Source organism: Perca fluviatilis, chromosome 15 (genome assembly GCF_010015445.1).
Source record: "Perca fluviatilis chromosome 15, GENO_Pfluv_1.0, whole genome shotgun sequence".
Lineage (NCBI taxonomy): Eukaryota > Metazoa > Chordata > Actinopteri > Perciformes > Percidae > Perca > Perca fluviatilis.
The window spans coordinates 15,456,534-15,578,429 of record NC_053126.1 but is presented as its reverse complement, the minus strand read 5'-3'; the positions used below and the strand labels follow the sequence as shown (position 1 = coordinate 15,578,429).

Sequence of the window (121,896 nt, the reverse complement as noted above, 5' to 3'; positions counted from 1 at the left end):
ATAATGTTGCAGCAACTTATGAGGAAAACACAGAAATGATCTCATCCATATGAGATTCCTTAAAATGTTGGATGGATTTTGACTAATAATATAGTGATGAATAAGAGAGTGATCTATCAACTCCTTAAGTAGATTCAAATTAGATAGAAAAATGCATGCTGTGATTTGGGATTAAAAACATTTGACATTTGGAGATTTTCGGTGATTGGATAGCGGGCACTTCTTTTCTGGAAACTGCTTCTTTTCTTTTCTTGTCACAAGATATCTTGTGAGGTGAGAGGTCAGAGGACCCCTTTGAAATGACCAGGCTTATCATTGGTGTGGATGAGGACTATGCCCATAAAGGATTGTGCCAACACCAAGCAGAGCCATCGTTGATGAGTTGCTGCAACAACTGTTCTTTTCAAGAAGCATACTGAGAACTGTCCAGCAGACCTGAAAGCACTGCTACCCGGCATTAGCTCATGTCCCATGTCCCAGGTGGTTACCACCTAGCCATGCTTTGTCACTCACCAGGGCTAACGCTAAATGCATTGATGGGATCTTTCACTCACTCTGCTGCTGCACTATGCAACTTGAAACAGCGCTCCCCCTGCTGTCATTGAAGCAATCACATCAAGTAGTGTTAATGCCTTCAAGAAGATATGGAATAAACATCTCCTCAGCATGAGACTGCTATCCTAAACCTCAAGGACTTCAAGCAAACACAAATCAGTGAGTAGCTGCAGATCCGTGATATGCTCTCTGAATGGGATTCATGTTGTTTGTATCTGCTAAATAAAAAGTTGTCATGCCAGAGGAGTACACACACACACACGCACACGCACACACACACACACACACACACACACACACACACACACACACACACAGATTTAGGGATATAGGAACATGCTCTGACATTTGCGTAGGTGGTGAAAACAATGCTGCTGGAGGAGAAAATCACTCCAACCACACGTCACCACAGGAGGAGAGCGCTGCCAGAGCACACAATGGTCAAAGCTGACACCTCTGTGTTCTCCAAAGTTACCAGCCACTGGAACCAAGTTGGCAGCATTCAACCTCAACACTTAGAGTAATGACATCATGTCCCATTAATTATAAAAATAGCTCCCAATTCAACACTGGCTGCTTTTTAACCGGGGCTAATTAAGTAGTCAGGATTCTGTCATCAGGGGTGGAAGAAGTACTCCGATATTTTACATAAGTAAAAGTAGCAATACCATAGTGTAAAAATACTTTGTTACAAGTAAAAGTACTGCTTTCAAATTCTCACTTAAGTAAAATTACAAAAGTATTAGCATCAACAGATACTAGTACCAAAAAGTGCCAAAACTGAAAGTCATCATTATGGCATATTTCAGAGTTATATATATATATATATTGTCACATTTTAGAATTATGTATACTGTATATATATATTACATAATTAGATTATGAGTATTGATGCATTAATATGTAAGCTGCTGCAGCTAAAGACGGGGGTGATTTTAAGATTAATCTATAACAACAAATTAGTTGATTTATATTTTGTATTATAAATCTGAATCTGCAAAGTACAAACAAGTATGTAGAGTAGTCAAATAAATGTAGTGGAGTAGAAATTAAAAAGTAGCATACCAATGAAAAAAGTACCTCAAAATTGCACTTAAGTACATCGATCACTGAAAATCATTGGTCAAGTGCACAATATATATTTATATTATAATATTCTTTAAGCAGCTGTCTCTGTGTTATTAGTATGGCAATAAAAGATGGAAGCCAGTGTCAGACATCTGCAAGTCACTCATGTTTAAGACTGTGAAGTTGTTGGGTCATTAATCAGTTCATTTTAATCATGTTTAACAGTTTAAGTGTGTGATGCAGCAGCAGTTGTTTTATTCTAGAGGGTAAATCCAACCAAAACTTGAAAACGTATCTCTATGTTGCATAGCAATACAACAATGCAGTTATTGTGTTTTGATTTTCATGTGATTATCATGCATGCTGTCTTTCCAGGACAGTTGAAATAGTAATGCAATTTGTTGTAACTTTAATGTGAAACTTTATGCAATAGCATCCCCTGAGGAAAAACAAAGTGAGTATAAAAAGCATGAGATGAACTTCCTCATTCAGAGGAGCTGCAGATTTGTGTGAACTTTGCTGTTTATCGCAAACTTCCACATAATCTCAAGTGAAATTTAGAGCAAAGCAACTGGATTACATTGTTAGAATTAAGGGTAGGTTTGTTTTTTAATTTCCCACTTTTCACTCTCTATTGTTTTAGTCATGCCTCTATTAGAGGATATCCAAAGGTAAAACTGTTCAGTGTCACTGACTCAGTGTCTAGGCTATATCGGGTTGATAAGCAATATGATTAGCTTGGGCCACTAATAGCTTCTGTATGTCCACTGATGTTATTAAGCATTGTGATAAATGCAAACCCCCACAGATCAGTCATCAGTTTTGCTTTGTAACTTCACTTCCTGCTGCACGAAATGGACTGAAATTAAAGCAAACACTAAATGCTGGATAAATAACACAAGCGTCCATTACTGCAGCTGTTATTTTGGATGTAGGAGTCTGACCTTTCTAAGGAGACTGGATGACGGTGGGATAATACCCTTTGTTAGCATTAGCCTTTGGGAAACAAAAACAACAAATTCTACAAAACATCCCTGCTGATCCAAACTAATGGCCTGAGTGTTGCTCTCCTGTTTAATACTAGTTTTAACTGAGAACACAACCTGCTGGCTCCTGCTTGTTATTTCTTTCTTTTATCTTCATCACTCTTCACTATCATCATTAGTAGCGAGCAGCAGCAGCTTGTTTTGCTTTCTCCTCATACGGGTCACTGAGTCTGCACTATAGTTTTGCTTGTCAGACTGAAAGAGCTTGTTAGCTTCGCTTCACAATTAGTGAAACTGTGATTCATAGAGAGAACACACAAATGTAAACACAATTTAAGATATGTTGTTAGTGGTTTGGATGAATTCCAAACCACTAATTCAAATGAATATACACTCACCTAAAGGATTATTAGGAACACCCTACTAAGACCGTGTTAGACCCCCTTTCGCCTTCAGAACTGCCTTAATTCTTCGTGGCATTGATTCAACACGGTGCTGGAAGCATTCTTTAGAAATGTTGGCCCATATTGATAGGATAGCATCTTGCAGTTGATGGAGATTAGTGGGATGCACATCCAGGGCACGAAGCTCCTGTTCCACCACATCCCAAAGATGTTCTATTGGGTTGAGATCTGCTGACTGTGGAGGCCATTTTAGTACAGCGAACTCATTGTCATGTTCAAGAAACCAATTTGAAAAGATTTGAGCTTTGTGACATGGTGCATTATCCTGCTGGAAGTAGTCATCAGAGGATTGGTACATGGTGGTCATAAAGGGAATGGTCAGAAACAATGCTCAGGTAGGCTGTGGCATTTAAACAATGCCCAATTGGTACTAAGGGGCCTAAAGTGTACCAAGAAAACATCCCCCACACCATTACACCACCACCACCAGCCTGCATAGTGGTAACAAGGCATGACAGATCCATGTTCTCATTCTGTTTACGCCAAATTCTGACTCTACCACCTGAATGTCTCAGCAGAAATCGAGACTCATCAGACCAGGCAACATTTTTAAAGTCTTCAACTGTCCAATTTTGGTGAGCTTGTTCAAATTGTAGCCCCTTTATCCTATTTTTAGTGGAGATGAGTGGTACCCAGTGGGGTCTTCTGCTGGTGTAGCCCATCCGTCTCAAGGTTGTGCGTGTTGTGGCTTCACAAATGCTTTGCTGCATACCTCGGTTGTAACGAGTGGTTATTTGAGTCAAAGTTGATCTTCTATCAGCTGGAATCACTCGGCTCATTCTCCTCTGACATCTAGCATCAACAAGGCATTTTCGTCCCCCAGGACTGCAGCATACTGGATGTTTTTACTTTTTCAGACCATTCTTTGTAAACCCTAGAAATGGTTGTGGGTGAGAATCTCAGTAACTGAGCAGATTGGGAAATACTCAAACCAGCCTGTCTGGCACGAACAACCATGTCACACTCAAAGTTGCTTAGATCACCGTTCTTTCCCATTCTGACATTAAGTTTGGAGTTCAGGAGATTGTCAAGACCTGGACGACACCCCTAAATGCATTGAAGCAGCTGCCCTGTGATTGGTTGATTAGATAATTGCATTAACGAAAAATCTTACAGGTGTTCCTAATAATCTCTAAGGTGTATAACAGCTACATAGCACACAGTCAGTCACAAGATACACAATGATCCTTACGTAACAGCTTTGTGACATCCTCCCCTTTTAGCTTGAGTTCATGTTTGTGTGAAGATCACTGTTCTGGCTGGATGCAAAGGGATGGAGGTCAGAGCAGAGAGTGGAGGAACTTAAGCTCAGATCCACAGACGGACCTCAAGAGAAAAGCCTGGCTCCCCCCAAAACTTTCCATTATGTGAAACCATCCTTCATTCTCTTAACTCTGTCTGTTCCAAACCAAGGATATTAGCACTGTTACCACCCAGTGAGAAACAGGCAACAAAATACCTTTAGCCAGTTGTTGTCAAGTTAAAACTTGGTTATTTTCCTGTTTAAATATAATTTCACAGATTCATGGCTCCTCTATTGCACACATGTGGTCTTATGAAGCACTTTTAAAACACTTTGGATAAGTGGCAGTGCTTTGGTACAGGTGGTCCTGCACAAGTAGAGATACTGCAGACATAAGGCAAACAAAGATCTTCTCCAGCCACAAAAACATTGGGTTGACAAGGGAGGGGTTCATAAAGGTAAACTGACCCAGTCCTGGCCTCTGGGAGTTACAATAAGAGGGGGCTTTGCTAAGATATGCCTGTCAAATCTTTCGTTCTCAGACCACATTTGCAGTTTACACTGACAGGGGTGGGAGATTTATCACTCAAAATCTTTAGTAATTCTTTAAAACAATGGGGTATCAGTTTTAGTCAGAGGTAGACAAAAGCAGGCTTCCTATGTCATCGATATTGTCAGCTGAAATGACAACTGTCACAAGCATTTTATCAGCTGTAGCTAGCAAAGCTGGCTTCATGAGTAGGTTGAAAACTCTATAGTAGACTTTTGAACATTTCCTGTAAAACCAAGAACCATGTAAAGGGGTCTTTGGCTGGCTGATGACCCTGCAGCTGGTCCAAACAGGAAGCAATGCTCACAAGTCTTTACACCAAACTGCTTAAAAATTAGCATCTGTACTTTGCCAGATTGTGTTTGCAGTGATGTAGTTGTTAGTGTAGAGCAGCTAAGATGTGTTGCCAAAATACAATTGCTCCTTACAAATGTCTGCTTCAGTAAATTAAATTAAATTAAGGCAACATATGAATCACTGGGATGTTTTTTCCCACTGGCCCTTATCACACACTAGAATGTGGAATTGTAGTGCAATTAAATTGATCTTTATTGCATTAAATTGTTAACAGATGCATGCTGATTGTGTGGGATATGGATTTATTAAACCAGAGCTGAGGTGAAAAACGTAAAATCACATACAGCTTTTACATGCTCATGAATTTTATAACAAATGCTGTGACCCAGAACATGTTATGGATTCAAATTACTCTCAGTATAATAATTAACAAACATTTATTGATGGATGGGGAACGTTCAGGGAAGTCATAGTTCAAGTAAACATTGTATTATCATCATATGTTTTCCTTTAAGGGCTGCAGAAGAATTTGAAGAGGATAACTTTCTCAGCAGACCCTCATTTAAAAAAAGACATATCGGCAAAAACTTTGACCTTCAAGTTGCAAAAGAAATGTTTGAGGCTGACAATTTATGTAGCCTATTGTTCAAAATACAAGATTCAGTCAGAATGAGTCATTTTTATAAATTGGCTATGATCTTAAAATAGCATTACCTGATTCTGAATCATGTAGTAGCATTGAAATAAGTATTTTCCATATTTTATCTTTTTTAGATTTAGGTTTTGTTCTCTTGTAATACCGTCACATACTGGTAAGTACGGAAGAGGATTAGGGCCACATGTGAAAAATGTATTTTAATTCTGAGATTAAAGTCAGAATTCTGACTTTAAACTCAGAACTCAATATGTTTATTCACATGTGGCCCTAATCCTCTTCTGTAGGTACGACACGAGTCATAAGGTGTTTCATGTTGACGTTCCATCAAGAGGCAAATATCTCATCGGTGTTTACCATTAAAATAGTGGAACAGAAATCTTGTTAATGCTGCCGTCTCAACACCATGAAATTGAATGCCTGTCCTTTGCATGTTTTTTTTATCAAACACTTGTCAACACTGTGTTTAGTCTTGTATGTGCTCTGTTTGATAAGACTCACAGGGACTGAAACGTTTTCGGATGATTTTCAAAAGAGTGGCTGGTATGACATAAAAAAAAAGCTACAAAGCATGTTTGTTCATATACACAGTGAGCATCAGCATCCTATCAGGTTCAAATTACAGCTAGAAATCATTTCCCCTTGTGTTGAGATATTAACCAGCAACATCTGGTATAACATTTATTCCAGTTTGGAATCTCAAATTCTGTTCCAAAATATTCCATTTGAGGTCTCTTTGTCTCCTCTTTTTCCAAGATGGAGAGAAAAATAAGGGAAAGAAGGTATGTTCCTAATGCCTCTGTGTGCGTGCATCATTTATATCAGTAACTGTATCCCAAATGGATGTTTTCCAGCACAGTGTTCAGTCTGTATTCTATCAGTGATAGAGTGCCTGATAAAGAGGAAACTACAAACATGAACCTGTGTCTGCGGCTTCACCACAAAGTAAAGGACATACACTGAAAAAGAAGGATGTATACGGGGCATTATGTGTCATTAGCAACCTATGTCATCATCACTCTGCTCTTGCAGTGAGCTCCATGACAACCACAGATGATAACTGTCTCGCCATTAGATGACTTTTTGCGCATCTTTAACAGGGTTATGTAAGCTGTCCATTAACTATAAGCAACAAAAGTGCTGATTTGGATATATTCTTCACATGAATCTCTTGTTGATATCTGTCATTTAACAGGTTGGACTACACAAAAAAAAAGTATTTTTTCTTGACTTTTACATTATAGAAAAAAACTAGAGCTGCCATGAGTTTGACCATGAAGACAAAGTGACATCGACAGGAATTAAACCGTGGGGCATGGAAAAATATCAGGTGTCTTTTAAAGCTGAACACTATGGATTATTGATTCACAGTAAAAGGCAATACATTGAAAATAATACCTGGAACAATATAAAATAAGAAGCCACAAACCCACATACTGATACCGAACCAAGACTCACAACTCTTTTCTCAGAATTTAAGTCAAAAATGTGTATTTTCACATGAACATTGTTTCACAAAAAGCTGTTGTTTGTCCTCGTGAAAGCTCAGTTATTTTGAATTAAAGTGTTTCTAAGTGGGAGCTTTTGTTCAGTCTAGTACATGGCACGCAGAACCAGCCAATTTAAGTAAGCATTCAGAGAGAGAACCTGACAAGCAGCTGGATATGTAGTGCCGACGGAAGCTCAGTAATGAAACAAGAAGTCAACAAGGCAGTGGCCCACAAGCAGATAAGAAGAGATTGTTTTATTGATTAAACCAGGCTTGTTTTCTCTGTTTTAAACTACAGCATTTTTTTTCCCTAAATGCAGTGTTCAGAAACATCCTCAGGGGGAAACAAACACTCTTAACTTGTCTTCCACCACAAATTTAAAAACACTTTCCACAATATGAAATAAATAAATCTTCTTTTGGCAATGGTCACCAAAAATTGTCTGGTACAAATACGCAAATACACAGTATATAAACATAGGCACACAGTTGTTCAGTGTAATACTGTCCCCCAGAGGGCAAAGAAGGTCTAGTATTAAAAAGTGTAATTGCCTTGTATACAACTCAACAGGAGTTTATCAGCTGATATAAAACTTGAAGGACCTCTGGCTACAAGTTGTCTAAACCTTCTCTTCACAACCCTTGTGTCAGATAATAGCTGTACGTTTCATCACAGTAATGTAACTGTTTTGACATTGTAAGTTAGCAACCTGTTGATTCAAGTCATCTGTCTTTGTAATGCTGTGGGAAAAAAAAAAAAAAAATTTCATTTTATTGCAGTGGCTTATCTGTGACTCATAAAAAAAAGCCCCAATGCATGACTCACTTTAATTTTCTGTTACCGATGAACTTTTTTATTTTGCAGGAAAATGGGGTTTTTTAGACGTACATTGGTATGTGACTTACTCTTGGTTCTTGTAATTAGTGGTATCTAGTGGACTCCTGCTGAGATGGCTTTGTAGGAATAGCATCAATAATGAAGCTGTCCAACACAGAGAACCAGTGAAACTGCAGAGACTTCCTTACAACTCTCTCAGGTGACTACCACTACACCAAAATGCTGCCTCAGTTGTTCGAGGAATATGAAGGTGAAGACTGTGTGAGGGATGAGACGGATAGCTGCGGGAACAAGACCCTGGGCACAAATCATATCAACATTTCAGCAAGTGAAAAGTCGTTTCAAATAGAGCAACATTCACGCAATATAAAGATTCATGTCAGCAATGTGTTGTTATAAGTAAAGGTGACATCCACCTTGTAAAATGCCTTTGGGCCCAGTCTTGCTGTTTCTGTTAGACAGTGAAACACACCCTGCAACAAAGAGACATAAAAGCTACATCAAGCTCCGTAACAGTCTGTGAATAAAACATACATGAGTGATGAGAGAGAGATCAAAAGGGATTCCCCAAGCAAAAATACAAAACCATGAGCGTACAGAGAAACTACAAGACAACACGTAAACTCACCCCATATTCCAGTTTTGAGTTCATTAATCTTGTTTTAACAACATCAAGTGGTTGGCACAGGAGTGTGGCACAGCCTCCCTGTGTGTGGAAAAGATGTCTCATTTTGAAAATGTATATATGGAAAATGTATATATATATATACATATATATATATATATATATATATATATATATATATATATATATATATACAGTGACAGAGGCGAGTCACTAACCGCAAACACACTGGCCAGGAAGTGAGTGAGGATGTTGTCAGTCAGGTAACCAGCAGCCAGAACTAACTGCTTGGACTGCTCGTAACAGGACAGCTGCGTGGACAAAAGGAACGCATGCTGCATCATAGTACAGTAGCATGTTGTGCTTTAATAGTTGTATAACGCAGAGGTCTTTACCTGTCCGACAGAGACCAGTGCACCTCTAGTAGAAGCCATTGAAGCACCAGAGAACAGTTTCCTTATTCCCGCTGCAAATTAAACAGCAGAATGGAGAAGATATGGAGGAAAAAGCAGGCAATGTGAAAAGGTTTGCTCTTAAATTAAGAGTTTATGGGCGCCCAGATAGCCAAGTTGGTAGAGCAGGCGCCGATATATAGAGGTTTACTCCCCGACGCAGCGGGCCTGGGGTTCAACTCGGACCTGTGGCCCTTTGCTGCATGTCACCCCCCCCCTCCTTTCATGTCTCCATCTGTCCTCTCAAAAATAAAGTCCGAAAATGCCCAAAAAAGAATTGAGTTTATGTCACATATGAAAAAATTTCTACACAGATGCCCAAACCTTTATTATGCTGAAGAAATGTTCTGCATATGCATATTTATTATTCATACAGTGTACAGCTGTCATGTAAAGTAAGAAAGCGTTAATGAATCTTACCCTCCTTCCAAACACGAAACAGTCCATCTAGCACATGAGCATAACTGGTAGAAGAATAAGAAATCTCACAATCTAGTCTCATTTTCAATTTGTACTTACTTTCTCCTGAGCTCTACTGGCAGCTTGACATCATTCTGCATCCTGCATAGGTGACAGGTTAAAATATTTCAAAGCCAAGGATGAGTAACCTTCAGAGTCATTGTCTTTCTATTTAATACAGTGAAAATTGGCCTATTAAACTTGAATGGTGAGCACAAATTGTTGCAGCTTCTTCTGTTAATGACGTCAAATCTAAATATAACACCGACCCAATCCTGAATTTCACATCGCAGCGTTACTTGGTATTTGCTCTACATGAAAACTTAAAAGAGAGGGATTAACCTTTTTGTAGTAGGATTACAGTGTTGCTGAGTATGTATTGCTTACCATTGATTATTTTCTTTCTTTTTTACATTAGATCTGAGCTATTGTGCACCCCAGCATCAGTACAATAACAGCACAGTGAGTGTGCAGATTTTGAGTTCTACCTGGGGGACGACTAAAACAATTGAGAGTCCATTTTAATAATGTGAAGTATCATATAAACAATTAAAAGAAACACACAAACACAAATATAATAATATGCCAAACGCTGTCAACATACCTCCAAAGGCACCCATCAAGACTTTCTGGTAGAAAGGCATGAAACCTTTGTTCTTCCTGTTCATCTCGTCCCTGACAGTTTCATAAATGGCAAACCGTGATAAAGAATATGTCATCTAGGAGAAAGGGGGGAAAAAGCAGTCTATCCAGGATTGTGCAGCATGAACATGCAAAGTGAGTGCATGATTTAATATGTGTGTATTTTCCACCTGCCGGAAGAGGGACGCGCTGAGGCCACTGTAGAGCGCCAGATAACCTTCTCTCCTCACCACGGTAACAACCATCCCAATCATCCTCACCTTCACCTCCTGCTGCGTCTGTAAGTGCACCTGGGAATAATGACCACGTGGAAGCAGCAGGGGGGGGAGGGGGGGGGGGTTACACTTTTAGTGAGAGCAACAACTAGCTGCACAAGTGTAAAGTTTGCTCCTATCTTAAGCAGGTGCCAATGTGCAAACAAAATTGGTTCAAATATAAGTCTAAAATTATAGCTGACAATTTTGAGGTTATATTCAGGCGAAGTGGTAATGTCAGCAGCCTATTCTAAATATCAACGGAAACATTTAGTCAGCATGCTGCATGAAAGAAAATCAATTCAATAGCTGGATAATAGCAGTAGGAAATACAAAATTAAACCAGTTGATGTTTCTGCCATCATGTTATGTACTTCAAAGCATCCAAATGAGCCTATTCATTGTCATTATCAAGGTAGTGACTCGCCAACTTATTAAAATTTTAGGAAATTGGGTAAACAGAATCATTGCAAGCTAATCTGGACATCAGTGTCAACAGGAAAAGAGAGCATAATAAAAGAAAAAATAATTGTATTAACATTTTCCACATTGCAATCCAAAGGCACCCCAAACAGATCGATGAGGCCTAATTGGACAATTTTCCTTTTTGTGCTACAGTGGTAATTAAATTAAAAACCAATTATCTTCTACCTTAATTAAATCCAGTGGGTGTGTTAAACAGGCAGCCACACTGGAGGAGACTCCACCAAAATACCAACGAGAAAGGCGATTCTGCTGCATGTTGTTGGTGAAACAAAGTCCAAAGCAAGAAGGCAAAGTGTCGGCTTCTCAATGGTTGCTGGCACAACTTTGTCCTAAGTTGCTCTCTTCATCCTTTTCCCTCGATGCTGCTGGTGATGGTTGCACGCTGCTCATGTTAAATACATAGTAAACAAACTCAGTGCCAGCGGCCTTTATGTTAAACTGCATTTTTGTTTCTCAGAAAGAGTTGTGGATTAACATATGGCTGAACTTGTCCAGTAGAGAGCCTTCATATCTTTCTGTGCCAAGAAAGGGGTGCAGCTGGTTTGTGGGAGGAAGCGTACGTGACTAATATAAAAATAGTAAGTCATCTTGACTACTGCTGTGGTTTCGTGAATGTGGAATGCCAGCATCCCAGGATTCAACTAACACAGCTCAAAGATCATAACGTTCAAACTAATATTTGTCATGAATAGACCCTGCCTTCCCACTATACCTCAGGGTCAAACAAAGGGTCATGAGGTCAGAAACATATACTGCATGTCTTTACTCGCATTCAGTTAAGAACATTCAACAACACTTTGTACAACTTTTCTGGAAGTTTCTAAAGCCCAAGTACCTGTTTTGGTTCTTAAGCATGAGATGATTTTAAATAAGTAGTGCAGCAGTGGTATGAATGGAGCAGCCTGGCACTGCACTGTGTGCTGACTCAGAGGCTGACAGAGAGGGAGGGGGCTCATCACAGACGACAGAAACAGTAAATGGATACCCACTCCAAGTCAAATCACAAGGACAAGACATATGCAAACGCTCGCTGCTGCAGGAACGGACACATGCAGACATGTGTGACGATGACACCCAAATATATTTAGTATTCTGAATCAGGTTTCTGTCCTGTGCCTGGGTGCCATTAGTCCAGACAATAACCGCACTTCACTGCACACAAATCTACATCTTTAAATTAATAATTTGTGTAAGAATCAATCACAATGACGGTTAACTTTACATTATGATTAATGCTCCCTATTATGAGTTGATATTTACTTGAAGTTCTAGTCTACCATTGAAAACAATGAGTTTCCTAATTTGATATCCCTTCTCCTTTTTGTATAGTGACATTAGGTACTTTTCCACTGGAGCCCATCTTTCAGTTCATTCTGTCTCATTATTTTACAATCTGAAAGGTATCTAACTTAATCAATTCTTTTGCTTCAGTGATCCATTCTTTCTGAGTTGGTGTATTCGAAGCAATCCAGTTTTTCATGATACCCTCTTTGTGACTATACATAACGAAAGACAGAAATGTTTCTTCTTTGAATGCAAATCTTCCAGTATACATGATTATGGTGTGAGTGGAATGGCTATGTCAATGTGGATCATTGTTTTCTTTGTTATACCAAACCAAAGATCTTTAAAGGTCCCATGGCATGACAATTTAACTTTATGAGATTTTTTAACATTAATATGCGTTCCCCCAGCCTGCCTATGGTCCCCCAGTGACTAGAAATGGCGATAGGTAGGTATAAACCGAGCCCTGGGTATCCTGCTCTGCCTTTGAGAAAATGAAAGCTCAGATGGGCCGATCTGGGGGTTACCTCCCCTTTCTCTGCTTTGCCCGCCCAGAGAATTTTGCCCACCCATGAGAGAGAGACATCATGGCTTTCAAACGAGCAAAGTGGCAGTTGGTCAAGGCCACACCCCCACACTCCACCTTGGCCCCCCCACTCTCCCCTTAAATAGCTACAGACACAGAAATGGCACATACTAAGGAAAGCTCATTGTGGGACTGGCTCTAGTGGCTGTAATTCTGCACCAAGGCTGAATTTCAGGAAAGAGACTTCAGATACAGTATTAGGGGACCACTTAGGTCTATATAAAAGCATCCAAAAAGCACCATGTCATGGGACCTTTAATTTTATTGCAGTCTCACAACAGATGGAACAAAGTTTCTCCAGCAGCACCATATTTTATAAGTTACCTGTCATCCCTTGTGCCCATTTTATTTAGCTGTGATGGGGTGTAATATAATCTGTTGAGTATTTGAAATAGCCTTTGTACAGTGGAAGGGCTGCCTTGAGTTGAGTCTATATATATATATATATATATATTATTGCTGTGTGTTATTTGTTTTTCTTATTAACTGAGCATTGCTTGTTTTTTAAATTGTTTGTATTTGTGCTTTCTCTGGGACTACAGATGCAAATTAGCCTAAGGCTAACTCTGGTGCAAGGCATTAAATGATTACATTTATGTTTTAATTGCACATTGTCCCTAACAAATACAATTGAATTGAATTGAATTGAATTGAATATATATTTATCTCAGTTAAACTTGCTTTGATGTTATGTGCTGCTATCCTGCAGTGATCCAAGTTACAGTGTAAGAAGAAATCCTGCAACCATCATCACTAACACAGCAGGGTTCCCTTTCTAGCCACGTATTCTCCAGGACATTCCATTTTCTAGGATTTGAACCAGGGCTGACTTCCACAGAGTTTTTATCGTGTTACATCTGTACACATCGATGATCAATCTCTGTTCATAGATGTTACAATGGGCCTTTATCTTATTGTGACATGTTACAGTTGGAAAAGCACAGATGTAAATAATACAGTTTCAAATGACATGATGCTGTCTTTTTACCTGTATTTTCTAATTTAAGCCTTTCCATTTACACTCTTCTAAATCTTTCCACTTACATTTGCATTTTTAGTTCCATTTAGCCATTTTTGGTGATTTAGATGTTGCATTCATCCTTTCAATATGCACTTCTATATGCTGTAGATTTCACTGATTTTAAATTTAAAAAAAGACCAAATGGTCGTAAAACATTGATGTAAAAATAAAACGATTGACGCTTAATGTGTCTAGAGATAAACAGGTTCACTGTACGTTTAAAAATGTTGGTTATACATTTTATTGTAGCAACAATTAAAAGCTTTTATCTTCCCTGGTGGTCTAGTGGTTAGGATTCGGCGCTCTCACCGCCGCGGCCCGGGTTCGATTCCCGGTCAGGGAACGAGACTTTTGATTATAGCAGCTCTATCGGTGTACCGAGAAATTGCACTCCCCTCTTCCAGGACTGCAACCGTTTTCTGTTCATGTCGAAATTATATCAACACAACTAAAACACTCCTTTATACAGGAACAAAATGTGGTTCAAACAACTCTCATCCTGTCTGGTGTGATTAAATGATATGTTATGACCTCTAGTGGTCAGAAACAGTGAGGTAGGATGCAATCTACTGGAGGTTAAAACATTCAGTTCTTCCACACCAAAATATGCAGATTTGCAGTCTCAGGCCTGCATTATGTTTAAGGCAACACAAAACACATTGAGCTTACAATTTCATTCTTGCCATTAAAGCTAGAATGCAGAACTTTGCAATGACTAATGCAAATACACTTTTTTCACAGTTTGTTTTTGCTTTTTCCAACGTTCTAAATTGTTAAATTTTTCTTCTACACATTTTCAGCCCTATAAAACAAAAATTGAAAACAGGTCAATTTGACCCAAAGTCAACATAAGGGTTAAATGAACATCCGTTACAGACAAGACCTTGCCAAACAAGTTCACACTGCTGATTAAGCCTATTGATGTCACCGCTAAGGAAAGCTCTGTGGATTTTTTTCAGTATACCAGAGTTGTGGCGTCTATGACAACAGTCTTGGGCTGGTGCACCAGAAGGATGCCGATACAGCTTATTTGTAGGCAGGAGTGGTTTATTAACATTAAGAGAAGGGACAAATATGGATTTTTCAACTTTAATTATTCATTAATAACAATTCTGTAAGTATGAGGACTCAGCTCTGCCATCCCCTGAACTAGATACAGTATCTGGTGTTCTTCAATATGGGGAATGGTAACCATGTCCCCACAGCATAATCTTTACTTCTTTGAAAAGAAAACATACACAAACAGAATGACCAACTGACTTACTTGGCACCCAGGCCAGTGTTTCTGTTTGCTACACAAGTATCAGACGGACACATGAGCAGACTAAAGGACAAGAAAACAGCAGGGCGGCCATTTATGCAGGCTGTGTGCCTGGAAAGTTCAGTTTGAGTTGTACCGCCCCACCTGACACTGTTAAGAGACAGTATTAATGTCAGAAGGCATTTCTTTGCTTCCCGGGATCCTCCTCTTTGTCATGTAAAAAAAAAAGAAATAAGAGAATGAAGGATGAAGTACATGAGCAGCAAAATGTTGGAGAACTGGTGGGCACGTAGATCTACTCCAACACGACGGTGCCTCCTGCTGCCTCTAGGGATGCTTTCAGTTTCTCTGCCTCTTCTTTGGATACATTGGCTCGGATTTCTTGGGGCAGAGACTCCACTAGTTTTTTAGACTGGTTTAGGAAGGACAGATACAAAAAAGAAGATATAGTGAGAGGTTACCCAATATGTGAAAACAGGAACTGTGATACTGCCATGAGCAAATATGCAACAATGGTACGATCCAGAACTGGGTACCGAATTCCATACTTTTTTTGGGCACCGACCGATTGACTGTCTAACGTTACACATCCTAGAGACACGCAGGAAAAACTCTATGTTACACACAGAGAGTTGAGGCTTACATAGTAGGAGCTGAAAAATAAATAAAAGGATTGTGCCGTAATGTTGTAATTACTTTTTTATTAAAATGGATTTCATGAAATTGGTATCGAAAAAAGGTATCGTTTCAAAACCGGTTTCAAAGTAACAGTATTAGTATCGGTATCAAAATGTTATGAATGATACCCAGCCCTAAACCGATCATATACTTTTTTTAAAAGGCCCAATATTAGCAATTTGTGAATTGTGGTGTTAAAGAGAGGCTGTCCAAACATTCCTATTTTACCAGATTAACAACGACAGTTGCGTTTCCACAGATATTGCACCTAACACCATAGGACATTGCAAAGGAAAGCTACGATGAATACTATATCTTTATACACACTTTTAAACTGGTCATTTAATATTGCAGGTCTACTTTAGGCACCATGCAGCTGTATTACTTGGGAAAACGAGTTTTGGATTAAGAGTCTGCATCAGGCACCCTGTGGAGTTTTCTTGCAAAGTTTCTAACCTATACACATTGTGTGTATCCTTGAGGTTTAACAAACATGTTAAATTACTTTGTACTGTCAAAGCCAATTTTATAGAATATTTAAAATCCTGCATTGTTTACATCCATGTTTGCTAAAATGCAGCATCCTCTACAATGGGTTAGTACCGTGCTGCATTTCTTGGCACTTTACCTCCACCTACTGTCAATCAGCAGACATTACTGCTTAGATTTACCAGTGGTCAAAAACTCCACAGGGTACCTTCAAATGACTCACATTAGGTCCCAGGACTGAGCACTAATGATGAGACTTACCTGTACCAGATTCAAGCCTGGGATGCAGTTCTTCACTTCCTTTATAAGTTTCACTTTTTCAGCTGCTTTTAATTCTGTCAGTTTTACTGTGAAGTGAGTCTGCTCTTTCTTGACTGGTAACTCCTCCTCTTCTGCAGCCTAGTTTCACACAAAATGTGAAAATAATAAGAAATCAGTGAAACTTGCAGCGATACAATATGTAGATCCTGTGTCAGAGAAGTGTTGATTCAAAGTTAAAATCATTTTTGAAGTTGTAGTTTATGATGCTGTAGCAGATTAAGTTATATTGTAAAGTAATCCAATTATATGGTCTCCTCTGTACTTACAGCCGCAGGTACAGCTGATGCAACCATCGCCCCCATTGGCATCATTCCAACATCCTGAATGTTCAGAGTTTTCTGCAACCAACAAAAACCAAACCATAACTCAACATGATACCACAGATGCATCACAACAGTCTCTATCTGACAAGGCACACTGTGGTTTAGATTCAGTGACTTTTCCACATACCTTGAGGAGTTCATTGAGGTCTGATACCTCTAATAAAGTGAGGCTGGATATATCATTGACAAGCTGTTGGATTTTGGGAGAATACTGTTTGGGTGCTCCGTCAAGTGCTGGGGTGGCGATGGCATCTGAGTGGGTGGCTGGACTGGTCTTTAGAAGTCTGAGAGCACACAGGGCTGGAGCTTGACGCTGAAGCTGTTGCCTGAAAAATGAAAATGGATTAAATGTGGTCCTCAGAGCTCACAGTGTATACAGATATATTCTATTTCAGCTGAGAGCATCTGCAGTTGACATATGGCATCAAAAGGCATCTGAAATGTGTCTTTACATTTCTCCACAGCTCCTTTTCGACTTTGTCTATGCAGAAACTGTGACTACTATTTACTTAAAAACGTGCTCAGCCTTACAATCAGATAAAAGGAATACAGTTGATATCTCACATATGGGTACGTACTTCCCATCCTTGTCTGGCATCGGCACACCAAATGTTCGGGCAGTGTTTCTCATGCCAGACATGCACTCCAACATTTATTTAATCAATGCATTTGCTTCACAATGTACCAGTGACCAGTTCATTTTGTATCCTAACATATTTAGTTGCGGTAATCACACCTGTCCAACTGTGATCAGCTCAAACATTATGCATTTCGCACTCATTGCAGACCAGTTAAAATGATAATTCTTTCTAAGACTGACTTTGGTCATTTTCAGAGGCTAAAGAAGTGAAATAATGCAATACAAGAAAAAACATATCGATTCATAGATTACTTGACTGACCAATAATTTATGATTAACTATTTTGATAACTGGTTCATCATTTGACTCTGTTTAAAGCAAAACCACCGAACATTCCTCCAGCTTTTCAATTGTGAGGATTCACTGCTTTTCTGTGTCTCATGCAAGAGCAAACTTGATATAAGGTTGAAGAGTGAAGAGTTCACTTTTTGGCTTAGGAAATTGAGATTTTGAGTTGTGATGGAGTTTAAGTTCTCAAAAAAGCAAAGACTGGAATTAAGTCTGCCAAAATAAATATAAATAATTTTAGTTTACCTATCCTGCTAACGTTAACCATCGTTTGATCTCTCAGATATTTATTTTGACACTTTATGGGGGTTGGGGTTATACATTCACCAGGATGGTGTTGCACAGACAGCAGCGACTACTGTCAGTTCTGGTGGCTGCAGTTGCACCGGGTTGGTTTGCTGACATAACGTTACAACCTGTAGTTCATATTAAAGACTTGTGTGCCGTTGTGCACTGAGTCAATTACGAGATGCAGCTTGAGGTTACTTGACCAGCAAAAATATTAATTTCCAGTTACACGAGTGTGACCTTGGCTATCAGAAACATAGCTGCTTCGTGGAGGGAAAATGTCAAACAGCTGCTACTTTTAGATTTTACAACCAAACTAAAGACGAGGATAAAGTGTTGCATAAGCCTACATGCAGGATATTGGGCCACGGTTAAATAGTTAAAGCCTGTAGGGTTCAGTAAGTTACTGCTGGCTAAAGCTAACGCTAGCTAACATACTTAACACACAGCCGTTAAACATGAAACCCCTTTCTGACTGCGGACTATACACCTTCTGTATTCATACGAGCTACGGAGACAACAGCATATTCACAACCAAAATAACAGTCAGCAGTCACCGACTGTCTGCCCTTGGAGATGCAGGCATTCAGACCCTGATGTAACGTTACCGTTACCGTTACTGCTGCCCGGTGTTAACACTACGTGACGGGCTGTGACCCCTCGGCTGAATTCACGTACCGGGGTGTGGCCGCTGCAGCCCACAGCGCGGACCGGAGGCAACGTCTGGTGCAGTACATGTTAACGTTAACTTCTCCCGGTGTCCCTCAAAAATAAAACAAGTCTGTCACAGCCGGGTCTCCTTTCAATCCCTCTGCCTCAAAAGCACATGGCGTCCTTTCTGCTCCTGACCTACCCACAATGCATTGCATGAACTGTTAGAAGTCTACGGGAGCCCATAAGGGACTTAAGAAAAGTATAAATAAATAATGTGAATAACATATTTGTACCTATGATGTATTAATATTATATTATTAATCTTTACAGGTATGAGTTTTTTCATAATTAGTACAAATGTTAAAAGTACCTGCATTAATAACATACATATATTTGTTGAAATGCACAGTCCTGCAATACATTTGTAAAATATTCGCTCATGTATTTTTATACCCGATAATACACAAACACACTTAATGATTAACACTGTTAATTTAAGGTTGTGTTGCAGTTCCTCACTATGAACACAAAACTGCAGTAAACACACTCAGGTATATCATATTATAGCTGCAAATTGTATTATATTATCGATATAATACAAACATGCAATATAATACCACTCATTATGATGATTGGAATTGCTAGTCAGATACTAACTTATTGTATGAATTGATCTCTGTCCCTGTTTCTCTGGGGTGTGTGTTTGTGTGTGTGTGTGTGTGTGTGTGTGTGTGTGTGTGTGTGTGTGTGTGTGTGTGTGTGTGTGTGTGCTACCTGTACTGTACCAGTGCTGAACACTGGGGAGGAGAACAGAGGGAATCCTCTTAACTAGGTAATCTCTGCACCCATCTGCTGTTACAGTCATCCACCACATCCAGCCTCCACCAATATTAGTCCCTGTCACCCAGCACAAGTTAAGGTAAGATGAATCCTCTGAGAAAGAGAAAATCAATAAAATATGATATGGTAACATGTTCTGCTTTTCTCCTCCAGACCATGCTGCTGTCTCCTCAGGCAGAGAGGAACTGGGAGGATCTGTGTTTAGTGCTTGAAGATGTGCTGGAAGACCAGTCCCATAGGGAGCTGTTTGCCTTAGAGTTGGGCTCTGGAACTGGGCAGCATGTCATACGCTTTGCCCAAAAGATGCCCTTTGTTACCTGGCAGCCATCAGACATCAAAGAAGAGTCTCGGGACAGGTTTGTGGCTTATATAAAAAAAAGGCTTCCAATAGTTATGCTGTTTTACGTACATCAGACACAACAATCTATTAATGATCCAAGAGAATAGCAATACTGTAGTCATACAGTGTGTGACAGTAAGCTCAAATGGACAACAGGTTGTACATTTTTCAGTTATGTGGATATGAAACAGCAGCAAGTGATTTATGAGAATCTGATTCTAAATTGTAAATGTACAATTAAGTCTGCATACTTGCTTACAGTATAAAGGCATACATTGCTGCAACCCATGCAAAGAATGTGCGGCAGCCAGTCCACCTGGATGCCAGGGAACCGTGGGAGAAATGGGCAGGCCTTTCTCGCAGATCCTGTGATGTTATTGTTGCCATTAACTTACTGCAATACAGCTCCTTCAAAACAGCACAGGTAGGCCTGGTTATAACAAAACTCAAAGATATTGAGCTAAATTGTAACAAAAAACTGTGTGAATAGCCATAAAAGACAGATCTCAAAATGCTCAAAAAGTGCCAGGACATGTTTCATGAACATTTTTTTTTTATCATTTTCCAAGGGTGTTTTCAATGGAGCCGGTCAGATCCTCAGGCAAAATGGCCTTTTGATAACATATGCGGTACGCACCAACAGTCATGCACTCAAAATAGCACGATGTCATCATGTGAGTGTTAAGTGCAAAAGCTGACACCTTTCCAAATCTTGTTCCAGGTGTATGCTGTTAATGGCACTATTACACCAAGTTGTAATGAACATCTGGATGCAGAGCTTCGACAAATGTGAGCGGCTGTTTATTTCCTCTAATACAACATGGCAACAATGTGTGTCTGGTAAAGCTCTGGTAGCAGGGTGTAAATTGATTTATTCAATGCAACACAGGGATCCAGAGTGGGGTCTTCCAGACATCAATGTGTTGAGACAGCTGGCCTATGGGAACGAGATGCGTATGGAGAGGATCGTGAGTCACATACTATAACTTTAATTAACTAACTTGGTATATAACTACAACTTAGCATTTACATCTGTATTGTTTTTAATTTCCAGATTGAGATGAAAGAATACTACAAATGCCTCATCTTCAGAAAACTTTAAAGAAGCCATACTGCACAAAGGAAAATAAAGTTTTGTATACCAATGCACAAGTTAAAGCACATTTCATCTTATCACTCATTAATGTAATGTTATGGCCTTTACCCCTATTATTCAAACGTCGATCAATGTGACATGGAACACTGTATTTACATGAATAAAAGTTGTCATACAATTCATGTCTTTTGAAATCCTGCGGAAGGTTTTAGAAAAAAAAAATCCAAGATAAAGCAAGGGGACAATGAGAACCAGATATTTATTAAATATAATTTTAAAATTACTTTTAAAGTCAGACAGATAAGTATGATGGAAAAAAGAAGTTCACAGATGGCAACTGAAGGGTTACGGAAATCACTGATTGGATGTGTGTGATACATACATGCGGTACTCAATGTTCGCTCTGTAAGCATTTCCACTTCTACGGAGCGCCAAGTATATTTAAAAAAAATAAAAAATTCCCAACTGTACTTACTATGTAGATATCCTTATCTGTGACAGTTACAACCAAATGCACAGTGAGATGGGGTGCCTGGAGGTCATCTGCAGTTAATTGGAGGTTAAGGTCTTATCTTGCGACGGTTCTTTATCATCGGCAACAGAAATCCTTTTAATTAAGAGATGTGGGATGCTATTAGGGTTGCTGTACTGCTTTAGTATGTATATGTATGCCCACTAGTTGTGTCATTTAATTTAACTTAGAAAAGTATATTAGGATTAAACAACCACCCAGTTATCACTCATCCCACAATGTACAATCCCTGCATATGCGTTTCGTTATTTAAGAAAACTACATTAAGACACCGGATATTCCAAGCAGTGCACAACAAATAATGCCAAAAACAAGATGACGCTAGTTTCTGTGCTCATGAACCGAAAACTACAGCTGGAATGGCAAGCTGTGGACCTGACGGAGATGTGAGATAGTGCCGTTTATTTCCTTTGACTGTGCTTTCTCTCCATAGACATCACTCTTTGTCTTCACACCCACACTCTTAAACAGCACATACTGTCCAGATGTCTCTCAATCACTGCCCAAACTGTTAGGATATGTTGCAGTAGTTCACTTCCATTCCAGAAAATAATGAAAATGTAACATGCAAATTATGCTTTAGAAAAATATGAGACAAAGGATGGTTATATCTTGTCTTCTTTTTATCCTAAATTATTATATTTTCTTATCTTTTAAGTTTAATACCACTGACTATTTCTGAGCTGCAGTTATTCATTTAATAAGGAAATACTACATACATATCAGCTGGAAAGAGGGAAAAAGAGGGTGGGTTTGTTGCCTGTCTTGCAGCTTTCCCATACTTCAGTGAGGGAGAGGCAAGAAGAGCCACAGTTCTGCAACATCATCACAATATTTTACATTGCCACAACATCACAGCAAGGTGGAAGGTGTGTGTTTCCAGAGGGCAGAGAGTCTGGAAAGTGAGGAGAAAGACCAAATGAGGAGGGGGTGTAGTGTGTCAGACCCTGCAGCGTGCAGGCTTTCAGTCAAAGGAGATGAGTTGAGCCTCAGCGCTGCCGGGCACAGCCTGAGAGACCTGCTGTTGCTGCTGCTGCGGACCACCAGGGGGAGCCACCTAGCAAGAAAAGAAGGTAAAAGTAAAAATATGAGGATGAGCAAGGATTGAGATTGAAATAACCTCAAAAGTAAAAAAATAAAAGATACAAATACATCGTTAACAGAGCTTCTTGTGTCAGTATGAAAGACACTTTAATTTGCCACAGTCCGTTGCAAACTCTTTACAAGGTTTTCTTAATGCTAACATCTGGTGGCAAGAGGCTGACCTGTTGGTACATGGGCGGCTGGCCTGGCATGTACTGCTGTTGGGGGGGCATATTGGGGTCCTGTCCTGGCAATGCTGAAATCATGTTCTGCATGCTGTATGGCTGGTAGCCCATGTAACCCATACCATTAGTGGGGGCAGGCTGGGACATGGGGGGCATACTCTGGGCCTGAGACACTGAATTCTGCACAGAACAAGGACAACAGTTAGTGGGCTAATTATTTCTCTTTAGGTTGGTGGTAGTTTGATCAGAAAATAAAAAGGGGAGTCAATCAGACCTGGTAGCCCTGTGTGGGTGTGGGCTGATAGTTGGAGTAGGGTGGACTAGTAGTGGGCGGACCCTGACCAGCAGGAGGAGCAGGTTGCCCATTGCTGCCTGCAGCCTGGTACATGTACGCATTAACCATATTGGGATCTGGAGGAAAAGAGGACAATCAGTCACACGCAGGAGCACACTTGATTGAAGTATCATGCCAAATGTTTCCTGACTGAATATATTGCAGTAGGACAATAAAAAAAAAAAAAAAAAGTAGATTTTCTAGTGCCGAAGCTATTAAAAGTTTGTGTTCTTACCTGGGGCAGCACTGGGCATGGCCTGGTACTGTGGTGGTGCAGTCTGCCCAGGCGGGTTCATATAGATGTTGTGCATAGGTGAACCCTCCACAGAACCAGCAGGACTGAAGGTGCCTGGATAGCTCGGTGGAGCACCAGGCTGGTACACCACCCCTCCTGCCACATTGGGGGGCAAAGACTGCATCTGCGTAACAGCACATACTATATTATCAGACATTTATTTATTTACATTTATTATTAAGATTTATGAAGAGGTAAATATGGTGTCTACTGTAAATACTCAATTTATTGGAAATGGAAAAATGTGACCAATAAAATAAAAAATTTGAATTACAAAGAAGAACGCAGTTAATACTGGATTGCATTGAAGGCCCATGTGTCATGCCAACTATTCGCACTGGGTGCTACCCTCGCAATCAATCTGCTAATCCTAATAACGTATGCAGTGTGTACCTGGGCGTAAGGCAGCGAGAAAGCAGGCATTTGGGCTCTCATCTGGACTGTGTGTTTCTGCTGCTCCAGACGCATCTGCCTTTCCTTTTCCTGCTCCTGGAGGCGCTGGATGGCCAGCTGTCGTTGCATCTCCAGGTACTCCTGCAGTTCAAAGACAAACACTTGTGACCATGGTAACGAATAGTGCATCAATATCTGCATTTTGGAGAGACCCATTTCATTACCTGTTTCTTCTGCCTCATGATCTCCAGTTTTTGTGCCAGCTGGATCTGCCTCTGTCTCTCCGCTTCCTCTGCAGCGCGACGCAGCTTCTCTCTGTGTTCGTCCCGAAGTGCGTTGAGGGCTGCCCGAGCATCACGCACCTGAGCCAACTTGTCCTGCAGCCCTTCATAGTACACTGTAGACAACATACAGGATGTGATAGTTCAGAGACTGGACACGCAGGGTGACGGAAATGCGTTGGCTAACACAAACTCATGCATAGCTAACACTCACATCGCTTCTCATCTAGCTGGTTGAGGATGTCCAACAGCTGTGGATGCATGTTGTTAATGGATTGGAAGAGTGAGAGCACAGCACTGTCGTTGGTGATGCTGCGTCCACGCATGTGGTTGCTCTTCATGCGGTTAAGGAAGGTGGTGACAGAATTCTGCAGAGCCTTCAGGAACTGCTCATGGTTCTCCTCCGACTCCCCGTTCTGGTACTGCTGCTGAAGGCGGGACGAGAGGGAACCAAAATGCGGAGAGTCATTTGTGGTCTGCCAAATCCAGTTCAGCTAGCCATACAAAAATAAATAAAAATACTACTACAAACATCTGCTCTCAGCACAAAGTTTCAACATACCTCCACTATGCTGACTGGCTGGACAGAGACAGGGACAGCGACGGGGACATGACTTTCTACTGGCTGACTGATTGGCGGAAGGGACTCAGCCAATGGCACAGAGGCAGGGGCTGAGGGGGTGGGACTCTTGCGAGCCTCTTCCTGTTTCTTCTCCCAGTACGTTCTGTTCAGGTAACGGGCCAGCTGCAATAATGTGAAAGATTACCATCAGTATTATAAGCATGATGTAAGATTCCAATTAGTCTTCCATTTGCAGGTAGAAAGAAGAAAGATATACCACATGTACCTCAGGGTCTACATCTTCAGCTGATGGAGCAGAGGAGTTCTGGAGAGAGCATATAGTTCACATTGGTCAGTAACAAAACATAGTTCAATAAGATGCTCAATAATCAGCAGACTGTTGAACCTTGTTTTAATCGTGGAAAAAAGGTTTGGTAGTGTAAATAATTGAGTTTGCCAGAGAGAAAAGCTTGATGTATACTTCTGCGTAAAATTTACGCCGTTGCTACGTACGTAGGTACATTGAGACACAAAGCTACGCCGTAGCCTGACGTGCACGTCTCGAAAGATTTAAATACACGTCGCGGCTCGTTCATGGCTTGGTAGCGATTCATTCCCCCTCCCCCCCGACTCATATCCTGGTTCTCCTTCTCCATAAACAACATGAAATCAAGGAGAGGGTTAACTTTTCCTCCTACAGATGTCCCACCTTGGTCAGAAAACACAGGGGACACACGGTTTCTCTTACTAAGACTCTAGAGTCAGTACTCGCTCCGAAGATAATCGCCGTCACTCTATCACCCACTCCACCTATACACCCACACACACACACAAACATTGAAAGCTCTGCGTGGAGCCTCCACAGAACCATAAAAAAGCTAAAGGCAGCATGAGAAAAAGTCTTACCACCGGGGAAGTGTAGAGGGTGCTGACTGGTGGTGCTGAGGAAGTTACTGGAGTGGGATCAGCTTTGGGGTACATTGAGTAGGAGTTCTTTTGCCTCTGTAAGTACACATACAGGTATGTATCACTTTCTCTTAATAAACAGACAATAAACAATACAAAAGGGAAATTTTTGCTGTTTAACTCACCATTCGCTCCTTCTCCTCAGCCTCGCTCTGGGAAAGGGCAATGGCCAGCTGCAGCTCCTCCTCCTCCTGCAGTGCTGCCTCATCTCTCTTGGGAGGCATCTGGTAAGAGAGTAGAGCAATTGTAAGATCCACAAACCTCATTAATGGGTGGATAAAAAAAAATCTAAATCTGACTGATTGTTAGCTGATTTATTGCCATAGTAAGTTTTTACTTGCAAGGAATTTGCCTTGGTGTATTTGGTGTATACAATAAACATTAAAATGGGAATGAACAATATATCAAAGTACACGTCATTCAAGAACATAAAATAGAAACATTTCATAAAAAAATATGTAAAAGACACTATAACAAATATGTACAATATTATTGTTTTAAAAATGAAATGAAAGCTGTATCGTTTTGGTGCAGGGTGTGCATAAATATTAATCAGGGGATGTGCAAAAGTTCACAGTATATATAATATACGCAATTGTCAGGGACAATAGTCCAGGAAGTGTGTTAATGTAACATGTAGTGATTGTGTGTCCATGGCAGCCGCAGCAATCGCGACCACTCAAGACAATGCTTTTGATTCCACTAGCCGCGGCTCTCCGCTTCAGGGACACGCTGGTCTAAAGGCTCAGCCTATTTTTGACAGAGCTGCGAAGCGTTGCACAAGCCGAGCAGGAAGTGGAATGGCGAGAGCATTCAATCTATTTTCAAAATAAACACCCTGTGCAGACTCCCGAATGTTATCACATCACTAGACTATTTTAACAACTTAAACACAGTCAAAAAAACTAAAAATCTTTGATCAAAAAACTATTTACTTTTATGGTAGAAGCACAAATATCCAGAAAAAAAAATCAACTAAATCTGCAAGCAAAACACTGCTTCTGAAACGCTCCTGGTGTGGTATGACGCAAGGCACAGGACGGAACAAAACCATGGAGCAGCCAGAATGCAGCGCATCTGCGCCTAATGGAATCCCCCGGTCAAGAGTCCGTCAGTGGGGGTTTCGGGCCTTCTTGATGAGGAAGTATCAGCCGCAATCTTTCCTGCCCATCACAGGGCAAAACATCTTCCAATACAGAGCAGGGTGAGGCCAAGAGGATGATTAAAATACATAACTTTTTTTTTTTTTCCTTCTATTGCAACCACTTTGACCATCGACTAAGCCATCTCATTATCTACTTCTACCTGGGATTGTTGGGAGAGCGGGCTGGTCAGGTACTCAGGAGGCAGCTCGGCGATGCCTGGGGTGGGGGCTTTTCCTTCAGCTTTCTTCAAGGGAGGAGAAAGGGAGGGGTGGCTGGTAAAGAAAAGGGATCAGGGAGTATAAACAACCTTGTTGAATCAGAAGAAAGCATGCTGCTTGAGACACCACGTTCGCTACAAAAACAGAATACAAGAAAGTGCATACTTCTGTCAATGCGGCAAAATCTTCTACATTTGTTATTCTAATAAAAACATTTTTACACATTTTTAATCTACATTCAGATTTGGATCTGCATTTTTGTCATACAAACTATACATGTTATAAAAGAGTTTATGGCATATCAAAAAACTACTTAATTACTTCTTTAGGGCCATCTAATGTGTTATGTATCAAATGTGGGATGTATTGCATTGTATTTGTTGTAATGAAAAACAGCTAATTCAAAATTGTGATAGAATACATTATAAATGGCTAACAGACAAACAGGAAATGAAATTCGACGCATAGATAAGGGTCCAAGCTAAACATGATAGAAAACCCTAAACTAAGAAGCGATTAAGGATGACAGTAATTAGGAACAAAACAATCTAAAACTATTGCATACTTACATAAGTATATACTACAGCATAACTTGAGCAAGAGAACAATTTACAATGCCAGTGTCATGCAGCTAATGTAGTTGTCTACAGTTATAAAGGCACTGTTCAGAGCCACCATACTTCATCCTCCGAGACTGAAAATTCACACTAGTTACATCACATCTGGGGACCCACTTGTTAAGTAGCTCAAAGCAGGGCTCACACACACGCACTTCCTTCTCTATGCCAAACTTGGGAATGGTGGAGCACTTAGACGAACACTTGCCACAGAAAATCTGGCCGCAGGCTCGACAGTGGTGCTGGAAAAGCAAAGAACACAAATCAAAGTCAACTTCTGCACATGCGAAACCTGTAACTGAATGAAGGAAACCATAAAAAGTGCCCTAGTTTCAAGAAAGCCCAACCTACCTTTCTTGTCATAACTCCAAACTGGACTCTGCACCGGTGGCACTCCTCGGCATCAACCCAGTCTGGGGCCTGGACAAAGCAGACAGACCACATATTACAACAGATATGGTCACTGGAGCTTTGTGTGCAGTCATCCTTTCTTCTTAATAGTTCAGTGTCAATGATCACACAACTCATGCTTATTCTACAGGTATCACCCATTTCATAGTAGGCCTGCACGATAAATCGTTATAAAAAAAATAAAATAAAAATAAATCGCGATTCACCCGTTTGCGATTTAATTTTTAAATGACTTCAATTTTTTTTTTGCTCCAATTAATTTATTGAAAGCATTTGACATTGACATGCTTTAATTATGTTAAGACATGTTCAAGGAGTTCAGATAGAGCCTGTATCAGGGCCATATTTAGTTCAATGTGTTATAGGTCACTATTTTTGGTAGCCTACTGTACTAAAATGGCCAGTATGTACTTTATTTCTTTATTCATTGAAGCCTCTATGTTTAGAGTGCTTTAGGTGCCGAAAAAAATCTATGTTTCGTACTGCCAATTTATTTTGTTTTGTCATGGTTCATGTGTGCAATAAACATTACACTTCGTGGGGAAAAACATCATGGCAGAGAATTGTGATATCAATTCTAAGCTAAAAAAAAAATCGTGATTCATATTTTTCCACGAATCGTGCGGGCCTACTTTATAGCCCTAACTCACATCAAACAAGAAAAACTAAATGTCTCACTCTCTCAGCTGCAAACATTGCATCACTCTCCTTAAACTCGGGGAACACATGACCTATGAGAAAAGAAAATGAAAATAAACCTGTTAAACATACAGTATGATACTAGTAGAGCATTAATATAAGTTAAAAATCATACATAATAATTGTTTTATAATAAAACGTACCATCTTTTTTAAATATTGCATGAGCTTTCAGTTGAGTTTTAGTCATTAAAACATTGTTGTAATTGTATAAATATATATTGATGTGTTTTTCTTATATTTAATTGTAGCACAGACAGAGCTGAGAAACATTTATCTTTATCTTTTAGAGATCCTTGGGCTTCATTTCAGGCAAATAAATTTAAGTAAAATACAGCATGGGTCCACTTACCTTCCACTTTCATGATCTGATAGGTGTCTTGGACCACCTTATATTTGGGTTCGTTGCGGAAGGCGTGAGCCCAGGCCTGGATCAGGTACAGGATCTTGTTTCTTACGTTTGGTTCCGTCTGTTTCTGGTGGTAAAAGAACCACACAGTGAAATAAAAAGTCTCTACACCTCTAAATCCCTCTGGTGTTTATATTCTATGTTTCTGTTTTCACATAACATTGGTACAACTGAGCTTTTCAAACACAAACTAAATCAAAATACACTGTGTTTGGTGAAAAGAACTGAGGTGGGAAGTCCCTTGTTTTGGTCTGTCACAAGGCTATGACATCATCAGGAAGTGGAAACCAGGTTAGGGGGGAGGAGTTCGTGTCACATGATACAGCCAAGATCCAATCACATATTGCTAACTCACGCTGTCATGCAGGCAGCCGCCTGATGTGACAAGGCTTCCAGACAAAATATGGTCAGACATATCACCCTGTCTATGTATAACAGGGTAAAAACACTGCACAGATATTCATTTGATATTATTTAACCCGATTGATTAGAGGTGAAACAAGTAGTCGATTAATTGATCAACATAAAATTAATCAGGAAAAAAAAACAGAATGACAATTAATCATTTCAGACATTTTATCAACCAAAAATGCCAAAATTTTCACTGGTTCCGGCATCTTAAATATAAGGATTTGCTGCTTTTCTTGGTTTTATATCTTTGTGAACTGAATATGTTTGGGTTTTAGACTGCTGGTTGAACAAAACAAGAGATCTGAAGATGTTAGTTATCACTTAGTCGAATAATCAAAAAAATGAATTGACACATTAACAGACAACAAAATAATCATTAGTTGCAGCACTAAACCCAATTAAATAAATGCTGCAACTGACTTCAGTTCACCTTTTTTGTCAGCTAATCCAGCTTCACAATGAAAAGACAGTACTGACCAGAACAAAGGTCAAAACTCACAGTATGTAGGGACTGTGAAAAAAATTGTAGCAAGGAAAGTACATTGGAAATTAAACAGAGCAGGATTATGAAGTTCAAGAAATTAATACAATGGGGGTCACCTTAAGTAAATCCTTCAGTTCCTCCATAGTTTGTTTACTCGCCACCTCATCGTGGACTGTCTGGCCACAGTTCTTCACCACTGACTCCAGGACCTGAAGGGGAGGTCACATAATCATTCACTATGCCAACTACGTTAGACATATTTCACCAAAGCAGCTTTTTCCAAACGAAGAGGTGACAAAATGAAAGCTGCAAAGATGAATCGATTAATTGTCAACTATTAAATTAATTGGCAAATTTTGATAATCGATTGATTGGTTTGAGTCATATTTTCTAGTTTCTTTACTCCTCTGACAGTAAACTGAATATCTTTGAGTTGTGGGCAAAACAAGACATTTGAAGACATCATCTTGGGCTTTGGAAAACACACATTTTATAGACCAAACAATTAATCGACAATGAAAATAATTGTTAGGTGCAGCCCTAGACAAAATTGTGACAATACAGCACACACGTCTTACTTCAAGTGCGTAGAGGGCCACATGTGGATTTTTGTCATTCAGCTTCTTCTTAATGGCCCCAATGGCATATTTAGCTCTGCAAGGAACAAAACAAGAATATTGCTCAGTAGAAATATCAAGGCAATAAATTAAGTTAGCAAGGCACACAAAAAACAATAAACCCAATATTCTAATTATCTATTTTCAACTTCAACAGCTAATGATATGAATGTAGAGGGAAGTCGACAGAATGACTTACTGTGCGTCTCCTTGTCGAATGAGATCACAGATCTGCAGGATGGATTCCCAGTCAGTCTCCAGCAGCAGCTGACTGGTGGCTTTATCTGCAATTAATACAGATGGTTAAAGCTTTAGAACATTAAACAGTATTGTCTGTCTAATATCAATATCAGCTACACCAAACAAACATGACAAAAAAAACATACCAGGCTTCCTCCTCTCCTAATTACAGTGTTGTAACATTTGACTTTGCCAAAGTGGGCAACTGTCTCAGACCCCAAATGCCACAACTTGAATATTTGGCAATTGGTTTATGGTAATAAGTTTACTAATTGTATCTTTGGGAATATGGAAATATGCACAGCTACGGTACATTATCCACTAAAATAATAAGGTGGGCTATGCTTCGGATACTCTGATGATCTTGAGGCCCTGTGTCAACATTTAGGCTAGTTTTAGAAACTAAATTACGTAAGTCAATACCGTGCTTACACGTTGGATATTTCTTAACTTCTGTGTTTTAAATTACCACATCACAGCAACAAAACAAAAAATACTGTACAAAATGCACACAGAGTTGTTTATCAACTGAGTGCCAGCCGCTCATTTTTAGCCCAGGGCCCCCTAGAAGGTCAGATTAGGCCATCAATATCATCTGAAAGGCATGTATAAAAGTGTGTTGATACATAATTGTCTGCCAGTTATTAATTTAACTTCCAAGACATTGGTTTTATCTGACGGGACTGTCAATTTTCAACATATCTAGCTACATGTATGACAAAGTTGATATTTTTTTCCTGGGATAGTGCTAGTGTAAGCTAAGCTAATTAGCCACCTAACGTTACCTTTGCCAGCTGTATTTGAATGAAAACGTGTCTAATTCAGTGTAACGTTGATCTAAACAAGGACTAACGTTAGATAAGCGGCTAGCTAGCTAGCTAATTATAATTGTCTAGCAACTAGCTACGTTAGCTTATCAACCTGTTGTGGACTTAACACTAAAAGTAATAATTTATCTATCTCACAAATGACAATGTTGTGCATCTTGTGCTGCTTGGCTATTGGGATAGCTGAGCCATGTCATCAGTTATACAGTAACATTAACATTATTACTGAATCACTAACGTTAGCTAACGTTAAATGACATTTAATAGCCAGGTTTAGCTTGGCTAATAGCACGAAGGTAAGACAAGGATAAGATAGCGTAGCTTTGATTGGACTTTATGCAACGGACACATAATACTGTATTTGCTACTTAGTTCGGTTGCTAATTTAAGTGAGCCCTCCATCTGGGCCTCTAAACAAAGCGAAATTGTTAGCAGGCTAAAGGTAGCTGGCCTGAGAGCCACAGCCCCAGCGTCTGTCAAAACAATACGCTGGAAAATATCGCACTTTGACTAATAAACTATTAACTTAACGAATGTAATGATAACTTACCCAGAAGCCTCTCAAAGGTACCTCCACCTTTTCCCATATTAACCTAGATTCAACGTCTCAAAGTAGCTGTCGAGGCGTCTTGTTTAGTGAAGGGATCCTGATATGCTCACCGCTGATGAGGTTAGCCTGTTAGCTTCTGTGTTAGCAACGGACGGAGCACAGCTGTACAGCTCTTCCTACTTCCCACTTCCGCCGTAGAACCACCCCTGAAACTCCCTCTGGCGACTGATAAATGCAACGAAGTAGCCTACCTATGTTTAGTTATCAGAAGAAAAACTTATTATAATGTTGACAGAGGTGGAAGTAAGTCCATTTACGGTACTGTTCAGTTGTGAAGTCATCTTTAAGTGTTTCATTCTTTTAAGTATAGTATTGGTATTTCATATATTTTGCTGTTATTGCTTTTTCATAATAGTCATATTATTTTATTTATGTTAATTGTGTGTTCTTTATAATATTGTGAAATGTTAACATTATTTAGGTAGAGGCTTCACATAAGCCTATTGGGGTTTCTGCCTCTCCCTACACTGTACATTCTGTTTGTTTTATTTGTCATTTTGAATGTGCAAAATAAAACTAAATTAAACTACTAGTATATGCCCGATTATTTTCTGCTTCTTTAACCTTTTACTCTACTATAGGGACATATTGTACTGTTTATTCCACTACATTTATATGACAGTTATAGCAGTTAAATTACAGCTTAACATATTAGAAGAAGAATTAGAGAATATGATGTATTGTTATAGTAAATTAAACTACGTAGTAGTTAGCTGAAGAGAAACCTACCACCTCCTAAATATCTTGTTTTTCCTGACCTCCAGTGGTTTAACTACTCACCTTGCTGCAGTGGTGGGTGTGCTCCAGGGCCCTGTGACATCATGTTGGGTATGGTTACAGGTGCAACAAAGCATGCACATTTCTGTCCACACCCAACCAGTGTGCTCCGAGATGAATCAGGCTTGTAACTTCCAACCAGAGAGGCCTGCAGTTGCAGTTGGCTCTGTGGATGATTTACCTCACTGTCAATGATATCATGTATAATTCATTGTTACCGCAATTGTGTTGGTACTACACCTTATAGCTATTTTGAGACACTGCACTGATTATTTACAATGTAAATAGTGCACTTGTCTCACTCGCTACGTTTCCCCCGTTACAATTGACAGTAAAACAGCACAGTCTGCCTTACTGTATTTACAGCGTTACTTTACCAACATTGGTATAGCCCTACTTAGGTCGTGTATGAGTCACTACCTGGCACGTGGAACACTGGTGCCCATTGTTATTGTGGTGCTGTAATGCTCTATGAAGTGGCATTGTGTTGCTCTCTCTTCTGCTGTTACGGACAGAAAGATACAGCAGATAGAAAGCAAATATCATGGTATATTTTCTATGCTGTTAGCATGTACAGTAACCAAACTCCAAGGCTCTCAAATTGTTTTAATTCGCTGATTGTTTTTAAAACTCTCTGTGGATGATCATTTACTTAAAAGTAAAGGAGCACAGAATCTGAGGGATCGGAACAATGTCTCATGAATAAAGATTATGCTTTTTCCACTGTGGCTTGTAACATCCCACATTGCTTACACACAGAGACACTGACACATAGACATGCACACGTGTTACAAACTTGCACCTTCTGTGTTGATCTGTTTGTAACTTAATATCATAACATTTAAAATATCCAAGATATGTGATTGGATGAAAACTTTAGCCATATCAGAAAATTATTGTCCAATATGACAAGGAGGTGAGATCTGAGATCACTTGCACTAATAGAGCCTGGTTTACTCTACTCACTGTTAATTAAAGGATACAAGGATTTTTATGTTGTAATATAAATATGTCTTCTTCTTTGTTGCTGGTACAGGGTAGCCAAAGAGGAGATGGAAGATGGAGAAGATGGAGGACCACAAACACACTTCTTAACAATATGGTACCACAAGCAAATGTACACACATCTCCATTGTTCTATTGTTCTTCTCCACTCAGTAGTAGTGTTTACATAAAGGAGCAAAACAAAGATTTTCTTTTTAAAACTACTACAATACTTCTCTCAAACACATGCAGTCAGAGTAATATTTTATCTGTTATCATAAAAATGTAAACACACACTATTTCCCTCAGTAGAGGATTTGGAGGACAAAAACTTTTATTGTATTTAACACTTACAGAGAACAAGGTTATTAAAGGATATCAGGTATGAAATAATAAAATGAGTTCAGTTGTTCCCAAACAGCCTCCTGCAGCTTTTCAGAGAAAAAAGCTAACTGGAATAACATTAAATATAAAATAATTACAAGTAGCAAAATCAAAAGGAGAGGAGTCAGGTTTGTCATTGTTTAGGGTGTATTTGTGGGACTTGAAGGCATTCCAAAATTTTGGAAACTTAAACATAACCTTTGACTTGTGTGGCAGGTGCCCTGCGAGGACTACTTTCTCCACTGCTGAAGGTGGGAGAGCCTGGCATGCCAGGGGGACTTGACCCAGCATAGAGCAGAGATCCCCCAATGAGGAGCAAGGCTGATGCCCCCCAGCCAATGTAAAGGGCAGGGCCAAGCTCACGCTTGTGTGGGGCTGCCACATGTGGATCATAGAAATCCCTGATGATGGAGTGGGCAGTCCAGCAGACGGGCACAAGGTAGAGGAACCCTGCGATGGCAAAAATGGCGCCCGAGATGCGAGCAATACGGGCCTTGACGCTGTTTACACCGATGCACTTAGTACACTTGACTCCTAGGACACCCAGAGACAGAGCCAGGCCACAGATCAGAATGGAGAACACGGTGAGGCCTCGGGCAGCCTGCATGTCACTGGGCAGAGCCAGCAAGCTGTCATACACCTTACACTGGATCTGACCTGTGCTCTGCACAATGCAATTCATCCAAAGGCCTTCCCAAATGATCTGAGCCGTCACTATGTTGTTACCGATGAAGGCAGTGACCCGCCACAGAGGGATGGCACAGACTATCGCCCCACCCACCCACCCCACAAGGGACATGATTAGGCCCAGCAACTGCATGCCCGTGGTTGCCATGGTGAAATGTGTTTGAATCAGATGGATTTGTCTTTGTTTTATTTCAGTCTTTGTTTGTTGCAGAAAGACAACTTATAGTCCCACAAAGAGTCTACAGTACTGGAAATATTGCGCTCCACTGCAGGATCCTCAGTCTTCAGGTGATGATCTCGTTTAGCTCGGCTTGGGTCAGACAAGGACAGGTATCCTGAAAATCAGAAATGGACAAAAAAGTAGATCCAATTTGAATCATTGTTTAGCCATCATACAAATAGTGCTACAAATCTTACAGATCATATTTCTAACTTCTTACTACCCGCAACAACGAGCATTACATCAGTAAAGGATGAAAAGACTAATGGAGCAAATATTTATCATACATATTTGGAAACAGGCAGCGAGGCCCATGTTTAGTGGATTCCAGTGAGAACCACAGAGAATAGCCGTCTTTGACACAGCTGTGGGTGTCGAGCTACGCCTTGCCTGGTGAGTGGATTATCTCAGAAAAACATGAGGAGACTCTGAAACACAAGCATCTTTCATGAAGGCTTGTAGAGTGGGCCAGGAGGACCTATGTCATCTATTTATCACAGCTTTCAGTATCCACATTTTAGTAATTCTGTAAATCCAAACCTCCCTGAACAATCAATCCAGGGGTTGCTTCATGACAGGGATGGATTCAAAAATGTCAAAGAGGTAAGCTTTACCTATTGAACCTCTTTAAGATAAACATGTATCCAATAGATCCCCATCTGAGGGGATTTTTAGTTAGATTAGATATGAATAAAATGGCAAAGTCTATGTTGTAAGTGGACAGATAACAATGGATCTTATGAATCCTTGAAATCAGAATAATCATTCTGACAGGCTTACATTCTCCCACTTTTACAAACTATTGTGCACAAATTTATAACATTCCTCAAAGGCCCTCAGACTTTAGGAATTTGAGCCTTATCTTTGGTACAACTAATATCTCTGCCTAGAGAGATACTTTTCAGGAAATTATTGCAATAAAATATGGATATTAATTGGAAACACAGGTCAACATATAATACAAGAATTGCTGGTAACAGTCTTTATATTCCACCAAACTCATCACATTTCACACAAATGTATTGTTTAATTTGATTTTGAGATTTTTGGAAATGTCACTAATGCACTATTAGATGATATTATAAAGGATATTTACCTCAAATGAAGTTCTTGCGCTTCTCTCCTTGGTCCTAGTGTTACTGGTCTTTGCTAGTGTAGATCAGTTGGGATGCCTGGAGTTGTGAATGACGGCCCTGAGAATTCAGTTCAGTCCACAGGAAGGCTGGAGAGTCTCTATCTCGGAGGTCAGGTGAACTGAAGTAGAGAGGGTCGATCAGTTTCGACACCCAGGACTGGACTGGAGATGGGGCTGCCCTCCGAGATGCCAGCACAAGTCTGTGTGGCAGTGGGCAGAAGCATGCGCATGTGTGCACGGCCGTGTCAGTGTGTGAATGAGTGAATGTGTTTGAGTGTGTCTCCCAGTGCCTGGTGTATGAACACAATGCCCTGCTGTTTTGCTGTGCCCTCCCTCCCTGCTCCTCGTCAACCTCTGTCCCAACCCTGCAGCCCCTCACATCCATCCAACTCGGCCACCCATTTTCTCTTCTTTTTCGACTTTGACTCATTTGTTCATTTATGAGAGTCTTCTCTTTTCTTCTACCCTCCTCTTTCTTTTCAATCTGTTTATGGGTTTCATTGAAGTTTTGGAGTGTAGGGAGTCAGTCCTTGTGCAACCTCTTGTTCACTGTTCTGACAGGGAAAATGTGGTTCATTGTTGTTTTTCATATGGATTTGTAATTAAATAAATATATTTCACATACTGGATTGACACTGAAAAGATAATCACAAATACAGAATATTAAGTATGATGTTTAAATGCTGCAGAAACTAGAAGAGATGATTAGGGGAGCACTATTTTTGCCGCCATGCAGGCGACCAGGACTGAAGAACGGATGAAGCCTGTCAGTAAATGTATCTGTGAAGGTGTGAATGTGGACTCCAGATTCTGCGCAGTAGAAGGACACACGGCCTTCTGTGTAGTCCAGAAACACGCCCACTTTCCACGGTCTCTGCTCGAGTGCCAATGGCGTGACAGGAGAGGTGTTGGCAATAAACTGGCCTCCAGCCTTCAGGCTTAAAGTCCAGAAACCATTTGCAGGGCAGACAGTGAACTTGCCCTTCCTGTTTATGGACTGTCTGACAACACCCAGATTCCACTCGATCTTCTCCCCGACCTCCACTTCCCAGTAGCACCTGCCACTGCTGAGGCTTTCTTTGGCCAGCACGTTCGCCACGCGGTCAAACCGCTTGGGGTTATCTGGTACCTCCTGAAGCTTGTCCGTGTGTCTCACCTGTTTTCTGTCATCTGAGACAGAGAGGAAAGGGTGGGCTGTCTTAGCGCTCAGATTGACATCCACTAAGAAAGAGGGAAGAGAAAAGGTCAAGAGCAATAAAGGGCTGTAAGGAAATGACTGGGGTGGAGGATGGGTTAAATCTTATATTTATGTTTATTAAATTGTATTATCAATGTTTTATGTGGATCCCCTCCTATAGTAATTTGTGTATAGTTCCTTACACAGTGTTTGTGTGTAGATGAAGCCTTACCTGTGTATTTCTCTATTCGCTTAAGTTCTGTCAAAGAAGAGCCATAGGAAAAAACGAAATGTCATTGAAATAATTGTAGAATGATTATTTAATCATTTAATTTAAAGATAAAAGCTGAATTACTCACCAGATTTGGAGAGCCTGTTGACTTCTACCTTTATCTTTTCCATTATGTCTGCCAGTGCTCGTCTGGTGACCCCAACACAAGGGTCAGTTTCTATGGTAACCTTGGACCAATCCTTCATCTCAGAGGGGCATATTGTGGGAACAATGTTCTGCATGACATGAACAAAGTTTTCACTGTTTGTAGCCAGTCACCAATATCAATATATTATCTGCAGAAGGTGCTTACCACCGTAACTTGCTTTGTATCGTCACTTTGATCACTGTTTACAGGAATCTGAGGTTCAGGTTCAGTGGTCTCCTTCCTCAGCTCCTGGATCTCCTGTTCGATCTCTTTGACCAATGTTTCTACTTTTTTATCCTCCTCTCTCTGTCTCTCCTCAATTGCATCAACCACCGCTTTGTGATTTTTTTCCATAGCATGTACGAGGGCAGAGAAGACCTTCTGGCTCTCTCGCACTTCTCTGAGGTAGGAGTTCTGATTGGACATCAACATGCATCATCATGTAATTATATCCTTTTTTTTAAACAAAGATTTTTAATGATGCAGAGTTTTCCGACGCACCTTTTGGAGCTCGAGAGAATATTTCAACCTTTCTATCTTCTGCAGCCTTTCCTGAATCATTTGCTCAACATCTATTACCTGTATCAGTGACATAAGCATTCACAAATATATTATATGTAACACTTATTAGATCACATATGATTGAATAACTGACAATGCAATAAAGTACCATTTCCTCATCGGGTGGTTTCTGTGGTCGAGCCGTCCTGTAGTTGTGTGAGACTTCTGCCAGAATGCGGTTGACGCTGAGGTCAGGCTTGTCTGTAAACAGTCTCTTACAGTGGGGGCAGTATTTGGACTGGTGTCGTGTCCAGTAGTGGCTGAGACAGGATAAGCAGAAACTGTGTCCACATGGTATGGTCACCGGGCTGGTGAAGATGTCTCTACACAGAGAGCACAAGAAGTGTTTCTCGGGCAGGAGGCTAATTGTAGAGGCCATACTCTGAAAATGACAATGACATGACAATGTCAACAGTACGAGGAAGCTTTTTTCTGTTCTTTTGAGGATTTTGAATTCAATAAGCTTGCACTTGAGGGAGTGTTGTGTTTGAATGGTAAATAAGGTAACACCATTACCAAAATGTAATAAAAGTATGAAAAAAGCACTGGTTCTGCAGTAAAGTTTTTCTGATGACATTATTAGATTGAAATTACTGATGAATCAATGTGTAAGTAGCATTTGTAAAGTAACTACAACCTATATATGTTATACACTGTAAATGTAGTGGAGTAAAAAGTACAATATTTCCCTCAAATGTATTATATAAGAATAAAGAAGCAGAAAATGGAAACATTACAAATACAAATACCTCAAAATTGTACATGAGTACAGTACTCAAGTAAATGTGCTCCCCCACTGTATTTGAGAAGATATTGATACATGCTGTCTGTCAAAGCTACATACTGCAAATTTGATAAATGCAAAGTATTATCAAATCAAATATTCCATCTTGAACTAAAGATCTTGCCACTGACCTCCTTAAAAAGGAGCATTTGTAAGCATCTCAAATGTCAAAGCACAAATATTTTCAGTTCAGCCATGCAGCATTCAGAGTCTCAGGAAAAATGGGACGTCATGTTCTTGAGCAGAATGGCACTCCTCTCATATTATGCAATGATACACTAAGGACAGGATATGTGATTATTTTTACTTAGTGAAGTCTAGCCCTCTCTGATTGTTTTCTACCATTGTCATTGTCACGGACATTTGAGTCAAAAATAATTTCTTTGTGATCAAGGAGAGATTCACTAACAAAGAACAGAAGCAGCTAAGTAAAACATGTGATGTTAAGTATGTGGTCAAACAGGTAGCAACCAAAGTGTTTGTTACGTCAGGGGTTGGGGGGGGGCAACAGTACAAGTCAACACAAAACAAAACAGCAACTACGGAAGTTTTGTCTACACTGACATTCATAAAACACTCTCAGATTATGCAACATGTCCATAAATGATTTGAAGGTCTGAATTCAAAGGAAAATAGGTAGCTTTTCCAAAAGTAAAACAGAAAGTAATGTAAAGGTAAAAACGTTTACCGAGCAGAGTGTGGTCTTACCTCTTCAGGTTGATCTTGTTCAGGTAACACTGCTTTCAGTCTCCTTCTATTCACAGTTTCAGGTAATATACGTAGAGTGCTAATGGTTTACACTGAACAGCTGCACTAAGGTGTGTGTTATCTAGGAAAGGGGCAATGCTTTAGACAATGGCACTCTCAGTTGAGACTCCACCCTGAATGTTATCTGAGCTACTCTTTAACTAACCTACAGTGAGACACCAGGAAATGTTGGAGATTGAATTTTGTGGTCGCCAAACAACAAATTCTCACATGTGCTGTCACAAATGACAACTGGTTTATTCAAAATACAAATTTACAGTTCAAATCAGCCATGAGATTTAGTGTTTGTGACCATCAGTAATTCACTTCAGCTGCATTGCATAGAACAAGCCAAGCTTTAGTTTTAACCTAAAGGTAGTGGTACATTTTCTTATCTACTTTGGTATCAAGTCAGCCTTAAAAACTACATAAGCAATATTTAGATACATTTCATTTCATTTTATTCCTGAAAAATTCGCTGTCATGGACGAGGAGCTGCAAAAAAGCGATTGATGAAGATTGAGTTAAAGTTCAGTCGGGCAGGAGGAGCCACTCTGTCTTCAATATGCTCTATAGCTACCTGGGCTGTTCCTCCTGCCGATCCACCTACTGCACCACCTATGATCCCATAAAGAACCATCCCTCCTGGCCCCTCTATGGACCCAAACAGTGCACCCATGACAGCTCCCACAACTAAACCCGTCCCTAGTCCTTTTGCCATGGAGGTTCTGAGCCATCCATTGTCCATCTCCGCCTTGGCTCTGATCTCAGCACTGACACTGCTGGTGTAGGCGTCCTTCTGGTGATACAGCTCCTCCGCTATGTATTGCTTCTCCATCTCCCTCCATGTCTTCTCTATCTCTGCTGTCCTCTGCTTCATGAGCCTCTTCTCCTCCTTCCTCACACAGTCCTCAGCCTTCTGGAAACTTCTGCTGGAGAAGCAGCCCCCTCCTAAGGAGGCGACCATCCTCTCGATCTTCTGCAGCAGCACTCTTTCCTGGCTGCAATCTCTCCAGTTCTTGCTGAAAACGTGAAAGCGTCCACCGAACTTCTCGATCAGTTCCTTCAGGGGCCAGTCACTCTTCTGCACCCTGTCTTCCAGGTCAGCTCCCTCCAGGTTTCCTTCATAAGCCAGGAGAACCATGCAGTGCCTCGGACAATGTCTTCCAAAGCGTTTCCTCAACAATTTGGGGGTTCTTATTTCATTCGGGGAGATTTTCTCCATGTCAAAGACAACAAGAAAGGCATGGGGACCAGGAATACATAAGCACTTAGACCTTCTCAGCTCCATCTTCCTTTTAGTTTGAGATATATCCTTGTCAAAGATGTTTGGTCCATTGACCACAGCCACTCGTCTACCAGCCAGCTCTCCAGTGCTCTTCCTGCTGTCAGAAATGCCAGTGATATCGTTTGAATACTCCTCCCTCCCAAGTATGGCATTTGTTAGAAGGAACTGCCAAGGTCCCCTGCTGCCGACCACCATAAGCCTTAATTCTGTAGGAGATCCTTTTAAAAATACAAAACGTAATGTGCATTTGCTCACACTTATCATTGGTAATGTATATAATGTTTGTACATTCTCTTTCCATAGAATTGTTAGCGTTTAAGTTTATCAAATTCATATGTAACAAAATAATAAAGAGGGGTGAAGAAAAACGACTCCATTGATAAAACGAGTGACTTATCTACAATCACTGTTGTACAAGACTACAAGACAAGCCTCTGTGAGGCTATGTTTTGAGGTAAATGGTAATGTTGGAATAATAACATGCTCACAACGACAATGCTAAGATGGTGATGTTAAGCAGGTATAAAGGTTGCCCTTTTCACCATACTAAACTTTACTAATTAGCATAAAACAGAAATTACTGCTGAGACTGATAGGAATGTAACTAATTTGGTAGGTATTTGGTCATAAACCAAAGTATTAGACAAATTGAAATGTTAATAAATGCACTACATAAAAGTCTAAGGATCACCAAAGTGGTTACAAATATCATGGCAAGTATTTCACCTAAAACGAATCAACCTTTTAAAGTGGCGCTAGAAGAAAAGTCAGAGAATCTCCAAAGTCATTGGGATTTATCCTCTGGGCACATGAATGTCTGTACAAAATTGCTTCTAAACAGCATGCAAACTGATAAAGCTTCTTTTAGCTTTGTAGCTTTAGTTAAAGGACAGCAGAGTCCATGCCATAGGCTATTTTGTAGCCCTTGTAGGCAGAATATTAAATCAGTGAGCTTACCTTTCTTTCTTTTATCCATTTGGCAGATTTACAGCACTGATTCACTCTTTTAATTTGGATTATCACAAAGTTTTCCAGCTTCTCACTAGACTGAAGTCATAACATAACTGTTCTATGTATTCAATGAAAACACCTCTCTCTGTCTCTTTTTTTTTTTTTTTTTTTTTTTTTTTTTTCTCTCTCTCTCTCTCTCTCTCTCTCTCAATTAGGTAATTGGTACTAGATTTAATATTGTATAAGTGGAAAATGTCCCCAGGGTTGGAAGCTGCTAGTGAGCACATTCATATTGACATTCTTAATTAAATACTTAGATGAAGTACTTTGTTTTGTACTTTTGTATTTTGTACTCAGGTAAAATTGTTAAGGATGAGAGAGGATTAACAGCCTACATTTTATTTGTGGTGGATGTGGTGGCTCATTTCTTTATTAACATATACCCACACGTCAGATTTTTGACTTATATAACCATCATGCTGGTCAGAGGTAATTATTTGAAGATGACAAGCATTGACTGGTGAGTTGTTTATCCACTAAAAGAGCTGAGTTGGCTCTAACATCAAAATGATGAAGATATTTAAGTAACTGTAACCCTGGTGAGTGAATACTTTTATTGTTAAAATTAGCACTGATTTCAAAATGGGACCCTACAAGGTTATCTCACTGTCAGCTCACCAGACAGTGTTATTTCTGGGGACCAGAGAAATCAATAGCTCATTAAATTGGTTTGATCCTGTGTGAGTAGAGCACAGATTTATATTCTAAATATAGGCTATGTGTTGACACTGCCACAAATAACGGTGTTTACAAAAACCTGCAGACCAGCCTCATGCCAAAAGGCCAACATGAATAGAATAAATATTCAGATAAATTCACATTCTCCATACAAACTGTGAAAGCAGTTTTACAGGTGCATGGTTAAAGTGATCAAGCACCTGGGCACACACCATTGCTCGTTCAATAACGGAAAAAGTCACCAACCTCTCTTTAATTAAAAAAAAGAACATTTTAGGTTTCAAATGAAGCCTCATACATGCATTTTGGCCTTGCAATTCTTCTGTTATAAGCAATTGGGAAAGGGAAATAGAGGTGGATTTGAACAGGTTAAGCCATTTTTTAGAGTTTTCAGAGTCAGAGTGTGATTTATTGCTAAAGTTAGTTTTCACTTGCATGGAATTTGGTAAGTTTCATCAACCTAGAATTTAGTGGACAAGAAGTGAGAGAACCCTTGCGCCATTAATAGGCCTACTACAGCGCCTCTGAGTGGTCAAACTGTGTAACACACAAAGAGGAAATCACATTTATGTATTTCCTGTTTGGAGCGACGTCACAAGTCAACCACCAGAAGAGATTTGTAAACAGACAAAATAATGACTTTACGCTACTTAGTCCATTAGTAACTCCTGCCACATTGTTGTCATGGAAACTTTGATAGGCTACCATTTTTATCTTTATGATGGAGCCAGACTCGTGTAGCCGCTTCGGGACCATGTGTTCAGGTGAAGGACAACCTTCAGACAGATAGATACAAACACTGTCCCCAGAATGATCAAACACACGCTGCCTGCGGCCAGACGTGCCTTCTCTCCCGGTCTGCGCTGCTTCTCTGAGGCTTCTGGCGGAGAAATAAGTGAGGATGTATTTGAACGGGCAGGCCATCCACGTCTAACAAAGCAGGCATCTCTCTACGTGCACGTGAGCTGGCTTTGGTCAATTTAACGGATTAAATATTTCTATGCAGATAAATGTTAAGTTCAATTAAATTCAATTTTATTTATCAAATCATAACAAGATTTTATCTCAAGACACTTTACAGATAGAGTAGGTCTAGACCACACTCTATAATGTACAAAGACCCAACAATTCCAGTAATATTCATACCCATGCACTGAATTAAATCTATTTTTTCAGTCTAATGCAAATACTGTCATGTCTAGGAACTTTGCCCAACTAATGTCAAATAACTAACCTTCTTTCTCTCTTCTTCTACAGTGGCCGTATTGCCTCAGAAGGTGTTCCTACTGCAACTTTAACAAGTATATACGCAGAGAGAACAATGACCACATGATGACTGAGTGCCTTCAGCGGGAGACTGAGACATTGCTGCAGCTCAGTCAAGTTTCTTGGTATGGTGATTTTCTTAGACTTTCCAATAGAGATATGGACAAAATAAAAAAAATCACAATGTTTTTTTAACCAAATACCTCAATATTGATACTGTGGCGATATTGTAGGGCTGACAATTGGCGCTTTCACAAAATATAGACACAATGAGATTTTTTGATAAATTGTCATCAGTAACATGGATATAATGCCTCAATGGGTAAAGGGAAATAATGAACAGCTAGAACAGTCTGGTAAATTCAGAAAATGACATCACTTTACTGTAATGCAGCCTTTACAACCAGGAAAAAACAGCATGTGTCATATTATGATATTAGGATATACAAAGTCTAAGACAATGTCTAGTTTCATATATCGATGTAATATCGCCCAGCCCTACTTTCCACATTAAATCAGCTTTTAACACATGCCTTCACCCACCCTTTATTTTGATATTTCCATGCAGTATTACCTCGGTATTTTTTGGTGGTGGAACTCCAAGCCTGGCTCATCCCTCAACCATTGCTGCAGTCCTGGAAAGTGTTTCCAGGCGGGCGTATCTCTCAGATAAGGCTGAGGTCACGCTCGAGGTCAACCCTACTCCTGTGGGAAAGTCAAAGTTAGAGGACTATTGCCGTGCAGGGGTGAATCGTTTCTCCATCGGGGTCCAGGTGAATATATCATCTATAAGATTACAGAAGATTAGATTAGGAACTGTGTAGTTGCATGTGTCACATTTTCAATTCTTCAGTCTTTGCAGGATGGGGATTTGAAAATTCTGGGAAGAGACCACAGCTCTCATCAGGCTTTGCAAACTGTGGAAGAGGCCAGGAGGCTGTGCCCTGGGAGGGTGTCGGTGGATGTCATGTTCGGTCGGCCCAAACAGAGCGCTGAATCCTGGGAGAACGAGTTGTCTGAACTATTGAGGGTGTGCGATGACCATGTGTCTCTGTACCAGCTGACGTTGGAGCGAGGCACCCAGCTGTTCAAACAGGTGCTAGGAGGAGAGGTGACCATGCCCGCTGAAGATGTGACAGCAGAGATGTACCAGTGTGCCAGGAGGATACTTCACCAGCATGGCTTTCTGCAATACGAGGTGTCTAACTTTGCAAGACACGTAAGTCCTGAGCAGAAAGTTGGCTGACTTCTGTCCTCCTCACCTTAGGGGACATTTATTCTTTTAGTTTATTAGTAAAAAACCTTTGGAATACTTCATGCAAAGTGCCTATTATAAGGAATAAACATGCATTACACAACAACATATAAAACACAATAACTATTATTCATCTTTTCTCTTTTGTTTCTGATGCAATGTCTCCACCAACATGGGAGATATCCACTCTGTTTTGCACCATGTTACCTCACGTACACGTCTGAGAGGAACAATCACGACTACACGATAATGCTTCACTTTGTGTTATGTAGAAGGCAGTGAGTCATCACAATACGAGCTACTGGAAGGGAAGACAGTACATTGGTGTCGGCCCAGGTGAGCTATTATCTAGATTGTAAGCAGTGATTGATAAATATTGTACTTGTGGAAAAGTTAACATTTTTGTCTGTGGCAGGAGCACACGGGCGGTTTGTTCCTCGCGGGGAGGGAGGTGTCGTTCGGGAGGCCCGGACCCAGACTCTGGAGCCAGATGTCTGGATCCGTGAAGTCCAGCAGAGGGGACATGGTACACGGAGGCGGATTCAACTCAGTCATCTTGAACTGTGAGCTGTTGCACTTACAGGCAATAGGGTTGTGTGTTTTTGTGTTGTAATGAGTGTATTTGGTTATTACACAAGGGGGCAAGCTATCATTTTCATGTGAAATGTAACAATTTTGTATCAGCCAATCCACAGTGTGAGAAGCATAGTGTCGGAGGTGGGTGTACATGTGCTTGCTTTCTCAGACATTCTGTCCTTGTGAAACGCTATTATCAGACTTGTCCATTTGCTCACTCTGTCCTGTCCTTGTCGTTATCAAAGTCTGGTCACTGTGAAGTTATCATATGAAAGATGTTTCTTTGCCAGATTGGAGGAGGTGCTGGTGATGGGAATGAGAATGTCCAAGGGCATTAATCACAAGGTGAACCCTTTATACCAACATGAAATGCACTGATGGAAGAAATTCTATACGTTTCTGTGTAATCTTCTCTGTCATTGAAGGTTATGTTCAGTATTCAGCACATTTTGAGAAATGTGATAATGTTGTTTGTGGTATTTAACAGCATTGGGAGTTGTTTAGCCCTCAACTGGGCCTCCATGAAGTCTTTGGTATATCCAACGACGTCCAAGAATTGCTACAGAGTGGACAACTTATTCTGGATGACAGGTGACTCATGACTCATTTACATTTTCACTGGCAAGTGAAGGATTACCCGCTTGTTTAGAGCTGCAACAATTCTTTTCATTATCTATTATTCTGCTGGTTTTCTTGATTTATCATTTTGTTCAGAAAATAGGACGATGTATTCATATAGGTAATTTTACTTATCATCAGTCCAAAACCCCAAAATATTCAGTAAAGTACAATATAAGACAAACAAAAGCATCACATTTGAGAAGCTGGGACCAAGAAATGTTTGGCTTTTTTTTATTTAAAAATGACAACTAATCGATAATCAACCTATCGTTGCAGCTACACTCATTCTCTTTTGTAAGATTTTTCTTCTTTCCTTCTTATTAGAGGCCTGCGCTGCTCCTGGGATGGACTGGCCTTACTGGACAGCATACTTCCAGCTCTACTGGTGATGCTGGAAAGACAAATCAGTCAGAGACTACAAATGGACCACCATGCTGATGGACAAACAAAGAGGATCTCCAACCCACAATGACAGTAATGTTAATAGAGCATCTATCTAACTAAGCTTGTTTCTGGGTTAGGCTGGCAAGACATGTAAAAATAGCAATCCTGAAAACAGGCAGATATTTACAGGCCAAATCTGACTTATTTAAGTTTTATCTTCAATATTGAAATTCCTTATATAAGGCTTTGCCATTTTTCACATATCAGTGTTACTTTGCTGTTTAGCTGTCATGGGAACAGCCCCTTATTTTACCCTATTTATAGAGAAATAAAACAGGCCCCACAGGATTTTATTTTAATTTGACTCCGTATCCTACTGTAAGAACTGCCATCACTCTGGTTAGATGGGACTCAGATAGGCCTGTTGCAATATGCAATAAATCAATTAATCGCATGATAAATAAAAATGAGCTTGATCATTTTTAAATGGAAATTATCGCGGCCGGATATTTATTGTTTTTGATTGTGTTTGGTTTTTATTCCAGTGCATTTTTTGTTAACAGAGACTGAGAGTCCATTTTATTTATTGTTTTTGGTTGTTTTGTTCATTTGTGGATATTTATAATGTCTTCCAGTTCCAGTGTTAAATATTCTTTAGAAATAAAGTTTATTGATCTTTGAAAAGGTGTACCTGCATTATTATTATATTATATTATTAATGGTCTCAGAACAACAATATTATCGTTTATCGCAATAATTTCTGGGACAATTTATCGTCCATGCAAAAATTGTTATCGTGACAGGCTTAGACTCATAGAACATTCAATGGTAATATACTGTATGTTTAAAAGCTTACAAGGGCTATCATGAAATTATTGCTTGGCTGGAAACATTTTTCAATAAGCAATTTTACTGTCTTTTAAACATAATTATTACTCTCCCAGTACACAGGAAATTGCATCTTCTTCTTTAAATAGACTCCAACTCTCTTCTGGAGCATAAATGTATTAATCCTTATGAATGGGTAATTTGGAGAAAAAGTTTTGAATTATAAACCCAACAAACTAAACTAACTTAAGTCAAATAACAACTGATACAGTCTCATAACTTTGTCATTTGGCACTGAGTGTAGGAAAAGACACATTTTAAAGACATTATGGACTATAAAATCTAGTGTTATCAAATGTTTCAGTTTGATGTGGATACAGGATGTGTTAATGGATGTTATTCGAAGCAATTCACTGACCCATTCAGCAACACTTTAATTCTAATCAAAATAAAAGATTGTGCAGGAGAGACTATAAGTGATTGAACACCAATGATGTATGCCCTCTCACTTTCTAGTAAGAACTATAATTGCTTTGAAGTGCTGTTACAGCCAGAGAGATTAATAAACACTTAGTTTAAAAGCAGACATTTGAATCAACCATGTTGTAGTGTTTATGTATTTGTATGCTCATATAAGCATCCCACAGTGTTATCCTTACAGAAGCCACTGGAAAATATGTGCTTGTGCATCCAGACATAACTGTGCACTGGGAATTTGTTATTTATAAGGCTGTTATGAGCAGAACTTGCGTACAATCCCTGTAGTTTGCTGCAGTGATCACGATGCTCTGAGTGGAAAGGCTGGAGAAACCAGTCACTCTCTGCTCTATGATTCATGAGGCCTGATGATGAGTCCTCTGCAGCACCACCAGCTTCAGCAACTGCGATCTGGTTCTATTTCCCACTCCATAAAGAATCATTACCTTCACTTTACAGCGAAGAACCTAAAGGCATTCATTTGCATCAATCATTATAGTATTTGTGAGAGAAGGTTTAGAAAGGGAATACAGTGATGGACATATAATACCTGGCCAGACTTTAAAGTACTGAACTGAACATTAACATCCTAGCAGCACAGAGTACTTTATCAGTTCATTGCAGGATACTCAAAACCATCTTTTTCACAAATCAAGGGCACTCTGAGTGTACAACCCACACAATAGTTTTTATCCCAAGAGACCTGAAGAGTGGGTTGGTTAAAAAAAGAAAAGGCTGACTGTTTTTCAGGATATAAATTAAATTTCTACTCAGTGGTAGAGCTGAGTTTGATGTGGGCTCTCTCTCCATGGTGCTGAGTCCATTACGTCTCTCTACCACTCCCTCTTTAATACATGATGCTCTTTGTGTTTTCCTCGAAACACCATGGAGACACATGAGTGTGTAGGCTATTAGTGCTGCTTAACCAGGCATTGTAACACATCTGCTCTTGATGCCATTCACAGTATCACGGCTCACGATTTAAAAAGTGAACAATCTCTCCTTTCTGATCACAAATATTAGATGTGTGTGAGTCATCTCCTCACGCTGAGTGTCCTCCCACACACGTATGGTCATGTTGTGCATCGTCACTTGAAAGCAATGGACTGCTGACGTCCATGAACAGTGAACACAATCTAATTATATCTCTATCACATTGAACTTACTCTTGAATGTCTGAAAAAAATGAATGATATTACAAAAACACATATGACAATTAGAAATATGTTTTATTATAGGATAATATAAATAGTTACATATAGGTCTACAAAAACAAAAGATGATTGCACTGGTCCAGCCAGGTGCTATACGGAGTATAACTCCTTACATAATATGAAATTGCAGCATACTACTGCAATTGGTTTATCGAGAAGGATCACAATTCATTGAATCTGACACATCTCGGGTTTGTTGGGTTTGTTGTGCTTGGTGCTTGATTCTAGCACCAGCCGCAGGTCGCTGGTGAAGCTCGGGCGGACAGCCAGAGGATCGACGGCGGCACAGGGCGCACCGAGTCCCCGGTTCCCTCTCCTGCCTCGCTGGCCGATGCACATCGACTGATAGGTGAGGATGGATATGATCTGGTGCCGTGACGGACTCGTCTCGACAGGCATTCCGCCCAGAGTGGCTAGGGCCGTGAACACACCTTCCATTCCGGTGCCTTCTTTAGCAGAGGTTTCGAAGAACGCGACGTCCTCGCCGAGAATTTCTGTTACCTCTGACCGTCTGACGGCCCTCTGTGCCTCCAAGTCCGCTTTATTTCCGCAAATCACGACTGGTGGTACTCTCGCGGGATGTTTTAATTTGTTCAGTAACTTTGCCTTAGCAGCTTTGATCTCGTTGAGCCGCTCACAGACTTCATTGAAGGACTCTCTGTCATCCAAACTGAACACAAGCAGGAAGGTGTCACCTGGAGAGAGACAGAGAGAGCGTCACTTTAATTGTTGACAAAAGACTAAATCAATAGTGAGGTTATTATGGCATATTTATGTTAAATTATATTCCTAAAACACAAACAATTGTAGGTCTACAGTTTCTCTTTAAAAAATAATAGTAAACATCTTAGCCTACTTAACACAACTGCAATGCTTTTTAATAATCACAGGGCTTACCTGTCAGTATGGATAACCTCCGTTTAGCAGGGAAGTCCCTCTCGCTTGCAGCGTCCAGAAGATCGACCTGATATGCCTCCCCTCCTATGTGGAACAGTTTTCTGTGGAAATCCTCGGTTGTGGGTTCGTAGTGCTCTTCAAACTTCTTACCCAAGAACCACTGGAGGATGTTGGTTTTACCTACTTTGGGTGCGCCAAGCACAACTATTCTGTGACAGTTCCTGGGCTTGGTCAGACCCAACTCCAGCAGATCCACGGACCTTTTTGGGAGTTTATCAGTCGAAACCTGCCGATTGCCAGAACTCGATCTACTTGCAACCACTCTTTTATCTTGTTGTCTCCAGAGCCCTTTACCCGTCTTGATGATGGCCATGCCTGTCTTCGATATGTGTGAGACTTTGGGGTTCTGGGCTACTGGGGTAAGGGCTGCGCTCTTAAGAACTGGGTGCGTAATGCCTGATTGAAGATGCCCGGTGAGAGAGTTGAACATTTCGAGGATGCCATCAACGGGAAGGTAAATCTTCTCAGTTGCGTTCATCTCCACGTTCTGTGAAGCGTCTCCAGGCTAAAATCCTAGCAACCCATTTGCTTCCCTATGTGTGCGCCGAAACAGAGCCGGGTGTCACCTCTTTATACACCCACACCAAGCGCAGTGCCTGCGTCACCGTCTCATCCAGAGAACACACTCCTTTTATAGAAGCCCAGAGCACCCCCAAACAGAAAAAGCACCCAAGATCTCTAATTTAAACAAGTGTGGTTTTTCTTTAAAGTTATGAGCTCTAGATAAGTCTGTAAATAATTGGAGAGAAGAGTTTTCCAAATGTGTTTAAAAAGTATATAAATCAGAGTTTAAATTATGCTTTTGAACATTTTGGCTTGAGACAATTAACTTTTTTTTTGCTAACTTTTTTTTTTTTTTTTTTTAACAGCATTCTAATCTTTTCAAACCTAACTGATATAGGACAACTATTTTTAGCATCTCACATTCAGGTGTTTCCTTTCTTATTATTATGGATAAATGGCTGAATAAACTGATGGACAGTGTCCAGATAACTGCCCAAATCCCTGGTGTCATTAACACAGGAGTAGTGAGCATTAATTAATTGTGTTCATTCTGTTCTTTTACAATGCTGTCATAATCATTTGGTTTGTTTTCAGTTCAATGGTGGCCTGTTAATTTAATGTAAAAGAAAAAAAAATAGTATTTTTTTATGTTTATATAAGCATTACACATCATTCTCCCAGCAGAAGCCACTTGAAAATACGTGTCTGCACAGCCTGACATAACTGCATCTGTTATGTGCACAGTAGCAACCCTCATAGTTTGCTGCAGTGATCACGACGCTCTCAGTGTCAAGACTGCAAACAGCTCACTCTCTGCTCTAGGATTCATGAAGCCTAATCATGCAATCTGGTTTCATTTTCCATATATAAAGACATTTAAAAGATTGCTGGGGACATAAGGGCATACATCACTACATTTACTTTATAGTGAAGAACATGAATGCATTCATTGCATAAATAAATATGGTATTTCAGAGTGATTGTTTAGTCAGGGAACACAGTGAAAGCACATGCCATACCTGCCCTGGTTTTAAATTACTGAACCTCTTTATTTATTTTGACTATTGTTTGTTTGTTGAACTGACTGTATGGGCTGGGAAGCTGCAAATGAATTGCCCACTGGGATTAATAAATTGTCTGAACTGAACATTTGAACGGTACTTTGTCAATTGTTTGCAGGAGCCAGAACATACTGAATGACTGCAGCTTTTTCTCCATCAAACCATCCTTTTCACAAGCCAAGGGCACTCTGAATGAACAGCCCACATAGTTTCTTTCTGGAAAGCTTAAGAGTAGGTTGGATATGCAATCGTACAGAAAGAAAATACTGATTGCCATGGAGAATGCAATCTCATTTCAACAAGTGCAGTTCAGAGAAAACAGAAAACCATGTCGTGATGGAAAATGTAATAGAGATTTGCCCTGAAATGTATGATGGTGTACTGGAGGAAGACAAACAGACTGGCACAATCCTGTTATTTGCAGTATTGACAACTAAATATCTTCTGAAATAGAAAAATATCTACAACAAAACATAAGACAGTGAGTCATTATTTATTAGTGGGCTCCATGAACTCCCCGTATAGCTGCTTCATGCTTGTATACTGTACATTTCTTTGTATGTGAATGACTTCTTGGAAACAAAAGGAATATTTGTTTATAGCCTACATAATATGATATAAAACATGACCATCAGTGTATGCATTGTGTAAATGTGAACATGAAGTGTAAAGTATGTTGAGTGCTTGAAAGACTAATCAATTTACCATGAATTATTTCTATACTTCATGTAGGAACTTTATGGTAATTTCTGTATTTTTAAATCTTGGTCAAATATGCGTTCCTACATATTTTTAATAAAAAAAAAGATGATTATTTTTACACATTTAGTGGTATAGGGTCTGAACGACCCCAAACAATGAGGAAGTGAAGCCGTCAACCACGCACAAGTGTTAATGCTACAACTATAATTTCCCTTGGTGAATGGCTTATGTATCGTTATAATTACCAAACTGTCCTCAGTCACAGTACAACGTCATACTGGATTAATGGCTGCCAATTATGCACTACACTCCTTCACACACTGGTTACATGAGTAAATATAGAAACCCCTTTTGTATTTATAGAAATTAATGGACTGCATCATCAACCCATCAAAGTGTCACATACTGTAGCATCATCTTACACATTGTTCACTGGAACCAACAACATACAATATATACATGACCAGGTCATCTGGACCTGGAATCAAACCAGGGACAGATTCAAACCTCACTTTACCATTTTATTGTAGTGCGTTGTTGGTTTTGTTAAATATTAAAATGAACTAAATATGTAAAACTAATTATTGGTCTCGTTGTGGGGATTTTTAAGCACTACGCAAATGTGGTAAGACAAATGATCATTTTTCAAGGCACAAGAAACCAACCAGTACTCTAAAGCTGAATTGATAAAGTTTGCTAATTGATTAGGTGATTAACAGAAAATGAATAGGCAAAATGTTTTGATAATTGAAAAGATTATTTAAGTCACTTTTTAAACCATGTTTTTGTATGAGATTCTCAAATATGAATGTGTGCTAGCTTCAAATAGTAAACTCAACATCTTCTGGTTTTTGACTGTTGGTCAAACAAAAAGACATTTGAATGTGCTAAATTGGGCTCTGGGAAATAATGATGGACCGTTTTCTACTATTTTCTGAAATTGTATTAACTAAACGATGGATTGATTAATAAAGAAAATAACCATTGGCCCTAATGATAACGAATATAATCATTGATTACCGCAATACAGTACTCCTAATGATGGAATATTACCTTGCCTGAGGTTTTCTGAGTGTTAATTACTTAATATAGGCCTAGACTACAGAAAAAAATGGAAGGAATAGGATAAAACACAACTTTACAATAAATGAGCACAATATCATATTTTGACAAAGTCAAAAGGACCCGTTATAATTGATAATTGATTTTACTATTGATATTATGGAATTGTACTGTAGTAGTGAACATTTTTTTTAATCAAATTATGTAGAACCAACTGATATGGAAAACCACTAGAGGGCAGCAAAGAGAGACAGAATCCATAAAGTGAAGTTTTAGAAACAGGATCCTCCAGTGGAGAGAAAGTGATCAGTGATTACACACATTCATGTGGTTTTTTTGGCGCACAACCACAGTAAGTCAGATTTCCTCTCCTGTGTTGACGTCACGGCCGTGCAGTAGTTATTTATCAGTCCTGTCTCCTCCCCCTCTGTTTTCCCAGGCCTTGCCTGCATGTCCCCCCTGCACTGACCTCATCAGGCCTTTGTTGGGAAACAAAGAGTATTCAGGCATCTGTTTTCAGTAGAAATAAAGACATAGGGTGCACAGAGAGAAGGAGGGCTGGAGGAGGTATGGAGTTGGGCTTGACAGACCTGATCAATGAGAGTCACATGAAAATGAAACAGGGAGCTGCAACAAGAAAATGTATAATACCACACTACTAACTGTGAAACCTTTATTAGAACCTGAAGTGTCCTGTTTAAGAGGCAGTTTCTCTGCTTGATAAACTTACGATTACTGTCTCCAAGAGTCATGCCTTTGTTGTTTCAAGGTGGAGCTGGTATTTCCTGTATATCCTGCTCAGTCAACCAGCCACCAGGTCTACTGCTCTCTGCTGCTTCTCCCTCGGTTAGGTATTCATTACTCACTCAACGTCACCATATGAACCTTCTGTACTTTCATATAGACAGCTTAGTAGGCAGAGATTAGTTTGTGTATTTAACTGAATCCAAGCCAAGTAGGCCTATACAGAAAATATTTAGGCCTTGTATAATGCATAAGGATGTGACTTTGACAACATCCCATTAGCTGTGATAAATAAGTAAAGAGCAGAGATGCAATGATGAAGCTGCTGAAACGGAAATGTGGTGTGTTGTAGAATCCCTTTGGGATGTTCACTCACTCTGCTAGGAAGAGTTACCAGCAAGCTCTTTAAGGGTCTGTGGTACTCACTAGACCCCATCCTATTGCATTTGTTTTTACCCTGTACTGTAGTGCAAAACTATAATATCCCATATCTCTCTGCCTGCGTAGTTTCTGATATTTAGATATTACATTATTTTTGAACAGATCTGCTGAAATGTAATATAGGATCACTGTTGTTCTTTCAGATATGAGACAGGGTGTTAGCAGATTTGTCCTAACAGTGTGTCTTCACTTACGCCGCACATTCCGTGATTGTTTAGTTTTGTGCTGTGTGGTGCAACCTGTGTGTGATTCTTCTGTGTGCTCTGATCACCTGATCCAGTGAGCTCAGATGCTATTCCATCAACCAGTGAAAGGGTTAAGTCTGACTCTGCATACACCGAGCAGGCCTCCCTCCCACTTCTCTTCCCCTCCATCCATTTTTACTGTGTGTGTGTGTGTGTGTGTGTGTGTGTGTGTGTGTGTGTGTGTGTGTGTGTGTGTGTGTGTGTGTGTGTGTGCGTGTGTGCGCGCGTGTGTGTTGGGGAGAGGCGGTGCCGTCTGCAAGCCTGGATTGTGATATGCACACAACTATGTTTGATAACAAAACAGCACCGCTGCGGTTTAGTTTTGGATTCATTTTGTGCACATACCGGCTTTCCTCTGCACTTGGAATATTTTTTTCACTCTAGTTCATTTCTCTATCCGAAAGCTACGGGATAGCCTACGTCGAGAGGCGGAGGCGTTTCTTCTTCCACCCAAAGCTTCCCCAAGTCGGGACCCCACTGGCGCAGTAGGCTATGTCATGAAGGTAAGAGGGTAGCAGAGGGGATCGGGGGTCGCTGCGGTTGACTGTTTTTTCTTATTATTCTGTCGAGGTTTCAACTTTTAAACTCGGAAGCATAGCTGAGTCACGGTCGCATACTTCACCTATACCCGACCATCCCGTTTGACGCAACGTGCTGTAGGATGATGGCTCCGGTCGTCCTAGTTTGGGACAAAAAGGACATAAGTTGATCAAGAGCTGTGTTTTCATCCAGCGGTTTTAGTGGGGTTTAATTTTTTTTTTTACCACACATCTGTAGGTCATAATAAAACATACCTGGGCGAGCATGTAGGCCTGATCTAAGAACATATGCTTCCTATTAAGTGTAGATAAAGAGTGTGAAATAATGGGCTCACTTTGCTGTTTTTTTTCTAACAAGAAAATGTGCTTAACAGTAAAACTGAATAACCTAAAGCCGAAAACAGACAATTGTCTGTGACATGGTGACAAACTGGACTTAGGCTACTTCTCAAAGTATTTACTATGTCAAGGTCACAAATTATACTAAAGATGTGTGAGAAATCTTCATTTTCTTAGGAAAGATAGGATGTGCGTAATGTGTAGAAGGAATGGGCTATTTATGTGTGTAGGCTAGTGGTGGTGACTACTATCAGTCTGAGTTAAGTTATAGTAATTTTAAAGATACGTCACAAAATGAATGTATCTTTATCATGAGTGTGAGTAGCCTACAACAGTAATGGAGGCATCCAGATTAGAAATCTCAACAGGGGGAAGGTTTAATTGCCACTCTTTGATCTCTCCTGTTACAGCACTCCTCTCTCTGCCATTATCTGCATTAAAACCACCACTTTACCGAGTTTCATTTACAGGAAGTCACAGGTAGGACACATTTTAACTGACTCCTCACAGTCTCCAGCCAAGTGACCCATGGATCAGGAGATAATGGGACTGGATGGCCCGCAATGGTCACCACTTGTGATTTAACCTGTGGTCAGCTGAGCCACAAACATTTTGTCTCTTACTACCACTTCACAATCTATTTCCAGAGGCTCTCTCATAGTATGACTGATGACTGCCAACATAGTGCCGTCACCTTTTATTCATTGTATGCCCACAGCCTGCTGAGTTTTTTTCTGAGAGTTACAACTGTAATGCTTTTATCTTATTTTTCTTTATTATAGTATCAACATGCAACTGTATTTAACACCCATTATAAATCAGTTTTGTCATATTCAATATTTCCCGTAAAGCCCCCTTTTGAATATTTTGGAAATGCTTAGTCATGACACAAGACTTGACTCTTACGTGAAGGGGGTTCTTTGTGTTCATGCATGTCAGTTCTTAGATAAATAGATGAGACAGATCTGAGACTGGAACCTTATTGGTTTAACTGACTCACTGCCCCAACCGTGTAAGGAAAAGCAGTCCAATGTCCAAGGCAAAAGGATAGGTACTGTACTGTGCATTCAAATTGTGTCGATTATTAATGTAAAGTAAAGAAAAAATGCAACAAACTATAAGTGATACTGATGGACTACTGTATGTGTAACTGTGTAGGAGTTACAGTTTTGTAAGTATTTGAATGCTTTGAAGCCCAACTGCTGCTGTGGTGGCGATGTAATCAGGTCAGAAAAACAGCCCCCCCCCCCGCCACACACACACACAGATTTCTACACCGACAGGTTGGGTTGAAGTTCCTGAGTCTGAAACTAATATTTGCTTTCCAGGGAAGGAAAAAATATTCAGCAAATTTGATTTTAGGAAATAGCCGTCAATCTAGTTATGTTTGCTTACGTATGAGCAATGCACTGTATGCACTCACACAGAGCTCTTAAAGTTGTTTCAGGAAAACTGAGCCTAGGTGTTGTGTTTCACATCGCTGGGAAGTGCTGAGTAGTTTCTTCTCCTTCCAAACACAATTCCTGAGTGAAAATGTGTGAGAGTTGAGCTGCAGTCACCAGTGTTGTTAGTAACAGTACGCAAAAGGAGTAACAATACTGAAGATGGTGGTGTGTGTGTGTGTGTGTTTTATCTGTAAAAAGGTCTCTCCATTAATATTTGATATAAGAATAAGAATGTTAATTTATATCCTATCTTTCCAGCAGGAACGCATTTGTGGACATCGCTGAAGTTCCCAATAGGAGCTTGACTTCATTGCATTTTTCCACTGAACTGATCTCTAACGAGCTACCTCGCCTGAGGCAACACAGTGGGCTAGCCTGCTGTTAGACTATCTTTTGCCACCTGTAAAAAAACACTACTGCCATCATGCAGACCTCATCGCTTCGCCGGCAGATGAAAAACATGGTCAACAACTATACGGAGGCCGAGATCAAGGTCCGAGAAGCTACCTCCAACGATCCGTGGGGTCCTCCCAGCTCGCTCATGTCTGAAATCGCAGACCTGACCTTGAATGTAGTGGCTTTCCCCGAGGTTATGGGTATGATCTGGAAGCGACTCAATGACCACGGTAAAAACTGGCGCCATGTTTATAAGGCACTGACCCTGCTGGACTACCTGATCAAAACAGGCGCCGAGCGTGTGGCCCAGGAGTGCCGGGAGAACATTTACACCATCCAGACACTTAGAGACTTCCAGTTTATGGATCGAGATGGACGTGACCAGGGTGTCAATGTCCGGGAGAAGGCCAAGCATCTGGTGGCTCTGCTGAAGGATGAGGAAAAGTTGAAGAAGGAGAGGAGCCAGGCACTGAAGACCAAGACGCGCATGGCGGGAGCCTCCAGTGGTTTAGGCTCTGGATCGCTGCCTCCTCCGTACCCAGGGCATCGCACAAGCCAGCACATTGCGCCAGGGGTCTACGGGGAGGAGATGGGCAGGTGCAGAGGCTCACCATCCTCCTTTCATTGTGAGTAGCGGGGACATCTGACATCCACACAATTATTTACATGACACCTGATTATTTTCCTGTCATTCGGACCCATCATCAGTCAGAATGAACACATGACAGGTCCCGACTTCATCAGATACATTCAAATGTGATCTTATAGATGATGAAAGTAGAAGACAGAACAGGATCTTTGCATTCCTTATTCCATACTTAATATTTTCCACTGATGATGGGAAAGAAGGCAATTTATGGAGAAGTTATCAGTTATGTATTTCTACTCTCTGCCCAGTTTGTGAGATCTGTACATCAATCAGTTCTCACCTGTGATTTCTCAATGAGGTAGATGCTATTTTGATACCAAAAGTGCATTCCAACATTTAAGCCTTGATGAGTAATAATTAATTGCTTATTCTTTTTGTCCTCTGGTGTTTCAGTTTTGCTCCCTACTGATCGTTGGTCATCTGCATTCCTTTCATTCTCCTGTTTGCAGTCGTGTCAGCTAAACTGGATTTACAAAAGAGAGGAGGCCCTGTTTGTGCTTGTCTCGATCTAATGACAAACCACAACTGGAAACCATGTTTTCATACTGTACGATCTGTTACACTACTGCAGAGATGTTGTTTAGGTGGCTGGATAATATAAGACCTAAGTGATTCCTTTGTGAGTGTGTTGGGTTTAGGACATTTGATGCCACTGACTTACCAACTACAGTAAACTGCTCAAACTTGAAGACATTGTGGAGCATCAAATAGCTGTGTGTAGCATTTGTTAATGTGGTATGACTGGTGTGTGTATCATATACTTTGGCATTTGTGTGGTCTGTGTGGTGTATGGTGTTTATTAAAAGGTGTTAGAAGTCAGTAGCAGAGCCGTGGCTTCATGAGGGCACCCGTTACTTTGATCATAGCAAGTAATTAAAATCACGTGGTCTTTATCCAGAAAAGAATGCTTCCAGGAAGACCCTACATGTGTGTGTGCCAACTTGTGTGCTGTGCTGCGTAAATGCAGTAATTTTTATTTCTTTGCAATTTTTTTTCGCTCTGCCCTGGGTGGATCTCTTGGAGATTCAGGGTGTATTTGGAGTGTTGGACAAAATGTAGATGAATGGCATGGGTGGGGGTCAAGAGATTGGGAGCAGCTAATTGCAAACGTTCTAACTATTGAGGGGCAGCACAGTGGAAATGATTGGTTTCTGAGACCTGACTTTGCCAACGAGTGGCCTGCTGACCCCTTTTAGCCCCGTGACCCACAGCCAGACTGGTCTGCTGCCAGCCCCCCCCCCAACATCCCCTCCTCGAAAACCTGGACCTGAATCCTGGAACCCACCCAGAGGATTCAGGGTAATAAGGTGGGCCCCAATCCAACCCATCCATTCCTCTGCCCCTCCACCACCCTAACTCTCAACACAGGCGCACCATTGTTCTCGGTACAGGCAGAGTTAGGCAGGCAATGCCAGCAAAGGCCCTTGACAACAGGCAGTGGAAAAAAATTAACATGCAAAAACTGTGCCAGCTACTTTCTGACCTTAAAAATCAGCTTAAAGTGTTTATTTCTTTGTTTTCCGTCTATTTCCATCTGTTGATGTTTCTGTCTACAACCCTCTGCTTCCCTTTCCTCGCTCAACACTCAATCCCCTCTACTCTTCCTCTGTCTCTGTAGCCTCCTCTTCCTCTCCTCGACTTGCTCCAGAAATGGAGCAAGCTCGGCCCACGACCAGTGGAGAAGAGGAACTGCAGCTGCAGCTGGCCCTGGCTATGAGCCGAGAAGAAAGTGAAAAGGTACCTCTAACTGAGATAACACACACTCACACACACACTGAGCACACACAAACCTCTCATCCCTACAGCACATGCGCCTGACAGAAAGAGGCTTCTTAGCCGCCTTGCTGCTGACATCTTATGTTATAATGTTGAAGTAAAACATTAATTGTCTCCCACACACCCATGCTTGGACACTATCCGTCATGGTTGGGAAGCACTCCTACTGTCTGTCTTTACTAGGCCACTATTTCCCAGAACTTTTAACAGAAAGTGATATCATCAACTCTGTCTCTGATGTGGTCAATAATGGCTCTTGACGAATCGGTGTGAGCACTGTGAAGAGTGAGGCAGCTGCGAGTGAAAGAGTGAGAAGCCAGACAGGATGTGCGCATTGATCCAATCCTAAGCATCCGTGGCCCGTCCTAGTCTGCATGGCAAGGGCAGCCGTTGCCCTCTGTGACTTCTGCTTGGAATATATTATAGCGCATAGCAGTTTCTGTGATACTCCTCTGTTCCAAATCACCTTAAGCAAAATAAAGCTTTCCCTTTGATTCGACTTCCTCATAATCCTTCCTGCTTGATCCTAGCCACCTCCTACATTGGATATTGATGAACAGACCCAGCTCCAGATTGCTATGACTCTCAGCAAGGAGGAGACCCAGAAGGTACAAGTATGCTGGGAACAGGGTTGACTCTTCCTCTGCATCCTTTGCCCTATTAGCACATCTGCTGTTGTTCTATACACTGAAACCAACCTCACGCCCAAGTCTGGGCCCTTCTAAGAAACAGCTGCATGTACTACTCACTCTCCCGCCATTTGACCAATGGCCTCCGTCACCCTTGAACATGTAACTTTCTCCAGCAACTAATCAAACAAGGCTTCATCGTTCTGTTCCACTTACCATTAAATATCTCCTCTTAGTTCACTAGTATGAGATACTCATGTCAACAGTTTTTACCCTTTTACTCTGCCTGGGACACCTGTAGAATTGCATGCAATGTACTGTGAGTTTGTCCACGCATTATTTACACTTTTGTACCATTCCCTCCCCGGTTAACCCCTCTTACAGCCTGTCCAAACTGCACCTGCTGCACTGGATATGGATGAGGAAACCCAGCTCCAGTTAGCCCTGCGCCTGAGCAAGGAGGAGCACCAGCAGGTAGGGTTCATTGGGGTCGCAAAGAGATCGGTACTCGGCATCGGCCGATACCCATTGCCCAGGCATCGGGACTGAAAAAGTTGGATCGGTGCTTCCCTAGCTAAAACGGAGCATATTCAGACAGGGGGTGAATTTAGGTATATTCAGTATGAGAAAAATAATGTGTTTTTTCAACATTAAAGCATGTGAACATAATCTAGTAGAAACCCAAAATACGTTTGACCTGAAAATGAGCATCATATGTCTCCTTTAAATGATTTAGTGTGGCGCTACCTTTGATCTTTTATAGTAGTAGTGAATCCTCTTGTATGCTTTTTTTCATTTTTATGCCTTTGTGCCGGCAACAGCATCATATTTTTGGGTTGTCCATTTGTCTGTCCGTCACGTTCTTTAGAACTCGATATCTCAGAAACACCTTAGGGAAACTGCTTCCAGTTTGGCACACACGTCCACTTAGACCTAGGGATGAACTGATTAGAATTTAGTGGGCAAAAGTCAAGGTGACCTCACAAAACACCTGTTTGGCTATAACTTACATAACTCATATGCTAATTAGGACAGAATTTTATGCACGTGTAATAGGATAAAATGATGAAGTGATAACATTTTATATCCAAAAGATCAAAGGTCAACTTGACTGTGAGATCATAATGTTCTGCAAAAATACTTTTCTGGCCATTATTCAACGCCATAAGTCAGGAACAGAAGGGGAGACTTACCCGAGACTGACCGTATTTCACAATTGGTCGGATACTAATTTGGTGACACTAATCATGGGTGCCCACCTTGAAACTGTGGTGATTGTAAAGATCTTCTGTGCTGCCACGATGAAGACGTGTGTGAAGCATACATGTTTTAGAATGTGCAGCTTCTTTGTAGCAACATCCATATTTGAAACATTGTCTACTGTCATGGCTACAACTTTGTGTTCCAGCCTGTACCTCTGGTTGTCCACCACAAGCTCATTGGTTTCCTCTGTACTACTCTGTAAAAAATAGTCTCTAAGTGAAGACAGCATGTTTCTCACTGGAAATTATTCACTTGAATCATACATGTCAATATAGTGATAAATTCCATTATTAAATTCCTTCAAAGTCTGCACTAGATATATTATATGAGTCTATCACTCTGTGAATACTGTTGTATTATCTCTGGCAACCTTTTTACTCCAACTCTCAATTCCTGTCTCACTATCATTGTCTTTTTCCTCCCATTTTTCCTCTCTCAATATGCCACAAAAGAGCTGCTCTGTTCGAAATCACAGAGATGCTCTGCTCTCGCCTCTCTTTGACCACAGAATTTTCTGGTTTGTGTCCATTGTACTCATTTACCTCCGGGTCATACGTTGCCTAGGAAAAATACAAGCTGGCTTTTGTGCTTGTGAGCAGTCAATGAGTCATAAATATAGAATGATGAAACAATATGGAAATTTTGCCGGAAGCTGTCCTGCCCAAAGGCATACATATGTCTGTATCTGTTGACAGGAGCAAATCAGTCGCCAAGGAGACGAGTCAATGCTCAAGCAGGCTATGGAGGACAGCATACGTGCGATGGAGCCTAAAGGCGGGGTATGAAATATTGGGGTATGGAATATCTCAATGGGGGTGATGAAATGTAACCGTACATTGTAGTGTACTGTTGTTTTTCTAATGCTTAAACCCTAACCCAGAGAACATGTATTTAAAGACCAATGAGCAAAATTATAATGCCTTATGATAATGATGGCCAGGATTATTGGGTCTGATCAAGTTTTACATCTCAACTATTAAATGACAGATTTTTTTCTTGTTTTTTGTGGTCAGACCGCCTTCATGGACCTGGTAGACGTTTTTGCATTGCCCTTAGATCAGCCTCCAAGTGACAACCGATGGAATAATGCCACACACCAGGCAGCTGCTTGTCCCGGGAGCACAGACCCCTGGGACTCCCTGGGTGAGCCTTGAGTTAGCTGACCATGACCAAAGCAGGAGTGTTCAAGCATCGTTGTAAATATTATGTAGTGAATTATGGTCATAAAATGTACATTGTTTAGAAACATTTGCAGCCTGATTCATTTTAGGTGGCTGTTCTTCCCACAGGGATATACCATACAGTGTAGAGTTTGAAATAAACCTCATTCTTCATGTTTACAATACAATTTGTTCTGCTCACTTGATAGAACAGGAGCTTCTCTCTAATCCCCCCCCTTTTTTGTTTTTTACTAAAGAAGGCAGCACCAACACCTCGAGAGTAGATGTTCCTTGGATGGCACCCCCAACTTCCAACAGCCCCCCTCCACCATGGGAGCCCCCAGTCGACCCCTGGGATGACCCGAAGAGTAACCTCAATGCCCCAGGCCGAGAATGGCCCTACCCTGCAAACACAGGTGATACATGCACTCGTACAGCTCAGCCAAAGATACATAGGAAAAGCCACAAATATATTTGAAAATGACATAATTCAAATAATAAAATTAAATTGTATTTTGATATGTTTATAGCTTCCTCAGGAGTTGATCCATTCTCAGCACTCAAGGGAGCCGTGAGGGAACCTTCTCTCCGACCTGGAAGCCCCTCAGGTATACATTACATTCATTTTACTATTCTCATTGTTGTTCTGTGTATCCTACACAGTTGCAATGTCAGAACTCTCTCTTTTTCTGCTGCTAGATGGGGATTTGTTTGATGAGGCCATGGATGGAGGTCAGGTGAATGTGAATGGGCGAAGGGAGGACAGTCCGGAGCCATTTGATCTGTCACGTCTTGGAGAAAGCCTGGCTGCCCCCAGCCCTCGTACATGCCGGACACCTGAGGCCTTCCTGGGCCCCACAGCAGCTTCTTTGGTAGACCTGGAAAGGTTGATTCCAGTAAATCCTCCAGCCAAGACCATGAACCCCTTCCTATCAGGTATTTATTGTATTATTGGCTGAACTGTATATGCAACACTCATTTTGACCATGAAAGTGTGTGCTTTGATAGCTGCAACTTTACATTTATCAGTTCTGTGTTGATAAATCTAAGTTCACTAACTTGTTAACACAAACCTAATAGTTTTTTTCCTTTCTGTTTAGGCCTCAGTGCTCCTTCACCCAACAATCCATTCCAAACTGAGCAGCCCAAACTAACTCTGAATCAAATGGGCTCCAGCTTCACCGCTCTCCAGGGCACTTCTCTTCCATACAGTGCTTCCTTGCCCCTGCCTATGAGCCACCAGCCTGCCAGCCTCCCTTTGTCACATACTCACCCCACCCAGCCTGGTCTGGGCCTGCCAGGGAACCTCCCTGAGCCCTTGTTGCCCTTCTCTTCAGCCAGCACTGACGGATCACAGGCTGCACAGAACAGTCAGAACCCTTTCTTGTAAGGATGAACTAAACTGGAGAAAATATCTAAGAAAAAAGGGGAATGCCTTTAGGTTATGCTCTTGAAATATAACTCTAACCGCAGACTGAACTTCAGCCCAAAGGACATGTATGAAAACCCTATTCTTAGCTGTTTTTATATTGTGTTATAATACAGTAACCCTTAGATTGATGCAAGCTGGTTCTGCTCTTCACTGCAACAATCTGTCCTGATCATCTTGTCATGAATGCAATAACAGGGTTTAAAAGAGATAACACCTTTGTATTAGTAACAAATAGTGTCATGTAAACCTTCTTTAAGACCATAACCTATTGCGGATTTAATTCAGGAAAGAAAACGTACACAAAAGCACAGTTCGATAAAATTTTGTTGTCACTTTACTTAGCCACAGTTACCAGGCAAATGGATTACGGCTTTTCAAGTAGTCAACAAGTCTCCTGCTCACTCACCTGTTTGTGTGATTGGCTTAGCTGGCTACTGCTGCTACCATATACAAATATAAAAAATAGATTATTGATAAGAGACAAGAGTTAGAGACATGTTGATTCTTGAAATGTTGCTGCATCATCACGGTTAACGTTGTGGAGCTTTTGTTAGACCTAAACTGATGAGCAACACCAGTGTGTACATGATTTTACTACAGTAAAATCAATTGCTGGGGTTAACTGAATTAAATTACAGTTTGGGAGGACTGGAAGTGCTTTAGCATTTGCTACAAGCAAGGCAACATTAGAAAATGTATGAATCATGAGTTTTATTCATTGCTTGTGAACCAATTACTTTCATCAAATATAAGGGTATAATTGGAACATTGCTTCATCCTCAGTTGGTTTTATTGTTTTGTATTTTCTCATTTCCTGTGATATCAATACATTTATATGAAATCATCACAACCCAGGCACACCCCAGTACCAGTTACAGTATCTGTTGTGCACTTTATGCCCCCTGCTGGTAGAGACTTATTACCACTATGCTGCATCACTTACAATAACTACTCTGACAAATCTATTTTGTCACACTTAACCGGTAATTCAAACTGAATTGCAATAGCTAATTTTGTTATATAACAAAACTAGTGCTTACTTAGAGTAGCATGAGAATCAAACTACAGTCAGTCATGAATCCCAGCAGTTCAATATTCATCTGTACAGAGATGAATTTGTAAAAGTGACCAGTATAAACAATTGTTAACTGAAGGCAAGACCCTACAGTAGTGTTGATTTAACAAATGTTACAATGGTCAACAATACAATCATTCCATCCTGCCATGGCATAGCTAATATATCTAATTTTTCAGTGGGGCCAACACTAAACACATCATTAAATGCTCTTAAAAAATGTGTGTAAACACTCTTTGCTCACTGAGGATACTGCCATCTCATGCCAAAAGGCTTGAAGTCATCATTCAAAGTCCTGTGAGAGAAGCATCACTTCATAAGGAACAAATGTATGATGGTTCACTTGACTATGATGGACTCCAGCCAGCTCAGCACCTCCTGAAGTCCCTGTCCAGAGCGGGCACTGAGTTCCAGTGATGTGATTGGCTGTGTCGCAGATGCTATGATGTCATCCATTCTGAACAGCGACTTTATCTCTATGAGACTCATAGTGCAAGGCATGTCTCTGGAAAAGGGTGGAAAGAAAAACAAAATACACAATGGCATGAATGGCTTTCACCAAGAGACCAAATTATGATATTAGATAGCCTACATATTGTATTCAACCTTCTGACACTGACATCTTGCAGGTATGGCAAGTCGATGTAGGGACTGTATGTGTATGTGAGTGTCACCTCTTGTTGAACAGAATAAGAACAGAGGCACTGTGCAGAGGCTCAGCAGAGAGTACTGACAGCAGCTGGATACAGGAGGAGGATATCTGAGCAATGTTGGCTGAGTCCACCATGAACTAAGAGAAAACACAAAGAACGACACATTTACTCAAATAATTCCAACAATCAGTTTGTTTATCTCCATCAAATGTTGCAAATACATGCAGCATGTATACAAAAAAACATACAATGACAGAGGCGCAGTCTTTGAAGTAACTAGGCCATATAGGGCCCATGCAGCCTCCAAGCTCTCTTAATGTAACCTTCTTCTTCTTATTTAGTGTCAGGTCAGTCAGGTTGGTTCCTACCTGTGGAAATTTGAAAAGATTGGAGACAGGGATCAAAACATCAAAACTGACCTTATTAGGACCACATTATAACATGACTTACTGTAGGTAGAGTAAGAGACGGTTCCCCCAGTTCACCTGATCCTTGCAAGCTAAGCTGTAAACGTGTCAGGAAAAATATCCACATAGAGACAGTTCATCAGCTTCAAAGGCAAAAGATAGTTTAATATAATATTACAATTAGTTTTATATAATATTTAAACTGTTTATATTATATGTTTGGTCAGTTATTAAAGTGTTTTTCTAAGGGTATGTAAATTAAAACATTGTGAAATACTATTTCCTTTGGTACCATGCCACTTATTAAACTCATACGCATGTCTACAAATATTGTTTTGCAACTGTATTGTACTCAAACTGGTGAAGAATTACATGAAGGTATCGACCGATATCAGTGGCCATATATAATACTAGCTAAGATATTATATAAGTTATTGCATATGTATTTTTTAACTAGTTAACGGCTACTACTAACGTTAGCTTCTACAGTAGCTTATCAGGCTAAATTAGCTAGCTAGCTAACTAACTAACTAACTAACTATTAGCTAGCTAGCTAGCTAGCTACACAACAATTTTAACAGTACTGTATAATAACGTTTTTTTTTCCGAGTTGTAGTTCAAAACATTCATCTGGGCTAAAAGGATATTTTGTAGACGTTTCATCAACAACGTTTTTCCGACGCCAGTTGCTCCTAGAAGCAGACAAACGTCATTGTTGCTCATTTCAGTTTTCCAGCAGAAGCATAGCAAAGAGAGTGGTAGCATGTAGCTAGCCAAATTAGCTTCAGAGCCTGTCTATGGAGAGCCTGTTCACTCCCTATCTCACTCCCTATTAGCCCCATTGTACCAACCCGGAATTGTCCAGAGAGTGGAAGTTTCTCCCCTTGTTAGACATTCTCTGGTAGCTTCATGCGGCGTCATGGAGACGCTCACGTGACCATGATACGTCGCTGTGAACTTTGGTGATAGGACGAAGTAGAAATCCGTCATTTCAGTCTTGATCCTGATTGGTTACCATTCCACCAACGGAAGAAAAACAAGATGACCGTCCCTGAGTAGATTCCTTGTTGGTTCACACAACGGAAATAGTCAAAACGCCCCCTAAACTTCTGGCACTGCGTTGTTAGTATTAGTACTACTGTAATTCTATACATCCATGCTATAATTCCACTAAAATTAGCTGTGGGAAATAACCATGGAAGGTAAGTTAAAGAAAGAGTTGGGAACAGCCATGCTGAAGTCAACCGGTCACTCAGGTGGTGGATGTATCAGCGAGGGCCAGAGTTATGATACCGACACTGGGAGAGTGTTTGTGAAGATAAATCACAAGAGCGAGGTATGTTATCATTAACTTTTAGATTTTAATTAATTATAGTGGCATGCATTTAGTTGGTGTTTGGCTGACCATATGTACCCGCTAGCTAGCTACACCATCTGAAAGCCAGATAGTACAATTGCCACTGAACTTTGTGCACACATTACGAAATGGAAAACAATCTAATTATTTATTTCGTGTGATGCAAATTAGTGTAGGTCTGTGCTTCTGCACTAGTCACCAGCCAAAAATCCTCTTTTTTTGTTTGTTTCAGGCCAAATTGATGTTTGATGGTGAGATGGCCAGTTTGGAAGCCATTTTAAAGACAGAAACTGTAAAAGTCCCCAAGCCTGTGAAGGTGGTTGAGCTTGACACAGGAGGATGTGTATTTGTAATGGAACACCTGGACATGAGAGGTCTTACCAAGTAAGAGCTCTCTTATACAATTTGTTTCGAACTGTGTCCGTAGAAATGAGGGCAGCGTGAAAATATAGTAGTGTTCAGTTTATAGTAAGTAAAATATAGTATGTAGTTTTTTATTTATTTTTTTATTTAATAAAATGCATTATTTCCAAATCCAATGTGTAGGTACTCAAAGCACCTAGGAGAGCAGCTGGCAGATCTGCATGTTCACAACAAGAGACAGTTGGAAACATTTAATAAAGAGCACCAGACAGTGGGTAATTAACCTTAACCTCACTTTAGTACCTTTTGTATGCTACTTGTACACGCAAATGTGGACAAATGCACAAAAACATTGCTCATTCTATGCCATTACTACACTGAATAACCGTTAACTCTCAAATTTTAAATTAGAGTTTATTGCTGATTATTTAAGATATACTACATAACTGTACACAGGAAAAGGAGCTGGACAGTCGGAGGTGGCTGTTGTTGAAAAATTTGGCTTCAGTGTACCTACATGCTGTGGATATCTACCACAGGTTTGTATCTGTATACTAGGCAAGACTGGACTGTGTTTTAGTCTTTAAGAGGTAGTACATTTGTATGTAGGCCAACATGTATGTAGTCTCTAAGTCTTTGAGATGTTACAGTTGTCTTTACTGCATTAATGTTTTTCCCTTACCTCCCCAGGAAAATGAGTGGCAGGATGACTGGGTGACATTTTACTCCCAGCAGAGGCTGCAGCACCAGCTTAACATGGTGGAGAAATCTTATGGAGACAGGGAAGCTATAGAATTATGGGCCCAGCTACAGGTGCACCTCCCACCCCCCTTTGACCCCATCAGAAATAAAACCTATTTTACACAGATCCTTATGATTGTATCAATGATATTGCAGTGTAACTTATATATTGTGTCTGTTATTTACAGCTGAAGATCCCTCAGTTTTTCAAAGATGTAGAGATTGTTCCTGCTCTCCTCCATGGAGACCTATGGGGAGGCAACGTAGCACAGTGTACGATGGGCCCAGTCATCTTTGACCCAGCCTCCTTCTATGGCCATTCAGAGTATGAGCTGGGTATTGCAGGGATGTTTGGTGGCTTCAACAGCTCTTTTTACTCTGCTTACCATGACAAGATTCCTCAAGCACCAGGCTTTGCAAAGAGAAACCAGCTTTACCAACTCTTCCACTATCTGAATCACTGGAACCACTTTGGTGGTGGCTACAGGGGCTCTTCAATAAGTATTATGAAGAACCTACTGAAATAATTGCACTCACATTTACTTGTAGAAAGCTTAACAATCTTAAACTAAAACCAAATATATGTATATATTGACAGATGTTAATTGACCAAAATAATATGGCTAATTGTTGAAGAGACTAAACATAATACTATAACATTGTAATGTATGTTATATTGTGTAGACAATACAGAATCAACATAACAAAATATTTCTACCCTGTCTGCTCTACCTACACCAACCTGCTTCCAAAATCCACATCTTTCAGTTACTATCTGAAATTCTGTGTTTGAACGAATATATATATATATATATATATATATATATATATATATATATATATATATATATATATATATGTATATATATATATATTTAAATTCAGTATTTTCTACACTGACTTCTGTGTAGGTTGCCTACAAACATAAACCTTAACATGCAATACTGTTTAAAAAAAAAGGCTTACCACAAACCAAAACCTCAGGTCTGGACCAACTTAAAACTTGTTTTTAAACATTTTCTGCATGTGGAAGAGCAAGCAATGTGTTATGGATATTCTTTATCAGGCTTGCTTGTCAGTTAGAAGAACAAATTGGTCTGAAGCTGAGTATGCTTTGGTATGCATCAAAACCTTACACATTTTCATTGCCTGCATTTAACCAGCATCCGACTGAATTGTACTGCTGTGCAAATGACATCGGATTTTCCCAGTGAATGCATTACTTTATACTTTTATCTACACCATAGCCTAACTATTGATGTCACGCAGACTAAAACACTACATACACATACAAAATGTTGCTGCATTTATGAATCCTATATATTTAATATCCTCTGCTTAGCCAACAATAAATCCTGGAATGAACCAAAGTGTTTGTCCTGACCTGCTGTATTTGTTATGTATCTGGTATGAAAAGAGTAATAAATCAGACTGTAAGACTTTCATCATCATAAAGAACTCTCCACCCCTCTTTCTCACTGTTTGACCCCCTGCCCCAGAATTAACAAAAGCTTCTTCCCCCAGGTTGTTGTATACCTTCCCTCACATGCAACTTAGTAACATAAACATACACATACGAACCTATTTGTCTTAATTTGTGTTGCTACTTTGCTTATATGTGTATAATTATGTTTATGTTTTATATTCTACTATTTGCAGTTTATTAGAACATATTCAGAACTGCTTCTCTCAGCTTTTGATGCACCCATGTTTTTGTTATGCATTAATGTGTTAATCACAATCTTTTATGAACTTGACTTGAAATTACATATCACAATGGTACAGGCTGTGCCATTGAACCAGTAATTTACAGCTCTGCAATGCATCGTAACAAACGCTTGGCAACTTTTAGTGGTGGAAGAAGTATTTAAATAATTTACTTAAAAGTATAGGTACCACAATATAGACATACTACAAGTAAGTTCTGCATTCAAAAGGTCACTGAAATCAAAGTACAAAAGTATTATCAGCAAAATGTACTCAAAGTATTACAAGTATAATTATTTGTCAGAATGGGTCCTTTCAGCATTATATTATTATATTACTGGACCATTATTATTGATGGATTGACATAAACAGTACTATTAAATGTTATAGCTGGTCTCGGTGGAGCTAATTTTAAATGCTTTTATACTGTATACCTTTGAGTAGTTTAATCTAATCACACAGAAACATCATATTTTATATAGCGTACTGATCACATGTTTTGTTTGTAAAATTTTGATCAGAAAACTAGCTGTCAAATAAATAAAATATTTCCCTCTGAACTGTAGTGGAGCAGAATTAAGTAGCATAAAACCCCCAACATGGGGTGACAGAGCTTTCACCGTCGCAGCATCCTCCCTCTGGAACTCCCTACCCAGAGTGATAGAGAAGCTCTATCCTATACACATATGGACACATTCATGTCACTGATCAAAACTTACCTCTTTAGATTAGCCTACAACCTAAATAATATCGCATTTCATCTACTGTAGGCCTATAGTTTCTGGTTTTATTGTTTTACTTGATTTTAATATGCTTGTTTTAATGTGCTGGTTTTATTGTAAAGTGTCTTTGAGTACTATGAAAAGGGCTATATTATAAAATGTATTATTATTATAAAACGATAGTTAAGTAAAGTAGGCTACCTCAAACTTGTAAGTTGGCCTAAACTTACTTTTCTTTACTTTTTATCCACTTCAATTCAATAAATGTATAGGCTATTACCATCAATCTAGCAACTATATAAAAAAGACTTTTAAAATGTATAGACTCAAAATATTTCCTGAATTCAATCTAAAAGTTTCAAATGCCGTCCGAGACTTTGAGAAATTAGCTTTGTGGATTTGAAATTTCCCCAGTAGAATATATAAATTGACAATCCGCTGTGCTAGTTTTTGTTGAATAGCGATAGCATATTATTACATTCTTAGTTTCCAGCATAACTGAGTTTGTTTTCAACTAGCCTTGTTCTAATTATTTTTTCAAGCTTTTACCAGAATAAAAAACAAAAGCGCTTTCTCTTTCCTATTCATTCGCTTTTGCCTATTCATGCCCTTTCGTCTCCAGCCATACGTATCAACCTTCTGGCTTACCGTACCTGGGCGGGGCGCGAGCACACAGTTAGTTACAGCACCAGCGCATCAAAACATAGACTAGTGCCTCGGTTTTATGAGTGAAATTGTTTTCACTTTGCGTCATTCTTCACATCAATATCCTCAAGACCAAGTCCGAATCGTAGCTATAAGTAGATTGAATTCCGTCGTTCCGTAAACTAGCTAGTTCTTCATCCAGATCCGTTCCTTTTACTATGCATTATTGAATGCTAATACTAGCTAACGTTAGCTAAGTGATTCATACAGTCTAGCTTCATAACTCATAACACATAACGGTAACGGTAGCCTTTGCAACAAAGACACTGTGAGTGGGTAGAAGTCTGGCAGAATGGCCTTATCGGAGACAGAGAATGAGTGTCCCGGTGGTGAAGGAGGAGAGTCCATTGTACAAACGTGTGTGTTGGGGGGCTTCGGTGAGAGCTGCGAGACCAGAGCTCTCCTCTCCAGCCTGCCGGAGGTCCACGGGAGCATAGTGACAACCGAGTCCGCCACACAGAGGTTCTTAGGTGAGACATCCACAGAGAAAATAATTCCTTAAATAAACAATTTTTAATTAGTGCTTTAGGTGGGTGGTTTTAGCTTGCTCGCATTTAATCACACTGCCCATTTCCTCCCACAGTGATAATGAACAGATATCAAGAGCAGCCTCATCTACTGGACCCACACTTAGGTATATTATGATAAGTATAACTCTAAATTCAGTCTGTAGATTCATTATAAACATATGATTACACATTTTCAATTATGTTCTAGAATGGATGCTGAACATTATACTGGAGTTTGTGAGGAGTGAGAAGTCTCCCCCTTCATTGGTTCATTTGAGCTTTAAATTTCTCTACATCATCTGTAAGGTCAGTCAAAAACAAAGTACTCCGGTTTACACTAGCTGTCTTGTCTGCTACATCAGTGAATTCCCACGATACTGCACTACATAGAATAAAACCTGATCCATTTTACTGACCCAGCAAATGTATCCAACCAATTCAGTAATCCTGATTTTTGAGATAGTCCCCAGAATGTTTGTATTTATTTTATTTTTTCCTGGGCAGGTCAGAGGCTATAAAATCTTCATGCAGCTTTTTCCCCATGAGGTGGCAGATGTCCAGCCAGTTCTCGACCTGCTGTCCAGGCAGGATCCCAAAGACTCAGAGGTGAGACTGGCATTAAGAGGACAACATTATAATCCAGGCTTTCACAATTACACCTTTGTGCATTTGCCTCCTACAGGTTTGCATTTATAATATTTTTGTTGTTAGCTTTATAAAACATTTAACAACAGTATGTTTTTATCATCTACTCATTCCAGACTTGGGAAACTCGCTACATGTTGTTGTTGTGGCTGTCCATGACCTGCCTTATACCCTTTGACCTTTATCGTCTGGATGGTCATCTAGAGTCAGATGGTGGCAAGGCCAGAGAGCCCACCATGGACCGTATTTTAGCTATTGCAAAGGCAAGTTAAGTATATGATATCATCTTGATTCCGTTTTACTGTTTTACGTAAAAGAGTTTGGTCTATATGTCTAGGTCTCGCTCCCCGTGATGGCTTGGTTCTGTTATCAAGATTTGTGGATCCTCAAAAATATCTGAATAAACTGTCTAAATGTTTGACAGCAGTAATTCTGTGCCAGTTATGGCACAGAGTAACTTATAACAGAGCACCCTCTGCTGTTTTAGAGTCTGTGATTTATCCATAATTACATCAACAAAAGAAACAAATCATCAATACGTCTCCCTTTCAAATCTGAGGTAACAAAAAGAGAATCCATTAAGAAGATAATCCAGAATCTTAATATCTAAATAGAATTTTATTCAGCCACGGTAATGTTTGTGGATTTGTTTGTAGTTATTCCAATGTTTAAGAATGTTATGATATTCTACAGTAATGCCATTTTATAGTATGAGTAACATATTTTTTTTTTTTTCAGTCGTATCTACTCGTCTGTGATAGTCCGAGGGATGCTGCATCTGTACTGGTATCAAAGTAAGTGCACAAATACCACGCAAGTAATTACATAGTATTTTCATTTTTTGGTTGTTTCCAAAAATGTCACTGTTTCACTGTGACATTTTTACCCTTCACAAAAACTAAGTTCCCGTTCTTCAATACTTTCTTCTGGACTTGCTGACTTAATTGTACTTAAATGCCATGCATAATAAAACTTAAATATCCCCTCGCAGCCACAACAGAGCAGTGGGCTTGCTGATGTTGATAGACCAGTGTAAATGTATGAAGAGTAATGAACACAAATTCAGTTATTGTATTGATGAAGTCAGCACCATGGAGAACTCTGTGGCAAGTTATTTCTTAGCTACCATGACGGACATAAGTTGTGCATTGCTCCTGGAAATGAGGAAATGTTGAGTTTCTTTTTAAAACATTAAAGCAGGGCTTAACCTTAAGTAAAGTTCCCCCTATAAATATTGTATTTATGTAGCTGAAATGAAAATATGTTGGCAATATATAGTAGTGTTTGGACTTATTTACATCATATACATGAAAATCAAACTGCACAAAACAAATTCAGGAAGGATATGATCAACAATGATAGCACTGATATCAGACCAAAAACAAAGTAAATAAGAGCAAATAGCACAAAAGGTACGATAATATAAACAATACCACTTTAAAATAAAATAAATAAATAAAAAACATTAGTGATCAAGCGATTCGACCCACAGGATTTGACACTACGTATTTAAATATAAAATCAGTGTTTCGTCCGCGACCAAAGCCATTTGTTTCTGATTTTATTATTCTTTTTATTTGGTCCGGTTTTCCACAGGCCCCACCTGCTCTCCTGATTTTCCCTGAAGGTAACATGATTGAGGAAGTTAACAAATAATTCCAGGTTATGCTAAGCTAAAGAAAGCCCAGGGGTCTTTAAGTAAGAAATCTAGGGAAGAAGTGAAGTCACCACTGTTCCCATGTGGTGGAATAAGTATTCAGAGATCCTTTTGTAAAAGTACTAAGACCACACTGAAAGTACTCCGCTACAAGTAAAAAGTATGCATTCAAAACCCTAGTAGTATGTACGTTTTATCAGTAAAATTGCATATATCAAGGCCAGCTGTCTACTGTATGTCTATTATGTAAAGCTTGTGTCAATCATGGCCTTTCAAAATTAAAGACTGAAATGAATCTATAAAAATATGGCAACTAGCAGTAAACACAAAATACAGTCTAGATAGTTAGAACTGTAATTACTTTTCCAGCCAGTAGAGGGCAAGATGATCATTTGAATTACTTACTGGTGCCTACATTTGTTTATCCACATGAAACCTTTTATTGATTTCTAGTCTTATTGTACATGACTGTACAGGTTCATGACACGCCCTGATGTGAAACAGAAGCGCCTCGGAGATTTTTTGGACTGGAGCCTGACCACTATATCCCAGACCAATGACCAGTCAGTGAGAGACATTATGGTGCTGGATGGTGCCCTGCAGTCTCTGGTAAATACACATACTCACCGATCACACAAACCTGCTGCATGCACACCTGTCTGTGTATGTTTGAAACCAGTGTAATCTGTGTACACTGCTGTATTAAAACCTGCAAAGGGAAGTTTACAAGAGCTGACATGACTGGTATGTCACACAATGCCTAATGTGGTTTTGGCAGGTGTGTAATGCACCTGCTGGGTGTGTGGGATCTGCTGTTTCAAGTGACTTTGTGTAATCCACTGCTTTAAGCTAAACGGTTCGTCATCAAATGTGATCAGCATTGAGGGGACTTAGTTCCCGAGAAATCCACTTTTCCACCTTGATGCCTCAATACACATGTTCTCACTGTAAATCGTTACTAATGATTGAGAGTATTTTAAATTCACTTCCTGTCGGCTAAGGTAATGTAATGCAGCCCTCAAGCAAGAATATTACATATGTATCATTGGCACATAAACTTGCATAACATGTTTAGAAACAGTCTCTTTGTACTTAATGTCTGTGAAGTGAACCTGGTTCCAGCCTATGTGTGAGCCTTAGGGTAGTCAAAACCGGCTCTGTGTGTTCAGTCAACATGCCTACAAGACCCATAGTTGCATATTTTTTGTGTGTAGATTGAGTGTAAAGTGCTGCTGCTGCAAAAAAATCAAGATTTAAAGACAAAAAGACATTTTTAATAAATTAGCTAGCATGAATTTGGTTTTTGAGAGTAATGTGTATTTTTTTTTGTTTGTTAATGCAATAGAAAATGTGTGATTCCTTCCCAAATGTTACTGCAGTCTCTCCGATTGATTTGGTCATCTTATTTGTATCCCCTAGGCAAAGCTTTTCAAACATGGAAAAAGAGATGACCTCCTACAGTATGGTAGGTTCCCTTTCCCCTGTTATCAGCAGCAAAGTAATGAATCAACACTTTGCTGTCTAATCTCCTTTGGAGGTCAGAGGAAGACACAGAATTTCCTGAACAGGAGTCATTGAAGCACGTTTGTCACATTTGTAGTCTTTTATTCAGTTGCTTTTGCCTGTGGTAACATCATTATTTGTGTTCACAAATCATTATCTAAATGTCCTATGCCGGAGGAGAGATATTTGAATGCAGACATAAGGGGACATTTCCCTTTAAAAGAATAACAACAGAGTCTTGCCATACGTGAAAATAATCTATTTAATTTATCCGATGCATAGGCTGTCCAGTCATACTGTAGCTGACGTGATTTGTCAAAATAGTGAGAATTATTTCTGACATGTATTTTTCATAGCTTCTAGCCAGACAGCTCCAAAAATATATTTCTGTGTGTGTGTGTGTGTGTGTGTGTGTGTGTGTGTGTGTGTGTGTATCTATTTATTTATTTATCAATTCATTTGTTACAACAGTATTACAACAGATAATATGGATGTCCTATTTGTTTCCAGCTCCTACAATTCTGCAATGTCTGGAGCAGAAGAATCTTTCAGAGAGCAGCCAGGCCATGCTGAGGAAGCTTGGTGTCAAACTAATCCAGAGACTTGGCCTCACTTTTCTGAAGCCACGTTTGGCCACTTGGAGGTCAGACATACCAACCAAAATCACACACATTTCCTGTCCTTAGTGATATGTGGCTGGATAAGATAGCAGCAAAAACCTGAATGCCTTAAAACGTTTTTATGAATGTTTTTCAGGTACCAGAGAGGCAGCCGCTCCCTGGCAGCAAACCTTTCCATGTCCCAATCTGCCACAGTCGCTGCGACTCCTGAAGTAGAAACACAAAAACTGGAGGAGGACTATGACATTCCTGAGGAACTGGAGACTGTTATTGGTCAGTTTCCGCCTCCACTCTGTTCAAAACATTTGTTATTGCAATACCTCTGCTCAGGAAATCTAATTTTCTTTTATTTCTACAGAGCATCTGCTGGTGGGACTGAAAGATAAGGAAACAATTGTGCGCTGGTCTGCAGCAAAGGGGTAACAATCTGTTCATATGTCACCTAACCTGAACTGTTGATAACAAATCATTCTTGTTGCAGCTTGTCTTTGGTATTCTTTATGTCAAAGACATCTCTTCTGAAAGAGTTTATGTGTTACAATAATCATCTGTTTTATTTAACCCTTCAGCATTGGGAGGGTGACCGGAAGGCTTCCCAAGGAGCTGGCAGATGAGGTGGTTGGATCAGTGCTGGATTGCTTCAGGTAGGTTCATGCTAAGGGAATATTGGCTCTCTCCATCACAGTCACGCTTTGTCATTTATAATTTCTTATATTTATTTTATTGTTTTCAATAATACCCGTCACACAGGGACAATTTATGACCTGTGTTGTGTGTGTTCCTTTTCAAGCTTCCAGGAAACAGACAATGCTTGGCATGGAGGCTGCCTGGCACTGGCAGAACTTGGAAGAAGAGGCCTGCTGCTCCCATCCCGGTTGACAGATGGTATGTGACCACACATTTACATTGAGATAATTATCAAACGATACATGGACTACTGTAAGCAAGTCAGTTCTTGTCATTTATTTATTCAACATATTCACATTTACAGTACATTACCACATCTTCCATTGTCAAAATTCTACATTTAAAAAAAAAAGTCCATATTTACAACCCATATTTAAATGCTTTACACCTTTTTTTTCAAGTTTGAGAACAAGACAAAATATGCATATCAAGTCTTTGCAACAATTATTTTTTACAGTTGGCTTTGTGGCAGTGTGATAGACGTTTTAATTATTAATTATGTTCAATAAGTTGATCTTTTTTAGGCTGAAGGTTAAATATACACTGTCCTTTTTACAAAATGTTACAACAGTCAGAGTTTAGGAGCAGCGCGGCCTCCTCCTCAGAGCCCGCCCTGGTGCTTTTGCTCTCTTGTTTGGTTCATGGCATTTGTTTTCAGCCTGGCCACTGTTTGCTCTTTTTATGCCAGTTTTCTTAGCCTTGGTTGTGCGTTTGGTCTTCTTCGGAAAACCAGAACTTCTAGTGTCTGTGGAACCCTCTGAGGGCCTATCTGCAGAGCTGAAGTCCCACAAAGAGGCAGCAGAGCTTGCAATGGCTAGCTGACAGAGTGCCAGTGCTGCAGTCTGCCTTTGGTCACATCGGTCTTCATCCAGCTCAGTGTCTGGCCTCTGCTGAAGATCATCTAAAGTGCTCAAGGTAGAGCTGTGAACAGGGCTGCTATAAGACGCTCGCAGGCTGAGGTTCAGAGGTAACTCTTCCCCATTTATTTTCTCTGTGTCTGAGCCCCTCAGTCTGTGGTCAGAAGGACTACTTTCTTTGTCTTGGTTCCTTGTTGAGAGGTTTAGGGGGGCCAGATCTTCTCTGTTGTCCTCATCATTTTGGTCTGGTGTAGTTTCAGGATATAGAGGCATAGAGGAATATCTGCTGCTCTCAGATGATCTGAAAGAGACAGGCCAAAATAAAGAGTTAAAGGACTGATTACCATTAATTTACCAGTAATTGCAAATACAATATATTGCAGCTCAATTAAGCAAAGATGAAAACATTTGGAGATTTTTACTCACCCTCCATCCACATGCAGAGTTCCTAACTGCAGCAAGCTTTCTGCAGACTCCTTGTATCTTAAGTCAGTTTTGATGGGTTGCATGGCTGCAGCTGTGCATCCTAGTTGGGTGGTTGTCTGTGAGTCACCCCTGTATTGTTGGCCCTCTGTGTCTCTCTGGATGATGTGTGCATGACTGGGTCTGTCAGGGGACCCCAAGGCTGAACAGCCCTCTTTAGGGCTCAGCCTGGTTTCCTTGTCTTCACTTTGCCCGTTGTTGCTCTCCTCTTGTGTAGATGTGTTGAGGCTGTTGTGACTGTGACGCGAATGCATGTATAAGTCATAATCCTTAGGCCCAAAGGTTGGGCCATACAAATCCGATGGGAGATATCTGGAACCTGTAATTGGCATGGAGAGCTCATGGGGTCTGTACAGGCCAAAATGCAGAGGGGGGCCTGGGTGAAGGGGGTGGCAGTATCTGTATGGATGTGGGGGAAAGAGTGAAGTGTGAGGTGGGGCAATGGGTTGTGGCACCACAGGCCTCTGGGGATCCAAAAACTCTGGCCGTAAAGAAGGAGAGTTTGGCTCATTTGCACGGTGGTTTGCTGGGAGGTAGTATGGAGGATACAGGGGCCGGTTAGGCAGGAGATAAGGAGAGTATTCAGCAACCATGGGAGGGGTGAATGATTTCAAGGGAATGGATGATGAAATCGTGCCCCATGGGAAGCCTGGGTGGTTGAAAGTGGGAACAGGAGCTTGTGAATCCTCCGACTGCTGCACAGATGACTTGAAGGCTTCTGGTCCGTCACTTTTGGGTGTGACAGGGTAGAAGGCAGATGGGCGCGGCAGAGACTTGGCCTCATTGCTCTCACTGTTCTCTCCCTCCGTTACTGTCTTTGATTTTGCTACACTCTGGCTGTCTTTATTGACTGGACTGTCACACTCAACATCAACTTCTTCTGTGTCATCTCTGCTCTCAGCTTTGTTCTCCTCAGTTCCCTGTGTCTCAGGAATATTGTTCTGAACTGCTGGCAGGGGACTTTGACAGTCCTTAGATTTGACAGGGTCTTCCTTTACTCCAGCCTTGACCCGTCGGGCTGTTTGCCCATTTTTCTGTGACATCAGGGAGATGGAGTTTTTACACAAGTTATATTTCATGTGGTTGAAGAGATGGGACTTTTCATTGCAGGTGAAAGGACACTGGAAACACTGGTACTTGAAAGGCTTGCCTGGCGGTCGGGGAATATAGTGGGGTCTTTTTGGCTTGCGTTCCTGAGCAGTTTCCATCTTGATTCTAATGGATGTTGTCTGAAAGAAAAATACAGCACATTTTAGGAATTAGAAGTAGTTTAGGTTCTCTTGAAGTCCCTCTTTTCCCTGAAGCTGTTAGGGAGTGTGGCACTAAGAGACACTCATGAATCATTGCAGCTTTTGTACCAGATTCTCGCTGAGCTGACGGTCACGTCATGAGGCTAATAGACTTGTTTGTCTGGTTCAGGTGGAGAGTGGCTCTCATTGGAAGGTTTTTCTCTGTGTTTCTTTAGCTGCTTGTGCAGAAAAATCTCCTGCTGCACAAAACACTGCACCCTCAGGCTAATGTATTTCTGCAATTGTAACTTCACACTGGGCTGGACACCCAGAGAAATAGTTAAATATGAAAACCTGTCTACTGTATGCGAACGTTCACCAACATGTTTGCATAGGTGCACTCCTGTCTAAGTGTGGTTTTGGTCGATTGGCAGCAGCCTACAAACGCCTCTACCTGCCTGTTCACCTGTCTGTCTGCTCTGATATTATTCCACTCTTCTGTCCTATAAAGTTAGAGAGCTGCTAAGGCACTAGGTAGGCAGGTGTTGGGCAGACTAGGCACTTACTGACACAGACCTGGAGGGCATGCAGAGACATGCTTTCTATCTCAACCTTACTAAACTCTGTGCTTTCGGCGTGGGAACCATGAGCCACCTGTTTCCCATGACTACACCTGCGGGATGCACTCAGCTCCCAATCATCATTTGATGAGCTCAACAGCTCTGGAGATACAGGAGTATGAGAAATAATTCTTTAATAATTGTAGAAATTGTAATGTACCAGCTAGAATGTGTAGCAATAGTTAAAACCAGACATTTTAGTTAAACACTGAAGTAAGCGGCCTAGGAAACACTTCAGGTTCGCCTTTGAAATGAAATATCACCTAAAGCTTTGAGTTAAGTGTTGCTGGGTGCCCGTGGAAGAACCTGCTTGTCATGCGCTGTCGCAAGAAGTTGTCACTCAAGTTTCTGTGCTACTCTTAAAGCACGCAAAGCCACTCCTTTCTTAAGAACTGAAATTAATTAACGGTGTATCGCTTTCACTGTTAATATAATCCAGTCAAAACATTATTAAAAAATTTTAATTAAAAAACTATGTTATCTAAATAAGTAACTTGAGCTTTTTTTTAGAAGGTCTTCTGCAGAAGCCAGGTAATTTAAGCATTACCTGTGCATCAGTTTTGACAGTGCAAGTAGGAGCTAATTGAAATCCATAGGTTACAGGTTGATACGTAGCGTATACCTCCCCTAAATAATACACACTACAAACTACAACTACAAAGACGGTCTTTTCCAATAACAGAAAGGCTGTATATGTAACTCAATGCCGCTTCCTTGTTAATTAAAGAAAGACAAAAAAAACAAAAACATTACCTGCTCTGGTCTGAGTCTTCAGCGTGCAGAGAGCTGCTCCACGGTCCACAGCGAGCGTAAGTCAGGATGTTGGCTCCGATATGTGTCAAAAGTTCAGTGTGTTTGTGAATGTGTGTGATGGTGCATGTGTGTGCTGTGTGTGGTTAGTTGTGTGGTGAGTTCCTCTCCCTGAGATGTTGTCTCACTAGTGGGTGGGGCTTCAGCCCAAACAGCAGGGCCCTTAGGCAACATCGATGTACCTGATATTAGTCAAGCCTCAAGCGATGATTTACATGATGGGGTGGGGTGGGGGCTCTCACTTCTTCTTCCTCTTACCCGCTCCATCTCTTGTCTTTTGTGGAAATGACCACATATGCCTCATTCTGCAGTTACTGTAAATAACATGTATCAACATGTTATGTTATCACACCAATGTGTCAAGTTTCCAGTGAAGTCCAGTAGCAAGCTGGCAAGATCGATATGACATATGCATACATGCAGGTAAAATTGGTGCTGATCCTGTTTATTGTGAGCAGTGTTGTGTACAGTGTTACACATGTATAACTTATACATTATTCATAACTACAACTTTTACTAAATGAGTTAACTTTATTGCTAACTTCCAAATTAGTCCCATTTACTAAATGACTTTGAACACTGATATAACTGATGTGTTGACTCTCAGTGGGAAAAGAATAAGTTGGCATTCAGTTCACATTCAAATAGTCTTACACTGGAAACTGATAATCAGCCATGTCATTGTGCTTCACACACAAACGACACCTTATTCTAATATATGATAATTAAAATCTGTAATTTGAAACTTTCACTCCATTATTTTGGTATTTTTCTGTTGTCTTTTATCAATTCTTTAAGAATTTAAAGGAAAACCACTTTTCTGCGTCTTTCTCAATGCGCTGCAAAAGGGTTGCTTTAAATGCATGTAAACCATAACAATAACACAATCTGAAATACTTACCACACTTTTTGGTATATAAAAATGTTCGTGAACAATGATTTACGAATTCTTCATTATAAATAAACAGTATAGTGAGCACACATCATTTTTAATTCAGCTAGTTGTTACTGGTTTTAGTCCAAGGATTTTGGTTGTATCATGTTTGGTGCTTAAGTAGTGACATTTGAACTCTCCTCAGCACAAATATTGCATACGTATGTTTTTGACATAGCTTTTATTCTTTGATCTTAGTTTTATTTCTTGTCCTTGAGATAAAACCACTCCATCCATTTCCGTTGTCTTATTGCAGTTGTGCCACTCATTGTCAAGTCCCTGACCTACGATGAAAAGAGGGGAGCGTGCAGTGTTGGTTCCAATGTGCGTGACTCTGCCTGCTACGTGTGCTGGTCTTTTGCCAGAGCTTATGAACCTGAAGAGCTCGAGCCTTTTGTCACTGAGATTGCCAGGTAAGCTTCTCCTCTTCCTTCTTTTGCCTAAAAACCTCATCTTCATGGATCGCTGCAAAACCACACCAAGGACACATTTGTATCTGTCAAGTTGTGTTTCAGTGAGATAAGAGTGAATCTTCTGTCGATAAGTGGCCCAAATTATTATATGCCTTTAATAATACTATACTCTTTCTCACAGGAAAATTTGAATGATAGGGTCAGCTAAAGAAAAAAAGCTGTTTCTGATATGCTCCCATTTTATTTATTTATCTGTTTTAAGATTTTTTTGGGGGCCTTTTAATGGAAAGGACAGCCAGATATGAAAGGGGGGAGAGAGAGGGGGAAGACATACAGGAAAATCGTCCAGGTCGGACTCGAACCCTGGATGTGCACCTGCTCTACCAACTGAGCTAACACGATATGCTCCCATTTTAATTTGCTCTTTCTGCTGTTTGTTGAAAATGCAAACACAACAGTTCTCCTTGTGTATGTATTGTACATTGTACATTACAGCATTATTTACATCAGCTTAACGTCCCCAGTATGCCATTATTGCTGCCCTCAACAACATAACATCCCTTCTCTTTCCTGACAAAGAAGGAAAAAATACAGGTCAAATATGGGTAGCGCTGCAGCCCATAAACATCTTTTTGCATTTACACCAACACTGATATATTTGTGATAAGCCCACTATCATCCAATAATATCATCTCATCGATATGTACATACTCTAAATATATTCCTTAACTGTGTAAAAAACTATCCGCTACAATCGAGAGATGAAAGCAGAATAAACTTTTTAAATAATAAGTGTGACTTTTTTAGGTTGCAGCTCATATTGGATTACAGTATGTTCTCATTGTAATTTGCATAGAAGCTTCAGGGTTTGCCTCTTAGCAGTTATTTACTGCCTCAAACCAGTTTTTCTGTGCCACATCAATCTTGCATGTCACCATATAACAAGCAGATAGACTTTTGTGCCTCCATATTGAGGGTAGGCTGCAGTATGTCTGAAGTACACAAACATGTCATTCTAAGGTTATGGTATCAAAAGGTGATTAATTTTATCGGTATGAGTAAGGATTCTCTGATTCCTGCTTCTCAAATGTGATTATTTTGTAGTTTATTTACTCCTCTATGACAGTAAACTTAATATCTTTGAGATGTGGACAAAACAAGACATTTAAGGATGTTTTTTTTTATTTGATTTTTTACCATTTTCTGGACCAATTTTATAGACCAAACATCTAATTGATTAATCCCAAAAAAAAATCAACAGATTAATCGTAAATGAAAATAATTTTCATTGACAATTTGGTTGAAGTTGAAGTTTGGTGCAGCCCTGATTGTTTTCTCTTCCAATGAAACTCTTACTGTTGCCACACAGTACGTGCTGTTGATCATCTTGTGGCTCCCTGCCAGCTGTTCTGAATACACGTTCCCATATCCAAAAACTAAATCCAAGCTCTCACTTGAGTGAAAATCTGTTGTGAGCTTCATTTCATTTCAAAACATCAGACTTCAACATTGCAGTATAACCAGCAGGAAGTGTTTCTAAGGTCCATGTGTGATGCCTTCATGAATACATTGTTTTCTTTGCCACATAGGAAGATCTAGTTGGGGAACTAAATTGTTGTTCATATTCTCTTGCACCTAAAAACTCCCCATTTCTAAAGTTACCCTTTAAAGTGATGGCTTTTTGCCATTAGGACATAGGCGAATTTTACATAAATGTTCCTTACGGCTTTATTGAGGACACTTGACAACCTACGGAAAAAGGGAAAAAGCTGCATGCTCGCATGATATTTGGCAAAGGGAGAGAGGAAGAGATTTGCATCAGGTACGTCATTTAACGTTATTAGAAAGCATATTCTGCTCCCTGTTTTTTAATATCTGACAGTGGACAAGCAATGGATGGCAGGTTGGAAGTTGGCACACAGTTTTATTCATTCATATTCATTCATTCCATCATGTTATTATCAAGACTTTTGCGCAAAAGTGACCAGGTTGCTTATTCAGACATGAGACCGACATGTTAAATTGCCATCAGATTATCTTAATTGGGTGAATGTCTGACAGAGGATTATGATTTATCTCACTCAAATCTCCAGAGTGTGACTTTTGTTTTTTGTTGGGTCAATAAACAGTTTAACTTGCAGTTTTACCAGTTGTATGGTCTGGATAGAAATGGTCTTTTTTGGTCTATAGACTAGAATGCAAAATGGCTAAGAAGGCCATTTTCCAGGATCAGTACCTGGAGTCAACCTGAACAGCAATTAGTAACATTTTATAACTTGTACTTGTATCTAATCAACAACCAGTGTAGAGAAACTACCGTAGGGTGCAATATCATCCAGTGACGTTCGGTCTTTGTCAGTAGTAACGGTTTGCCTTCTCCTTGATCTCTTTTCTCTCGGTGTGCATGTATGAACCTGTGGCCTCTGACTGTGCAGACCAGCTTTGCAGTGTCAGTTTGAACCCCTGCGACTTCCATTATCATCAGCAGTCGTGACAACACCCTCCCTTTCCCTAGCCTACAGGATTGCCAGGTTTCGCCTGTTGCTGTAGGTTTCGGTCGCCGTTTGGCAGCAATGCTCAGACAAGCTGGTTCCTGCTCTTTTCATCACAGCTTGATGACATTTACAGAAAACTCACTTTTGTGAATGTGCTACTAAGTGACTTACGGGCACACACATATACAGTTGTATCTCTGCTTACACAGTTACAGTTACACTGTGTACTTATTAATTGTAATAGCGGCAGACATAATTCAAAATATCCTTTAGGGTGTTATCCAGAGTGCATTCAGGAGTGTTTTTGTTTCCAAGCCCTTAGGGCTGGGGCAGTTAGTAAAGCCGAACTGGGGCAGTTAGTAAAGCTCCAGGCCTGAATCTTGCTGTTAGGAGGCAGGGAACATGGGAGGAGAGCAGACAAGGCCAATAACAGTTAGTTTCAGTTAGTGTAATGCATAAGTAGGTTGGCCCCCCTTTAACAACTGACATTCACACACCCTCTTGAGACTTGTAGAGTGGAGGGACATTGAGGTCAAAGCCATAATCAGAAACAACTTCCAGTATTGCTGGACAGTCATCATATTGTGGTTGCGTTTACATACTGTGCTGGAAACCTGTGCACCTCCAATAAAAATCAGTTTCGTGGTGATGATGTAATCTAGATTTAGACATCACTTTAATCTGAGTCATTGACTCTTACCAAATTATTGAGATGTTGAGACACTGTAACAGAACAGAGAAATACAAGGTCAGTATCTCAGTAAAGGTTGCCAGACCTATCTCCACAGCGCTGGGGAGTCAGGTTTGGCTCCTCCACACATACTGTACATTGCAGGATAGGAGAAAAAAATGCGCTGGATTGTTTTTTTCTTCAAAACTTGCCATTTTCAGCGTGTTGCTTGCTAGCTCGAAGTTTGTTGTTCTTTCCCACAACCAACAGAGTTTTGCAAGGTGAGGGACATCCGGCAGACCAAGGATTATTCAATAAATGAACTGTTGTTGATCAAGACTACAGTAAAATAAATGTTGCTAAGAATGTGTGTAAATATGTTCCAGTTCCAAAAATGAACTAAAGTGTAAATTACAGAATAAGAAGAACAAATAAATATTGAAACAGTTAACAAACAAACATAGCACAAAGGAGCACATTTTGTAACTTGTCTACCCATTCATCTTCAATTTTTAAGCATTCTTGTGACTGTGAAAACATCCAACTGAATTACCTCTTCATTGTATTCTGTGGACACTGGTAGGTAGGTCTTTAGATAATTTACACTCTCCAATCCCCACTTCTCTCTGCAGTGCATTGCTGATCACAGCTGTGTTCGACCGAAATGTCAACTGCCGCAGAGCAGCCTCTGTAAGTTCTCTGGTCAGCATCCTACGATTTCTTCACTAAAGATTTTCAGTTACATGACAGAAGTTAATTTTTATGTCTCATTTTGTCCCAGGCTGCCTTCCAGGAGAATGTCGGCAGACAGGTTTGTGACCGCAGTATTGACTACTTGTGCATCATGAGTAACCAAATTACTGTGATTAGGTGTTGCCAATTATTCAGGTCTTGCTCAACTTGCCTTGTTAGTGAAAGCCTTCGAAGAAAAGAATTAGCCTCCCAGAACAGCTACAGGGCGCCAGCAAACATTTGATTTGCCAATAGTCCTTGAGCCATAAATCTTTCTTAAAATCTTAGGTCATTACTTGAATTTGGAACAAATCACTTATTTCCAATCTCAGATTCATCTGCTCTGTGTTAAACAATATGGGCCATTCTCACATAATGCACGAAAACATCTTAGCTGTTGTTGCTCGCTTTTGTGTCAACAGGGGACATTTCCTCACGGTATTGACATTGTGACTGCAGCAGACTACTATGCTGTTGGGAATATCAACAACTGCTATTTGAACATCAGGTAAGAAACAGTATAATCTACACATTGGCAGTTTTTAAGGGCTTGCCCTTTACAGCCATATTTTCACTTTCACTAGTTAAACTTGCTAAACTAACATCCTAAACATAAAGTGGGATGGCAACAGGTGATATGGGGAAATATCTGGAAATGAGATGAAGACTTTAACAAATGCTGAGTACAATGAGTTCAGACTAATGCAGCTTTATTCATACAACAAACAAACAAACTTTCATGAAAGGGAGAACAGTTGACATGCACCAAATGTATACGCCAAGGTTTCTCTCCTAGAAACAGAGATAACCATGTGTACACACTCCTAAGAGCATGTACCCATAGTGTCTCAACAAACATCAAAATAACTCCTCCTTTATACTTTTTGTCCTCACACAATTCAGGCTATCTATTTCAGTGGAACCTACACCTTTTATGGCCTGTGCTTCTAATAGATTCACACATTCCAATATATTCCTGTGGGTGAAGGTTGTCCCCAGACTAACCTTCTTGTGTAGTACCCTACATATAGGGTTGGGCATCGAGAACCGATTCCTAATCGGAATCGTTTCAAAAATTACAATTCCATCGGAATCGTTTCTTTATTGGAATCGTTTGGAATCGTTTGGAGGATTTGGTTTCAAATCTGATCATAGGTTCCAAATTTAATATGCGCAAGTTTTGGTTTCCGTAGCAGCCAGGCGCTTGTTGTGTTGCAGCCGTGCAGCACAGTAAGCGGAGCTCTAGTGTGGCTTTATTTTGCATTGTAAAAGCTGTAAAACTGCAACCCACCTATGAATCAAAATAAAACTTTCCTCTTATTTGTGAAATAAGCATCTAACCCGTTTCAACCCCATCACTCAAAGAATCGGAATCGAGAATCGATAAGAACCGGAATCGAAAGGAAGAATCGGAATTGGAATCGTTAAAATCCAAACGATGCCCATCCCTACCTACATACAAGATTTGAAATACATTTGAAATATGAATGCTGAAATATCCAACCTATCAAAAGGTAGTGTCCCATCCTTCATATTGGCAAAGGAAGTGACAAACCAGTCCAACGTCATGGTTGAACAAAATATTTCCTCTCCCTCCTCCTGTCCCACTAATGAGAAAAATGCACTCCGGTCAAAGGAGAATTGTGTGCACTGTGTCCAGTTGTGGTTAGTAAAGTACCCAATAATGAGCAGCTTTTTAACAAATACAAGTAGATTTTGCAAATTGTTTAGTTTAACTAAGTAAATGTGGCACTAAAGCACAGCTATCAAAATCTGGTGTTGATATTAACCACAATATGCAGCGTTAAGCTCCTAAATACCAGGACATAGCTGTTGCTTATGTTGCTATACAACTGCAGTTCCAATTAAATGTATGAACATCTGCCTGCCACCTTTTGTACATACACACATGGCATGTATGGAAATGTGTACATTAAAACCAACATAAAAAGGCTCCAATGCCCTTTCAGGAATTGTCACTTTTGGCAAAACTGTGTCACCACTAGCAGAGCAAACATTCAAGCAGTGAAAATGGAGAAATATGCAAACCTCAGGGTATGACTGACTATAGAACTGCACATAACAAGGAAAACAGAATAAAGATGTAGATTTAGAATAATGAGAAGTGGCTGAAATAGATTTTCCCCCCACTTTTGAATGCTTTTACACAATAATGTCTGAAGCTGTTTATTTTCTGTTGATATTGTCAGCTGTGCATCTAAAGCTTTGGTTTTTGTTCTTAAAGTGTCTACATAGCTAGTTTCCCAGAGTACACCGAGGCCATGATTGATCATTTGATAGCTATGAAGATCAACCACTGGGATAGGTAAGTACTTGTATGTCCCTGTCTTCATAAATGTCACCAAATATGAAGGTAATACAATAAACACAATACTATATTCTTTGTGTTTTGCAGTGTGATCCGAGAGCTCTCTACTAAAGCACTTCACAATCTGACGCCTAAAGCACCGAATTATATGGCAACAACAGGTAAACAATGTCACTTCACCTCTTCCACAGGCAGTGGAGAAAGCACATTGCTAATGAGAAATGCCATTTAGAAATTGACTGAAACCCAAACTTAATGTTCATAAATAGGTATACCATGCCTTTTTCCTGTTGGTTTCAGTTTTGCCACAGATGTTGCCCATGGCAGTGGGCATTGACCTCCACGGTCGCCATGGAGCCATCATGGCATGTGCAGAGATCACACATGCTCTGTACAAACTGGGCCTTCAGACCAACAGGTAGACTACAATACCCAGTCAATGAAACATTGAGCTAGGGAAAGATGTCCTAAAACTTCTACTACTAATATAGTGTGAATATGAGCTTCTCCTTAGCATTTGGCATGATGTGAAATTCTACTTGTCAGCTTTTAAACTTTGTGGCTCAACACATTAGAACACAATATATCTGCTGATGATACAGCTACTATATATTTTATATATATATATATATATATATATATATATATATATTTATTTATTTTAATAAATTCTATGAATTGTTGCTTTAAACATGCGTGTCTGCAGGACTGTGGTGGACATAATTTCCTCAGAATGTGTGGACGCATTAAAAAACATTCACCAGAAGGTAAGTGTAGCCAAATGTTGTTTCAAGTTGAATGACCGTAGTCGAAGTGTCCTCTGTTGCTGATGTTCTTTTGTTGTCTTACTTTCAGCTAAGTGACAGAAAACAATACAGGTAGGTGGAAAGGATCTATTTGATTTGACATTAGCAATATGGTAAAACAACTAAATATTCTTTTGGCTTCATATCCCAATTAATGTTTTTGTTTGTAGGGGTTTTGGTGGAGAGCTAATGAGGCCAGCTAGTAAGTCTGACAGAAAATAAGAAAATGGCTTTTACAATGCAATTCAGTGATTTTTAATGAACACGATGGAAGATGTAAAGGGCAATGCTATTTTCTCATAATACGGTAGATGTGATCACTTTTATCTTGTCTACAGTGTGCGGTCTTATTGAAAAGCTATCCCTGTCCAAAATGCCATTCAAGAATGAAACTGTAATCAGTAAGTTAAATCTTATGCTTTTAAATGTTTGTATTTCATTCAACATCTTAGCTCAAAGTCTCTAATGTTTTGACACTGTTTCAGCTGGCTGGCAGTCGCTTATTGACGACACCATAAAGAATCTACATCTTGTTTCGAGTGGTGTGAAGGATTGCATTATGGTAAGCTTTTCTTTATAAAATGGAAGTAACCTCACAGATCAAGGAGAATGCTAATTTTACATTTCACCTGACAATTAACTAGTAGTGAATTGTCACACATCCACAAAGAAATGCAGATGTTTTTTTAAGTAGTTTAACAAAGTGGATGCCCTTAGGAAATTGAAATTAGCAGATAAGATGTTTATTTGGTACTTTTCAAAACTGTGGAATTGGAAGACTACACTGTTTTATAAAATGCTGCTTTTCATTCAGAAAGACTATTTGTTTGTTACCTATTCATTGATCTTTATCCTACTTCGCCTGCAGGTTGCCGTGGTATCGGCCTTGTCCGCCTTGTGTGAGGAGTACTACCAGGACGAGCCAGGCCAGGCAAACTCAGGAATGCAGGGTGAGTGAAAAACTTAGTTCCACTAGTTCTACTGTATGTCTGAATTTGAAAGTAATCTCTGCATGGCGTATGTGTGTGTTTGTGTTTAGATGTCCTGGTATCTCAGTACATTGAAGGGCTGAAGAGTCCACAGATGCTCACTCGCTGTGGATCTGCCCTTGCCCTCGGCTCTCTGCCAAGATTTATGATCCATAGCAAATTGAATCAGGTGTGTTTGGGGAATGTGTACATTTTGTAGCCATTTTACATCTCACTGCCTTAGTATTTAAATTTGTGTGTGTGTGTGTGTGTGTGTGTGTGTGTGTGTGTGTGTGTGTGTGTGTGTGTGTGTGTGTGTGTGTGTGTGTGTGTGTGTGTGTGTGTGTGTGTGTGTGTGTGTGTGTGTGTGTGTGTGTGTGTGTGTGTGTGTGTGTGTGTGTGTGTGTGTGTGTGTGTGTGTGTGTGTGTGTGTGTGTGTCAGATCCTTGAAGGCCTCCAGCAGATGTGCACTGTCAGCCAGAAGGATGGGAGTTTTACAGAGGCGAGGAGAGATGCAGTCAAAGCAATTGCTCAGTGAGTATCCATAAAAACTTCCTTCTATTATCTTTGTTTTCTATATTCTTATTTAATTTAGTCGTGATGGTTCAGGCTTATGTTGCGAAGGCCCCTCCGTCACTCCTCTGTTCTTTGTCTTGCCCTAGTTGTGTGGACTAATGCTAAAATAAACATTTGGCTGACTATACCTGCATGACCTGAATAACGTGTCCATCCATTTGTTTCTCTACAACTTTTTTTTTGCATCTTTAATCAAAAAAAAAAAAAAAAGTCTTATTCCCACAGTTCATCAGATACTGAATCTCCTCTGTCAGCCCTTTGAATCTTTTTTAATAAGAATTTCTTTTTCATCTTCCATCAGAGTGTGTGTGAAGGCTGGTGTTTGTGCCCATGGCTCCCCAGACTCTGCCCTATGCTCCGAAAATGTGGCAGAGGTGTATGGCGCTCTGCTCAACAGCATGAATGACTACACGACAGACAGCAGAGGGGACGTAGGTGCTTGGTGAGTTACCTTACTTATCAACACACATTAGTAAATATACCCAGAAACACTCACACCTCACAAATACACACATGCTTTTTTAACTTGCCTCAGGGATTAGGAATGCTCCCCTGCTTGAGGCCTTCGGTGTTGTTCTGTTCCTTTACCTAGGGTCACGAAGACATTACATACATGCCTGTCTCACTAGTAGCCCCGGGCCATGCTTACCGCCTCGCCAGGAATGTCACCAGGCTTGTCACTTGTCCTCACAACATGGGATGGGCTGCTTCTCTCGTTACACTCGTTATTGTTTTATTTCCTTTATTCTTTCTCTTGAATCATTTTTTTCCTTGTTTACAATTCCTTATCTCTTGTGTTTTTTATTTTTGTGCCACATTTTTCCTCTTTTTTCGAGCCCACACCCACACAGAGACAGATTTCTCACCACTGTGTGCATCTGTTTCAGGGTGTGACTTTAAAAAGAATGCCGTGATTAACATTTCACATAAAAGAATTGTGCTCTGCAGAGATGTCGCTAATTTGACTATACCACTGCCAAATCTACCAGTGACAATGAAATATAACCTTCAAATGATGGCTATATATAGATATGATAGATTTTTGAGATCATAATGACCCAGGTCAATGTGTGTAAGGTAGATTTAAGACCATGTCATTTACTCTCTCTGTGATGTGCCCAGGGTGAGAGAGGCAGCGATGACTAGTCTGATGGATGTGACTATGCTGGTGGCCAGCATTGCTCCAGAGATCCTTTTGCCAGACCTGTGAGTACCAAATGGAAGACTGAGTAACACCAACTCTTGGCTTTTTTTCTTTTTTATTAAACTCACCATACATCTAGAGAATCTCCAACCTGTGTTTCATCTTAATCTTTGGTGTCACTTCAATGTCTCAAGGTGTGGCCACAATACCACAGCCTAAGTCTTTCCAACTTGGATCATGCAGGTTTTGTAATTATAATAAAGTAACAAAGTAAAGTAAATATTGCATAACACATACTTTTACTCTTGATAGGACACTCTTTGATCATAGTGGAATTCACACCCAGTGTTGCCTTTGGGCTTATTTATAGTGTTAGATTAATTAATTCATGATAATTGTTTGTCACCAGAAACCTAGCTAAAAAGGTGCAGAAGTTGGTATAAATAACTTAACACAAATAGCCAATTTGGTGATACCTTAGTAAAGTTTAGTGAAGTGACACCCTGCATCGATTTCTGATTTACGGAATAAAATCACAATTCCTTTCTCTATGTGTTACTATTCTGCAGAGTGAAGTGTATGATGTGCTGCCTGGCCCAGCAGTCAGCAGAGAAGATTGACCACTACAGAGCCCACGCTGGCAACGTCTTCCTGCGCCTCTTGCACAGCACAGAGCCTGCAGTACCTCACATCCCCCACCAAGATGAGTTGTTGAGCATTTTTCCTGTGTGAGTCACCCCTGTCCCTCAATTTGCAGCTCATCCAGCAGCATTACAAGCTCACAGTTGCAGTGAACCACCTTTATATTGAACAGACTGTTTTGTTTGTTTTGGCAAATAAATATGAAAAGTATGATGTGCAACAATTGTATATGCGACAACTTGTGATATTTGTTGATCTTTGACTCCACTTGCTCTTTCTTTCAGTGAGACCACAGCCAGTCTTAACTGGAATGCTCCATCCCAAGCTTTCCAGTATATCACCCAGCTGCTTGGACTGCCCCAGTATCAGTACCACACCCTGCTGGGCCTCACTGTGTCTGTGGGAGGGATAACCGAGTCCACAGTAGGTCACCCATGATGGGAGGAGTAGAACACTGTCAAATCAGAGCAGTTCGATGTACAGACGGGTGACACATTTTAAAGAAAATGAAAACAAATGCAGACACGCAAGACACTAAATGCTTTGATGAGTATGAATCATATGCTATGGCTTGTGCCAGATCTCAACCCAATTGAACACCTATGGGTGATTTGGGAACAGGTTTCCCATCCCACCAGCAGCTTGTACAATCTAGGACAAGGAGCAGTGGAGCTCTCTTGGCAGCTCATGGTTTCCCCACACCTTATTAAGACACTTAATGTTGGTTTTTCCTTTAATTTGTCACCCATCTATATTTTATAAAACTTCACTTTCACTTACAATATTCATCTAGTAGTAAATCTAAAGTAACATTTTAATGCCGTAAACAAGAAAAAGAAGAAACTGCTAGTATAAGAACATAGTGTATGAAGTTAAGTTAGAAATATAATGGATTTTAGCATGTTATTGCCTTTAAGGGTGTTGTTTCAATGTTTTACTGTCGGTATGAAATATAGAACTACTGGAAATTACATATTATAGTGACACTTAATGGTGAATCATTGCACTTTGCTCATTAGCAGATTGGGATGTTAGTATATATACAGCATTGGCCCATTTCATTGTAGAAGTTTACTTTTCATCACACAGTAAGGCCTGACTCTTTGTTCTTTTTTTTGGATGATAGTAATCCTGCTGCCTGTAATGAGTTGGCAAAGTGGGCTCTTGGTTGTTATTATTTAGGAGCAATTTAGGCCAACAGGGGGAGCCATGTGTCTAATGCAGTCTACTCAATCTTCTGCACTGTTATAACTTACTCTCTCTACAACGCCTAGCCTTCAATGAATTCTTAAAATTACAGATATCAGGCTGTGTTACTTTGACTTATCTCCTCCCTGTCCCTGCTGGCAATACTGTGCAACCACTTGAACTTGAAGCGTTGATCCAGACTTATCCAGAACAAATTGATCTGACAGGTCCCTCGTGGTACTGGCAAGCAGGAATTTTCCATCAGTTGAATCTTTGCAATCCAGTGCTAAATAACAGCTTCAAAGCATGTCTGATACTTTCTACTCCTGACCCTTTGCACACTATCACTCAGGAGGCTCAGCAGGGGCCTCAAGTTCTCCCTCCTCCTCCAGTATGACCTAACCTTTTAAAATCAATCATTCGAAAGAGGTCCTGCTCACAAAGATTTGTGATGGTTGGGTTATTTTAAACTTTAAGTGTTTGTGGATGTATAAAAGACAAATAGGTTTAAAGCCTATTATAGCAGCAGTGAAGTTGAACTCCTCTGCCAATGGAGTCTGTAAACATTCCCGTTGAGACGATGTGGCTGTCGTCTTGCTTTTACCTCCTGCGCTTCCAGCCTTTCTTTGCCACAGATACATCCTCCGAGATGGGGAGGACTGATATGTTTGTACAGGATTGCATGCAGGAAACTGAGCCAATACTGCATCAATACATGAGCCAAGATTACCATTCTCACACCACAGGCATATATTCACACAGGCCAGAGAGCGATTGAGCATCAAATAACTTTCCAGGAACTGCCTTGAAGGCCAGCCTCAATGTAGAGACATCATAAGGCCATGCAAAAGTCAAACAGCAGAAACTGTCTGAGATTACAGCTATTTATAGCGTTAGCTTGTAGCTACATGTAGTTAGCAGTGGATTGCAATGGAATATAGCAGCACTTTCTACTGTCAACGTCAAAATTAACAAAATCTGCAGCCAAGATTACAGGTTTCCCTGACGTTAGCAAGTAGATACATGTGGCAGGGTATGTAATGTAACCACTGCAGTAGTGCCTCCCTTGAGCATATGACCATATACAGAAAACCGGCTCGGTATGACATCATACGGAGCCAAGAGTAGAAAAAAACTGTTGAAACCGGAATGTTCAGAACAGTGGGAAATCTGAGGTTTTGGCTCACAGGGATTTCTTTTTAATACATTTAACTCATTATTGTAGGCTTTGGCCATGTTCAAATGAACATTGTAACATTATAGATATGACAGAAAATACTACATAATAGGTCTCCTTTACTGACAGCGATGGTGATCGATAATCAGGTGTAGCTGTCACCCAACCTCAAAACGAGTGGGAGTCTCTGTTGTTTTAGTCCACCGTTTTAACCATCAGGCTGCTCCACATTTATTGCTGCTGTCCGCTGCTTCCTTTTAGGTGCATTTTTCTTCTCAGTCGTTGTTTGACTATCTGAGAGGGATCCAGGACAACCATGCTGCTCTGACACAATTTGGAGATGCGTTGCTGAGCATCTTCAGAGACAATCTCCGCAATGACAGGTACACACACACACACACACGCACGCACACACTAACACACACACACACACATACACACACACTTTTATTTTCTTGTCCTTGCTAGATGTATTACTTCAGGCCCTTTCCATTTTAAACTGGAGTGATGTGTTTGCCTCACCTTTTAAAAACTCAAATAATTTCTGAAAACTAGTCTTCTAAGGATTAATTGTTCTTTACCTATGGTTATGTGTTGCAATATTTTTGTTCTGCTTTGATGTTGTGCTTTCCTTACATATGGTTGTTTATTATTACTGTTGATGGAACATTTTGGTTTATTTACTTTTCTGTGTTTAAAAAGTGCTATATATACAGTATCTCACAAAAGTGAGTACACCCCTCACATTTTAGTAAATATTTCATTATATCTTTTAATGGGACAACACTGAAGAAATGACACTTTGCTACAATGTAAAGTATTAAGTGTACAGCTTGTATAACAGTGTAAATGTGCTGTCCCCTCAAAATAACTCAACATACAGCCATTAATGTCTTAACCGCTGGCAACAGAAGTGAGTACACCCCTATGTTAAATTCCCATAAAGGCAGGCAGATTTTTATTTTTAAAGGCCAGTTATTTAATGGATCCAGGATACTATGCATCCTGATAAAGTTCCCTTGGCCTTTGGAATTAAAATAGCCCCACATCATCACATACCCTTCACCATACCTAGAGATTAGCATGGGGTACTTTCCATAAAATCATTTCTCAATGCAAATCAAACTAGCTATTAGGCTAACTGACATAAAACCATGTACTGTATATTTAGAGTGATCTTCCAATTAATTTTCTCATATCCATTGCTAGTGTTATCAGTACATTAAAGGATTCATTCTTAAACACACTTGCAAGCCACCAGAAAAATAGTTTATGCTCATAACATATCCTCTCTGTTACTTGAGTGATTTCTTTTTTCTTTTCCTATTTATAGGGTGTCTATTCCTTTTCTTAAGATGCTTGATCAGATTCTTGCTAACAGCTGCTTTGAAATCTTCACCACACAAGAGAAGTGAGTGTTGCGACAGCTTTGTTAAAAAAATAAAAAGGAAAGTGGATGATATGTGTGAGAGCTAAAGCTTTTCTGTTTTTATTTTTCTTAGTCATCAGTTCTGTGTGGACCTTTTGGCCCTTTGCAAAGAGTGCAAGAAGACTAAAGATATCTCCAAGCTACGCGCCTGTGTAACTGTGTAAGTCTCCATCTCATTAACACATTATATACTGGACTGAGGTAGAAAAGATCATCCATGTTGACTGTGCTGTTTGGTGTTTCACAGCTTCTGTGGGTTGATCCAGTTCCAGGGTGAGGTGAGGAAGAAAGTTTTGTCACAGCTGCTGATGCTACTTTGCCATTCCTACCCTGTGGTAAGTTCACAAGACAGGAATACTCATTACAGTCTTAATAGATGTATAAAACCACTGACAAGCTCTTTCAACATTTAAAAAAATACATCCACTCTGGTTTATGGTACAAAATTCACACTCTCTAAATGCAAGCCAAATTTGTCTTTAGCCTGCTAAAATTGCCAGTAACAGTATTGTATTGCATTGTTGTTTTTAGCCACGCTTGCAGTGTAGCTCTAGGTGTGTCAATGTCAGATATTTGGTTCGTTTGTCCACCACTTTGGTCCAGACTGAGAGATCTCAACAACTTTTGGATGAATTGCACTGAAATTCATGGTCCTAATGACTTTGGTGATTCCCTGACGTTTTCATCTAGCGCCAACTTGAGGTTGACATTTGTGGTTTTGAGTGAAATGGCTCGACAATGGATTGACATGAACTTTGGTTTGGACAGTGATGTCCCCCTTCAGAATGAATTGTAATGACTTAAGTTAGTCATTTAATGTTAGTGATGCCCTGGCTTTTTATCTAGCACCATCACCAGGTCAATACTTTAATGTGTCAAGTACTTTGGTTTATGACCAAATACTTGCAAAATAATGACAAAAATAATGAAGCTGTACTTTGTGTTTAGTGCTAATTAGCAAATGTTAGCATGTTAACATGCTTGATTGAGATGGTGAACATGGTAAATATCATAAAAGCTCAACATCAGCATGTTAGCATTATCATTGTGAGCATGTAAGCATGCTGAAGTTAGCATTTTGGTCAGTACACTCCCATCCGCATGGCTGTAGACTCTTAGTCTTGATTGTTTACTTTGCTTCGTGTAACAACAGCTACAACAGGACAATCATTTACTGTTCCTCTCTTACAACTGTAGATCAGAAAGACAACAGCCAGCCAGATGTACGAGATGCTGCTGACCTACGATGATGTCATAAATCCAGAAATGCTGGATGATGTCATGACCCTGCTAAGTGATACTAATTGGTTAGTGGTCACAATGGATGCAGTTATTCAATATTTTGTGTTAAATGCTTGTGGTATATATGTGACACGTTGTCATGCTGGGGTGTTTGTTTCAGGGAGAGTGACCTTGCCACAGTACGGGCCCACAGGAATCAGCTTTGTGATTGGTTGGGAGTCCCCAGGCCACAGGTGGTTACCAAGGTAACCAGGATGTCTGAGGGCAGATACAGACGGCAAACATTTTATGTTTTATCACCATGTTGAACTTAACTCTGACCACTGTCTTTCATCAGCAGAGCCCTGTCCAGGTTTCCTGATCACCTGTGGCTGTGAGCACCAGCTGTAGGTGGACAACATGCTGTAAGAATTTACAAAGGACAAAACCATCACATCAGTCTTTTCCCCGTTTTGCTCTTATTACTACACAGTTCTTGCGCACCAGAAAATTTGCATTCAGATGAAAAACTCTGATAAACTAAAAAAAATCCAGCACACTGTCGATCACTTGTACTCACTTTATTAATGATGTTTTGGCCCTTAGATCCTTGCCTGATTAGGGTCTAAATTAATTATTAATAAGTAAGTGAAAATAATAAACCGTAAGTGTGCTGGATTTGGTTTTGTTATTACAACTTCCAAAGCACACCTGTATAAAGCTTTCATTGTAGTGTTCTGTGCATAAGACCTTTCTCACATATCCCATTCAGGTCACAGTCTAGTGAGACTTTGGAAATGGTTTGAATAGAGTTGTTTACTTGTAACCTGTACCTGGAACAACACTGATGGGTGAAACCGAAACTGTAGTTTGCGTAGACTCCAGGGAAATGGTTGCCATTTAGCCGTTTTGGCACAAACCGTGGAATGTCACTGGGGCCCTACTTCCCCTTGGGTCCCATGCAGACCTACTTTTTCTGCATCGGTGGAGGTGCCAGAGACTGCAGCAGTCCCAGGCCTGATAGTGGAGCCTCCCTTGTTGCCTGTGGAACAGAGCCTGTTGTGTCATATTGGTCCAGGCTTTCGCATTAGAGTCTGATAGTGGCCACATTGTCTCAGCCAGCTTCCCTTTCTCACACTAACAAAGATACAAATGTTGCATTATTTTAGAATTAGGTGGCTACTGGTTGTTTATCCTACGTTGCCGAAACTCCCCAGGCTAGTAATCACTATATTACATAACATTTTTCTGTAATATGATTAATTTAACTAGGTTTATCCCATGGAAACTGATGTGTATTTGGACTCTCATAAAACTGGGTTGAACATTGTTGCTATGTTAATCCCATTTGTTTGGCTTACTGCAGCTCTTGTAATTGTGTGTGTGCTGCCAACTAACTTGTGCTTTTACTTAAAAATTTCAATCACCTGTTTTAAAATGTATCACATAATTGGATTATTATCATTATAAAACTACTGCTCATTTATGTGTGTGGTCATCAATAAAATTAAATCTTAACATGATGTAATTGTATGAACAGAATCAGGGAAAGTGATGCTAACTTTGAGGTCATTTCAATTTAAAGCCGCACTTTGCCTCACAGTGTGTTCACTGGCCGGCGAAGCAAATATTTGTGACGCTTTAATCGGTTAGATTGCACGATTTGTGTCTTTGCAATGACTTTGTATGTAATCGCGCCACCGCATTGAGTTGTACCACGCCATATAAATAAACATTGAACACGCGCTTTTCTGAGAAACATATTTCGAATAAAGAAGATACTAAGACGGTACTAAATAACTCACAAAAAATGGATATGCTGTATCAATGGTCACATTGTTATTGTCTTCTATCTTGCCTAATAACTGTGCCTCTGACAAGTGGCTTTGCTAGCCTCTTACCATGCTCATTAACAAGGCCACATTCACTCTTACCCTCCATGGGTGTTGTTAAATTTGTCTGGCTAGTCCCAATGTTGCTGCAGCCCATAATTCGACTTTAATTAATTCCCAGCCAGATGGAAATTCCTGTAGTTTCTAATGAAAGAAATGGTGTGTTTCTCTCAGGACGGATTGACGGTAAAGTGAGCAGCTTTGCTGCAGTGCTTGGGGTAGAGAGGAATGCTAATAATTTTAAAAGGCTTACAGTTTGCCGGCAGTAGCCATGGCAATTCCTCAGATACAATGGTGGCCTTTTAGAGGAGTGGGGAAGGGAGGGGCTGCTCCCTCATTGACTAAGTTTGGTGTGATATAAGGAAAGACCTCTTTGCACTTTCCACTGTTCTGGTTATTATTAGATTAAGTGGTACCCATAGCAGTTTGCCCAAGTTAACGATTATGTAGTGGAAAGGGCAATCATGTTTTTATTCTGTCCATAGAGAACGTGGTCCGATTGTCTACAACATTGCTAATATTTATTATGCATTTACATTTTGTTTTATAGCCTACATAGTTTAACGTATCCAGTCCTACCTCTGAAATTAAAGATATTTAACTAATAACACTAACACACATTGACAGCGTTGTTACTAGGGATGCCCAAGGCGATTGTGATTGGTTGGTAAAATAAGTACTTGGTATGAAAAAAAAAAAGTTGTATACCTGCATCCCTAGTTGTTACTCATATTGTAAGCTGGGTACATCATCACTCTCAGACCATTGCAGCATTTGCCAAATAAACAGCAGATTATATACCTTTCAGAGCTCATGATTTTGATAATGGTTCATAATTGTTTTGTTCACCAGAGGTCAATGTGAGTGCAATTGTAACGTAAATAAAGTTAGGCTCTGTTAGAAGACTTGTTACTGTTATTGCCCAGAGAAAAACTGTGCGTTTCTAATTTCCCTCGTGATCTACTGATTGGTATCAACGTCACAGAAGCAAATATAATTATAATTACTTCCCTTTTCACAATCAATGTATCTACTGTTGTGGACACAGAGACAAATATTACACTAGTTGCCCTCCAGATAACCTTTTGTTTATTTACTAGTTTTCTCTCCATCAAATACATTTCTAGGTTAAAGGAAGCGAGTGTAGGCTACACACTGGGCAAAGACGGGAAGAAAATCTGAAATATCCACTGCTTTTAAAACAAACCTGTACTTCTGTGAGACGGCAGCACTGCTATATGTAGATGGTGTGGATACAGTACAATCTACTATCATGGCACATGCAGTGTTAAAACTCAGTTGTATTAAAATATGTGATATTTCACAGTACTTTAACACATTGGTTCCAAATCTGATAATGTCACGAATATTACACACTTTCTTGCACAAGAGCTGGTGCAGCAACTGTTTAATCTGGGGGTCGTTGGCAGAGATTTGGGATTTAAGCAGTTGGAAACTGACTTTAAACAATCATATTTAAGTTGTTCCTGATAACAGTTAAGAGGTACTTCTGAATTGCACCTATTTATGGTTAAACTTAACTAGTCTTGTATTAAGCTTCAATTCTATACACTGAAGCTATTATCGTATTTTCAGAGTGGTGTAGCCCTGAGATGGAGCTGTTGTCTGCTGAGTGAGTTTATTATTCCCAGGTGTTACTCCTGCTGCGACTTCCTGTGCATGGCCTCAACACCTGGTGTGGGAGCAACAACCCTCCTCCAGCTTGTTAGCCCGGTTCATTAGTGGAGCTCAGGCCTTAATTGCCCTTAATGTACAAAGTGGGGGTACTGTGGAGCAGCTGTTACAACGAGATTGGCTTTGAATTCAGGACTTCTTACGGCCCTCTAAATGAAGTTTAAGCAAACATTATAAAGTGCTTTTAAGGTTTACTTATACTTTTAAGTGATAGTTTTTATATTCCTATATCAAGTATGCAATTTGAAAAGGGAGCTGTAGACAGAAAAGTCGCCGTGTGCGTTCAGTGGACACTGCGACTGACCTGTATGCAATGTTAATGTTAAGACCTGAGCACACCTCATGTGCTCAGACTTGTCTTTCTCCACAAACAAATGATCATAAGTCTGTAGTGGTCTAGCTATTCAAATATCAACTCAAGCACTCAAAGCAAGGATTGTGCTGAAAATAAGGTGGAGAAGAAAATCAGCATACACGTATGGTTGTCATGGAATTTGGACTTTAAAGAAAACTTCAGGATATTGCAGAAACAAAGTTTCTAGTAGAAATGACTGAATATGATAATTATATGACTGATAGAAATAGCAGAGATACGATAATTACATGATTGATAGAAATAGCAGAAATGCTATAATTATGAATATGACAGCTGATGCGGTCTCCCTCCAGGAAACCGCAGTCTTTATAAGTTTCCAAAAAGCCATAATCAGCAGCACACCAGGCATGCGCTCTCTGCCTAGCAAATTGCCATGTTGTTTGGAATTATAGTCATTTGGAAATGGAGGCAGCTGGGTAAGTTTGAGAATGTGGGTTAATTGCTAAACCTCAGTCCTTTTACAGACCACAGGTAATGGGCAGTGTGTTTTTATATCAGCAGCACACACAGATTCTTATAAATAATTTGGCTAATTGAATAGAAATATCATAATGAGCTGTTGACCGTTGCTATTTCTCCTCATTTCGTATTGGTTTAGAAGGCCACTTGTCTGTAAGAAGTGTACCAAACTAGATTGGGCAAGAAAATGTCCAGATTGTCCAAATGTAGACAATGTTTAGACTAGATAAACTGTTTTTTTCCGCTTGTGTTGTCTGAGGACTGGCCTTGTTGGAGTGCATTGCCTCCAATTAGCCTTCCTTCCTTATTGCTGTTGTCCTGGAGGAGGCTGACAGCCATTATCAGCTCCAGCACCTCCCAGGTTCCACATGCATCATTCATTTCACATTTACAATATTTGTAATTTGTGTGTATACGTCTGTCAGACCAGTTAACAGTGAGAGACAGATGCTCTTGCGTCATGATTGTGTGATTAGGGAGCAGGTGATGAGGTTGCCGTCCAGCTGGTCTGTGGGGTTAAAATGATATCAAGAGGCCTGCTGAGAGTTCCTTGCAGCTTTCTGGGAAATGTCTTCCTTTGTGCTGCATCTGCTTATTTAGCATCACTTGGAGTTGTCATGGTCTTTCTGTTAGATAAGATTTGTTGCTATTTGCTCACAGTAGCCTGGTTATGGGTATGATAAGACAAAATTTAGCCTTGCAGACATACTGTTTTTTCTTGCATGCCTCCTTGCCCTCTTTGCATTTTCTAATCAAATGTGTTTCCGTCCTTTTTTCTGTTACCAATCCATCCTTCCTGAAGAAGTAACTCGTCTTCCTGTCATCACTCTGGCCTTGGTTGAACCTCAGAGAGTCTCAAGACTTTGTTTGTGGCTCTGTGTGCAGAGACTGTGTGCTGCTCTGTGTTGATCTATACTCAGAGAGTGACTTCATAGAGACAGCCCAAATGTCAGGGGCCTGGCTCATGGACCTAGCTCGCCTCTTGTTTGGATGGTGGCCAAAGTGAGCTCATCCATGACAGCGAATCCAGCTGCTTGGTCATAGGAGTGCTGTTCTTTCTCGACCTCTGCACACAGCCCTGAACCCAGGAGCTGGCTGGTGTGAGGATTGGGGTTCCTGTGAGTGTGACACCATTCCCAGAAGCTCCGGCAGCGACTGACCACTGGCATCCTGCCGCCCCCTCGGCGCCTGCTAAGCAGCACGGCCTCAGGCCTCCACTGTTCCCTACGGAGAGGCCCAGTTTGTTCTGGACACACGCCAGCACTGAGCGGCAGGGGGCATGGCCAGGTCAGCTCTCAGGGGTGGTCTTGTAGTCCGTGTGTGTGAATGTACTGTATATGTGATGTGTTTGGAGCCATAATGATTAGCTTGTGTTTTGTTTTTGTGTGATTGTATTATTTTTGCTTTGCTGTTAAGCCTTCGTGCTGTAAGATCTCCCTGTCTTTGCAGAGCCCCCAGTGTGTCATGGGAATAGAGAGGAGGACAGCACATAAAAGATTATGGTTCTAACTCATTCAACTTTTCGGAGAGAGTCGCTAGCTCCAGCAACCCATTTTAAGTAACCCTACATTAAGTTTCTGAGTGGAGAGGTGCCGCTCTATCAGTAATATCAGCATGAGTAAAAGATCTTTGGAGTATATAAGGTATCCACAGCCCAGATAGATGTCCCTGGGGGAAGATAGCTCCACTGGGCTCTGTTAATGAGATTATTCTGTCACTTAGTCATCTCCTGGGCTAACGCAGTCAATCTGGTCTCAATCTGTGGCAAAGCACACAAGTGTGGGGGCAGCCAAAGGTCAGGACATGAGAAGGAATCATATCTCTTTGCTCCTCCTCTTGATCTCATGCTCTCTCCGTGGCCACCTCCTCCAACCCTGCAACCCGCTCCTTGCCCGAGCTCACCATTTGGAATCCATTATCCAACCCGGCTCTGAGTTTGCTGATAATTAAAAGGAGACGTTCTCCAACGTTCCCCCTCAGATTAACGGCTGTTCCTTGGGATCAGCCTTTGGGAGGGCTGACACAGCAGAAAAGGGCCTTGGGGTGGGGGATAGGTATAAGGTGGTGAGCCAAGTCCACAAGTTAGACAAGTTGTCTTAAATTGCTGGGATTTAGGATTCAGAGAGGGTCTTTTAGAGCCTGCAGGAGAGGCGTTCTTCTGGGGTACAACTTTTGAGTAGGCCAAAACTGTGGTTTGCAACAACAACAAAAAAGCTATCAAAAACATCTGTCACATAGTGTAGGTCCTAATGTGGGCCTTTGGGTCAACTCTGGACCCAGTTGGATCTGCTTGCAGTGTTTGGCAAGGGAATTGGCTGCTTGACATGGAGGTCAGAAACACTGTGATTGCAGCTTATTGCTACAATATCAAACCATCCCATCAGAAGTGCACTTGGTCAGATTGAGTTCATCCCACGTCTCTGAAATTGTGTTTGACAGCATTGACTTTTTTATTTTAAGGTCTTGGCTTAAACAGGTATTTGCGTTCCATTTCTCTTTTCCCATTTGTTGAAAATCGTACCCATTTTTCCAATGTCCACGTTATACGAGAAATAAAAAACATCAGCTCTGATGGCAGCCAGAAGTAACATGAAACCTCTGTCCAAATACATTTATTCAGTTAAATGAATTCATAAATAATGTCGAATGAAGTCTAAGTGGAAAAATTGTGCTGGAGAGAAATTTGTCTGACACAACACAAGAGACATGTATTAAGCAATACTAAAATAATGATAATGATTTTTCACTGGTTAGAAAAACAGATGAGTCACATCAGATAGTATAAGTTCAAGTTTCAGGTGATATGATTCATTTTCCACTTACACATCCTGCGTATCTGTGTCCACATCTACAGGACTCAGCCATGCAGTCAGATGACGGCTTTCAATGACTGCTTGCATGGAGCAACACATTTATTATTTTTTCCTGCCAAATTGAAAGACTACCAATTAGCAGTTTGAACTGGGTCACAGGCAGTCACTAGTTTGTGGTTTGAGCATGTGATAAGGCTGCAGCACTGAGTGTATCTGATGAGCCAAAGTATTAACCGTGGCTGGTCTTGAACTTGTGACGCGCAAACAGACAGGACACTTTTCAACTGCAGGGCCTAGAGATTATCACAGGACTCTCAAATCAGATGATACAGTTGCTGTTTAAGTATCTTTGTCTTATGTTGACAGCTTCTTTACAGTTATATTCTCCTGACCATGTTTATGTGGGGCTGTTCTCTTTCAATATGTGCTTTATTTCTAACACAGCTGCATCCTGTGTGTTCTAGTCTGCAACTAACGATTATTTTCATTGTCGATTAATCTGTTGACGATTTTCTCCAAGATGACATCCTCCGATGTCTTGTTTTGTCCACAACTCAAAGAAATTCTGTTTACTGTCATAGAGGAGTACATAAACTAAAAAATATCCACATTTAAGAAGCTGGAATCTGAGAATTCTTACTTTTTTTTCATAAAAAAATGACAAACCAATTAATAGATTATCATAATAGTTGCCGATTAATTTAATAGTTGACGTGTGGCCGTGTTGGCTCAGTGGGTAGAGCAGGTGCACATATACTGAGAGGTTTATGCCTCGACGCAGAGGTCCAGGGTTTGAATCCGACCTGTGACAATTTCCTGCATGTCTTCCCCCTTTTTCACCTAGCTGTCCTGTCAACATTAAAGGTGGAAAAGCCCAAAAAATAATCTTTAAAAAAATAATAATTAATAGTTGACAACTAATGAATTAATCGATTAATCTTTGCAGCTGTAGTGTGTTCTTAATACAAATTGTGGGATTTATTTGTTTTCAGGGCTTTGGAATTGTTGCGTTCAGAAGAGGTCAAGTCAAGGAGTCCTTCAGAATTAGTGAAAGGTTGCAAGGATTGATTTTACTGTTCTTGGTGGACCCCACAGACAGATCCAAACCACTTTTGTGACGTTTCAGGTAGCAACCAAACTCAATTTTGACTCAACAGGTTACTTCTGTCAAATCTACATCTGTTGGTCTGATTAGCTTTTTGGTATGTTTTCAACACCTTTTCCCAGTTCAATAATCCTATTTTTTTTGTCTGTGTAACAAGAGTTTTAATATCTCAAATGTGGTTGAGGCCAATGTTTAGTCTTGTCTGCTTAACTTCAGCGGGACAAATCAATGCCTTGTGTTCAAAAGCTTCCTGTCTCTCTGTTAGCCCGAGTTTTTGCTTTCAAAAAACACCAGAGTGGTGGCCAGGTGAGCTCAGTTGGTAGAGCAGGCGCACATATATAGAGGTTTACTCCTCGACGTAGCAGCCGCAGCTTCGACTCCGACCTGCGGCCCTTTGCTGCATGTCATTCCAACCTCTCTCTCACCTTTCATGTCTTCATCTGTCCTGTCAAAATAAAGGCCTAAAAATGTCCCAAAAAAATTATCTTAAAAAAATAACACCAGAGTGGCAGTTCTTTACTCAATTTTTATGACAATTTCTGCTGTTATTGTAGCAATCTCCTTGTATTTTAGCCGGAGCCTAAATTACAGGGCTGGAAGCTGTGACTTTCAGGTGGTTGGAGTAGCGTAACCTCTGCTTCCTTTGAAATCTTTCAGCTGTCCATGCCTCATTTCCCACCAGCCTCTAGTGAACACAATGACCAGAGCAGTTACACTGTGCCAGGCCCATTTGGGTTAGTAACATGATAACTATCACAATAGTTACAGAGCTGCCATTCACTCACAGTTAGAGCACTCAAAACACATGTTTCATGTAAACCAGCACTATGAAATAGATGTTTAGAGATACTGAACCAACCAAAACATGACTCTCAAAGCCTCTCTTCTGTTGTTGGGATCTACTCATGATCTGGGTACACTGCAAGCACATGTTTACATTAAAATGTAAGGAATGTCATTGAAATCAAGAATACACACAAAAACCACAGGCTGGCAATTCAAGAAGAAAAGGAGTTTTAGCAGGGGAGAGGGGCTTCTGAGTGAGTAATGCCATGCCCCTCTCCCCCACATGGCAGGCCTGCTGGTGCGGTCATGGGTCGACATCAGCCTAATAACAAGTTTCTGCTCTGGTCCAATCAGAGGAATTTAGACATCCGCGCGGGCCAGCCGCCCTGCTCTCTCTTTTTTAAGAGACAGAGCGAGGGGGGTGGAATTACACTCCAATATACTTAATCATTTCCATCAGTGATGTGGTGTATAGAGCAGGGACTGAACTCTTCTGCCTCCACAGGGCTGTTTCCATGAGGCACGTTCACTATCCACATTAATGTCCTCAAGCGGTTTATCGGAGGTCACCGCACAACTACCATCCTTTAAACCTGTCAATGATTTGCGTCACTCATGCAGTGTGTACAGACTAATTGTAGTGCTAAGGAAGGAGAGAGACAGAGATAGAGAGAGGAGATTTGGGATGAGTAGATGGAGTAGAAAGGACATTGGATGCGGTTGCAGTGGTCTACCAGAGCTGTCATCCTAAATGAGTGACTCAACTCTAGGAAGTGGCTTTTGACATACGGTCTAGAGTAAAGGAAGTGTGCACATTGCTCTAGACTGAACTGTTTATCAGTCCTTTTATTCTCCACATGACAAAGGAATGTGCCCAGTGTCAAAGTAGCAGTATCATCACTGATGTCCCCCCTTAAGTAACATTATCATATTTTTCTGAGGTTCCTCAGACAAGCAAGAAGATAAAATTGCAGGATGTGGGATTACCCCTATGAAATGATCATCCCTCTTCCCTTTTCTCCTATCCTCTCCTCTCATCTATGTGGTTAAAGGGGGTGGGGAAATAAGCGCGTGCAGGAGCACATGTAAGCTTGGGAAGATCACAAAGACTTTGGCGGGAGGGTGGCTGTGATGTGGTGGCCCGCTGACACACATGGCCACCAATTCTGTCCCTGGGTGGCAACAGTGGAGTGCTGCTCATTGGAAATCCCCGACCTTCTGCTGCATGACACAAAAAGCACTTTGAAGGGAGCGGTGGATGTGTCTCCTCTCCACCTCAGCTACCGCTGCCCTGCGTGGCCCCTGAGTCTGGAACGAGACAACTGGTGACGCAATACTGTCCAGTTTACACCTATTGGTCCAAACGCATGACATAAATCACGTATATAACAAGTTGTCCCATGAACACAAATTAAACTGCATTGTTAATAGGAGTCAAATTGGTTATTACTGTTCTACAGGTGCAGTCTGCCCATTGCATGTTGTTGTGGCATTCATCCAAGTGAATTAGTCTGTCATGTATTATTACTGGCTGTCAGTATAGCCCCTTCTGTTAACACACATACTGACACACTCTGTGTTGGTTGTGGTGAAAAGGCAAGTCTCTGCATGTGGATGAAACAATAGCAAGTGTTTGTCATGATGGCAAGAAATCCATGAAGATAAACATAATGCAACAGCACTATAAACAAATGTCTCCTTTATGGCTTGTTGAAGTCTTTTGTTTTACTGTGTGGTCCTTTCAGATTTTTTTTTTCTCCCTTTGTTGTGCTTTTGTTCTATTATTTATGATAGTATCTTGAAGAAACTCTGACATCAACATCCGCCAACTCATCCAGTTTGAGTTTACCATGGGTTCACTTGGCTCATGAATGTGGGTGCACAAAATGGCATTTAGATCACAACGTGTGAATTTGCAACTGATGTATCAATAGATAGGACGCAACGCCAACTGATTCTTAAAGTGAGTAAGTGTGGAAAAAAAACTGTTGCATGAAATAAAGGAGGGGATTTTTATTGCTATTCTGGGCTCTAGCTGTTATATGAAACTAATATTTAAGAAGAAAAGCCTTGTCAAGACTTGTGAGTGATCCCACTCGACAAGGATTTTCTTCATAACCTTCATGGGCTTATCTGTGGCTTTAAGCAACATTTGTTTGTATTACAAGCCCCCTAATATAATCCAGTAACCATAGAGTCATGTCCATGTCTCTCTGATGCAGTACCAGCAAAAACTAAACTTTATAAGATAGGATTTATTTTTTGCAGGGCTGTTGAATTGTATTTGATTATATTGTACAGGTTTACCTAATAAACCTAATAAAAGCACAAAAACCTAATAAAAGCACAATTACCAAAATTAGAAACAAAGATTCTTTTTAAATGAAATTTTTAAAAAATGTTTCTAATATCGTTTCAAAGTGGTTCATCTACTGCGTAAAGGGCAACGGTGACGTACCTGGGGCCCCTCTATCGGCTAAAACCGCACTATGAAAGTTTGCCAGATCGGGTAGCGGATCTGTAGTTCGAATGAGAACGGTAATGGACATTTCCGCTTCCAACCTGTAGGGGGACCGAAGAGGAAAAGTGCTTTGGTGTTGCTTTAGCATCATAAAAATGTTTGCAGCAGCCTATATTTTATATTTTTAATGGCAGATTTGGGGAGAGTAGAATATATTTTCAATTATATTACTGCTAGGTGTGACTTAGATTTGGTCTAACCCATAAACGATAAGCTGACTGCACCATACGCTCCCACATATCTGAGTCAGTAACACCTGAACACCACACGATAAATAAGCAAATAAGCAGAAAAGTTGTAATAAAAGTAATATCAAGTAATGGATAAACAATTGTTAGCTTAAAGTAAACAGTTAAAATATTTATTTCTCAACTTAAAGTACAGTAAGAAACTGCTGAAATTGTTAAGATAAACAGTTAAAATAATTAGCTAAAGTATAAACAGTTACCAGCTACAGTAAAAGTAATACATAGACAGTTCAACTTGTTAGCTATAAGTAGTGGCTAGACATAGTAAGTGAACTTGTTAGCTAAAAGAAGCTGTTGGCTAAGTGGCTTAAATGTCCAGCTTATTCCACTGTCTGGAAGTAGCACAATGCAAACAAACAAAACAAACAAACATAATAAATTGTATGAAAAACATCTTGTAACATTATCCACATTTATAATAGTGTGGGGCTATATCAAACATAAAAGCTTGGGATGGAAACACTGGTCTAGCGTGTGTTTGTCTAAGTTTAGAGGAAAACAAATAAAATGTTCAGCTTTTGAGCCACTCCACCAGAATCATTGAACTTCACTATTTGATCTGCTTACTCTTGAGCGCAACATAGTGAGCCATCTGTGGTCAGTCATTCCACAGCAACAATAGTGTTTAGATAGTCCGCAGCATTTCAGTTGAATGGGTTAGTCATTAACAAGGAGTTATGAGTAGAGCCCGGGATTTTGCATCCCCTGAAGAGCAGTAGCCATATTATGGCTGCTCAACTCTGCTGTTTACAGTCTATGATAGCCTTTGACTTACCCAGACCTTTTTACTGCGCTCCACTCCATCAAATCCTGTATTTAATAAACAGCCCCACCACCTGTCTATGAAGAGGAATTTGTTTGCTGTCAGGGCCCAAGAACTGCTACTGCTGCTGCCAGTTTCTGCCTCCATTTTGGAGGAGACAGGAGAGGGAGAGGCAGCGAAAGGTTAACCGCTGGACTGCTGCGGTTTTAGGCCTGCCTTACAGGACCATGCAGCCTGCTGGTTCTCTCATTAGCCTGCCTCTTTTTCCTTCCAAAATCTCTCTTTCCCCCTCATTCCACTGTGATGTGCCAGTGGGTTTTTGCCTGGAATACTGAAATAGCCTCTGTCTTGTTTTATTTGTCAGGCATTCAGTGAGAATTCCCCCTCCAACCCACAGCTGGCTCAGGAATGTCCTGCGACTCCCCTCTCAAGTCTCCACTCACTTCATCACCTCCCTATGCCCCAATTGCTCTTTATTTTTCCTCACTTTCTCTTTACCTCTCCCCACATCACTTCACAATTTTGTCTCTTTCCCTCATCGTGTCCCTTTTTCTATCCGCCTCCTTGTCTTTTCAGGGATGGCAGATAGGAAGGGGCTAGCATGGTGAGAATAGTCGATCGCTGCCAATGCTCACAAATTGCTTGCTGCAAAAACAGAGAGTTGGTTTGGAGATCAGATCACATATGGCTAAAATGGATTTGCTCACTTTGTCTCCCCCGCTCCTTTTTTAAATGATTTCTCTCTCTGTCTCTGTCTCTTGCTATTTCCACTGTGCCCTACGAGTACATGTTAACCTCTCATATCTCTACCTGTAAAAATGATGAATATGGGTTTCAAACACCTGCCAATAAAATATTGTATCTATAAGACGCTTTAATATTGAATTTGAAAGGAACAATAAATGACGCTGTAAACACTGCGGAAAAAAATCTGCCCCAAGCACTATTTCTCATCAGTCACTCATCTACTGGAATGTATCAAGAGATGTGTAGAAACATGGTTTGCTGTGACTCCTCCAGATCTATTTAATGCGTGATACTTCATGAAACAATGGATAAAAATGACTATTGAAATGATGAAATTAATATTTACTTAGAATATGTAGAATATCTTCTTCAAAAGTAATTACAAGAATCTGGAGGCCTAAGAAAAGACAAATTTAAAATCAGAGACGATATTGTCTGTTTTGAAAAAAGATGGTCTGAATAGCTGAGCAATGTAAAGTGATATACAGGTGCATGCCGATGGTTAATATGCATATGTACTGTATACAAAGCTATGTTCTTGCAGGTTTTTACATGTATTTGTAAGAACACATATATTTCCTAATGTAAATGTAAATCCTCTTTGGGTGTCACTGCAGTAAGGACACACTTTTTTTTCTATTTTCTTTTCATGATTATTACTTGCACTAATTCTACCAACAACTGTTAAAACACAATCAATTCAGGATTGTGAACCCAGTATTAAAATGTCAACTGGTTGGGCTTTTTAATGACAACAAACTGTGAACACAACACTGACATAGTATTACCCTTTAAGTTGATATTGAACTTGTTGGCATACAGTACCTCTTACTGTGACTGCAGAGTTGGGTAATAACTCTCTGTTAGTTCATCACCGCTACGAGTGAACCCTTTCACATACAAGTGGTCCTGTGATCTATTGTTAATATACATGATTGATTATAGCTTCTAAGATTGGTAAAATGTGCATTTGAACACAACAAAGAAACTACTATTTTTGAAGATGTAAACATTCCCCCCCAAAAATCTGCCCCAAGCACAATTTGTCATCAACCATTAAACCACTGGAATGTATCAGGAGCTGTATGGCACCTCTGAATCCTCCATAGAGAACTATTTAGTGTGTTCAAATAAATACCTTTGACATGTCACAGGAGCGAGCGCTTGCTTCCTGCCGAGCTACCTGCAGTCAGCTCCGCAGAAAGCAGCAGCTGGCCGAGAAGAGAGTGCTCATGGGGCTGATACTGAGTAAGCTTAGCTGTTATAAACTACAACCAAAACCTGTGACCCCGTCTGTTTCGAATGATTTACAGCATAGGACCACGGCCTCCTTCATTTTCCACTCCTTACATGCAGAACAAAGGGAGCGTTGTTCAGGACACGGAGACCGTAGTAGAAGCAGTTTTATAGATGGGGTAAGGTCCATGTTAAGGTGCTTCAGTGAATGTGTTCTTTTCTTCTGAACATACACAACGCCTTGGTAGAGTTTGTCGGTAGTGAGTTCCAGACCTGCTTTTGATGTTGAAAGATGATTATCCAAAACACCATGGCCTCTGGAGGAAGTTTGCGTATCATGGTTTCCCTCCATAAAAGGTTTTATCGTGCTACAGTATCTTACAGAGTCCACAGCTAAACCTTCTGTTTCCAGTTGCCTCTCTCATCCGTCCTCCAAAACATGACTCATTGTTTTATGTATAGAAATTCTTAAAAATGATTAACAAGAATTCTTCCACAGAAAATCACTTAATACAATCATGAATGGACCCTCATGTGAATAAACAGTGCTTGTGGGCTTTTGTGGACTCTAGGTATTCTAATCCTCCATCACTATGACATGAATCTATTGTTCAGCTCTCTGTCTCCCAAACAAAACAGACCAGCATGAATAATAAGGCGTCTAATGCCTCATGAAATATACATTGGGTGCTATGTTCTCAAGCTTTGTAGCAGATCATCCTCCATGATTCATATGTGCTCTGTGTGTATGTAAGAGAAAGAAAAAATCATGCACTGTTGAGATGGAAGCACTTGTTGATGCTGAAGCTAAAGCGAACCAGATGTAGTGGATGGCACATGTTGCGTTGCTCTGCACTGAGGTAACTCTTGGTCTCAGTTTTGGCAATGGTATATTATTTGCAAGCATGCTTTGGTGTAAACTTTAAAAGAAAAACAAGGAAGTGATTTTGGGCAGGTGTGAAAGAAGTCCTGACAGGGTGTTTGAGTGATCCCAAAGCAGAAAAGTGAGAGAAGATGATGTGAAATTGAGCACAGTTACAACACAGCTACTGTTGGTCTCTATACAGTCTTGTTGGCAGAGTCACTGGTACATTTGAGGCCGGTTTGTGCTCCATATCCTGAGGAATTATTTAAAGTGAATACAGTCCTCCCAGCCAGAGTTGCCATGTCTTCAGCATCATGTTTTAAACCTGCCAATCACAGGCAATACTGTGTTACTAAATGTGAAGGGAATATATATAACATATTTATAAATGACATGTTTGAGATGTCTAAGACTGCAGTGTCACTCTTGTGAAAAAAGATGGTTGTTGCGCAACCACGATAGATTGCAGAGTGAGACTGTGATATCCTCTGGCGTTGGTTGATTATGGTTGAGAAATTCTTTCTCAACAATTTCCTTCTTCTATTTTGTTTCCCTTTTCGACTGGTCTTTTACAATTTTGCAATATGGATTCATATCAAATACCAACTGATTGACGTGGAGCTTTTCTTGATGAAACCCTTGTACTTGTAGCTTTGTTGGCCATGAAGTTTCTCCACTTGTTGGATAGACAAAGTCTTGTATGTCCTTGTGATCAATAGTCCCAGACACAGATACACAGACCTTGAGTCCAGAACAAGACATCCAGCTGAGCTTGAGCTGTTCTAACTTGTCTAATGCATACATATCAGCAAATGTAAACACACAGCACACACTCTCACAACACTGGCTGGAATGTCAAGATAACAGAAAGCACGTCTGGCTTGCGACTCAAGCTCCCTCCTTCTCTGTATAAAAACACTGTTTGAGATGAGCTTTGCATATTCAATGTTTCCAAATGTATGTGTAGAGATTTTGGGATGCAGGTCAGACGTGGGTCGATGTGGTGGTTATCATACCAAAATCTTCTAATCAAAAACACATTGTTCTAAAAAAAATAGTATAAAGCCTCTGATCGCAGCCAAAATAAGCACTAATCTATGAAATATGAGTCATGACCAAATGAGAATAAAAATCAAAGCCATTGGTAATGTTGCTGATCTTGAAAGAGTAAATTAATTTGTAAGGTACTGAATGACTTGAGTAGGGAGGGGAGTTGAATCTTATATGTAACTTGTATTCATTTTCCCAATAGTGGCCATTATAAAGAATAAAGCATTTTCAAATTCATGGAAACATAACAAAATGATATAAATAAAAGGCTGAACTTGAATTATAATACAGGGCATACACTTTATGTGACACATCTTTTTTGTCTTTGTGTTATGATACAAACTAAAGTGAAGGAGGGAACAACTATTGGTGGAGATACCATTTTATTACTAATATCTCTAAAGATCCACCTGCTACAGCACAGTTTATCATCAGATGTCCAGTTCTCCATGATAAACATGCAGGTCCACTCCAAGGTACACACAGAAGTTGCAAAGGGGGCCCCTGCTGTCCTAGTCCATTGTCGGGGGGGGGGCCGCAGGCATGCTTGGACACATCAGCCGAGGATCAGATTGCTTTTGTTGGGCCGGTTCCAGGTCCACGCTGCTCCCCATGACTTCAAAGGGCCATGTCAGTGCATGTTAGTGAAGATGAGAAGCGGTACGAGCGCAAGTCAGCAGAGTGTGATCCATGGTGCACCCTCAGGACGACACCATGTTGTCTTAACAGGCGAGAGTCACGCAGGACTGACAAAACACTCATTCACAGGAGCTGAGATGAGGCAGAGAGCCGGGCAGCAAAGGTGTACGGGACAAGAGAGCAGATGGACAGACAGGTGATGATTTGGATGGAGAAAGGGATAGACGGGAGGAAGAGGAAGCTGTCTACATATAGACTTATGGGATAGATACTGTATATGGGGGGTTAACAGAGACAGGCTGCTCTGATGTGAGACGGAGCCAGAGTTATCTCCTGTACAGGCCAGTGGACTGAATGTATGCACAACATTCAGCTTTTTGATAAGAGCTACAATAGGACCGAGGTGAAGCAGGTTTGAAGAGGATGGTGTGGGTCAGGAGTCACCACACAGGAGGCAAAACATCCTCCGCAATACTCCCAAAAATCACATCCCCTGGTGTCGCTGCAGCCAGACCTGAGCATCCTCTCCCCGGTCCAAACACAGCAACTCTTTTTCCTACACACCTAGTCTGTGACGTAAAATTCAGCTGTAAAAACGTTTGTATTGTAATGTCTGAGAGGGCCTTCTGTTATCTTTAAGGGTGTTTACACACTGTATACATAAAAAAGGGGGGAAAGGAGGAAGAGATGTTTGCATGGTATTTTTACACATTTTTGTGGTGGTGTGAAAGCCACTTAACTCTTAAACTCAACCACTTGGTAATTTTCATGTTCTTCAGAAGAAAGATTACATGTTCTTGTGTTAATTTAAGAGAATATGAACTTTTAAAAACAAATCGAATGTGCTCAAAAATACATGGCGGCCGAAAACAGGGCCATTATTCTTATTTTGTTAAAAGTTGACATTTTGTTATGAGGTTTATAACCACACAGTGACAAAGCACGCACTGGTGATGTGTTTCACTTGTTATTCTTCAGTCTTGACAAGACTTAACATTTTTGTTTGCAGACTGCAGGTATGGAGGCTGCTAATAGTTTTTAGTGTTTTCGGTGGCGACGCCTCGTGCACGGAGAAAGAGGAGTTTTATCGACAGGTGTGACTCCTGACAATGGCTCTGTCTGCCTCTGTCAACACATCCTGGCCTCAAGTCTCGACTCGGGCGTGGAGAGACACGCCATGCCACCACAGGCTTTTTTGTCTGCTCACCTGGATACAATAACCTCTCTGCTGAACAGCAACACTACGCGCTTTTAACCGTATTTTTGACTTCTTCTTTTGTAAGCATTCTGAAGTCTTTGACAAGTTAAAAGCCATAGGAAATAGGGTGATTGTACATAAAGCGTGTAGATATTTCAGTTTTCTTCTCAATGTATCAGATATGGCACAGTTCTGTGGTGGGCCGCCCTTCCATGAGTAATGAGGAGGGGACTGATCGTAACCTTGTTGATGTTCAGCAGGAATTTGTTCACTGGAGATGATGTCAAAGCCCAAACATCTATTGGCAATTTACCAGTGAGTTTCCTTAATTTATTTGCTGAGCAGCGAGGTTAATCTTTTACACAATGATAACATTCCTGGCAAACCTCCTGGAAGACATACACACACACACACACACACACACACACACACGCACACACGCACACACGCACGCACGCGCATGCACACACACACACACACACGTACACACACACACACGCACACACACATGCACATACTTTCATTTAACCGGCAGATGATTCCAGATGTTTCCTAAACGGATGAAAGGCAGGGAAGCTCCTCACAAGCCTGCATTAGACTCAACTAAAAGTTTGGAAGCCGACCAGCTGGAACCACCCAGGCCTTCGTACCGTTTCCTCCTCCCTGGCTCCTCCCAGACGCAGGCCCATAGTTGTGATTTATCTCTCCAGGATGTGTAAGGCGCGTGGGGAGGGCGCTGGGGCTGACATCCCTATCGTTAAATGCAAAGCCCCATGATAACAGAGAGTCCATGGAAATAATAGAATAAATAAATAAAACCAAAAAGAGAAACCCAATCTCAGATAATGCAGATGTAGGTCTACTCTTTTGAGCACATTTGTTTATGTAACGTTAGACTGGCCTGCTTGTGGAAAACGTCTTTCTCACTCGGGGTTTCAGATTGGCAGCAAGGAATTATTAAACTTCTCTAGTGGACTTTCGTCACAGATCACTGATCCGCCTCATGGAAATATCAGTATGTTATTAAATCTGTCACTCCAGCTCCACAGAGCTTGTGGTCTGGACCTTGGCTTACACACACACACACACACACACACACACACACACACACAAAATACAAACAGATCTTACTGTATGTAGGCTCCAGCCACATCCTCAGGTGCGCGAGCCACACACATTTTTCTCCATTATATCTGATTAATGCAACATCACTGAAAGCCACACACCTCTCAACCTCTCAAAATGTCACTGGGAGTCGAAAGTGGGTGTGCTTTTCACCTGAATGGAAAGATTGTAACAATTATGGTGTTACCTCAGCATGTACAATGGGCCCATTGTGCGATGTACAACTCCCCAGGCTGCTGGTGGATCTGAGGCTTGGCGAGAAGAGAGCAGGACAGGGTGGAGGTGCAGAGCGAGCCCACTGCTGTATCGCCGGCTTTGTTTGCAGACATATTCAGCGATTTTGATCATACGGTTGAAATGGCTGGGGCTCAAAGCTGCTTAGTTTTGCTTGTAGTCCGGGCTGCACATTGTCAGACACATGTTAAGGCACGTTTAATCATGCTATAAATATTGTGGATATCTTATCAGGTTCCAAATTTAGTTTTAGGCACACAACATGTATATAAAATGTTACACAGTGTTAAGAGTGTAAGTTGTGTAAATGTGTGGAATGTTTGATTTCATGTAGCTGTCAATGACGAATTCAGCCATACTGCTAGTTTTGTAGCTCTGTATTGAACATGGTCCAATCGGACGTACTCTCTGCACTCAGCCCTTTGCTTGTGTCTCTTTTTGTGAGGGTGTGTGTATGTGTGTGTGTGTGTGTGTGTGTGTGTGTGTGTGTGTGTGTGTGTGTGTGTGTGTGTGCCAGTGGCTGTGTCACCTGCTGCAGCTCTTTCAGCTGGTTGTGATTCACCTGCATGAACGCATGTCTCATCATGACGGAGTCTCCTGTGTTTCAACAGGTGTCAGGCAGCACAATAACTTGAACTTCTTCACATGAGGGCATATTCAGCAAAGGGATACACAAACAGCAGTGTGTAAAAGGATTAAAGGATCATCTTAACTAGAGTATTCCCTATAGCGTGCATGTTAACTTAAATACATAGTCTAATTAAGTTATTTTCCCAAATCTATGACTACATATTTAACCATAATAAGCACTGTTGAGGTTGTATCTGACAGCAGAATTTGATTGCCAGTGACATACATCAACTTTTATCATACATTTGTTCTCACATTACGTACTTTCTGTGAGCAAATATCTGATATGTTTCCACATGTGGCTCTGCGCGACTTTTGGCCTGCTGAAGCGTGTCTGCGTACTGGGACATATGACCCTGGGAGTGTGTGTGGAGTGTGCCAGCCTTGAGTATATGGGAGTATTATTGTTCCAGATTCTAGTGTGTGTGTGTGTGTGTGTGTGTGTGTGTGTGTGTGTGTGTGTGTGTGTGTGTGTGTGTGTGTGTGTCATATACAGAAACCGGCCAGACAACTTGCCAATTCAACCCCGCAATGCTAAAGGTGTGGTTGTGTGTGTGTCAGACAGACGCTGAGCTACTTAGTCGGGCTAAGTCGGGCGGGCAAAGACTGGAGTCGATTGCCGAGCAACACAAAGCACAATAATAAGATCACAGTGTACAGCCTCCATGCTCAGCTCCCATGATCCGTCAGCTGATCCCGCAGCTGATCTCCCCTCCATGTTCCACTCAGTCAGCACATCAGCCACTTACAACCTCATCCAGGTTATTTACTGTAATATTAAAACTTGCTCTGCATTCAGCGCCACCTGCTTTAACTCTAACATAATCTCCTGATGTGCTATGGCCTTTCAGCATAGTCACGCAGGGCGAGTGTAATAATGCAGGTGGTTTCATCCAAGGTGTATCTATCCAGCCTCATTCCTCCAGAGGCTCATATAAAGGCTTTGCTCACTACAAGTATTAGTCTTAATAGTGACTAGATGTCTTTTTTGTAAACTTCAGAGGTCAGTTATCCACCAGGAGGCCATTTCCATCAGCGCTCTCTGGATACCTGCTCAACTCAAAATGGCTCCTTTTTTCGACACAGCCTCTGGCAGACTGTCTGGCATGACCTCTGATGAATGAAGGAAGATACAGATCTAACAGGTTATTTGTGTGTTGCCCTATGATCTAATGCCGCACTTCGTGTCTAAGCATGCCCGCATTGTTTTTCTCATACAAGAAAACAAAACAGAGTATTTAGCAATGACTTGGCACTGAGCTCTGCAGTACTTTTTTCCCTAAATGTTCCTCATCAGAAAGATCTATCTATTTGCTAGAAAAGTTGTAGTAGACTAAATCAATGTCTGCTGAGTGTGTATTACCTTTTCACTCTGTTTAGTTTGGTATGTGGCATTTCTTTTAAAACATGCCTGAAATTTTCAGCTTTGCAGCGCTGATGTACTGATAAAACATCTGCACCACTATTCAGGAAGAAGAAAGGCACTGAAACCTAATTTAATATTCTGCACATTAAGTCTGCTCAAAGCTGATAGATGATGATTTTAGGTAACAGAGAACATACTTCATATGACTCATAACACTCTATCAATGTCAACCTGTTATATTTTTGGAGTTTGTCTAACTGCAATTCCATCACGCACATTTGAGAGGAAGTAAATAAAGAATCATTATGAAACCATATAGGTGCAACAGGTACACACGATTGCAACACAAACAGCAAAATAAGCCATGATATCTTTAATTCATATATATTTATATGTATAAGCCTGGCTTCCTTTTCATACTGGCTTTACTTTGAGTTATTAAACATTTGGATTGCCACCTGTAGCATCTTGATAGTCCCATAAAACCCTAGCCTAACAACACGGCAGTGGAGCAGAACATGTTAAAAAGAATAAGATGCAAGGTTCCAGGATGATCTGTGCAGTGTCATCAAGCTCAAGAAAGCGTAAGAACTCCTCATTTCAGAGTCTGAAAAACCTTAGGAGTGAATGTTTGTGTCCGTGAGTAACCCCAAACATGAACTCCTTGTCTTCCTCATTGACCCTTATATGGTTTTCCCTGACCCCTACCTTTCCCGCAAAACTGCCACCTCCCATCACCTGTGACCACGGCTGTCACCAGCTTGTGA

At 40.4% G+C, this 121,896-nt stretch overlaps 14 protein-coding genes and 1 non-coding gene across 29 annotated transcripts; 6 read left to right on the top strand and 9 right to left on the bottom strand.

The window, feature by feature from the left end:
* Positions 1-8,120: 8,120 nt before the first annotated feature.
* Positions 8,121-11,353, bottom strand: LOC120574823 (solute carrier family 25 member 10). The gene is made up of 8 exons (XM_039825267.1): positions 11,229-11,353; positions 10,494-10,613; positions 10,286-10,400; positions 9,166-9,236; positions 8,989-9,081; positions 8,774-8,851; positions 8,562-8,618; positions 8,121-8,442 (listed from the first exon to the last, which is right to left on the bottom strand). Exons 1-8 carry the CDS (start codon positions 11,316-11,318, stop codon positions 8,341-8,343), a joined length of 726 nt encoding a protein of 241 aa, XP_039681201.1. The 5' UTR covers positions 11,319-11,353; the 3' UTR covers positions 8,121-8,340.
* Positions 11,354-14,225: 2,872 nt separating this feature from the next.
* Positions 14,226-14,297, top strand: trnae-cuc. Its single transcript has one exon. It is a non-coding gene; the product is annotated as a tRNA-Glu (tRNA).
* Positions 14,298-15,026: 729 nt separating this feature from the next.
* Positions 15,027-19,112, bottom strand: mrpl12 (mitochondrial ribosomal protein L12). The gene is made up of 5 exons (XM_039826210.1): positions 18,921-19,112; positions 17,154-17,352; positions 16,970-17,041; positions 16,644-16,781; positions 15,027-15,627 (listed from the first exon to the last, which is right to left on the bottom strand). Exons 1-5 carry the CDS (start codon positions 18,977-18,979, stop codon positions 15,511-15,513), a joined length of 585 nt encoding a protein of 194 aa, XP_039682144.1. The 5' UTR covers positions 18,980-19,112; the 3' UTR covers positions 15,027-15,510.
* A 580-nt stretch (positions 19,113-19,692) lies between these two features.
* zgc:103625 (methyltransferase-like 26 B) lies at positions 19,693-21,350 on the top strand. 2 transcript variants are annotated; one of them, XM_039825157.1, is made up of 7 exons: positions 19,693-19,815; positions 19,890-20,092; positions 20,338-20,500; positions 20,646-20,705; positions 20,798-20,865; positions 20,966-21,044; positions 21,131-21,350. In XM_039825157.1, exons 2-7 carry the CDS (start codon positions 19,893-19,895, stop codon positions 21,176-21,178), a joined length of 618 nt encoding a protein of 205 aa, XP_039681091.1. In that variant the 5' UTR covers positions 19,693-19,815; positions 19,890-19,892; the 3' UTR covers positions 21,179-21,350. The 2 variants fall into 2 exon arrangements, with proteins under 2 accessions (XP_039681091.1, XP_039681090.1); XM_039825156.1 differs by having other exon boundaries at positions 19,762-20,092.
* A 62-nt stretch (positions 21,351-21,412) lies between these two features.
* On the bottom strand, positions 21,413-32,614 carry hgs (hepatocyte growth factor-regulated tyrosine kinase substrate). Of its 5 annotated transcripts, none has more exons than XM_039825150.1 (20): positions 32,431-32,467; positions 31,013-31,097; positions 30,775-30,850; positions 30,313-30,405; positions 29,245-29,368; positions 28,873-28,925; positions 28,135-28,203; positions 27,901-28,025; positions 27,103-27,220; positions 25,929-26,027; positions 25,744-25,839; positions 25,124-25,162; positions 24,838-25,020; positions 24,490-24,703; positions 24,219-24,391; positions 23,995-24,135; positions 23,542-23,725; positions 23,247-23,383; positions 22,970-23,152; positions 21,413-22,761 (listed from the first exon to the last, which is right to left on the bottom strand). In XM_039825150.1, the coding sequence occupies exons 1-20, from the start codon at positions 32,465-32,467 to the stop codon at positions 22,669-22,671; spliced, it is 2,322 nt and encodes a 773-aa protein (XP_039681084.1). In that variant the 3' UTR covers positions 21,413-22,668. The 5 variants fall into 5 exon arrangements, with proteins under 5 accessions (XP_039681084.1, XP_039681085.1, XP_039681089.1 ...); XM_039825151.1 differs by having other exon boundaries at positions 22,620-22,761; positions 24,490-24,700; positions 32,431-32,614; XM_039825155.1 differs by having other exon boundaries at positions 22,620-22,761; positions 24,490-24,700; positions 27,109-27,220; positions 32,431-32,614.
* Positions 32,615-34,562: 1,948 nt separating this feature from the next.
* On the bottom strand, positions 34,563-35,483 carry cldnk (claudin k). Its single transcript, XM_039825665.1, has one exon. The coding sequence runs from the start codon at positions 35,468-35,470 to the stop codon at positions 34,823-34,825; it is 648 nt and encodes a 215-aa protein (XP_039681599.1). The 5' UTR covers positions 35,471-35,483; the 3' UTR covers positions 34,563-34,822.
* A 1,840-nt stretch (positions 35,484-37,323) lies between these two features.
* btr02 (bloodthirsty-related gene family, member 2) lies at positions 37,324-40,809 on the bottom strand. 4 transcript variants are annotated; one of them, XM_039825662.1, is made up of 7 exons: positions 40,307-40,809; positions 38,944-39,216; positions 38,775-38,852; positions 38,439-38,687; positions 38,214-38,361; positions 38,087-38,113; positions 37,324-37,898 (listed from the first exon to the last, which is right to left on the bottom strand). In XM_039825662.1, the coding sequence occupies exons 2-7, from the start codon at positions 39,211-39,213 to the stop codon at positions 37,354-37,356; spliced, it is 1,317 nt and encodes a 438-aa protein (XP_039681596.1). In that variant the 5' UTR covers positions 39,214-39,216; positions 40,307-40,809; the 3' UTR covers positions 37,324-37,353. The 4 variants fall into 4 exon arrangements, with proteins under 4 accessions (XP_039681596.1, XP_039681595.1, XP_039681594.1 ...); XM_039825661.1 differs by having other exon boundaries at positions 40,327-40,777; XM_039825660.1 differs by lacking the exon at positions 40,307-40,809 and having other exon boundaries at positions 38,944-39,533.
* Positions 40,590-42,738, bottom strand: LOC120575067 (GTPase IMAP family member 9). Its single transcript, XM_039825664.1, has 2 exons — positions 42,611-42,738; positions 40,590-41,871 (listed from the first exon to the last, which is right to left on the bottom strand). Exons 1-2 carry the CDS (start codon positions 42,627-42,629, stop codon positions 40,847-40,849), a joined length of 1,044 nt encoding a protein of 347 aa, XP_039681598.1. The 5' UTR covers positions 42,630-42,738; the 3' UTR covers positions 40,590-40,846.
* Positions 42,739-43,903: 1,165 nt separating this feature from the next.
* On the top strand, positions 43,904-47,985 carry rsad1 (radical S-adenosyl methionine domain containing 1). Of its 2 annotated transcripts, XM_039826253.1 has the most exons (9): positions 44,153-44,302; positions 44,600-44,733; positions 45,177-45,381; positions 45,462-45,827; positions 46,136-46,199; positions 46,279-46,426; positions 46,730-46,784; positions 46,927-47,030; positions 47,385-47,985. In XM_039826253.1, the coding sequence occupies exons 1-9, from the start codon at positions 44,153-44,155 to the stop codon at positions 47,530-47,532; spliced, it is 1,374 nt and encodes a 457-aa protein (XP_039682187.1). In that variant the 3' UTR covers positions 47,533-47,985. The 2 variants fall into 2 exon arrangements, with proteins under 2 accessions (XP_039682188.1, XP_039682187.1); XM_039826254.1 differs by lacking the exon at positions 46,730-46,784 and having other exon boundaries at positions 43,904-44,302.
* Positions 47,986-49,959: 1,974 nt separating this feature from the next.
* rasd2 (RASD family member 2) lies at positions 49,960-51,576 on the bottom strand. The gene is made up of 2 exons (XM_039823828.1): positions 50,861-51,576; positions 49,960-50,658 (listed from the first exon to the last, which is right to left on the bottom strand). The coding sequence occupies exons 1-2, from the start codon at positions 51,396-51,398 to the stop codon at positions 50,132-50,134; spliced, it is 1,065 nt and encodes a 354-aa protein (XP_039679762.1). The 5' UTR covers positions 51,399-51,576; the 3' UTR covers positions 49,960-50,131.
* Positions 51,577-55,920: 4,344 nt separating this feature from the next.
* On the top strand, positions 55,921-66,078 carry epn3a (epsin 3a). 4 transcript variants are annotated; one of them, XM_039823877.1, is made up of 11 exons: positions 55,921-56,182; positions 58,264-59,024; positions 60,666-60,784; positions 61,354-61,431; positions 61,837-61,926; positions 63,411-63,494; positions 63,729-63,858; positions 64,133-64,291; positions 64,406-64,483; positions 64,575-64,811; positions 64,976-66,078. In XM_039823877.1, the coding sequence occupies exons 2-11, from the start codon at positions 58,427-58,429 to the stop codon at positions 65,263-65,265; spliced, it is 1,863 nt and encodes a 620-aa protein (XP_039679811.1). In that variant the 5' UTR covers positions 55,921-56,182; positions 58,264-58,426; the 3' UTR covers positions 65,266-66,078. The 4 variants fall into 4 exon arrangements, with proteins under 4 accessions (XP_039679811.1, XP_039679812.1, XP_039679810.1 ...); XM_039823878.1 differs by having other exon boundaries at positions 58,261-59,024; positions 64,136-64,291; XM_039823876.1 differs by having other exon boundaries at positions 58,261-59,024.
* On the bottom strand, positions 66,004-68,337 carry arl16 (ADP-ribosylation factor-like 16). Of its 2 annotated transcripts, none has more exons than XM_039823882.1 (5): positions 68,294-68,337; positions 67,486-67,539; positions 67,284-67,403; positions 67,057-67,172; positions 66,004-66,887 (listed from the first exon to the last, which is right to left on the bottom strand). In XM_039823882.1, exons 3-5 carry the CDS (start codon positions 67,329-67,331, stop codon positions 66,722-66,724), a joined length of 330 nt encoding a protein of 109 aa, XP_039679816.1. In that variant the 5' UTR covers positions 67,332-67,403; positions 67,486-67,539; positions 68,294-68,337; the 3' UTR covers positions 66,004-66,721. The 2 variants fall into 2 exon arrangements, with proteins under 2 accessions (XP_039679816.1, XP_039679815.1); XM_039823881.1 differs by lacking the exon at positions 68,294-68,337 and adding an exon at positions 68,090-68,281 and having other exon boundaries at positions 67,486-67,541.
* Positions 68,338-68,465: 128 nt separating this feature from the next.
* Positions 68,466-70,704, top strand: LOC120573957 (fructosamine 3 kinase related protein). The gene is made up of 6 exons (XM_039823880.1): positions 68,466-68,778; positions 69,032-69,183; positions 69,346-69,437; positions 69,619-69,701; positions 69,853-69,975; positions 70,092-70,704. The coding sequence occupies exons 1-6, from the start codon at positions 68,638-68,640 to the stop codon at positions 70,428-70,430; spliced, it is 930 nt and encodes a 309-aa protein (XP_039679814.1). The 5' UTR covers positions 68,466-68,637; the 3' UTR covers positions 70,431-70,704.
* Positions 70,705-72,975: 2,271 nt separating this feature from the next.
* On the top strand, positions 72,976-102,071 carry tbcd (tubulin folding cofactor D). 2 transcript variants are annotated; one of them, XM_039823872.1, is made up of 39 exons: positions 72,976-73,507; positions 73,621-73,671; positions 73,755-73,852; positions 74,051-74,152; positions 74,308-74,454; positions 74,930-74,985; positions 76,325-76,457; positions 77,268-77,313; positions 77,862-77,994; positions 78,108-78,244; positions 78,330-78,390; positions 78,541-78,615; positions 78,762-78,856; positions 83,848-84,004; positions 87,802-87,859; positions 87,951-87,980; positions 88,324-88,409; positions 90,147-90,227; positions 90,318-90,391; positions 90,531-90,648; positions 90,937-90,997; positions 91,086-91,108; positions 91,207-91,238; positions 91,375-91,437; positions 91,522-91,598; positions 91,905-91,986; positions 92,076-92,194; positions 92,447-92,538; positions 92,882-93,022; positions 93,703-93,786; positions 94,294-94,452; positions 94,651-94,789; positions 96,993-97,114; positions 98,065-98,142; positions 98,234-98,320; positions 98,408-98,495; positions 99,358-99,467; positions 99,563-99,647; positions 99,740-102,071. In XM_039823872.1, the coding sequence occupies exons 1-39, from the start codon at positions 73,330-73,332 to the stop codon at positions 99,761-99,763; spliced, it is 3,582 nt and encodes a 1,193-aa protein (XP_039679806.1). In that variant the 5' UTR covers positions 72,976-73,329; the 3' UTR covers positions 99,764-102,071. The 2 variants fall into 2 exon arrangements, with proteins under 2 accessions (XP_039679806.1, XP_039679807.1); XM_039823873.1 differs by having other exon boundaries at positions 73,330-73,507; positions 99,743-102,071.
* Positions 78,924-82,743, bottom strand: znf750 (zinc finger protein 750). Its single transcript, XM_039823875.1, has 3 exons — positions 82,601-82,743; positions 79,942-81,227; positions 78,924-79,816 (listed from the first exon to the last, which is right to left on the bottom strand). The coding sequence occupies exons 2-3, from the start codon at positions 81,204-81,206 to the stop codon at positions 79,237-79,239; spliced, it is 1,845 nt and encodes a 614-aa protein (XP_039679809.1). The 5' UTR covers positions 81,207-81,227; positions 82,601-82,743; the 3' UTR covers positions 78,924-79,236.
* Positions 102,072-121,896: the final 19,825 nt, after the last annotated feature.

What these genes read in the sequence shown, in the direction of transcription:
- LOC120574823 (XM_039825267.1), bottom strand. Translation starts at nt 11,318, where the DNA reads ATGCAGCAGAATCGCCTTTCTCGTTGGTATTTTGGTGGAGTCTCCTCC. An exon ending in TCCTGGCCAGTGTGTTTGCG is followed by an intron (nt 8,852 to 8,988) that starts GTTAGTGACTCG and finishes TTCCACACACAG; the next exon opens with GGAGGCTGTGCCACACTCCT. An exon ending in GCCCAAAGGCATTTTACAAG is followed by an intron (nt 8,443 to 8,561) that starts GTGGATGTCACC and finishes ATTTGTGCCCAG; the next exon opens with GGTCTTGTTCCCGCAGCTAT.
- mrpl12 (XM_039826210.1), bottom strand. Translation starts at nt 18,979, where the DNA reads ATGTACTGCACCAGACGTTGCCTCCGGTCCGCGCTGTGGGCTGCAGCG. An exon ending in GCTGCAGCGGCCACACCCCG is followed by an intron (nt 17,353 to 18,920) that starts GTACGTGAATTC and finishes TTCATTTTTCAG; the next exon opens with GCAACAGCTTCAGCGTCAAG. An exon ending in CATCAGCTGTACCTGCGGCT is followed by an intron (nt 16,782 to 16,969) that starts GTAAGTACAGAG and finishes GTGTGAAACTAG; the next exon opens with GCTGCAGAAGAGGAGGAGTT.
- zgc:103625 (XM_039825156.1), top strand. Translation starts at nt 19,821, where the DNA reads ATGAATCCTCTGAGAAAGAGAAAATCAATAAAATATGATATGGTAACA. An exon ending in GCCTTTTGATAACATATGCG is followed by an intron (nt 20,706 to 20,797) that starts GTACGCACCAAC and finishes ATCTTGTTCCAG; the next exon opens with GTGTATGCTGTTAATGGCAC. An exon ending in GATGCAGAGCTTCGACAAAT is followed by an intron (nt 20,866 to 20,965) that starts GTGAGCGGCTGT and finishes AATGCAACACAG; the next exon opens with GGATCCAGAGTGGGGTCTTC.
- hgs (XM_039825150.1), bottom strand. Translation starts at nt 32,467, where the DNA reads ATGGGAAAAGGTGGAGGTACCTTTGAGAGGCTTCTGG. An exon ending in TCAGATCATGAAAGTGGAAG is followed by an intron (nt 28,926 to 29,244) that starts GTAAGTGGACCC and finishes CTTTTCTCATAG; the next exon opens with GTCATGTGTTCCCCGAGTTT. An exon ending in CTGAAGATGTAGACCCTGAG is followed by an intron (nt 25,021 to 25,123) that starts GTACATGTGGTA and finishes ACATTATTGCAG; the next exon opens with CTGGCCCGTTACCTGAACAG.
- cldnk (XM_039825665.1), bottom strand. Translation starts at nt 35,470, where the DNA reads ATGGCAACCACGGGCATGCAGTTGCTGGGCCTAATCATGTCCCTTGTG.
- btr02 (XM_039825660.1), bottom strand. Translation starts at nt 39,411, where the DNA reads ATGTCATCAGAAAAACTTTACTGCAGAACCAGTGCTTTTTTCATACTT. An exon ending in ATACAAAGCAAGTTACGGTG is followed by an intron (nt 38,362 to 38,438) that starts GTAAGCACCTTC and finishes CATGTCATGCAG; the next exon opens with AACATTGTTCCCACAATATG. An exon ending in CAACAGGCTCTCCAAATCTG is followed by an intron (nt 38,114 to 38,213) that starts GTGAGTAATTCA and finishes CTTCTTTGACAG; the next exon opens with AACTTAAGCGAATAGAGAAA.
- rsad1 (XM_039826253.1), top strand. Translation starts at nt 44,153, where the DNA reads ATGATCAAACACACGCTGCCTGCGGCCAGACGTGCCTTCTCTCCCGGT. An exon ending in GTACATTGGTGTCGGCCCAG is followed by an intron (nt 46,200 to 46,278) that starts GTGAGCTATTAT and finishes TGTCTGTGGCAG; the next exon opens with GAGCACACGGGCGGTTTGTT. An exon ending in CAACTCAGTCATCTTGAACT is followed by an intron (nt 46,427 to 46,729) that starts GTGAGCTGTTGC and finishes TTTCTTTGCCAG; the next exon opens with ATTGGAGGAGGTGCTGGTGA.
- rasd2 (XM_039823828.1), bottom strand. Translation starts at nt 51,398, where the DNA reads ATGAACGCAACTGAGAAGATTTACCTTCCCGTTGATGGCATCCTCGAA. An exon ending in GAGGTTATCCATACTGACAG is followed by an intron (nt 50,659 to 50,860) that starts GTAAGCCCTGTG and finishes GTCTCTCTCCAG; the next exon opens with GTGACACCTTCCTGCTTGTG.
- epn3a (XM_039823877.1), top strand. Translation starts at nt 58,427, where the DNA reads ATGCAGACCTCATCGCTTCGCCGGCAGATGAAAAACATGGTCAACAAC. An exon ending in GCAAGGAGGAGCACCAGCAG is followed by an intron (nt 61,927 to 63,410) that starts GTAGGGTTCATT and finishes ATCTGTTGACAG; the next exon opens with GAGCAAATCAGTCGCCAAGG. An exon ending in GCCCTACCCTGCAAACACAG is followed by an intron (nt 64,292 to 64,405) that starts GTGATACATGCA and finishes ATATGTTTATAG; the next exon opens with CTTCCTCAGGAGTTGATCCA.
- arl16 (XM_039823881.1), bottom strand. Translation starts at nt 68,207, where the DNA reads ATGCTACCACTCTCTTTGCTATGCTTCTGCTGGAAAACTGAAATGAGC. An exon ending in AAGACTGCGCCTCTGTCATT is followed by an intron (nt 67,173 to 67,283) that starts GTATGTTTTTTT and finishes GTTTTCTCTTAG; the next exon opens with TTCATGGTGGACTCAGCCAA. An exon ending in CTTATTCTGTTCAACAAGAG is followed by an intron (nt 66,888 to 67,056) that starts GTGACACTCACA and finishes ACCCTTTTCCAG; the next exon opens with AGACATGCCTTGCACTATGA.
- LOC120573957 (XM_039823880.1), top strand. Translation starts at nt 68,638, where the DNA reads ATGGAAGGTAAGTTAAAGAAAGAGTTGGGAACAGCCATGCTGAAGTCA. An exon ending in GACATGAGAGGTCTTACCAA is followed by an intron (nt 69,184 to 69,345) that starts GTAAGAGCTCTC and finishes TCCAATGTGTAG; the next exon opens with GTACTCAAAGCACCTAGGAG. An exon ending in AATTATGGGCCCAGCTACAG is followed by an intron (nt 69,976 to 70,091) that starts GTGCACCTCCCA and finishes TGTTATTTACAG; the next exon opens with CTGAAGATCCCTCAGTTTTT.
- tbcd (XM_039823872.1), top strand. Translation starts at nt 73,330, where the DNA reads ATGGCCTTATCGGAGACAGAGAATGAGTGTCCCGGTGGTGAAGGAGGA. An exon ending in AGGATCCCAAAGACTCAGAG is followed by an intron (nt 74,153 to 74,307) that starts GTGAGACTGGCA and finishes TACTCATTCCAG; the next exon opens with ACTTGGGAAACTCGCTACAT. An exon ending in GACAATCTCCGCAATGACAG is followed by an intron (nt 97,115 to 98,064) that starts GTACACACACAC and finishes TCCTATTTATAG; the next exon opens with GGTGTCTATTCCTTTTCTTA.
- znf750 (XM_039823875.1), bottom strand. Translation starts at nt 81,206, where the DNA reads ATGGAAACTGCTCAGGAACGCAAGCCAAAAAGACCCCACTATATTCCC. An exon ending in ACTCTGCATGTGGATGGAGG is followed by an intron (nt 79,817 to 79,941) that starts GTGAGTAAAAAT and finishes TGTCTCTTTCAG; the next exon opens with ATCATCTGAGAGCAGCAGAT.